The sequence below is a fragment of the Sus scrofa genome, chromosome 17, assembly GCF_000003025.6.
Source record: "Sus scrofa isolate TJ Tabasco breed Duroc chromosome 17, Sscrofa11.1, whole genome shotgun sequence".
Lineage (NCBI taxonomy): Eukaryota > Metazoa > Chordata > Mammalia > Artiodactyla > Suidae > Sus > Sus scrofa.
Genome location: NC_010459.5, coordinates 62,945,738 through 63,086,396, shown reverse-complemented (window position 1 = coordinate 63,086,396; position 140,659 = coordinate 62,945,738). Strand labels below are relative to the sequence as shown.

The window sequence follows — 140,659 nt, the reverse complement described above, 5'->3', positions numbered from 1 at the left end:
TAAAGGATTCTGCCTTCCAAGTATCAGGGTCACCTTCAGTTGGCTCAGCTAGCCCAAAGCCCACATTTTTAGACGGGTCTGCAGAGTCCAGATGGCTGAGAAAGAACTCTCAGCACGCAGGCAGCTGGCTGGAGTGTTGGGCATGCAGTTTTTCAGAGTCGGTGGTTTGGCCTCTGGAGAGCTGGGCAGCTGCTGGTCATCAATGAAGAGTGAGTGTAAAACTGATATCTTTTACCTGGCAGGCAGTCTTTATGCCAGAGACCTCCCTCTTGAGGGTTTTCTTCAAAGTTCCTTAAATATTTATTCCTCCATCTGAGCCTCTCCTTCCTTTCAAGAACCACTGAGGGAACATGTTACCTGCAGCCAGGTGACACAGACTAAGGGCTGGTGAAGCGGGGTAGGGGTGGGGTGGGGAACTAGCATAAAGCCCGTTGCCTGAGACAGAGTTTGTTCCCCTGATGGACTCAAGGATTTCTGAGAGATGGGAGCAGGCAAGCCCATGGAAAACTTAGAGGGAGAAATACTACCCTCCACATGCTCTTTTATTTTTCCGAGAGAGAGAGAAGGACTAGATCTGGCTCACAGGTGCTCAAGAGCATTGCCAGTGGAACAAGGTGGGGTCAGGAGGCAGCAGTTTGGGACGAGACTGGCTGGAAGTGGTAATGGCCTCTAGAGGATGAGGAGCTATGACATGCCCAGCTGCTGTTTGGTGTTGGCACTACCAGGCTCAGAGAGGTGGTTATATGTGGTGCTGATGGCAGCCTGAGGATGTGCCCAGTGAGGAAATTCGAGGTATGGGTTCTTTCTGGCTCTTGGGTCCCAAAACATCTCCCAGGAGAGGAGATGTGTTTCTTCTTTTTCTTCTTCGTCATCGTCGTTGTCTTCATTGTCTTTGTCTTCTTCCTTCGTTTTCATCTTTTTGCCATTTCTTGGGCCACTCCCACGACATATGTAGGTTCCCAGACTAGGGGTCGAATCAGAGCTGTAGCTGCCGGCCTACACCACAGCCACAGCAATGCAGGATCCAAGCCACATCTGCCACCTACACCACAGCTCACAGCAACACTGGATCCTTAACCCACTGAGCAAGGCCAGGGATCGAACCCACAACCTCATGGTTCCTAGTCGGATTTAGCCACTGAGCCACGATGGGAACTCCCTTTTCTTCTTCTTCTACCTGAGCCATGGCCTCCTGTAAGTGACCCCCAAGGACGATCCATAGAGAGAACTACGTTGTGTGTATTAATGCAGGCAGGTGAATGTCCAGCCTGTGAGCTGACGTGAAATGGGATCCACTGCTGGATGTGGGGTAGTTTTGCGGCATAGGGAAGAGGATGGAGAGTCCCAGGAGGCTTTGAGAAAGGCATCTGGCCTTCCGTAAATCACAGGGTGGTATTTAGAGTGAGAGTAGTGGGGACTTCTGCCATCAGCTGAACAAAATAAGCACGGTGCACCCACAGCCCTAGTCAGGAAGCAGGAGTTAAGGGCTCTGAGATGCTATTCAAGAGAATGGCCGCCAGAGGGCGACAGAGCTCGAGAGCTGCTTGGTATGGGGGAATCCCAGGCCAGAGGTGGGGTTGGAGTTGGGATGGTGGATGCCCCTGGGATATGCACGGAGAGGAGGGCATGTCCTGCCTATAAACCCTTCACATCTGTGGGTTTCTTTCCAACAGCTCTAGTAGACAAACGTCCAAATGATTGGCAAGACTGCTAAGGGTTCTGACTGACTTCAGATTCTGCAGAAGTTAACACCTGATCCCAAAATGTGTGGGATTGAATACTGGGCTTGCAGGACTCCCAGATCAGGCATGCACGGTGTTTGACCTCTGGACAGCTGGAAGGTGTTCATGAATGGAGCCCTCAAAAGCAGCGCTGCTTTGGTCAGCAGGTTGGGTCCCCAGAGACAGGTCTCTTGAGGGCTCTCTGAAATGTTTCTTCTTTTTTGTCCATCTGAGCCTCTCCCCTCCTCTCATTCCCCCTGAGGGGAACATCTTGTCTCTGTCCAAGTCCCAGAAATGATGAGTGGACACAGATTCATTGACATCTGGTCACCAGATTTGGATGGGTTCACCTCAAGGATTTAGAGCAGTGGGGGAGGATTGGGAGGAGTGAGTGCCATGGCTGACTTTGAGGAAAAATCACCCCCCTGTATGGTGCTGGCTTGTTCTTCAAGTCAGAAGAGGGATTAAATGGACTATCGAACGCACTAGCCCAGGGCAACCCATCCAGGGGGTCTGTTCATGGGGCAGGAGGCAGGGCTGTGGGTTGTCCTTCAGAGAATAGCCACCAAGAAGGCCAAAGCATGGTCCAAGCCTAGGAGCTGCTTGGTAGTGGTGCCTCCAGGCTCAGAGATGGGGTTTGAGATGGGAATGGGTGGATCCCCCAGGAGGGGTCCATCGAAAAGACTTACTGAAAGGGCCAGAACACTCTCCAGTCCAATTTGGCTCACCTGGTAAAGGGAATGTGTTCTGCCTTCCAAATATCAGGGTCACCTTCAGTCGACTCAGTTACCCCAAAGCCCACTTTATTGTACACAGCCTCAGGGTTCATATGGCCCTGTGGTTCTCCGGAAGTAGAGCTGTGAACACACAGGCAGCTGGAGTATTGGGCATGCAGTTTTCCAGAGTCCAGGGTTTTGACCTGTGGTGAGCTGGGCTGCTGGTCATCAATGAAGGATGAGTGTAAAAGCTGACAGCTTGAGGTGGGCAGACGGTCTTTATGAAGGGACCCTCTCTCTCTTGGGTGTGTTCTGCAAAATTCCTTAGATTTTCCTCCATCTGAACCTCTCCCTCCTTTTGAGCACCACTGAGGGAACGCATTACCTGAAACCAGGTGACACAAAATAAGGGCTGGCCAAGCCTGGTGTGATGGGGAACAGTGTAAAACCAGTTGCCTGACTTGAAGTGTGTTCTGCTGATGGACTCAAAGTGCTGACAGACAGGGAACATGGTGGCAGGTCAAAGATTTAGAGAGAAAAATACCACCTTCCATCAAGATATAAATTGTTGGGGGGGGGGCACCAAATCAAGCTCTCGGGTGCTCAAGAGCAGTGCCAACAGAACTGGGTGTGCTCAGGAAGGAGAAGTTTGACATGTGTGTGGCTGAGAGTGGTTCTGGCCACTAGAGGACAAGGAGCTATGACATGCCCAGCTTCTGTTCCGCGTTGACACTGGCAGGCTCAGGGATGGGTTTGGAGGTGGCGCTGGTGGCAGACCAAGGATGTGCCCAGTGAGGAAACTCAAGTTACAGGTTGCTTCTGACCCTCAGGCCCCCAAAACTTCCTCTGTGAGTGGGTGCATTGTTCTTCCTACACGACTAAATGGTCTTTTCCTTGGGGATCATGGAGCCCGACCTACAGATGATTTGACAGCCTATCTGGACCGGGAGACACTGGTGGTCAGAAAGGCTTTGGGTTCTCCAGCAGAATAACCCTGAATCCACAGGTTTGAGCCTTGGGCATGTCCGTTTAGGAGAATGGGGCTTTTGTCGGGATGGCATCTGGAAAGCAGTGCTTGGGGACCTGAGTGGAGTGTGTAGAAGCAGCATTTCTGGCTGGCCGGGTTGTGCTCCTTCCCAGGTCTAAGTCTCAGATTCCTCCCTAGAGCTCCTTTTTTCCTTTTCCCCCTGAGCCTCAGCATCCTGTAAGTTACCCATGAGGAATGAAACATGATGAGAACTAAGTCGCAGGTATTAAGGTAGGAGGATGACTATAAAGCTGGGGGGCTGACTTGAAGTGGGATTGGCCGGTGGACATAGGGTGGTGGTGTTGGATAGGGAGGAGGAGGGGAGACTTTCAGAGAGACTTCTAGGCATCTGTAAGGCACATGGGGGGGTTACTTAGAGTGAGAGTAGGAGGGAGTTAGGCCTTAAGGTGAACAAGGTGAGTGCGGTGCATCCATGGTTTGCTCAGAAGGAACAAACTCTGAGTTGTTATTAGAGATATTGGCCGCCAGAGGGCGATGGAGCACAAGCAGAGCCCAGCCGCTATTTGTCATAGGAGAATCTGAACCAGGAGGTTGGGGGTGGTGGATCCTCATGAGACATGCCTTCTGAGGAGGGCTGGGTTACAGGTTGCCTCTGACTCTCGGGTCTAAATTAACTCACCTGAATGAAAGACCTTCCCTTTCCATCTGTGGGTCGCATTCAGACAGCTTGGGCAGCCTAAAGTCCAGATGATTGGACAGGCTGTCTAGCGTTCTGACTGCCTTTGGATTCTACAGAAGCTGTATCTGAGACAAAAGGCATGGAATTGAATATTGGGCTTGCAGGGTACCCTGAGGAGGCTTGAACAGTGTTTGTCCTCTGGGAAGCTGGGCAGGTGGTCATGAATAGAGGGTGCAAAAGCAGCAGTTCCTTGCTTGGGCCCCAGATTGCATTTGCCCCAGAGACTGGTCTCTTGAGGGTTCTCAGAAAAGATTCTTTTTTTCCTCCTGAGCCTCTCCCATCTTCTCTTTACCCTGAGTGGAAAATCTTACATCTGGCCAAGTCCCAGATAAGATTATGAAGCTGATTCATTGAAATCTGGTCACATGATTTGAAGGGTGTTCGACTCAAGGAATTTGAGGAGAGGAAAGGATTAGGAGGAGGGAGTGCCATGGCTTATTTTTAGAGAATAATACCCCCCCTGGAATGTGCTTGGTTGTTCTAAGCATGACAAGGGAGATTAAATCTACTATTGGTTGCACAAGCCAAATGCAGTCCAACCAGGGGTTCTGTTCAGAAGGAAGGAGGCAGGGCTGTGAGGTGTCATTAGAGAGAAAGGCCACCAGAGGGCGCTGAAGGGAGGTCCAAGTCCAAGAGCTGCTTGGTAGTGGCACCTCCAGGTTCAGAAATGTACAGGCCACAGCTGACTCTCCAGTCTGAATTTGATCACCCAGTAAAAGGGAAAGTGTTATGTCTTAAAAATATCAGGGTACTGAGTTCCCATCATGGCTCAGCGGTTAACGAATCTGACTAGCATCCATGAGGATGCAGGTTCAGTCCCTGGCCTTGCTCAGTGGGTTAGGGATCTGGTAATGCCATGAGCTTCGGGGTAGGTCAAATATGTGGTTCAGATCCTGCATTGCTGTGGATGTGGCATAGGCCAGCACCTACAGCTCTGATTTGACCCCTAGCCTGGGAACCTCCATATGCTGCAGGTTTGGCCCTAAAAAGCAAAAAAAAAAAAAAAAAAAAAAAAAAGGGTAACTTTCAGTCGACTCAGCTGGCCTAAAGCCCACATTATTGGATGGGCCATCAGGGTTCACACATGCTTTAGGTTCTCCAGATGTAGAATTCTGAGCAAGCAGGCAGCTGCTTGGAGTACTGGGCGTGTAGTTTTCCAGAGTCCGGGGGTTGCCCTCTGGAGAGCTGGGCTGCTGATCAGTGAAAAGTGAGTATAAAAGCCTACATCTTTTGGAGGGAGGCTGTCTTCATGCAGGATCCCTCTTTCTTGAGGGTGTTCTGCCATGTTCCTTAGTTTTTCCACCATCTGAGCCTCTCCTGCCTTGCGAGCCCCACTGAGGGCACATCTTACCTGAAACAGGTGACAAAGAAGAATGACTGGTGAAGCAGGATGTTCTGGGAAGTAATGTGAAGCCAGTTGCCTGACTTGAAATGTGCTCCCCTGATGGGCTCAAGGGAGAGCTGACAGATTGGGAGCAGGGAGGCACATGGAAGACTTAGTGAAATACCACCCTCCATAAGGCCTTAGATGATTCTGAGAGAGTGAAGCAACAGGAGGACCAAGCCAGGCACCCAGGTGCTCAAGAGCAGTGCCAACAGAACCGGGTCTGGTCAGGAGGCAGAAGTTTGGGATTAGAATACCTGGGAGTGGGAATAGCCACTAGAGGTCAAGGAGCTCTGACACACCGAGATGCTGCTTAGTGTTGGCCCTTCCAGGGTTAGAGATGGGGTTGGAGGTGGTGCTGGTGGCACCCCAAGGACCTCCCAGTGAGGAAAGTTGAGTTACAGCTGCCTTGGACTTTCAGGACCCAAACACATCCCCTGGGGGTGGCTGCGTAGTTCTTCCATCATGACCAGGTGGTCATTTCCATAGGGGTCACGGAGCCCTAAGTGCCGATGATTTGACTGTCTATCTGGGGAGCAGGTGTGGTTGGGCCAATAGCCTTTGGTTTCTCCAGCAGTATAACCCTGAATCCACAGGTACTTGGTTTAAGCCTTGGGCATGTCTGATTTGGAGAATGGGGCTTTGGTTGGGGGTGGCACCTGGAAAGCAGTGCTTGAGGACATGAACGGAGAGGTGTAGAAGCGGCATTTTTGGCTGTGCAGGATGTGCTCTTTCCTGGGTCTAAGTCTCAAATTCCTCCATATGGTTCCTATTTTTTTTCTAACTGAGCCATGGCTTGCTAAAAGTCATCCACGAAAATGAACAATGGCAAGGAATAGGTTGCATGTATTCAGGCAGCCAGATGTATTTACAGGTGGTGAGCTGAACTGAAGTGGGATCAGCCGGATGACATGGGGTAGTGGTGATGGGCAGGGAGGAGGAGGGAGAGTCACAGGAGAGTCTGAGAGAGACCTCTGGCCCCTGTAAAGCACACGGTTATACTTAGAAGGAGGGTAGGAGGGAGATGCGCCCTCAGGTGAACAAGGCGAGCGTGGTGCTAGTGTGGCTTTGGTCAGGATACAGGATGAAGGGCTCTGAATTTTTATTCAACAATTCATCACCAGAGGGTGACAGAACACTGACAGGGCCCAGCAGCTGCTTGGCATTGACGAATCCCAGCCCAGAGGTGAGGTCGGAATTGGGTGAAGTGGATCCCCACGGGACATGCCTTGCCAGGAGGGCTAGGTTACAGGTCTAAATTAACTCACCTGAGAGGAAGGACTTGTCCTGCTCTTATCATCTGTGGGTCACTTTCAGACAGCTGGTGGAGCCTAAATTCCAGATGATTGGAAAGATCTCTGATGGCCCTCGGCTTCTGCAGAGGCTGACATCTCAGCCGAAAGGCAGGAGACTGAGGACTATGCTTTCAGTGCTCCCAATCAGGCTTCTGCAGGGTTTGCCCTCAGGACAGCTGGGTGGGTGCTCATGAATTGAATGCACTAAAGCCATGCTTCCTTGATCAGCCCACAGGCTGCATTCATCCCAGAGACGGGTCTCTCAAGGATTCTCTGAAAAGTTTCTTCTTTTCCTTCGTTCAGAGCCTCTCCCCTCCTCTAATTCCCCCCGGAGGGGAAAATCAAACCTCTGGCCAAAACCCAGAAATGAAGAGTGGGGAACAGGATTCATTGAAATCCTGTCACCAGATTTGGATGAGTTTGACTCAAGGACTTAGACGAGTGGGGAAGGATTAGGAGGAGTGAGTGCCATAGCTGACTTCGACAGAATATTAATGCGCCTAGAATGAGCTTGATTGTTCTTAGAGTGAGAGGAGGGATTAAATCCACTATTTGGAGCACAAGCCAAGGGCATTCTTTCCTGTTCAGGAAGCTGGAGGCAGGGCTCTGAGTTGTCATTAGAAATGACACATTTCAAGCCCAGCAGAGGCTTGGTAGTATCACCTCCAGGTTAAAAGATGGGTTTCGGGGTTCCTGTTGTGGCGCAGTGGTTATTGAATCCAACTAGGAACCATGAGGTTGCGGGTTCAATCCCTGGCCTTGCTTAGTGGGTTAAGGATCCAGCGTTGTCATAGCTGTGGTGTAGGCCAGACTCGGCTCAGATCCCGCATTGCTGTGGCTGTGGCTCTGGTGTAGGCCGGTGGCTACAGCTCCAATTAGACCCCTGGCCTGGGAACCTCCATATGCCATGGGAAGTGGCCCTAGAAAAGGCAAAAAGACCAAAAAAAGAAAAAAAAAAGGGGGGGGGTGTTTCAAGATGGGGATGGGAGGATCCCCCAGGAGATGTCCTTCGAAAAGAGGTTGCGTACAGGTCTCAGATGACTCTCCCGTCTGAACTGGCACACCCGGTAAAAGGGAACGTGTTCTGCCCTCCAAATGTCATGGTCAGGTTCAGTCGACTCAGCCAACCCAAAGCCCACATCGTTGTATGTGCCACTGGGGTCCACAGGGCCTTGGGGTTCTCCAGAAGTAGGAGTGCTAGCACGCAGGTGGCTGGCTGGGGTTTGGGGTCTGCCGTTTCCCAGAGTCCAGGGCTTGGCCTCTGGAGAGCTGGGCTGCTGGTCGTCAATGAAGAGTGTGCGTGAGAGCTGACCCTTGTGGCGGGCGGGCTGTCCTTATGCAGGAGCCCTCTCTCTTGGGGGTGCGCTGCATTGTTCCTTAGATCTTCCTCCATCTGTGCCTCTCCTGCCTTTCGAGCACCCCTGAGGGCACATCTTACCTAAATCCTGGTGACGCAGAGTAAAGGCTGGTGAGGCGGGGCAGGGTGGATGAATCAGGATGCCTGACTCGAAGTGTGTTCCCCTGATGGACTCAAAGGAGGGCTGACACACAGGGAGCAGGGAGGCATGTGGAGGACTTGGGGAAACACTGTCCTCCACAGACCTCAGAGTCTGAGAGAGACGGGAGGACTGCACCAGGCTCCCAGGTGCTTAAGGGCAGTGCCCGCGGAACCAGGTGGTGTCAGGAGACAGAGGTGTGGGACGAGACTGGCCAGGAGTCGTGATGGCCACTAGAGGACGAGGAGCCTGACACACCCAGCAGCTTGGCATGGGCATGTCCCAGCACAGAGGTGCGGTTCAAGCCGGTGGTTTGGGTCCCTCTGGGGTCTGCCTTGTGAGGGGGGCTAGGTTACAGGTCACCTCTCACTCTCGGGTCTAAATTAATTCACCTGATAGGAAGGACCTTATCATCTCTGGGTCACTTTCAGACAGCTCAGGGAGCCTGAGGTCCAGATGACTGGACATGCTGTCAAGAATTCTGACTGGGAGTTCCCGTCATGGAGCAATGGAAATGAATCTGACTAGGAACCATGAGGTTTTGGGTTCAATCCCTGGCCTCCCTCAGTGGTTTAAGGATCCAGCTTTGCCATGAGCTGTAGTGTAGGTTGCAGACATGGCTTGGATCCCGCACTATTGTTGCTCTGGTGTAGGCCAGTGGCTACAGCTCCAATTGGACCCCTAAGCCGGGGAACTTCCATAAAAGAATTCTGATTGCCTTCAGATTCTGCAGAGGCAGACATCGGAGCCCAAAAAGCATTGGACTGAATACTGGCCCTGCAGAGTTCCCAGATCTGGTCTGCACTGCTTCTGGCATCTGGGCAGCTTGGCGGTTGTCATGAATGGGGAGTGCAAAGGCAGCGGTTCCTTGGTAGCACTTTGCATCCATCCCAGTGCCTTGTCTCGTGAAGGTTCTCTGAAAATGTTCTTCTTTTCCTTCCATCTGAGCCTCTCCCCTCCTCTCTTTCACCCCTGATGAAAATTCTTACCTCAAGCCAAGACACAGAAATGAAGAGCAGGATGCTGTTTCATTTAAGTCTGGTCACCTGTTTGGCTTGGTTTTGCGTCTTTTATGTGTCTGGTGTGGGATACAGGGAGGAGTGTGTGTCATTGTTTTACTTGGAGAGAGAAACACCCAACTCTCAAAGGGCTTTGCTCATTCACTTCATCATGTAAGGAGGTGTAGATCCCACCTGCCCCTCCCTGGACACACCTCCAGGCTCTGATACCAGGTTGAAGATGGAACTGCCTGGATCTGCCCAGAGTTGTGAAGACAAGAGACTGACTGACTCCCCAAACCCCCCACCAACTGCCTCACCTCAGGCACAGGACACATCCATGCCTTCAAATCTGATGGGCCTTTCTAGTCTCCTTGGGTGGCCCAAGTGCCAGAGGGTTTGACACATTCCCTGGGGTCAGACTGTCCTTTGTTTTTATGGGCAGGGCTCTGGACCTAGAAACACCTGTCTTGAACCTTGGGCTTGTGGAGGTTGTCATTTGGAAAAGGGGTCTGTTGGGTTAAAGGATTCGGCATTGCTCTGAGCTGTGGTGTAGGCCAGCAGCCATCACTCCATTTAGGGTTAGGGAACTTCCATATGCTGCAGGTGTGGCCCTAAAAAACAAACCAAACAAGGCGCTCAGGAACCAAGAGGCGGGGAGGTGGGGAGTCTCACGCTTGGGGCAGTGGCGGCCGAGGTGAGTGCTCTGGGCGCCTGTGAGAAGAGAAGGCCCCGGCTGCTGGGCAGTCCTTGCGCTAAAGGGGAGGGGGGAGGACATCCAGCTGGCAGGGGTCCGAGGCCAGCACATCCTGCTGAGCCGCCGTGGGAACGGCTGTTGGTGGGAGGAAATGCAGCCTTTGTTTTCTCAGAGGCAGGACTCTGGACTCGTACAGGTTCCGGGCCGCCGGCCTCCACGCGGTCCGTCGTCCAGTGTGAAAGGGGCGGATGCTCATGAACAGAGCTCAGAGCTGCGGCACTAATTCTGGGGGCGGCTGGAGAAGCCCTGGGTCTCTTCCTCAAGACGTCTCCCCAAACCTCACTTTCCATCTGAGCCTTTTTTTTTTTTTTTTTTTTTTTCCTGGCCTCTACCTCTGTATCGCAAGGAGCCGACTTGAAGGCAGGTCTTTCGAATGAAAGCGGATTGATTTAAAGACTCAAGAAGCAGTGGGTGGGGAGGCAGAGGGTTTTGAATGTCCGGGGATCGGGTAGGCTGCATGTGGGAGACTGAGAAGGACAGTGTCTGGGGTACTTCACTGTGCTGGGTGGCTGAGGAGCAGTGAAATCAAGCGGCCAGGGCCCAAGGAGAGGGTAGCTGCAGGGGCTGCTGAGGGAACCGGGAGGAAGGGCTGAGAGATGGGGTCAGAGCAGATGGTCACCAGGCCGCACAGAGCCCCGGCGGAGACTCTCTGCCGCTGCCTGGCAGCACATTCAGGCTCAGAGCCCAAGTGGAAGAAGGAATGTGGGTGCACTCAGCACAGGCTCATTGATTTGGGGGTGGTTGGGGTGCCTCTAATTCTCTGTCCCAAATGGCCTCACCTCAGGGAGGGGTCATGGCTGTGCCTTCAGCATCTGATGGGCGTTTCCAGCCTGCCTGGGTGGCCCAGGGGCCAGAGAGTTTGACAGGTTCTCTGGGGATGGATTGCTTTTGGTTTCTCAGAGGCAGGACCCTGGACAGGAAATTCTCTAGAATCTTGGCCTCGCAATTGCCAAGCCCCGCCCCCCACCCAGGTCACTGTCCTGCGGCAAAGGGGCTGATGGTCAGGAATGGAGCGCCTAACAGTGGTGCTGGCTCCTCTGGGCGACTGTGCAAATCGCTAGGCTTTGTGCTTCAAGACCCTCCCCCAAATTCCCTCTCTCTTTCCTTTGGGGCCTCGTTTTCCTGTCCCCAAGCCCTGTTTCAGGGAGCAGACTTAAAGGTGGTTCTCGGGAATTAAAGTAGGGTAATTAAAAGGATTTTAATGCATTAAGGTGGGGTGGGGGTGTGTGTGCTGGGAGTCTTTGAGAGAATTGCCCCTCTCTCTGGGCACTTCACTTGGCTTAGAAGGTGAGGAGGAATTCAATCAGGCTGGCAGCTGCCCAAGGCCAGGAGAGCCCTGGGGGGCCGCTGAGGGAAACAGGAGGAAAGGCTGAGAGTCAGTGTTAGAGGAGACGGCCTCCGGAAGGGGCCAGAGCACAGACAAAGCCCATCCGAAGCCCCCTGGCTGCACCTCCAGGCTACGAGGTGGTGCCAAGAGGGGTTAGTGGGAGCCCTAGGATGTGTTAAGATGGCTCACAGGGCACCACTGACTCTCTGGCACCAATCGACTGACCTCAGGGAGCAGAAAGACATGTGCTTTCTGCATCTGATGGGTAGTTCCACCCGGCTCTGGCTGCCCAGAGGCCAGAGAGGTGGACACGTTCTCTGGGGTTGGTTTGTTTTTGTTTCTCAGGGGGCAGGGACACTGGACCCACAATATCTGTCTTGAATCTTGGCCTCGCAATTACCAATCCTGCAGCTTCTGTAAAGTCATCATGTGTCCAACGGGGCTTGTGGTCATGAATGGAGCTTGTGAAAGTGGTGCTATTTTGAGGGGGCAGACAGGAACCCCTTGCTTTATCTTTCAGGAGTTCTCCCCGGATTCTTTCTTCCCCTTCCATCTGAACCTCTATGTCCTGTCTGCAATGGCTGTTTCAAGGAGCAGAACTAAGGGAAGGGCCTGAGAAGGGAAGGCAGCTGGGACTGATTTAAAGAAGGTACCCAATGGTGGGGATGCAGGGGTTTTTATGTATTGGGGTGGGGTAAGTTGGGGTGAGCACTCGGGGAGACTGTGAGAGAAATACTCCAGCGTCTAGGGCATTCATTCGGCTCAGCAGCTGAGGAGAAATGAAATCGAGCAGCTCAGGCCCAAGGCCCGGGTAGCTTCTAGGGCAGCTGAGAAACAGGAGGAAGGGCTGAGAGACGGTGTTAGATGAAGGTCGCCAGGCTGAACCCCAGCCCAGGCAGAGCCCCTGGCAGACGCCTGGCTGAGACTCCGGGCTCAGAGGTGCAGTTGAGGGAGGACTGTGGGACCCTCAGCACATGCTCAGAGGCTTGGGCTGGAAACAGGGAGCCTCTACGGCTCTGGCCAAACGGACTCACCTCAGGGCAGGGACACAGCTGTGCCCTCAGCATCTGGCGGGCATGTCAGCCAGATCGGTGCCCCAGGGCCAGAGTGTGACAGGCTCCCTGGGTCAGCTGGCCCTGTTTCTCCAGAGGCAGACCCTTGGGTCCAGAAACAACAGGGCTAAAGATGGGGCTTTGACCTTTGAAGCACTGGTCTTGGGCACAGACCGGCGTGAGTGTCCTCTGCCCCTTCCTCTCAGCGAACTGAACACCCAAGAGGAGAGGGCGTGATGTCAGCCCGCTTTCAGAAACCTGAACATTCGAGATTCAAGCCAGGAATTTGCTTGTCCCCTCAGAGAGCCTGTCAAATTTTCTGGTCATTTATCAGAGAAACATGCTGAATTTGAACCAAAGATGTGTGAGCAATTATGCCAGTATCCTGAGGTGAAAGAAATTGGCCAGATGGTAAGAGGCGCCCTGTAACCCCATCTCAGCCCCGAGCACTTCCGTGGGGTCTCGTCATACAATCGGCAACCACGTATTTCAGCCTGAAGGAGAGGAGGGTCTCCGGGGTTCTCCAGAGCCCTTTGACCAGAATGCGCTGCTCTAACAGCAACTCGGAGCCCTGACAGCCTCCAACGGCAGAAGTCCGCTCTGCAGGGCCCGGGGGCACTGCCAGTGTGATTTCCTTCCTCCTCTCCCTTTCAGCGCCCAGAAACACGCTACGGGCTGGGGTGTGACAATCTCAGAGCCGGAACTCACCCCACACCCTGAAATCAACAACCCCACTTGGTAAGTCCTGTGAGCAGCCCCTGATCAGTCAGCACCCTTCAACCCTGGGACCCAGCATGAAACCAAGGACCTTGCAGCCTTTGTAAAAGTTACCTGGTTTTAGGTAGCTTTCCTGCAGCAGGTGTCTGGCCAAGGAGGGAGAGGATCAGGTGGGAGGGAAGGAAAAGCTTGAGGAGATCTCTGGAGAGAAAGAGCACAGGTATGAGCACAGTCTGCGCCCGAAACCACTGTGCTGACACAGTGCCTTCACAACCAGAAGGCCACCTTTCCAGAAGTACAATTCCACAGGGACCAGCCTGATTCCAGCAAATTGTAGGGCCAAAATCCAAGCCCGGTATTTCTGGGTCCAGAGTTGTAACTCCAAACCACCAACAGGACTCAGACCCGAGTTAGCCTGTCAAACTCTCTAGCCATTGGGCCACCAGACCAAGGACCCATCTCCAATCTTGCCTGGGGGCCTGAAGGTGAAGTCCAGGCGATGCAGCAGGGGGCACTCTGGTGCCATCTGGTGGCCATCTGCTCTAACAATCTCAGGCCTCCCTCTGCCTCCTACAGCAGAAGCCTGGTCTACACTCCCGGTAGAGGCCTGGGCCCCTTGCCAGCCTGATTTCCTAAGTCCTCTCCCTCACAGCGCACTGAAAGGCATGATGGGGGGAATATCTCAGAGTCAGCCAGGGCCCTCACCCCAACTGAGACCACCCCACTCCCTGAAATCAGACACCTTGGTAAGTTAGTGGAACCAGGTGGCTTCCATCAGCACCCCACAGCCCTGCACCTGGCTTGAGATCCAGGACCTCCCAGGCATCATTCACGTTCCCTGGGTTGAGGTAGGTTTCTTGACAGAGTCCCCCACAGAGGAGGAAGCAGCTCAGGTGGAACAGGAGGAAGGAGGAGGTGGAGCTCTCTAGAGAGAAAGGCACAGGGAGAAGCTGAGACCTGCCCCCACAGCACTGCGCTGCATTCCTGACAAAAGCCCAGCTTTCCAGAAGCCAAATATCACCCCAGGCTGATTTACAACTCTGCACGCCCAAGATTTAAGGCAGGGGTTTCTGGGTCCAGCAATGTGCTTCAAACCAGCAAAGGGCACTCAGGCCCGAGGCCACCTGTCAAACTCTCCAGCCATTGGGCCACCTGATCAGGCACAGATTGAACCGGAAATGTGGTGGCCGAACTTTAATCCTCCTCTGAGCTGAGGCACAGCGTAGGAGGCACCAAGTACCCAAATACAAATGTCTGGGTACCCACTTGGGCCTCCACCAAGCCTTTTGCACCCTGAATCTGAGCCTGGTGATGCGGCCATGGTGGTGAGAGTAGGTGGGGGTCGGGGAAGCCCTGCTGTTGCTCCAGCTCAGGCTGGTGGACAGAGGCCCTCACAGCAAGTCTCAGCCCTTCCTCTGCCTCCCACAGAGGAATCTTGCTCTGCACTGGCCTGGGGCACCTGTTGTGTGATTTTCTTACCCATCTCCCTATCAGCATACTGAAATGCACAATGGGGGGTGAGGGGAGTGACTGTCTCAGTCGGCCAGGCCACTCACCCTACCCAACTTTATCCTACCCCCCAAAATCAGCCACCCTCCTTTTAAGTCAGGACAGCAGGCTTTGAATCAGCAGCCTTCCTCCCTGGGACTCTGCTTGGAATCCTAAACAAATCAGCTGTGATTCACCTTACATGGCTTTAGACGGCTTCCTTCGAGTGGGTGTCCCACAGAGGCTGAAGCGGCTCAACTGCAGAGGGAAGATGGAGGTTGTGGAGCTCTCTGGAGAGAAAGACCCAGCCATGACCACAGTCCACCCCCCCCCCCCAAGAGACAACAGCACAGGCACACTGCATTCGTGACATGAAGCCCAGCTTTCCGGAAGCCAAACTCCCTGCCAGGCTGATTCTAGAAAACTGCACATCCCACATTCAAGCCAGGTGTTTCTGGGGACTGGAGGTCTGCCTGCAAACTAGCAAAGGACACTCTGACCACAGACAGCCTGTCAATCTCCGTCATTTTGGGGCCACGTGACCAAACATGAATTGAATTAGACACGTGATGGAAGAATTCTGTCCCCTCACTGAGTTGCGGCAAATTGGGCCGCAGGGTCCAAGGCATTATGAACACAAACCAGGCTCCAGGCACCACCTCGAGGTTCCATGGGTCCCTCTCCAATCCACTTGGAAGCCTGGACAGGCAAACAGGGGGCTGCAGGGGCCTCCGCTGTGCGCTGGCGCCCTCTGGCGGACACGTGCTCCAACAGCAACTCAGCCCTGCCTCTGCCTCCCACAGCAGAAGCCTGGTCTGCGCTGGCCTGGGCCACTTGCCAGCCTGATGCCCTTGCTCCTCCTGCTCCCAGGCGCACTGAGATACACTATGGGGGCAGGGGGTATGAAATTCTTACAATCGCCCTGGATACTCTCCCCACACCTCCTGAAATCAGTGACCCCACTTTGTCAGTCCCTTTAGCAGGCTCTGAATCAATCAGCATCCTTCAGCCCTGGGACCCAGATAGAAACCGAGGACCACCCAGGCTTTATTCATGTTACCAAGTTGCAGTAGCCTCCTTCAAACAGGTGTCTGGCAGAGGAGGAAGAGTCTCAGGTGGGAGGGGGAAAAAAGCATGAGGAGATCTCTAGAGAGGAAGAGCCTGGGCCTCAGCACAGCCTAGCCCCAAAAAACCACCGGTTGACATAGTACGTTCACAACCAGAATTCCAGATTTCTAGAAGATCAACTCCAAGTGGACCAACTGATTCCAGCAAACTCTAGGGCTAAAATTCAAGCCAGGTATTTCTGGGTCCAGAGTCATACTGCTAAACAATCAAAGGGGACTCAGACCCCAGACAGCCTATCAAAATCTCTAGCCATTGGGCCAGTGGACCATGAAGGAATTAAACCTTAGATGAGAGGGCAGAACTATGTCCCCTCTTCTGAGATGAGGCAAATTGTCCATAGACTTGGAGGTGCCCTGTAGCTAAGCCCCCCAGCTCTGGGCACCTCTTTTGGCTTCCACCAGCCCATCTCCAACCATATATTTGAGGACAAAAGTGCAGCCATGTAGCCGCAGAGGGGGTTCTGCTGGTGCTCTGGCACCATCTGACATGGGCACTCACAGCAAGTCTCGGCCCTTCCTCTACACCCAACAGAGGAACGCTGCTCTGCACTCACGTGGGGCACTTGTCAGCGTGACTGTCATAGCACCCTCCCTCTCAGCACACTCCAATGCATGATGGGCAGTGGCATGAAAGTCGCATAGTCGGCCAGGCCACTCACCCCACCCAACTTTATCCCACTACAAAAATCAGCAACCCTCCTACTTAAGTCAGGACAGCAGGCTTTGAATCAGCAGCCTACCTACCCAGGACTCAGCTTGGAATCCTACACAACATGGCCGTGATTCACCTTCCATGCATTTAGGCAGCTTCCTTCAAATGTGCGCCTGTGGAGGCAGAAGTGGCTCCAGTGCAGAGGGAAGATGGAGGTTGTGGAGCTCTCGGGAGAGAAAGAGCCCAGCCCTGAGCACAGTCTGCCCTGGAAATTCCATCTCATGGACATACTACATTCATGCCTTTAAGCCCAGCTTTCCAGAATTCAAAATCCCTGCCAGGCTGATTTGAAAACTGCGCATCCGGGATTCAAGCCAGGTGTTTCTGGGTCCAGAGTTCTGCCTCTAAATAAGCAAAGGACACTCAGACCACAGACAGCCAGTCAAACGCATACATATTTTGGCCACGTGACCAGACAGGAATTAGACATGTGATAGCAGAACTCCATCCCCTTGCTGAATTGAGGCAAGTTGAGCAACAGTGTCAGAGGCACCATGAAAACAAGCACCAGGCTCCAAGTACATGCTTGAAGTTCCATTGGTCAGACACTAATCTTCTGGAAATGCGACCAGGGAGCCACAGGGGCTCTGCTGCGCACTGGCGCCCTCTGGTGGACATACCCTCTAACAGCACCTCTCAGCCCTTCCTCTGCCTCCCACAGCAGAAGCCTGGTCTGCGCTGGCCTGGGCCACTTGCCAGCCTGATGTCCTTGCTCCTCTCCCTCTCGGGCGCACTGAGATACACTATGGGCAGGGGCATGACTCTCTTACAGTCGGCCAGGACCCTCACCCCACATGACACCTCCCCATACTCTGAAAACAAAGACCCCGCTTTGTAAATCATGTGAGCAGGCTCCAAATCAATCAGCACCCTCCAGCCTTTTGACCCAGCTTGAAAGCAAGCACCACCCAGCTTTTGTTCATGGTACCTGTTTGTAAATGTCTTCCTTGCAATAGGTGTCTGGCAGAGGAAGAAGAGGCTCAGGTGGGAGGGAAGAAAAAGCTTGAAGAAATCCATGGAGAGATAGAACACAGTAATGAGCTCAGCATGTCCCCCCAAAACCCCTGGTTTAACACAATGTGTTCACTACCCGAAGGCCAGCTTTCTAGAACTCAACTCCATGTGGAACAGACCGATTCTAGCAAACTGCATGGCCAGAAAATAATCCATGTATTTCTGGGTCCAGAGTTGAGCCTCCAAACAAAGGGGACAGTTTGTCAACTCTCTAGCCACTGGGCCAATTGGCCTTTCAGGAATTGAACCATAGATGTGATGGCTGAATTATTTCCCCTCCCTCAGAGAAGGAAAATTTGGCCAGAGAGTCCGAAGTACCACATACCAAAACAGAAGGCTCTGGGAACCTCTTTGGGATGCTAAAAACCCATCTCCAACCTTGCCTCTCAGCCTTAAGATGAAGTTTGGGAGCTGCAGGGAGGGGCGCCAACGGTGCTCTGCCGCCATCTGGTGGCCATCTGCTCTAACAGCAACTCCCAGCCCTTCCTGTCTCCCACAGCAGAATCCTGGTCTGCAGTGGCCTGGGGACCTTAGCAGCCTGATTTGCCAAATCCTCTCCCTTGCAGCACTCTAAAATACAGGATGGGCAGGGAAAGGACCATCTCAAAGTTTTCCACAGCACTCACCCCACTGGAGACCACCCCACTCCCTGAAATCAAACACTTGGTAAGTCAACAGAGCCAGCAGGCCTCCATCAGCACCCCTCGGCCTTGGCACCCAGCCTGAAAGCCAGGATCTCCCAGATGTTATTCACTTCCCCCGGATTTAGGTAGGTTCCCCCCACCCCAGAGGAGGACGTGGCTCAGGCGGAGTGGGAAGGAGGATGTGGCAATCTCTAGAGAGAAAGGGCAGAGGGAGAGGCTGAGACCCACCCCCCACACCACCACCTCATAGATGGCTGCATTCATGACCCAAAGCCCACATTTCCAGAAGCCAACTCCCCACCAGCCTGATTCTAAAACTCTCCACAACCAAGATTTAAGCCAGAGATTTCTGGGTCCAGTGTTGTCTTTCGAATAAGCAAAGGGTACTCAGGCCCCAGGCAGCCTGTCAAACTCTCTAGTCATTGGGCCACCCAATCATGCAGAGATTAAACCCAGGATGGAGTGGCCGAACCTTAGTCCTCTGAGTTGAGGCACATTGGGCCACAGGGTCAGAGGCACGATGTATCCCAATGGAAATATTTTGGAACCTACAATCATTTCCCATGTTGTATCTGAGCCTGGTGAGTCAGCCATGGAGTTGCTGTCAGCAGGAGGGGTGTCTTTGGGACGGAGCTCTGCCCTCACTCCTGAGCCATCTGGCAGACATGGGCCCTAATGACCAGTCCCAGCCCTTCCTCTGCCTCCAACAGAGGAACCTGCTCTGCACTAGTCTGAGGCTCTATCCAGCATGATTTTCTTACCTGTCTCTCTCTCCGTGTGTTCAAATGCAGATGGGCAAGGGGTTGACTGACTCACGGACGGCCAGGCCACTCACCCCACCTGACTTTACCACATGCCCTGACCTCAGCAACCCTCCTACCTAAGTCAGGACAACAGGCTTTGAATCAGCAGCCTCCCTCCCCGGGTCTCAATCCAGCCATGATTCACCTTACATGGATTTAGACAGCTTCCTTTGAATGGGTGTCCTGCAGAGGCTGAAGCACCCCAGGAGCAGAGGAAAGACAGATTTTGGAGATCAGTGGAGAGAGAGAGCCCAGCCATGATCACAGCCCACCCACCAAATGACCACCACAAAACACACTGCATTCATGACCAGAAGCCCAGCTTTCCAGAAGCCAAACTCCCTGCCAGGCTGATTCTAGAAAACTGCATGTACCACATTCAAGCCAGGTGTTTCTGTGTCCAGAGGTCTGCAAACTAGCAAAGGACACTCAGACCACAGACAGCTTCTCTCTCCCCCTCATCTTAGGGCCACATGACCAGACAGGAACTGAATCAGACAAGTGGCAAACTCCATTCTGTCACTGAGTTGAGGCAAATTGGGCCACAGGGTGAGAGGCACCATGAACTCAAACACCCGGCTCCTGCACCTCCTTGAGATTCCATGGGGCCATGTCCAACCCCCTTCTGAGCCTGGAGATGCGACCAGGGAGCTGCAGGGGCCCTGCTGTGCGCTGGCGCCCTCTGGCGGACATGTGCTCTAACAGCACCTCTCAGCCCCGCCTCTGCCTCCCACAGCAGAAGCCTGGTCTGTGCTGGCCTGGGCCCCTTGCCAGCCTGATGCCCTTGCTCCTCCCCCTCTCGGGCACACTGAGATACACTGCGGGTGGGGGCATGACTCTCTCACAGTCGGCCAGGACCCTCCCCCCCAACACGGCATGACCCCACACCCTGAAACCAAGGACCCGCATTCTAAGTCATGTGAGCAGGCTCCAAATCAATCAGCTCCCTTCAGCCCTGGGACCCAGCTAGAAACCAGGAACCACCCCAGCCTTTATTCACCTTGCCCAGTTTTAGGTACCTTCCTTGCAGCAGGTGTCCGACGTAGGAGAAAGGAGGCTCAGGTGGGAGGGGAGAAGAAGCATGAGGAGACCTCCAGAGAGAAACAGCAGGGGTATGAGCATGGCCTGCCCCCCAAAACCACCAGGCTTACGCACTGCAGTCACGGCCAGAAGACTAGCCTTCCAGAAGCTCAACTCCAGGTGGACCAGCATCATTCGAGCAAGTTGTACAGCCAAATTCAAGCCAGGTGTTTCTGGGTCCAGAGCTGGGCCTCCAAACAATCAAAGGAGACTCAGACCCAAGAAAGCCTGTCAAACTCTCTAGCCATTAGTTAACCAGACCATGCAGGAATTGAACTTGAGATGCGATGGCAGAACCATGTCCCTTTTTCTGGGATGAGGCAAATTGTCCAGAGACTGGAGGTGCCCTGTAACCCAGCCCCAGGTCTGGGCACCTCTTTTGGCTACCCCCAACCCATCTTCCACCTTGAATGTGAGTCTGAAAGTGCAGCCATGGAGCAGAAGAGGGGGTTCTGCTCGTCCTCTGGCACCCTCTGGTGGACATGGGCTCTAAAAGCAACTCCCAGGCCGCCTTCTGCATCCCTCAGCCGAACCCTGCTCTGATCTGGTCCAGGCTCCTGCCAGCATGATTTCCTTATTCTTCTCCTCTCAGCCCACTGACATACCCTACAGGCAGAGGTATCACTATCTCAGAGTCGCCGGAGCACCTACACCCACCCCTGACATAAACCCATCCCTGAAATCAGCCATACACCTCTCTTTTTAGGTCAAATGAGCAGTCTTTGAATGTCAGCACCCTTCAGCCCTGGACCCAGCTTGAAATCAAGGATCACCCAGGTTTTCATCATGTTACCTGGACTGGGGTGGGTTCCTTATCACTGGGGTGGGCAGAGCAGCAACAGGACCAGGCAGGAGGGCAGGGGGAGGTTTTGGAGGATCTCTGGAGAGAAAAGGCACAGGGACCAGCCCAGCCCATCCCAGAATATCCACCAGGTGGAGTCTCTGGTACCTCACAGCCAGAAGCCCAGCTTTCCAGAAGTCAAGCTGCACTCCAGCCTGATTATAGAAATGGTACACCCAGGACTCCAAGTAGGTATTTCTGGATCCAGAGATCTGCCTACAGTCAGAGGGCAGACCTCCAACAGGCTGTCAAACTCTCTAGCCATTGGGACAACTGACCATGCAGGAATTGAACCAGAGATGTGATGGCAGAAATATTTCCCCCTCTCAGAATAGGCAAATTTGGAAAGAGGCACCACATACCAAAATGGGAGGCTCTGGGCACCTCCTTGGTGTCCCAAGGACCCATCTCCAACCTTGCCTCTGAACACTGAAGGTGAAGTCTGGGTGATGCAGAGGGGTGGCTCTGCTGGTGCTATGGCGCCATCTAGTGGCCACATTCTCTAACAGCAACTCTCAGTCTTTCCTCTGCCTCCCTCAGCAGAACCCTGGTCTGCACTGGCCTGGGCCACTTGCCAGCCTGATTTCCTCACTTGTCTCCCTCCCAGTGCACAGAAATGCATGATGGATGGGGTAGGACTATCTCAAAGTCATCCAGGGCACTCATCCCACCCAGACCATCCCACTCCCTGAATCAGACACCCTGCTTGGTAATCAATGGAGCCTGCTGGCCATCAATCAGCACCCCTCAGCCCCGGCCCCCAGCTTGAGATCCAGGACCTCCCAGGCTTTATTCATTTTCCCTGGATTTAGGCAGGTTCCTTGGCACAGCCTCCACCCCAGAGGAGGAAGAGGCTCAGGCAGAGCAGGAAGGAGGAGGTGGAGAGCTCTAGAGAGAAAGGGCAGAGGGAGAAGCTGAGACCCGCCCACCACACCACCACCTCAGATAGCTGCATTCACCACCAAAAGCCCAGTTTTCCAGCAGCCAAATATCATACCAGCCTGATCCTAAAACACCACACACCCAAGATTTAAGCCAGGGGTTTCTGGGTCCGGTGTTGTACATCAAACAAGCAAAGGGCACTGAGGCCCTAGGGAGCCTGTCAAACTCTCGACCCATTGGGCCACCTGATCATGCAGTGACTGAACCTGAGATGTGACGGCACAACCATAATCCTTCTCTGAGTTGAGGCACATTGGCCCACAGGGTTGGAAGTACCACATACCCAAAGGCAAATATCTGTGAACCTCCTGGGCCTCCACCAATCATTTTCCACCCTGTATCTGAGCCTGTTGATGCAGCCATGGAGCTGCAGAGGGGCGGGGGTTGGGGGAGCAGAACTTCTGCTGTCGCTCTGGCACCATCTGGTGGGCAGGAGCCCTAACAGCACGTCTCAGCCCTTCCTCTTCCTCCCAGAGGAGAACCCTGCTCTGCCCTTGCCTGGAGCACTTGCAAATGAGATTTTCTTTCCCGTCTCCCACTCAGCACACTCAAATGCACTGCGGACAGTGCTGCAACTGTCTCACAGATGGCCAGGCCACTCACAACACCTGACTTTATCTACCACCTGAAATCAACAACCCTGCAATTTAAGTCAGGACAGCAGGCTTTGAATCAGCAGCCTTCCTCCCCAGGACTCAGCTTGGAATCCTAAACAACCCAGCCATGATTCACCTTGCATGCATTTAGGCAGCTTCCTTCTAATGCCTGTCTTGCAGAGGCCGAAGTGGCTCAGGTACAGTTGGAAGATGGAGGTTGTGGAAATCTCTGGGGAGAAAGATCCCGTCCATAAGCACAGCCCATTCCCCAAAAGTTCATCTCATGGACACACTACATTCATGACTGAAGCCCAGCTTTCCGGAAGCCAAGCTCCCCTCCAGGCTGATTCTAGAAAACTGCACATCTAACATTCAAGCCAGGTGTTTCTGAGTCCAGAGTTCTGTCTGAAAACAAGCAAAGGACACTCCGACCCCAGGCACCTGTCTAACTCTCTCTTCTTGTGGCCACCTGACCAGACAGGAATTGAATTAGACACCTGATGGCAAATTGGGTCACAGGGTCAGAGGCACCATGAACACAAACACCAGGCTCCACGCACCATGTCGAAGATCCAAGGGTGAAACCCCAATCCCCTTCTGAGCGTGGAGATCCAAACAGGTAGGTACAGGGAGCGCTGCTGTGCGCTGGCGCCCTCTGGCGGACATGTGCTCTAACAGCAGCTCTCAGCTCTTCCTCTGCCTCCCACAGCAGAAGCGTGCACTGGCCTGGGGCACCAGCCAGCCTCAGGTCCTTGCTCCGCTCCCTTTCGGAGCAATGCAATACACTACCAGCCAGGTATGAGTAGCTCACTTTCAAGCAAGACGTTCACCCTGCACGACACCACCACACACCCCGAAATCAATGGGCCCACTTTATAAGTCATGTGAGCAGGCTCTGAATGAGTCAGCACCCTTCAGCCCTGGGAACCAGCATGAAACTAAGGCCTTTTTCACACTACCTGTTTGCAGGTAGCTTCCTTGGAACAAGTGTCTGTCGGAGGAAGAAGAGTCTCGGGTGGGAGTGAAGAAAGAGCGTGAGGAGATCTCTAGAGAGAAAGAGCACTGGTACGAGCACAGCCTGTCCCCAGAAACAACTGGGATGACACAGTGCATTCACAACCACAAAGCCAGACTTCTAGAAGCTCAGCTCCACATGGACCAGCCTGATTCTAGCAAACTGTATGGCCAAAATTACAGCCAGGTATTTCTGGGTCCAGAGTTGTGCTTCCCAACAATCAAAAGAGACTCAGACTCAAGACAGCCTGTCAAATTCCCTAGCCATTGGGCGCTGGACCATGCAGGAATCGAACCTGAGATGCGATGGCAGAACTGTCCCCTTTTCTGAGAGGAGACAAATTGCCCAGCGTCTTGGAGGTGCCCTGTAACCCAGAATGAGCTCTGGGCCCCTCTTTTGGCCTCCCCAACCCATCCCCAACTTTGTGTTTGAGTCTGAAGGTGCAGCCAGGGAGGCTGCAGATGGGGCTCTGCCGGTGCCCCAGCACATTCTGTTGAGACTTGGGCTCTAACAGCAGCTCCCAGCCCTTCCTCTGCCTCCCTCAGTGGAGCCCAGCTCTGCTCTGACCTGCTGCCAGTGTAATTTCCTTCTCTCCCTCTCCGCCTTCTGAAATACCCTGTAGGCGGGGTTATGACGATCTCAAAGTCACCAGGGCAATTCCCCCCACACCGACCCAAACCCACTCCCTGAAATCAGACAAAAACAAGCCCCATTTGAGGTCAAATGTGCAGGCTTTGCATCAGGCAGCACCCTTCAGCCCTGGACCCAGCTTGAAATCAAGGCTCACCCAGCATTTCTACACATTACTCGGACTTGGTTGGGTTCTTTGTCCCCAGGTTCGGCAGAGGGGGAAGAGGCTCAGGTGGGAGGGGGGGAGGAGGTTGTGGAGGAGACCTCTGGAGAGAAAAGTCACTGGGAGGAGCACAGACCATCCCAAAGTAGCCACTGGTTGTAAACCCTGGTACCTTTCTCAACCAGAAGCCCAGGGTTCCAGAAGTCAAAGTGCACTCCAGCCCCATTCTGGAAAACAGTCTTAAGCCAGGTATTTCTGGATCCAGAGATCTGCCTCCAGACAGTCAAAGGGCACTCAGACCCCAGACAGGCTGTCACCTCTCTAGCCATGAGGATACCTGACCATGCAGGAATTGAACTTTAGATGTGATGGCAGAATTATTTCTCCTCTCTCAGAGGAGGCAAATTTGGTTAGAGGGTCAGGGGCACCATGTACCAAAATGGAAGGCTCTGGGCACCTCCTTTGGTGCTAAGGACCCATTTCTAGATTTTCTTGGAGCCTGAAGGTGAAGTCCGAGCCGGGGGAGCAGCTCCGCTGCTCTCTGGTGCCAGCTGTTCTAATGCCCTCTGGTGGCCAGCTGCTCTAACAGCAATTCTCAACCCTCCTGCCTCCCACACCAGGACCCTGGTCTGCACTGGCCTGGGCCAGTTGCCAGCCTGATTTCCTAATTCCTCTCCCTCACAGCGCACTGAAATACATGAAGAGCAGGTGTAGGCCTATCTCAAATCGGCCAGGGCACTCCCCCAAGACCACCCCACTCCCTGAAATCAAACACCCTGCTTGGTCAGTCAACAAAGCCCACTGGCCATCAATCAGCAGCCCTCAGCCCTGGCACCTGGCTTGAGATCCAGGACCTCCCAGTTATTCGCTTCCCCTGGATGTAGGTAGGAATCCTACATCCAGAGGAGGAGGTGGCTCAGGTGGAGCGGGAAGGAGGAGGTGGAGATCTCAAGAGAGAAAGGGCACAGAAATGGCTGAGACCTGCCCCCACACCACCACCCCAGTGATACACCACACTGACCGCTAACAGCCTCACTTCGCAGAAGCCAATGTCACCCCAGCCGGATTCTAAAATAAGCCAGGAATTTCTGGATCCAGTGATATCCTCCAAACAAGCAAAGGGTGCTCATGCCCCAGGCAGCCTGTCAAACTTTCCACCCACTGGACCACACGATTGTGCAGAGACGGAACCTGAGATGGGACGGCAGAACCTTCATCTTTCTCTGAGCTGAGGCACATTGGGCCACTGTGTTGGAGGCACCGTGTAGCCAAAGGCAAATGTCTGGGAACCTACTTGGGCCTCCACCAATCATGTTCTACCCTGATCTGAGCTTGGTTCTGTGGTTAGGGAGCTGCAGCGGTGGGGGCACTGGTGGGGAGGTTTGCTGTCACTCAGGCGCCACCTGTTGGACGCAGCATCTAACTGCCAGTCTCAGCCCTTCCTCTGCCTCCCAGAGGAACCCTGGTCTGCCCTTGCCTGGGCCACGTGCCTGCGTGGTTTTCTTATCTGTCTCCCTCTCATCACACTCAAATGCACGATGGTGGGGGTTGTGACTTATTCACAATCAGCCAGGCCACTCACCACACCCGACTTTATCCACTCCCTGAAATCAGCAACCCTCCTATTTAAGTCAGGACAGAAGGCTTTGAATCAGCAGCCTTCCTCCCCAAGACTCTGCTTGGAACAGGAGGTGCTTTTAGAGTTTGGGACAGAAAATAGGGGCCCAGACAAGGGCGGGGGTGGGTGCAAGCTTTCACTCCCCCTCAGAGTCGGTGTTTCGTGGCCCCAGGACTGGTTCTGGGGGTCCTCCACTCTGGTTGTCACGTGTTGGGGGCTTCGTTCTGCAGAGGGACTCAGAGGCTGTTATGGGTATTCCTTGAAGAGGATCCAAGACTCGGTCCTGGGGCTGCCCTGCTGCCTCTTGACTGTTCTCCTGTCTCTGCCTCCCCTCCCTTCCCTGATGAGCAGCAGTTTGAACCTGCCCTTTGGGAGCTCAGGGGAGGTCACGGAGGCCGAAGCTGGTTCCCTAAAAACCCGAAGCGGGGGACCCAGGAAGGCTTGTTCCCAGGACGCCCCAGGGCCTGCTCGGCCTCAGCGCCGACAGTAAATGGAAGTATGCGGAGTCTTCAGAGGTTTCAGCGGGAGGGAGAGTGGCCAGACTGAGAGAAGCGGGGGATGAGGGAGCAGAGCCGGGGCCTGATGGTCGGAATATCAGTCCCGGTGAGGAAGGTGCCTTGGCAGAGTCGCCAGCTGCGGCAGAAGGGGACCCCTCCAGGGCCCAGTGTGGGCTCCTGTCTGACACTGGGAAATGAATTGTCTGAGGAGACACACGGCTGGCAGAGGGAGAGGCTTCTTGGGAAGGACGCCCAGGCGGAGGGCAGCAGGGGAGGGAGCCCAGGAGAACGGCTCGGCCATGTGGCTTGAAGCCTCAGGTGTTACGGGACCGGGGGCCTTCCTGGTGGCACACGTGCTTCTCAGCTGAGACGGAGCCTACGGATCAGGGAGGCTGATCATCTGCCCCCCTCCCGCTCCCTCCCAACCCTCCCGGTTTGTCTCCAGGGCAGCACCGTGTTTCTCCTCAGGGCCACCTGCTGTGACACAACTCCTGCAAGGGCTGGGGTCCTGCCTGGCCCGGGGGGGGGGGCGGTTTCAGCGGTTCAGTCAACGGTGCCCTAACATGAGCACCAGGAAAGGCCCTGCAGAGGGGGCCCGGCTTTCTCGGTCCACCAGGGCCCTCGCCCCACCTGACACCACCCCCCAGCCTGCCATCCCTCAGCCGCCCTGCTTTTTAGTTCACAGGAGTGGCTGTTAAATCCATCTGGACCCTTAAGCCCTGGGGCCCAGCTTTAAATCAGTAACCTCGCACCCTTTCCTCATGTCACCGGGTTTTAGGCATTTTCCCCCCTAACAGGAGTTGGGCAGAGGAGGAGGCTTTCAGATGGAAGGGAAAAGGAAGCTGGGGATCAATTTCAAGAGAAAGGGCACAAGGACGAGCGTAGCTCCCCCACCCAAATAGCACCCCTTTCACACCCTCCATTCACGACCACCAGCCCAGCTTTCCTGAGGCCAAACCCCTTGCAAGCCTGATTCTAGAAAACAGCACACCCAGGATTCAAGCCAGGTATTTCTGGGCCCAGAGTTCTGCCTCTGGACAACCAAAAGGCAATCAGACCCCAGACAGCCTGTCCAAATGTCTGGCCAAAGGGCCACCAGACCAGGCTGGAAGTCACCCACATACATAAGGCAGAACCATGTCCCCTCTGTGACATGCGGCAATTTGGCCAGAGGGCACCGGGTACCAAACCCTTTTCTCAGGGCACATCCTTGGGATTTTGCCCACCCCATACCATCCCCAGTTCTGAGCCTAGAGGGGCCTCCAGAAAGCAGTGGGCTCCTCTGGTGCTGCAATGCCCCCTAGCAGCCATAGGCTCTATAAACTCAGCCCTTCCTCCCGTCTCCCTCCCCCACCCCAGGGGCTGGACTGACAGACCCCAGGTACCTGCCAGGCTGACTTTGTTTCTCCTCTCCTACAGTGAAATGCCATACCGAGGGGGTATTTTTCTCTCAGTGTTTCCCAGGACGCATACCCCTCCCCACCCACCCCACTATTTTGAGTCAAACTGTATCACAAGGCTGGCTTTAAATCAATCAGCCCCTCTTAATTCAGGTTCCCCCAGGAGGGGTCAAGGACAGAAGGAAGCAGCTAAGATGGAAGAAGGAGGGTCTTTGGAGAGAACTCTCAAGAGAAAAGGCACAAAGATGAGCACAGATCACCCCCAAAAGACCCCCACATTGACACACTGCATTCACGACCAGAAGCCAAACGCCATGCCAGCCTGATTTGAGAAAACTGCAGGTCCAAGATTCAAGCCAGGTAATTCTGGGTCCAGAGCTGTGCCTCCAAACAATCAAAGGGAACTCAGACCCGAGACAGCCTGTCACACTCTCTAGCCATTGGGCAACCTGACCAGACAAGAATTGAACCACAGTGTGAAGGCAGTATGTCCCCTGAGATGAGGAAAACCGGGGCAGGTGGTCAGAGGTGCCCTGTACCCAAGCCCAAAGCTCTGGGCACCCCCTTGGGGCTCCACTGACCCATCTCCTACATCTGAGCCTGGAGGTGCAGCCAGGGAGCTGCAGTGGGGGCGGGGGCGCTGCTGGGGCTCTTGACACCCTCTAGTGGCCGTGTGCTCTAACAGCAACTCTCAGTCCTTCCTCCGTCTCCCTCAGCAGCCCTGGGGCGCCAGCACCTGCCAGCTTGATTTTGTTCCTCCTCTCCCTCTAAGCACAATGAAGAGCCCCCTACAGATGGGGTATTTCTCAAAGCCTCCCAGGACACTCACCCCAACTTACCCTAACCCTAACGACCGTAAAACACTCAGCTGCCCTGCTGCCCCATTGAGTCAGGAGAGCCAGCTTTAGGTCACCCTGTCTTAAGTCACAAGACACGCCTTTAAGTCAGACCCCCATGACACCGGACAGGAAGAAGAGGCTCAGGTGCAAAGGCAAGCAGGATGTTGGGGAGAAATCTCAAGAGAAAGGGCACAGAGATGAGCACAGCCTGCCCACCAAAATACCGCTGCACTCCCACCCTTCATTCATGACCTCAGCCTCGCTGTATCCCTAACTGGACTTAAGTGTCCCTAACTAAGGCCCTGTGCTGTCCCACCTAAAGCACTGCAGTGTCCCTAAAGCCCTGAGCTGTCCCTAACAAAGTCTGGGCAAGGTCCCTTACTAAGGCACTGCGCTGTCCCTACCTAAAGCACTGCAGTGTCCCTAACTAAGGCTGGGCAAGGTCCCTCACTCAGGCCCTGTGCTTTTGCTGACTGTGGTGCTGCACTGTCCCTGAGGTGGGCCTGCCCTGTTCCTAACTACATTTAAGCTGTCCCTAACTACGGCTCTGCGCTGTCACTAATAAGGCGCAATACTGTCCCGAACTAATGCCCTAAGCTCTCCCTAAGTAAGGCTTTGAGGGCTCCTTAACTAGACCTAAGCTGTCCCTATCCAAAGCCCAGCTCTATCCCTAACAAATGCCCTGAACTATTCTTAACTCGGTCCCTACCCCCTCCCTAACTAAGGTCCTGCATCTCCCCAACTAAGGCCCTGTGCTGTCCCTAATTAGATCTGGACAGGTGGCCTCTCCTTGGGATGTCACACATCCACACCCGCGGCCATGGAATTTGAGGGAAGGAGGCACAGAGGCCCAGCTAGTTCCTAAGCAGGAGGATGTGGGCTCAGCTGTGTCCCCATAAAACTCACATGCTGGATCCCTAACCCCCAGGAATCCAGGCTATGACTGTCTTTGGAGATGGGGTTTTTCTAATGCAATTGGACAGAGGTCCTACAAGAAGAGACCAGGACACAGGCGCAGGGGCGACCACGTGAGCACATGGGGAGAAGACGGAGGTCCACACGCAGAGAGAAGCCCCGGGAGGAACCAACCTGCAGACACCTTGATCTCAGACAGCATCCAGGCGAGGAGACAGGTCTGTTGTGTAAGCGCCTGGACTCGGGCATTTGATGTGGCAGCACCGAGCAGACTCAGACGCAGGGCAAATCAGGCCTCAGGCTGGGCACGCTCCATCCCCTGCACGTGAGCTACGGAGCCTCCGCAGCTGAGGAGGGTCCCCGGGGAGGGCGCGCGAGAGGAGAGTTCAGGCAGCCCCGCGCGCCTGATCTACATGCACACGCGTTGGTTTTGTCCCGTACACGCGGCCACACCCGTCTGAACCTCAGATCTGGCTTCACCACCACTGGGGACATGAGCTTCACCTGCTGGGGGACACCTCCTCCGTGACTTCTAGAACCACAAGCACCAGAGAGCTCACGCCCACGTGCAGTCCCACTTCACAGGACCCAGAGACGTGCGCTAGTGCCCTGGTGACCCTGCTGCAGCAGAGCTGCCCGGCGCCCACCACAGCCCGTAATCCGTTACCCGCTCATGGTGCCCTGCCCCCGCCCCCAGCCTGCCCACCCCTGCAGCTGGGGCACAGCATCTCCTGATACCGAGGGGAAGAGGTGGAGGTGGTGGGGCCTGGGCCAGCCTCTGTCCTAGGACGCAGGGCGTGGTACACCCACCCCCTCCTGGTTGGAGTCCTCCACCCAGAAGCAGGGAGGAGAAACAAGGGGGACAGAGCCTGGGCCCCGACACCCCCTGCCCTGGACCCTCCCATGAAGGGGACAGAGACATCTTGAGCTTCAGCCCATTGCAGGGGGAGCACTTTGTTCCAGTAACAGACATTCGCCCTGAAAGCTGAAGTGCCTGTAAAACCCTCCCCTTCAGGAACAGAAAGGAAGGCTTCATCTCATCACACTTCCCTCAAACCACAGCCTGTGCCGAGACCACCTCTCAGGTCAGGGTGCTTCAGGGCAGCCCCTTTAAAAGGTGCCTGGAGTCCAACTCCCCAAGGTCTGCCTTCAGCTTAAAGGGGACGTTTCCTTGACAACCAGCTTCACACGCTCCCAAACACGTCTCCTTCCAACCCCCCATTCTAGTCTTGCTGAGCCTAAAGGGACAGTGCCGTCATCACCTGCCGGAAAGTGATGCCTTGAAGCCCGTAGTCATCAGTCGCCTGATGCCACCGAGGATGGACTCCCAGAGGGGCCGGCTCTGCAAGGTAGCCTCTCCCGGACTCGGCGCTGGGCTCCTCTCCACCGACAGGGTGAAGTGGCGGAAGCACTCAGCTTCCGACGCAGCCAGGCCTTGCTCCTTTCCAGGTGCTTCCAGGGTCCTCATTCTCCCCAGACCCGCACGCCCGTGGCTGCGTCTGTGCCCGTCAACACAGCACCTTGGTCTTCTCTTAAAATGAGGGTTATTTTACGCACAGAATACATTAAATGGTGGCCCCAAAAGCAGTGTCCCCAAAACATGTGAACAGGGCCATACCTGGGAAAAGTGTCTTTCCAAGTGTAGTTGGGAGGAGGTCATCTTGGGTTGGGGGGGCCCGAAATTCAATTTCAGAGTCCTGATAAGAGACAAAAGAGGGACATAGACACAGAAGAAGAAACGACGTGAAGACAAGGCAGAGATGGAGGGAGGCAGCCATGAGCCTGGGGACCCCTGGACACCCCAGAAGCTGGAAAGGGCAGGAGGGACCCTCCTCTGGAGCCTCTGAGGGACTTCAGCCCTGAGACACTTGATCTCAGATGTCTGGGTCCCCAGGACGGGGGGAGGATGGATTTCTGTTGCTTTAAACCACCCAGCTTGTGGTCACTGGTTAGAGAAGCCACAGAACAGCCACACAGACCTCACACTGTAGAATCCAGGAAGTGTGGGTCTCTCTAAAGGCAGATAGAGGCTGGATTAGAGAGACCTCAGAGTCAGCACTGGACCTGCAGAAATTCTAAAGCAGCAGCTGGACCCCACAATGTTGAGGGGTCAAGTTTGAAGCCCATCCCTAAAGACTGCACACGGCCTCCCCAAGTTCTTACACTTGTTCACGTGGGCTAAGGTTTTCAAGCCTCATTGGTGACTTTCAATTTTGCCACTCACCTTTTTTTTTTTTTTTTTTTCTTTTTAGGGCCGCACTTGCGGTATATGAGGTTCTCAGGCTAGGGGTCTAGTCAGAGCTACAGCTGCCGGCCAGCCTGCACGACAGCCACAGCAACATCAGATCCAGGCTGCGTCTTGGACCCACACCACAGCTCACAGCAATACCGGGTCCTTAACCCACTGAGCAAGGCCAAGGATGGAACCCGCAACCTCATGGCTCCTTGTCAGATTCGTTTCTGCTGTGCCATGATGGGAACAACTCCCCCTTTTTTTCTTTTTTCCTTTTTTTGCCATTCCCCCTTCTAGTTAAGAACCTGCCAGTTACACAGACGAAAACAGAATGAGGACAGGCACTACCCCAGTGAACAGTCCTGAGGTTGGTCAGAGGTGGGGAATTTTCTCACATGCAGCCAGCAGCCCCCACAAGAGCACCCTCATTGGAAAGCAGGTGAACCCCGTGGAGGCGTCTCTGAGTAAATGTTACCTGACCCCAGGCCAACTGCACCTGAGCCTTACCCACCTCCCAGGTAAACCACCTGAATATATGCAAAGACTTTAAAGGCTGGACAAGAGGCCTTGGCGCCATGCCCGTGACAGCATGCTCGCCAAGCCGGTGCCTTCAGGCCACATGGGATGGTCCTGGCCTAGGGGCTTTTCTGGAAGCTTTTTCTCTGCCCCCTGAGTAACCCCTCCTGTCCTGGCCCCCACTGCCTTTTTTCCTGCTTCCTCACCTCTGCCTGGGGAGAACTTCCAGTGGCAGGTGCGGGTAACTCGTCCTCTTCTTCAGCAGATCGTGGCCCGGCAAGTCCTACAGAAGGTCCAGCACTCAGACCAGGCCACCCACAAGGCTGTGGCCCCTCCCTCCCGCCAACCCAGCCCCACAGCTACCGACGAGGTCAGGTCAGGTGCTGCAGGTGCTCTCACTGCCTGGAGGGGCTATTTATAGAGACCTCAATCCAGCACACCTGGGAAGGGCTGGCTGGCCAGGTCAGGCTGGCCAGGTCAGCCAATCCTCAAATATCAGGGGCTCCTGGTTGCAGAAAATGGGCCTTGCTGCATGGCCAGGTACAAGGAACAGGTGTGAGCCCTGAGGGTCAGGATAGACTTAGGGCTGCATCTCTGGCTTGTTTTCTGATTGTTTTAACTGGCCCATGAGTAGGAGACAATTTCAAGAAGACCCTCCCCTCATGAAAGAAATCCAGGAGTCAGGGAGAGGAGGGGAGGGGAGTAGAGACAGGAGCTGGTACCCTGGGTACAGTGGAAGCCTCTGGAAAACCCAGTGGAGGGAGGCTGCACAGAGTGAAGCCTGGGGGCACAGACCTGCCCAGGAGCTGCTGTTAGTTCAGATCCTGCTCTGAACGGCTCAGGAGCAGACCTTACCAACAGGTGGCCTGGGGTGGTCTGCAGTGAGGGCTCTGTGCACGGTTCCTGCTTGCCCAACACGGTCTTGGTGCCCGCCCAGGTAGGCCCTGTGCCTGGGAGGTGCCTACCCTTGTGAGCCCCAGGGGCTGCTGGGCAACTGCCCAGGTGAGCTCCATATCCTGGGAGGGGCCTGCCTTGTGAGCCCCGTGCATTGGGAGGGGCATCCTCTCTCTGCGGCCAGCACAGAGTTGCTGAGCATGAGGCCTCTGTAGTCAGCACTGGGACAGATGAGAACCAGGAGGTACTGCAGGTCCTTGGACCCCCACCCAGGCTCATCCAGAGTGACAAGGTCAGGAGGTGGGTGCCAGCCACTGTGCTGCGTGAGGGAGGCCCCATGGGTACCTCTTGCTTCTTCTTCCTGACACCATGGAGGCTTCCTCAGGACAGAGCAAAGAGCCTGCCCCAAGCTGTGAGAGCTCCTGGTGACCCCACAGGGTCATGGGAAGGAGGGACCAGGCAGGAGGGGAATGGGGAGCAGGGCACAGCCATGGGGCTGGGGACCAACGGGGCCTTGCCTTTTTGGGTCTGAACTGGGAATGGACAAGCAGGTGGTGAGTGTGACCCAGGAAAGCTGCCCTGGTGACATGAGGCTGAACCCACTTCAGGGGGACAAGCCTCCGGGGTGACCCCAAAACAGGACATGGGATAGACCTAGGAACACTGCGTAACTTGCCAACAGAGCCAATACCCACACCTTCAATAGTATCTTCAGCTAAAGACAAAAGAGGGTGTTGTGTGGGGGTGTGGAACTTCGGGTGATAAAAAGCAATTCACATGGATATGGAAAAGCAATGTTTGGTAAATAAATGCTTTTGGGGCCTAGCAAAAACAATGAGACAGAGTAGATGCTGATTCTTAAAAATTTCTGCTAAAAACACTTAGCTTTTTTTTTTTTTTTTTTTTTTTTGCATTTATCTCTCGTGATAGTTTTATGGGTCTTGATTGTTTCCAGCTCAAAATAATCCATATGTCAAAGAGACATTTTGGACTCTGGCAAGTTTTGCTCCCCTACAAGGGCATTCAAAACGTCTACCAGAGACAAGATACTTATCGGACGTAACCCTAAACCATCTCAAGAGAGCCTAGCTACTTACTCCTGCCCTAAACCAGCTCCTGACTCCTTAAGGAATTACAGCAGAACCGACCACAATACTTGCAGGGCAAATTTAACAAAATCATGGCTTTATGTCTTTGTAGCCCCGCCCTTCTCTTCCTCAGAACTTTTCAGTTTTACCTGAATCTTCATCTCTAGAACTTTTTCTGTGTGTCTCTGCAACTTTTTCTGTGTGTGTCTTTTTAGTGCCGCACCCGTGGCATATGGAAGTTCCAGGCTAGAGGCTGAATCAAAGCTGTAGCTGCCGGCCTGCACCACAGCCACAGCCACGTGGGATCCTTAACCCACTGAGCACGGCCAAGGATTGAACCTGCATCCTCAAAGATATTAGTCGGGTTTTTATCACTGAGCCACAGTGGGAACTCCAGAAGAAAGTGCTCGTGTTTCTTCCCAGTTTTGAACCAGGGACCTTTCGCATGTTAGGCGACTGTACACACTACGGAAACACATAGAACTGCAACTCTTAGGACCCCAGATAAACTCTTTCATTACTTGTAGCTTTCTGCATGGTCTGTCGGTCAGCATTACGTACAGGCTTCTTGGCCTTAATTCCGGATGTCCTTTCACCCCCGAATGCAGGGAGAGCACCTTCCCCGTGAGAGAGTTGTTTCCTGCTCTCAGGGAGAGACAGACGAGGGCTAAAGCAGCCCGCTTGGATCAGCATCTTCTCAAGTCGCTTTAACTCAGAATAATCACTGTGCTGCAGCCCTGGAGCACCCACCCTGCACCCCCACGATACACAGGGGCGGGAACACACGCACACATTTCCTGTGCTCTTCAGCTGAGCACATACAGTCCCATAGGTAACTTTTTCATAGTATCCCCCCAGCAAGAAGAGCCAGGGATCACTGAAGAGATGGCTGCTACTAGAACTGAGAGTAGATATTTGAGCCAGGATAATCTTGAAGTATCAGAAAATCAGGAAGTACCAAGAAACAAAACAAAAAGCCCACAAGGAAAGATGGAATGACGTCAAAGGAAAGCGGGGCTGATGGGAAGAGCTCTCAGCCAAAGTGGGAGGAGCAGCCCCTGTGGTGCTTAAAACGACTCTCCAGGGTCCACGCTGGTAACATAAATGACTGCACAAGTGGTTTCTGTTTTTCGTTTTTCCTTTTATGGCTGCCCCATGGCATGTGGAGTTCCTGGGCCAGGGATCAGATCCGAGGTGCAGCTGCAACCTAGGCTGCAGCTGTGGCAATGCCGAATCCTTCACCCACTGTGCCGGGTCGCGGATCAAACCTATGTACCAGCTCTCCCAAGATGCCACCGACCCTGTTGTATCAAAGTGGGAACTCCTGCACAGGTGTTTTTACAAATGAGGTCACACAGACATCTCCCATGCAGGAGAATTCCAAATACCTGATGTAGATGCTCGGGCATCCATCAAGGAGGTGCATGAACCCGTCTCCTGGAGTGTGGGTTCCTGTCAAGGCTACTGAGACAAGGAGAGTCAGAGAAACTGCCACAGCCCCGAGAGCCTAGACAGACATGACGACTATATGCCATGCGGTGCCCTGGATGGGAGATGGGACAGAACAAGGTAGAATAAAAGAAACCTAAATAAAATACGTACTTTAGTTAATAATAAGGTGTCAGTGTTTGTTCATTCAATGTGACAATTCTGAATAAACCTAGAAACCGAGGAGAAATTACAAGTCAAAATAAGAAAAAGCTATTGCATCGAGCTATAAATCTAGAATAAATGTGAGGCTTTGCCATCGCTGCCCCAAACTGCACTCTACTGTGATTCCAGAAAGACAGCTGACTGAAGTCAAAGCAGCACAGCTGGTGTGTAAGACGCTCTGCCACCAGAAAGGGCATCCCCGCCTGACAACACAGGTGCCGATTTAGACCTCAGCCTCCAGAACTGTGCAGAATACATTTTTATGGTGTATAAGCCACCCAAAACACCCAATTGCTGTTTTGTTACAGCAGCCCAGATGGATTTAAACAACCAGCAATGATGTTTACAAAAAATTGAAATTTGAAATGGAAAAAAAAAAAAAAAAAAAAAAAGCTCATTTACAATAGCACCTCAATACTTTTAAGTCTGGATGGACCATGACCCTCTGACCCTGGCCCTGGCCTGACCCCAAGCCCAAACCCTCACCGCCTCCTGCCCCGTAAGATATGCTGCCATTAACCCTTATCTTTTATTTAACATTTTCACAACATGGGAAAATTGTGCCAAAAAACTAACCACAGACATTCTCCAGACGCCTATGCTCTTGTGTGTCAGAGCAAGCCACTTTTCTCTTGGGCTATTCCAACTTCCTGGATTTAATGAGAAACCATGCCTCCCCTCGCTGTGCCAGACTGATACAAAATTCAGCAATAATATAAATCGTGAAAGAAAACACATGATTTTAAGCTTGTTTTAAAAGATTCTTGAAAACAACGTAGCCAAGAAGTTCAATTCCACACAGGAAACAGAAGCAGTGCCAAGAAGGCTGGACTGTCTTGCTGCCTTTATTGGGATCTTTTACACATCAGCTCATCACAGGCTTTGTTCCAAATGTCTCACAATGATCCCCTGAAAGTTCCAGACTGGCAAAAGGATTTTAAATATACAGTTGATTTCTACTTTACATACTAATACTTAGGAATTTGTTATTTGTTTGGTACATGTCTATGGCTTCACTACTTTCAAGACAAGTCACATATGAAAATACAGACTAATCAAAACATCGAAGTCAGCATTGTCTCGGGTGTGGTTTACAAAACGGAGCTTGCAGGCAACACAGACTGTGTACAATGGACCCGGTGAGAACGGAAGATCGTCTCATCCTAACTCTGGGGAGAGGGGCTTAAGCAGGGAAACTCATTTACCACGGCCTTCACGTTGATAAGACAGGTCAACACCAAACTAGGTCACATATATTATATCTATATATTTTTTTTAACCGAATTCTGGTTTAAAAATAACACACCAACAATATGTAAATAAAAAATATTAGGAAAAGTTTAACACAAATACAGGAAAACAGGCCTTACGCATTGTAAAGAGTTTTTACAATCTAGCAAAAGGCAAAATGTGGTTGGAAAAAAATGGAACCCACATACAATCATAGGAAAAAAACTTTGTCAAGCCACCTAATGTAACAGTTTCAGACGTCATTTATTTAATATAAATGATAATGTGTCCAAAAATGTCCATGTGTTGCAGAGGCCTCTACAAATCAATTAGAATAATATCAGCAAAATCTTCAAATGAAGTGTTACCCAGTAAACCTAACTCATGCTTTTTTCTCTGAATGAGGCTTGACTTTCCGTTAAAAGCCAGGTAAACACAACTATGCAGGAACCATCTTTACAACAGCTTAAATTTACCAGTCTAGGGCAACATACCTGTTTTCCCAGCTATGCATGCACACAATATTCTTCGATAAAATGACTCAGTTACTTTAAAAACAGCATTAAAGATGGAAAACAAAACCAAACCAAACCACAGAACTCAGGCTGGTGAAACCACACAGACACGGAATCCCCCAACATCCAAGAGGCTAAGGGATAAACTTCATCCTAACATCTAGACAGTGACTCCTCATCAGCACTCTGATTTGGGGTTTATTGCTAACATTTTACACTAGTCTTTGGGAAAAATTGAGAAGTCTGAAAAGAACCAATGTTTTGGAAGAAGCAATGTCCTCTGGAAACACCCTGCCCCCTGGCTGACAGACAGCTTTCCTTCTAGACCCGTGGCTTGAGGGTGGAAAGCTCTTGACACACAGGCTGGAGAAGGCGATTTAACATGTCACTGTGACGCACGCTGTTCTCCTGCAATGCAGCTACTAAAACACACACATTTGTTCGTAATAAAAACTACAAAACTAACAAATCTTTTTCTCCAGAATTATAAAAGATAAAATCTATGAATCAGTACTCTAATGAGACTACAGAAAAATAGGCGAAGAACAACACACCCACAGGCTGGCTGTGAGAGCCCCACCCGTCTGCCGTCCATGGGATCTGAGCCCCGGCCTCAGACGCTGCGGCTGCGGCTGCGGCCGTGGCCGTGGTCGTGTGGAAGCTGGTCGGCGATCGTCTCTGTTGCTGGGTGAGTCCTGCAGCTTATCACCTACACACAACACTTGCTTCGGTCTTCAGGACAGTCTTTGAGGAATACTCAGTATTGGTTCTTTTTAAGGTCACAAAAGGTGTCAGGAAAAACTTCCTTGGGATTCTTTTGAAATTCTAGAAAGACATCTGGCAATTTGATACTTTCAAATCTCGTCCTCATCAGTATATTTCCTCTTTAACATGACAACCGACAACTCACTGTAAGATTTAATCAATTTACTTAAAATAAGGGAGGGCTTTCCAATAATATCTCCCCGCTCTACAACTAAAAGATTTAGTGAGACTCAGTGCCAGTAACTAAGCTGAGTCCATAAAACGCAAATGCAGGTGTGTCCCGCTTGGCAGAGATTTTACACACTTACAAACTTGTGCTTTGTCTCATCTTTTATACGCAATGCAGGTTAATCTCAACTTCAGTTTTCCTCTTCAATGCAAACACATGGACCTCATGTAAGAAACGTCACCGAGCCACCTCCACGCAGACCCCAGTGTCTCCGGAGCACGAACCTCCACCCCTTGTCCAGGAGGCGTTCTGTCCTGCTCCCATCTGTCGGAGTGTTGAGAGGTCAGAGCACTGATGAGAACTCTAGAGGACAGTCAGGGACAGGGCAGACAGGACATGCAGAGCAGAGCGGGCGCCTTCCTGCCACACACCCGCCCGAGCGCCCTGGGCACAGGCCCCCTGCCTGGACCAGGCTCACTTTTCTCTGTAATAAAGCAGGTAATACTTCAGGGGGTCTGGCAGGGGGAGGCGCAGGACCTTCTCCCTCAGGAAGTTCACCGGGGGGCCTGGCTTTGTTTCCAGCGGGGTTTTCGCCTCTTCCTCCCGCCGCTCCTCCTCTAAGTCTTCACAGCTGTTGTCATCTGAGGGGCTGGAAATGCGACTGGCAAAGACCTCTTTGTCCAAAAAGACAATCGTTTCCATGCGACGGCGGCGAACTCTCCTCCGTTTAAACCTGGGAGTGTTCTTCAGTCCGTTTCCCTGTTTGTTCACCGTTTCCTGGTGGATGATCCTTTTAATGGTGCCCCGGATGGCAATGCGAGCCAAGTCCTGGAGGCTGCGAACCGCCAGGGGTGCTGCGGCGCAAAGAACAAACACATCAGGAGAACAGGAGGGCGCTCTGGGCCGATGGCAACTCCTCTGCAATCAGGCAGCATTTTTCAAGAGATTTTCAAATACGCTAACCCTCAAGTTAGGTAAGAACAGGAGGCCGTACTGCCCGGCTCGTAAAGCAGTGGCAGAATAAGAACCAGAGTTACAGAGTTCCGGTTCTCTGACAAACAGTCTCATTTCTCTATTTACCGTGTTCACGGAAGCATTCTGTTTGACCCAGTAAAAATGGAGTGACTCTGTGGTTCCAGCATCCTTTTATCTAGTTTAGTATTTTCACAGGATTTTAGAAATTCAGTATTTGTTCCTTTTTTATTAAAATAGAGAAAACGCAGATCCAAAACATTCTTAAGAACAAAAATCCCAAAGCACATCAAGGAAAAATAAAACCTGGCATTAAATTAAAGTTCAGTCTAACACCGGCAACACACAGGTAGCAAGATAAGGGCTTCCAGGCGGGGGTGGGTATTAGGGTCGTGTGTTTAAATACCTTAAGCTGAAAATCAGCACCACTTTTCACCCCAGAACCCATACCACAGGAGAGGCCCCTATGCTACTTGTAACACTCCTCACCCCAATCAGAGGCCTGTGCCCGCTGTCCCAAGGCAGCTGCAGGCCCTCTGTCAGCGGCAGCCCTTCTTTCCAGGATGCGGGAGGCCAGCACTGAGCCATCCTCAACTTGCCCACCGAAGCTTCCAATGCCCTGGCTCTCCTCCCTCACCCCCACCCCCAGACCGCTGACCAGCTCCTTCTCAGCGCATGAGACCTCCCAACAGCCAGCTCTGGTTTCTCCGGCTTGGCCCACCTCGTGGCTCACCTGTTCCTGGCCCACCCACATGCTGAGGGCCACCTCACCCCAGGCCCATGTCTCTCCTGCTGCCTCTTCCTCTACCACCAGCCTTGTGAGTTTCCTGGAGAGGGACATGCTCCAGGAAACTCTGCACATGCTCAGTATCCCTCAGTGTGACACCCACCCTATGGCTTCAAATAACAGCGACCAGCCGAGGCTCCCAGGGCAGACCCACCTCAACCACAGAGGCCAGACACCACAGACTCTTGCACCCTCCCTCAGAAAGGCCCCATGTGCCTCCCCTGAATCCCAGGCGCTGCAGAGCCTAGAGTCTTAATTTCAACCTTTCTCTGGACACCTGACTCCGGCCATCCTGTCACTGGTCCACCCACTCTGACCACTGACCCCACTGCCCTGCTCAGCACGCAGCCTCTCCATCAAATGACTTAACTAGCCTCGGAAACTCTGGCCCAGGAAGATAAAGCTACAAGTAACTGGACTGGTCACTGGGGACTCCTAACTGGAGTCATATGACTGTTTACTGTGCCACACTTGCTGGGAGGCCCTGGCCTCAACCCTACCTCTCGGGGTCGCTCCTCGGGGTCATGATTCTCACCAGAGCAAGGTCAAAGCCTCACACCAGGACAGTTGTCTTCAGCCAGACCCCGGCCTGTGCCTTCAGCCTCCAGAACTCTGCTGGGGCTCTGGAAGGCGGTGGCCCCCATCCTGGCCAGTGTTTGCTTACTTGTTCTGGTGGGATTTTCAGGGAGGAAGCATTTCACACACTCACCCTCGCTGGCCACCAGGCTAATCCAGAACACAGAGGCACCACAGCTTTTACTTAACCCATGTGATGGGGCGCTACCTCCTCCGTGAAGACTCTAACCTGCCCGCCCGTCCAGTCTGACCACACCGGGCGTCCACATGGATGTAACTATGCCTCTGCTAGACTTCCGTCCCTTCTCTTCCCTTTCTGGGAAGTCCCTCTCACCCCTGAAGACCAAGCACAAGCATCCTAAATTAACCCAAAATAGACTAAAAACATAATTTTTAAAATGCGTAAAAATCACTTGTAAAACTTTAAGGTGTCAGTAGATGGAAAAATACTTTTTTGGGGGGGGGGTCCCTTTTTTTGCCTTTTCTAGGGCCGCGCCCGTGGCACATGTAAGTTCCCAGGCTCAGGGTCTAATCAGAGCTGTAGCCGCCAGCCTAAGCCAGAAACACAGCAACGCTGGATCCGAGCCGCATCTGTGACCTATACCACAGCTCACGGCAACGTCAGATCCCTAACACACTGAGCAAGGCCAGGGATCGAACCCGCAACCTCAGGGTTCCTAGTCGGATTCGTTAACCACTGCGCCAAGGTGGGAACTCCCGAAAAATACTCTTTAATATTAAAAGATTCCTTATGAATTTTATTTCCCTTCAAATTCTAATGAGAGTAAAAAGATCTAGAAGGTAAGTTAGGATCTCTGTACTTACGTAACCGGACAAGTCTGGATTTTCCTGATTCTGAATGGCAGGGCTGGATCAGTGGAGCGAAAGAAACAGCCAGAATCTTTTTGGTTTCCCAAGCAGAAGGACCAGTGCGAGTTATCTTCGTCAACTATCCCAAAGACAAAACCGAGAATATTCCAAAGATTTGACTACTGGTAGTTTACATTTAAATATAATCATTCCTATATACAACCTAAAGAAGACACAGACATTAATAATGAAAAAACCTGAAAATATGGGCCCCTAACGTGCTATGACATGAATTACACATAACTTAGTGATATTTTTGCAAGTATGTTTAGCCTGAATACACTCACGCTTCTAGTACAGAAAGTACATGACAGAAAAAGGGGTTAAAGGGAAACGAGAGAGGAGCAGTCCGACCAGGGACACGGGGTCCCGACGAGACGACTTTCTTGGATCCTCCATCCGTCCATGTCGTGGGAGAAACACAGGGAGGTGGAGGTGATTCATTAAAGACACACCAACCGGAGTTTCTGTCGTGGCTCAGGCCGGTGGCTACAGCTCCAACTCAACCCCTAGCCTGGGATCCTCCATATGCCACGGGGGCGGCCCTAAAAAGCAAAAAAAAAAAAAAAAAAAAAAAAAAGACACACCAACTACCTGCAACGCTTCAACTGAGACTGAATCCAGGCTGTTGTTCTGGAGGGCAGGACCTACAGGAACCCCCTGCAACAGCCAGGAACTTGGCAGCCACCCCCCACTACCACCCCCCGAGCAGCACTGCCTTCCCAGTCTGTGCCACCTCCCCAAAGCCAACAATGCCACCCTCACTCCTGGGAGGCTCACTGACATGTCTGCACGAGCTCCTGGGTGATGCCCCCTGTGGCACTAGCTAGTGCACTACAGCGAGGGTCAGCCAGCAGTCCTGGGAGTCTCAGGACCGGGGGCTCCAGCGAGACAACACAGTCGTCCAGGGTGTTCCATGATGGCCTCAGGCTCCAAGGGCCCAAACAGGCCCCGGTACTATTTCTGGTCAGCTTTGACACGCCGAGATTATCGCTCTCTTACCTAAAGATACCCAAGCCAGCAAATCCTCTAAAAACTAAGAATCTGTGCCCTGGATCTCAGAAGTAAAGAACTAAGGAGCCACGTACCAGACAATCACCAACAATTCAGTGCATTCTTGTACACCAAAAATCTTTTTTCAAAAACCTTTTTTAAAAGAATTTCTATTTATAAAAAACATGAAATATTTGACTATAAAATGTAAACTATATAGTAAACCTTATAGAAAACTATACATCCCTATTTCATGTTCTAGATAAACAGATGAATACTGAAAAGATATCTTCAATCTGGAATTAATCTAACACAGTTCCAATAAACATTTCAATGTAGTTCTGCAACACACCAAAAATGTCTAAATTCATTTGTACAAGTAAACATGGACTTAAGACAGTAACTTCAGGAAAAAGAGCAAACATGGGGACATCAAGCCCTGTCACACACTAAAAGCTACCAAATCAGCAGTAAGAAGACCAGCAGCTGCCAGCAGGGGGCTCAGCCCAGCTCCTCTGCTGCACTGCTGAGAGCACTGCCTCTGAACCAGCAGAGGGCAAAGATTCAAACAAAGCCTCTGGTCAAGCACTTCCGAGGAGACCACAGATACAGACAAAACTAAGACAAGAATGCACAAGAGTTCCTGCTGTAGTGCAACAGGATCAGGAGCGTCTCAGGAGCGCTGGGACACAGGTTTGATCCCCGGCTCAGCACAGCAAGTTAAGGATCCAACGTTCCCATAGCTGCAGCTTGGACCTGATCTCTGGCCCGAGATCTCCATAAGCCGTGGGGTGGCCAAAAAAGAAAAGAGAAGAAGAACATGCAGAAAAAGATACACAGCCTCTACACAGCAGCAGAAGACTGAAAGACCCCACATGCCCACAAAAAAAAAAAAAAAAAAAAAAAAAAAAAAAAATCACATTCTTATGCACCAACAAAAAGTTTTAAAATAAACAAAATAGGAGCAAAAAAGAATTTCACGTTCTAATGAGCATCAAATGACACAAAACTTAAAACCATCACCTCTCCTTTCTCGTGTCTGGGTTGGGGGTGGAGTGCAAAGTGCGTACACCTCAAGAAGCAAAAGGTTGGAGAGAAGTGTCTACTTCCACACTCTTAAATGGAGATAAACTGGGAACAAACCCGAAACTGATTACCTACAGGCGAAGGGAGCAGCGTGGAGGGGGCAGGAATGGGAGAAAATGCTGAGCGTTCCTTCTCTAGACTTTGGAATCGTCTCACTATTTTAACCAAGTTACGATCCCCAAAATGGCAACCCCTCAAAACTGAAAGAAAAGTAAACAGATGAGCCGACTGTCAGGCTTATAGGGAGGCATTGTTTCCAGGGACTTCAGAGGTAACAGGATGCAGGTCTCCCGCGGAAGACGGGGGACGACGAGCACAGACGCACCACCCCTCCTCCCCCCAGATCCTGACCAGGTTCCAGAAATCAGACTGCTGATAACGAGCAAGCTGATAACGAGCAAGCTGAGGGGTTGGGGACCAGGCCTTCAGTGTGGGAGAAGGGTGATACTGACTTAACACGGGAAGGTAAGAAAAACCCTCTGGTCTTTTTTTTGGGGGGGGGCACTCTGAGGCATAGGAAGTTCCCGGCCCAGGGATCAGATCCACTGTTGCAGCCGCAGCAATGCCAGATGTTTAACCCACTGTGCCAGGCCAGGGATTGAATCTGCACCCCAGCACTACAGAGATGCTGCCGATTCTGTTGCACCACAGTGGGAACTCCTAAAACCCTCTGATCTTGATGCTGAATTGGAAGCAGGAGGGGGAGAGAGAGAGGGAGGGGGAGGGGGCGGGGAGAGGGGAAGGGAGCTCCTCAGTCCTACAGACCACTGAAAAGATTAACACGGTATCGAGTGACTTCCGCAAAACCCCCAACTGCAGTCTCTAAATACCAATTCCCATGGAACTGAAAATGAACAGAGAAGATCCTCAGAAACGGTTAATTCCAAGTCCGTGGTAAAAACACACAACTTAAGTCTGGAACATCTTTTCTTGCCAGAAAGCAACAAAACTGCCAAAGACTCTGGAGGTTGTATCAGGGCCCAGGAGCAACTCGGGAAGGCCCCCCTGGCCAAGGTGGGACAACGCGAGATTCAATAAGGATCACACATGAGTAAAATATTAATTATGTTTAAAGCACGAATTCATTCTCAAACCAAAAAAAATCAAACAAAACCTTGTTGGGCATCACCCTTTGGCAGATGCTAGAAAGCCAATAATTAGAAAAACTGATAAAACAAAGGTTAAGAATCAGAATTTATCCTGCCTCTCCTAAAAAGTGTATCTCAGGGTAGCCAGGTAACTGAGGCTGTTTCTCTCCAAGTATTCCAGCTACGAAGAGGAGAAATGATGGCATTAGAATGTATTATTCTGTGGCCCTTAACGAGATAATGGGTCAGGACACAGTCACGCTGTTGGCATCAGAAGGCAGCAGCAGGCACGATGTCTTACACAGGAAGTACCCTCTAACCCTTGGCAAGTACTCTTTCGCCATTTCTCCCTCCAAAAAATAAATCAGGTCTTCAGATCCAACCACCAATTATGGAGAATACAAAGGGCAGAAAGAACATGCAAAACACCACCACAGAGAAGTAACCTTCAAATCAAAGCTGCAGGAAACTCTCCAAGAGGAACGACTGATTTCCTCAACAAACAAACTGCAAGAAAAAGTGAAAAAGAAAGAAGGAAAGCTTCGAGATTAGTAACGCTGAAGAGAGAATCAGCCAAGTGCAGTGCATAATAACCCTACTGGAGCCTAATTCAACTAAACTATTCAATCTGATTTGGAGGCAATCAGGAAAATCTCAACACCAGCCGAACAGCTGAAAATGTTGCGAATTTACTATTGGAAGAGTTCCCGTCATGGCTCAGTGGTTAACGAACCCGACTAGTATCCATGAGGACGCAGGTTTGATCCCTGGCCTTGCTCAGTGGGTTAAGGATCCAGTGTTACTATGAGCTGCGGTGTAGGTTACAGACATGGCTTGGATCCCGAGTTGCTGTGGCTGTGGCGTAGGCCGGCAGCTACAGCTCCGATTCAACCCCTAGCCTGGGAACCTCCATATGCCACTGGTGTGGCCCTAAATAGACAAAAAAAAAAAAAAAAAAAAAATTACTATTGCTTTTCTTAGGTTGATAACAGTTTTGTAATGAAGTTAAAAAAAAAAAAAAAAAAAACCAACAGAGTCCTGGGGTTCTCTTGCAGCACAGAGAGTTCTGGATCTAACACTGTCACTGCAGTAGCTGGGGTCACTGCTGTGGCACGGGTTTGATCCCTACCCTGGAAACTTCCATGTGCCATGGGCACAGCCAGAAAAACAGAGAAAGAGACAGAGCCCTTACCTTTTACAGGCACAAACTGAAGTATTTACAGACAAAATCTTCTTCCATTAAGGACATTCACTACAGCCTTTATCCAACAGTAAAATAACAGTGAAAACTATTCACAGTCTAATGTCTGACTACAGGAGCCAGACAGTAAACTGTGGTCAATAAATTGTCAGGTGACCACACCAGCACGAAAAATGATAATGCGGAACGTTAAATAACTTAAAGTGAACATTCATGAACTCTGATAAGTAAACTACCTTCAGTTCTAAACCAAGGCACCACAACCTTGCTGAAAGGATGCAAACCAGAGGGCAGTGCTACCAGAATCCCTCTGAGAGTCACCAGGGACTGCGAGCAGTCTGCTCAACGTTCACACCACCTGGCTTTTCCAAAATAAAGGATTACGTTTCAAATCAAATGAATTAAATGCTAACGATTTAAAGATTATAGAAAATTTCACCAAAATATATGATCTCCTAATGTGTCTGTTTTTCCTTTCTTTTAAATTTTTAAACAGGAGTTCCCATCATGGCTCAGTGGTTAACGAATCCAACTAGGAACCATGAGGTTGCAGGTTCGGTCCCTGGCCTCGATCAGTGGGTTAAGGATCCAGCACTGCTGTGAGCTGTGGTGTAGGTTGCAGATGCAGCTCAGATCCCGCATTGCTGTGGCTGTGGTGTAGGCTGGCCGCTACAGCTCCGATTCAACCCCTAGCCTGAGAACCTCCATATGCCACAGGTGCGGCCCTAAAAAGACAAAAGACAATAAATAAATAAATATTTAAACAATCATTTCTGTTTTTTCTTTTTTAAAAAAAATTTTTTTGGTTGTACCCTTGGCATGCGCAAGCTCCCAGGCCAGGGGATCGAACCGGTGCCACAGCTGGGGCAACATCGGATCCTAAACCCACTGCACCACAGGGGAACTTCCAGTCATTTCTGTCTGGCCTAGTTCTTCATGACTGAGATGTTCTTCCCACCAATTCATGTCTGATTAACTGGCTCATTTACTACAATCTGATCTTCCCAATGAAACAACATCTAAAACGTACAGAAACAGGCACGGCCAGACCGACTCGGACAAGATTCCCACCACGCCAGAGATTCTGCGAAGAGTTGCCATCGTGGATTTAACAATGAGACTAACAATCAGAGTAGAATTACTCCATTAATTTCCATACGTGTAGAGTGACACTAAGGCCAGAACAAGCATAAGAGATTGCTGTGGAGGGCGGTGCAGGAGCAGGATGAGGTGGAGAGGAAGGGCCCGGGCTCTCAGGACTCCGCCCCAGCGCCACTGTCCCTACAACCTACACCTGCCTTTTTCCTCCCTGGAGACACGGAGGGAAGGTTACGAGGGCCTCGAGGAGTCTGACCTTCTCCTCCAGTGGCATGACCAGAATGCCTCCGACTTTGAGGAGGCGCTTCATGTACGCCTCGTGCTCCTTCTGCACGCCGGCCCCACAGTACACGCGGTCATACTGGGAGCAGTCCGGGGAGATCTCCAGGCAGTTGCCAGTAACAAAGGAGGGTTCACAGAAGTCAAACCTGAAAACAAAAAATGTTTTGCACAACTAAATGCATCACATTATGACGCGTCTACCGAGTAAGTCAATGGTAGACACAGCTTGTGTTTTCTCTCTACGATCCCACAGCAATGTAGTAAAATTAGAGCCAGCAGCTAGATGCCAGGCTTCAGAATTATGCTGTTAATAAGTAGAACCCTAGAATTTCTAGATAAAATATTATGTAAATCAATATCATAAGCATGATACAAGCTTCAATCACCCAAGCTCCAGTCATCACTATCTTTGCTCTGTTCTTATTAACTTATTACTTTCTATATTTATTATTTCATATCTTTATTATCTTATCTTCTATCTTTTATTCTATTTCCCACTCAAGGTCTACTAATCAAGTGAAATGAGGGAAACATATATTTTTTTTCTAAAAATTTTAATCCTTAAAATAAGAACTTTAATACCTTATTTTATTTTTTTTGTCTTTTGTCCTTTTAGTGCCACACTAGCAGCATATGGAAGTTCCCAGCCTAGGGGTCGAATCGGAGCTGTTGTTGCTGGCCTACGCCAGAGCCACAGCAAAAGATCCAAGCCGCATCTGCAACCTTCACCCCAGGTCACGGCAACATCAGAGCCCTAACCCACTGAGCAAGGCCAGGGATCGAACTGCAACCTCGTGGTTCCTAGTTGGATTCGTTTCCGCTGTGACACAATGGGAACTCCAATGCCTTATTTTAAAATGGCAAGAGCTAGTTACATACGGTACCATTTAAAGACAAATTCCAACAACTCGATTTTAGAAGCAAGTAGGTGATAAAATGTCTCCATTGTAAACATAAAAATTGATCAAAATAAACTATTTCCTTCCCTTATTATACTGGTGAGAAATTACCTTTACTTAGGTATCAGAGTTAAACTTAAGGCCCTTAAAAACACAAAATACTTTCATTAGAACAGACCACTGACTCTCCTGCCACAGTTTAATCACATTTGCTGGAAAAGGAGGAACACTAATAAACTGACTTCTTTCCATTTAATCCAAAGTTTAAGTTATGACTGACACCCAGACCCAGAGACAGGTCTGACCTTACTTGTCAAAGCTGTCGCTTGTCTTGATGAAGAAGTCGAGTTTCTGCTTTGCGTACTCAATCACATCCGAATGAAGTTCCACCCCGTGGTTCACACCAAAAGGACCTAAGGTTTCAGGATAACGTTTAGAATTAGGGCAAGAACTCCTCTTTATTTCTACTTCACTGACGGCCGTACATTTTATTTGGCATGTGTAAATACAGAAATTCATGCTATGGGGCCCAAATCACCCAACCTAATCTTTTTTTTTTTTTTTTTTTTGTCTTTTTGCCATTTCTTGGGCCGCTCCCGCGGCACATGGAGGTTCCCAGGCTAGGGGTCCAATCGGAGCTGTAGCTGCCAGCCTACGCCAGAGCCACAGTAACACGGGATCTGAGCCGCATCTGCGACCTACACCACAGCTCACATGCAACACCGGATCCTTAACCCACTGAGCAAAGGCAGGGATCAAACCTGAAACCTCATGGTTCCCAGTTGGATTCGTTAACCGCTGTGCCACGACGGGAACTCCCCAACCTAATCTTTAAAAGTGCAGGCCAGCCTCTGCTCGCATCAACACTCCCTATGACATTACCGACTCCACGGCTTCCTAAAGCCTGAACCGCTGTGTTCTCAAACTTTTAAAGAAAAAAATGTAAAAAAGCCCAAGGTTCAAGATGTTACTAATGAATTAAAGAAGAAACATGTATTTGCACATGAGAGTGGACACAGGCCTGTTTTCCATCAAAGTTCTCCCCCGACACTGAGATGTGGTGTTGAATCCTCTCAAAATAGATATTAAACACCACCAAAATCAACTAAATTCCAAAGTCACAACAAAACTTTATCACAGGAAATTTATCAATGATTCTGCCGCATAGCACAGGGCCCTCTGATCACTTGTGATGGAAAATCGTGGAGGACAATGTGGAAAAACTGTACATGGACGTATGGCTGGGTCACTTTGCTGTGCAGCAGAAATTGACAGAACGCTGAAAATCGACTAATTTTTTTAAAAAGGAAAGTGATCAGTAATTGGAAATAAAGCTGTGAGAAAAGTTAGGAGCCAGTAATGACAGAACGGTTTCCTCTACTTCCAAATGCCTCTGGGTTAAACCTCAGTGAGAACCACAGACACAAATAGCCCGGGTGAGTCTGCGTTGTGAGAACTCATTTGCATGAAGCTGTGCCAGAGGGTCAGGGCGGCAATGTGTCCCTTCCGGAGGGGTGCGGTCCTGCTATGGGGGGCGCCTTGAGAGTCTCTGGAGCACAGTCTACCCTGCACCTTTTTCTGGATGGTGCACGTGGGACGTCACCAAGCTCCACACTCGCACTTGAGGATTTACTACGGGTAAGTCGTCAGTTTTAAAAATCTTCACGTGAAAATGAACAGGGCATGTAGGGCTTTATGTAGAAGAGTTATTTATTTAGCTACCCACTGAAGTCACAGCCCAGAGCTCTCCCTACCGTCCCACAGAAACACCAGTAAATACGCAACCATCTGTGCAAACACATCTTTGCATTTGGCCACTAGGGTTCACCTGCCTCTTTCTGCTGCAGTAGCCCCACCCCGGCCAAGGCTTTCCGGTCCTCCACTGGGCAATGCACCTGCTCCCCTCCCTTAACACCTGCCACACAGAGAGCTGCTCAACATTCCCTCCTCCAAACACCGCCTACCTGAGCAGCTGCACGGCCACTGTTCACATCATCAGACCCAAATTACCCTGTTCTCTATCCCCACCACTGTCCTGGTCACTTGCCAGAGAACAAGAACATGGCCCTCTATTTTCCCACTTGTCACATTGTTCATGAGCTTCTCCCCTCTGGTTAGACATTTATTAAGGACATAGCTCCCATTCCCAGGAAGCCCCACATCAAGCAGAGTGACAACACACATGCCCTGACCATCTCCCATGACAAGGTGACTAAAGGAAGGGAGGACAGGGTGGGGGTGGGGTCAGGATGGTGGCACCAAGGACTCAACACTGAAGCTGGTCCCCAAGCAGGGCAGCTCCCAGACCACGGGACACTTTGAGGTTAGCTCACGAGTGTGGATCAGAGCCACAAGGGGCGGGGGGTCCTCAGCGAAGGGGAGCCCACAGAGTGAGCACAGGCCTGTGGCAGAAAAGGGAAGGGCAGATGGGGTCAGAAAGAGTAAGGACCTCTGTGTCAGATGAAAGACCCCAGGCCTCACATTTGCAGGCACTGGGAGGCCCACAAGGTTTTCACCTGGAGTGATCGGCACAAAGCAGTGTCAAGGCTGAGTGAACCAGGGAGGCAGGCCCAGGACACACAGCGTCTGGACGGGGGGAACAGCCCAGTGCGAGCAGCCTTCTCCCTGCAGATCCCAGACCTCGCTCCATGTGCGCGAACGCTCCAAACATGTCAAAGCAGCATGCAGTGTCCACTACAGCGGACAACACAGCTTTCCTCCCCAGAATCCTCCTCTCCCAGAATCTAGCAGAATTCCCAGGAAAGTGGGGCTCAGGAACGAGAAGCAACACCAAATCGTGAGCTGCTTCTTTATAATTTCTAGGGAACACCCAGTGTAGCAGGTCAACTGAGGTTTACTTTAAGTCACCTTTTCCTAAACTATCTGTCCTTTTTCAATAGCATTTCTTGGCTATTCAATTTGATAATCCAACCCCCTCCCCCAAATACCACCTCATCCATAATCCCTCCACTTTTTCAGCTCCAGGACAGGGAAGTACAATTCACTAATTCCAGAATGATGAATAACCTGGGCTCTCTTTGCAAGGCAGTCTCAATCCAAGACAAGTTAAGTTTAAAAAGCATTTAGCTTAAGGAAAACAAACAAACAAAAACCCCGAAAAACAAAACACTACACATTTAATAACCTAAGGGTAGCAATTTATAGCCTAAAGTCAAATTTAGTCAAAACTTCACTAAATCTCAAAGTATAGGAACTTACAAAGAAACCGAAAGTTACATTCCAAAACCACAAAAAGCAACTGTTACTGCTAGGATTTTCTAAAGCTGCTGTTAACACTGCAAAGGAAACAATGTTGCAATGTACCATAAAAGCCAATGGTTCACACATGGCTTTTAAGCCATTATTACTTGAAATCTCCAATACTGGAAACTTACTGACCTGATAACAATAGTAACATTCTTAAGCCAAATTTAGCAAACCCTGTCAGTTCAAGCAGGCACACAAACCCCTAGCATCCAGGGCCCAGCTCCTGCTCTCTTTGACCCAAACTGCCCCCACTTCCTCTGCAGGAAGCACGGTTTGGCTCCTATTGCTCCTCTGCAAAACTATTCCACTTTAAGAGTGAAAACAGACACTCTCCCCACTGCTGCACTTTACACAAAGTAGGAACACAGCTAAGTCTGCAGTTATCCGATGATGTTGCCTCGGTTACTAAAATGGCTGGTTCCCATTTTAATAACTGCACAGTCTCACAGCTTATTTGTCTGGGAAAATAGGCTAAATGGTTACAAGTAAGATAACTTGTGAAATCCTTCCCATCCCTGGAATTTATTTAAAAATAAACAACTTACAGGTAGTAACTCTATTTGTATTAAAACAGCCAAACAAAAACTACTTATTAGAACTTTAGCTTCCAGGGGACTTCAATTATTCCCAGTTTAGAGACAGAACCACAAGGCAGGCTGAGTGATTCTATCAATCAAGACATCACCACAAGGTCCAGATTTATACAACCTCTGCGTCCTCCACTGTCCAAAAGGAGGGTGTGCTGGTCAGATGGTGGAGGTGCAGGTGGGAGGGGATGGGAACAGAAGGGGTCCCTCTGGAAAACTCAGGGCCCTCCCACTCTCCACCCAGGGACTCAGGAGACCCCACAGCTGCTGGGAAAGCCCAGGGCGGTCACGGTTCAGTCCCCGCAAAGGGAACGCTGCCAGCGCTGTGAGATGGAGCCGACGCACCTAGGATAAGCCCCACCATGGAGCTGAGGTAGCCAGTGCCACTGCCCAGGTTTAAGAACGACAGGCCGGGCTGTAGGTCCAGGGCTTCCATCACTTCCGAGTAGATGCATGGAGCAGAGAGGTGGATGTTGCCATGCTTCCAGGCCAAGTCTTTATAGGCGTTTTCCTTAAATTCCTCAAGGTAATAATCTGCCCGATCGACGGCTCGGAAAGCCTGCTCGACCCGCTCTGTCCGGATGTACTGCGCCTCCTTCAGGTTGTCTATCAGCTCATCGTTGTCCTCGCCAGCACTCACCGCGCCCCCCATCTTCCTGGTCACTCGGGCAAAGCTGCCACTCTAAAATGTAAAAAAAGCTATTTACATCAAAGGTTAGAACAGGACCACAAAAGTTCTAAACGAACACCAATTTCAGATTCTGAATTCTGAAAATAATAAGATGGAATATGCGTTGTCAACATCCACCCACCTACCCTATCCCACGACACTCCCAAGATTCAAAATGGAAAAAAAAAGTTAAATTTGAAATTTAATCATATCTATCCAAAAATAAGCCTGAAATTTATAATGTCAACTGCTTATAAACGAACCTGAGATACCTAAAACACAGTTGATGCCTTTAAAACATCATTAAAGTATGATTTCAAAACTTTACTAAAAGCTGTCATTCTAGAAAGTCAAGTATTTAGGATTAAACTCATCTTGAATATAGATGTATCTTAACAAGGAAATACCACAAATGGCAAAATCACTGAATGAAAAGAGAACAGACGTGTCTCTAAAAAGTCATTCTAATACCAACTTCTTTGAGTTCAAATGCTGTAGATCTTTCTTTTGTAAATAAATCTTTAAAAGCAAAAAAAAAAAATTTTAATTCAGACAAATACTAAAGAGTTATTTGTTGTTTACTTGAAATTCAAATTTAACCACTGTCTTATAGTTTATTTGGCAATAAAACAACCCACATCCCACATATACGTAACACCGAGTCACGCGATCCATTCAATCTCTGGAGCGGACAGCCTGACGTACAAATTTCCAGCAAAACAACATCCACAAAACTCTCTCACGGAACGTATTGTGACAAACACCTTCTTGTAATAATCACAAAATCTGTGTCAAGGCTACACTACACCCCTGGGTGCAGGAGGAGCTGCTGTTACAACCGCCGCCCCACCCCCGCTCCAACGCCCTTGGGAATCCCTGCTACACAACCTTCCCAGCCCCTTACAAGGAAAGGCACATTTCTCACCAACTCCCTTCAAGAAGAAAAAGAGCACATGTTCCCCTCAGAGCCAATGACTAAAATACAAAATACTCCCTCTAATTCACAGGGGAACGTGCTGCATCTAAACAGGTCTCCTTCCTAAAATTAAAAGCATCTTCTCCAATTTTATACTCACCCCATGTAAATTTTATTTCATACAAAACAGTAATGTTTTACAAAATATTCGATATAAATTACTGGGAGAAAAGAAAACACCAGACCTCACAGACGGACACGTTTTCTGAATCAGGAAAGGCCATAACGACATTCTACTTTGATTATTACAAAGTTTATACGTGCTCCTGTGGGTTTCTAACAGCAGAAGGAGAATCATGAAGAAATACTGGGGTGTGCAGTTCCCCCCCACACACAGCTGGCCATGGAAGTGAGAGGTTTCCCCAGGAATGAAAGTAACCAATCCCAGGGGGTGACTCTTCAGCTTCCCACAACAAGTACACAATGTGGGATCAGTGGGACGTAACTGCTCTTCCATTTTGTGGCTGTACAGTTCATCCTCATCGTCAAGGCGTTAGAGCTGAAACTGTAACACTTCAAATCACTAGGGTGGTCCAATGATGCGATTCTCACCGCATTTTAAGTTGTCTCGGAGCCCCTGCTAGGTTTCCATCATGGGACTGGGTACCTGCTAATGAGGTGGAGTTTAATCTTGGCTAAGCCACTTAGCTCTGAGGCTAAAGTCTATAGCCCTAGTCTAGGACAGTCACCTTAAAATGTGGGTCACAGGTTACAAGTGGAGTCATGTTTGATTGCTTAAGGGTCTATTTAGGAAGAGGTCTGGCAACCAGGCACCCTCTGGCGTGGGTCTGAGAGCCACCTCTTCACCCAGATGCCTTGGAGTGCCTGTTCCATCATCTACCCAAACCACCACTCTACCCTCAGAAGGCAAACACAAACCGTAGGTTGGGTAGGTTTCATTGTCACCTAAGTATTTACCCCTCACTTTCAACTTTGCCCCACTGGAAGGTTTATTCCACAAGCAAAGGCCAGATTTTAGTAAAAATGCCTCCAAGGGTTTCACAGCGTCACCCACCAGTCATGATCCCACACTGGTGTGTGAGGAGAAGACCGACATTCAAGCCCAGAATTATCTAGCCAAAGGCCTGTGTTCTTTACCCAATACCAAATATGGCTTTAAAAAATTCTCGGAGTTCCAGTCGTGGCGCAGTGGTTAACGAATCCGACTAGGAACCATGAGGTTGCAGGTTCGGTCCCTGGCCTTGCTCAGTGGGTTAACGATCCGGCATTGCTGTGAGCTGCGGTGTAGGTTGCAGACACAACTCGGATCCCGTGTTGCTGTGGCTCTGGCTCTGGCCAGTGGCTACAGCTCCGATTTGACCACTAGCGTGGGAACCTCCATATGCCGCAGGAGCAGCCCAAGAAATAGAAAAAAAAAAAAAAAATTCTCAAGGAAGCAAAAATTTTTAACGTAGAACAGTTGGCAATCTCTACCCAAAAGGACAGACTAAATGACTTTGTAGTTATGCACACAGCCAACACCAAAAATAACAACAGGTTCAAAGATGCCCTTGCCAAACCAAATCTGGATCTAAAGTCCACTCAGGTCCAATTTTTCAAAGAAATGGTAAAGCATTTTTTTGGATGCTGTGCTTGATGATACTCTGCATCTCTTAACGCAATTCCCCACCCACAGCAACTGGCCACAGTCCAATGAGACAAGCTGACTCTCTTACAGCTCCTTCCAGAATCAAATGCAAGAGTTCAGCGAGGAGACGGCTGAGACAATGGGCTTGGGAAGGTCTCCTAATCAATAACTGAGAAGACTGAGGCTGTGGCCAGGTTAACACCATGTAAAATAAAGGCATGGCAATAAGGGACAAGATTCAAGTCCACACTGGGTTTGTCAAGACTACTTGTTAAGGGCAATACACACAAAGTAATTCACGTGGAAGATGAGCTGGGGAAAAGGAACCAAAATCACAGCCCCTGACAGAGGAATCATGGAAGAAACTGAGACTTTTTTTATCTTGAAAATAAGAACTCTGACAAGGAATGCAGAGGGATTTCTTTTTTTCCAAACACTTGAAAGGCTGCCATATATACCCTATTCCTGGGCCTGAGAAAAGCCAGAGCAGTGGAACATGTGTTAGACGGAGATAATTTCTACTAAACAAACAGAAGAGCTTTCTAAAACTGGAACTGCAAATACCGAAACGTTCTCAGAACGCGGAGAGAACGGGGCCCCGGCTCTGTCTCAGGAGCTGAATGAACCCCACTACCTCCAAGGACCCTGCTCATCCTAGGGAAGAGCTCTCCCCCAAGGCAGAGCCCCAAGTTCTGAGTGGTTTATAGGAACCTGCCTGTCTACCGGGCACTCAGAATGGAGTTGTTACTTCAGCCACTCCTGGGCCAAAAAGAACAAACCACGTTTACAGGCACAGGAGCAAAGGAGGGGACAGAAAGACGACTTTCTCGAGGTGCAAACGGCAACTTGAGAGGCACATGCTCTCGCAAACACACACACACACACAGGCTCCAAAGCCCAGGCAAGCTCTCCTTTCCCAATCGAAGACCACTTTCAGATGCCTGAAATTAAGTCCCCAAGGCTTGGAAGGGCCAATTCTTCCTTAATAGACCCTGCAACCTTCTCGAAAGGTAGAAATTGATTCAAACCTCTTGACAACTCTTCACGTCCCTTACTAATTGCAAATGTTTCCTACTTAGTACGTCAGGGACAAGCCGCGCTTTGGAGAATTAAGGAAACCCAAGGACTGTAAGCCACGGGCACCGGGAGAGACCTCGGGACACGCCGGGGAGCAGGCGGCCAACACCCGCACCCCCCACCCCGCGCGCGCGCCGGGGAGGGAAGAAGGAGGAGCGGCGGCGCCCGGACGCGGAGAGGTGCAGTCGTGCTGGGGTGGGGCACAAGGGGCAGCGGGCGAGGGCAGGGAGATGCGGAAGGGAGGGAGCGCGCCAGGGGAGGGTCCAGTCGCCCAGGACCAGGAGCGGGGGGAGGGAGGGGGCTTAAGGGGGGAGGGGAGCGGCCTCGGGGACGCGCCGACCCCCCGCCTCTGGACTGGCGGGCTAAGGTCGGCGGCGGCTCTACCTCCCGGCTCCGCCGGACGGTGGGACCCGGTCGCTGGGCCACACCTGCAGCTCCTCGGTCGCCCCTAGCCCGTCCGCCGCCTGGCTACGCAGCCCCGACCTCCGCCGCCGTAAACATCCACCGCCCCACTGCGCGTGCGCGCACAGCGGCCCGACTACGCGTGCGCCCCGGCCCAGCGCTTAAAGGGGCAACCGCGCAGCTGGGGCCCCAGCCCGACGCCCGGGCCAGCCAGGCGCTCCGCGGGGAGGCGGAGGTCCACCGGTAGCTGCGGGTGAGCTGTCGCTTCCGCGTCCCACCGCGAGCCAGGCCTCAACTGTGAGCACGACAATCAGGGCTCGCTCCTGTGGAAGTGAAATTCCAGGAGGGGGCCGACAGGAGAGGAAGAAAAGAAAACACAGGCAATCGACAAAACTGGCGCGGCGGTGGCAACGGCGGCTTGGGTGACACGGGGGGAATATTCGAGGAAGATCTGCAGGACAGGAAGAACCCGGTTGTGCCAAGAGAGGGTCCGGAGGCTTCGGGCCAGGGAGAACAGAAGTGGGCAGGAGCCGCCTGCCACACCCACATCCGCAAGGGGTCCACTCCGGCCCAGGACCGCCTCCCCCGCAAACCCTGCTCACCCTCACTAGGCTTCAGCCGGCTGCCGCCTCCCCTGCCACGCCTGGCAGCCCTTCCACCTTTCTTCTGGGCCTCAGCAGAGAAACATGCAGTTGGAGTAGACCCTCTCTAAGGCCTCTTGGCAAAGTGAACCATGAACCAATACATTTCTGGTTGTCTGGGTCTCTGAAGATATCTCAAGACGCAGAGATCTAGCACAGTGGATTCTCAAGAAATGAGAGTTGGAGTTCCCGGCGTGGCCCAGTGGTTAACGGACCAGACTAGTATCCATGAGGAGGCAGGTTCGATCCCTGGCCTTGCTCAGTGGGTTAAGGATCCGGCATTGCCCTGGGATGTGGTGTAGGTCGCACATCCTGCTCGGATCCGTGTTGCTGTGGATGTGATGTAGGCCTGTGGCTACAGCCCTGATTGGACCCCCTAGCCTGGGAACCTCCATATGTAGCGGGTGTGGCCCTAAAAAGACAAAAGAAAAAAAAAAAAGAAGAAAGAAAGAAGTGAAAGTGACTGTCATAAGGATTTGGGTGGGGTGGGGGTGGGGCCAGACTGGTAAAATTTCTTGGGTCCTACAATGCAAAGAGAACTTGTGTTGAGTAATCCAAGTAGGAATAATGCGAAAAGGAACGACATGTATACAAAGTGACCCCCAGCTCCACAGGAGGAAGGAGGAGAAAGCTGCCTCTAGGACAGAATGCTGGGTGGGCACTGTGCTGGTGACAACACGGGGCAGCTCCCAATTCTCAGACCTGAGGAGCCACAGCGGGGGGCGGGGACTGCCTGCATGTACATGCAGCTGTGCATCCCACACAGAACGTGCTGGGTAAAGATGTGTCCACTCAGTTCATCTCCAACTGAGTCAGGGCTGCCCTGGTGAAGCAGACCAACCTGAGCTTCAGTGGTGGGACAGCACGGGGGAGGTGGAGCCCCTGAAGGCTGCAGGTGGACCTGGTCTCAGAACAGGGAAGGTGTGCCTCATAGCATCTGGCTTGGGGGTGTTCTTGTCCCTGCACAGGCTGCCCGATAGCCCTTCCTGAGACATCAGTGAGGATCACTCTGCATCTCAAAGGTGGCTGCCCCTGCGATCTAGCCCCTGTTGCCTCCCTGAGCCGCTCTGGGCCGAAGCTCTTCTGCCTAATGCAACACATCACGTTGTCAACCTACCCTGTCAACTTTGTGAAACCTGCCCTGATCTTCCTTTTGCTTCAGCCCCAACCTCACATAGGTTTTCCAAATGAGCCTCTAGTAGCAGAACCTTTTTTTCAGTTTTACATGGTGCCCCATGTTTCAGCAGCTGCAAGCACAGCTGCTGTGCAGGAGAGGGCATGGGGCCCTCCTGCCCCCGCCTTCCTCCCCAGACTTGAAGTCCACTTGGGGGCATGGTTTTCACCACTTTCCACGGTTTCAGGGAAGGCTTAAGCATGATGGTCCACAGCCCTGAATCAATGGCCCTGTGGTTGCCATCAACCCATGACCTTCGCACTGGCTCTCAGAATCCTTCCTACCTGCATGCCTGCAGTCGTCTGTGACAGTTCCATCTGCAGAGGCCCTGGAGCCGTCCTTGACCCTCTCCCTCCTGGGAGCGGATGCCCCCTCCATATGCCCCACCCTTCCTGGCCCTTGCTTCCCTCATCTCTGCCAGGTCAGGCTGTAGCCTCACCTCTCACTGCCCTTCCCTGGGCTCTGCCGAGCAGCCCTCCTAACACATGATGTCTACAAAAGACGGCGTACTGTCAGTAGTCACGCTCATGGAGTGTCATGTGAGCATTTTACACAGGTTATTTCCATCAAGTGGGTATTAGGTTCTCCAAGACGGAGAGCAGCTGATGATGCTAGGAGCTGGCCTGGGGCTCAGAGCAGGCCCCTGTGATTCTCCTGTTGGACGCAGGCATCTGACGGAGGAGCTCCACTCTGACGAGGACACATTGTAATTGTGTCCAAGCACAAACCAGGTCCCTGTGCCACCAACGTGCCCTCTCCCAGCCAAGGACAGTGAGCCCTGCTCCTCCATCCATACAGCTGATCCTCTGTCTGCCCTGAACCCCGCAGGTATGGCTCAGGGAGGCCCCCCAGCTCCCTGATAGCATCCGGTCCACTGAGAGTTTCCCCACCTGTAAGAGAGGTCAATGCCCGGCCAAAGGCCACCAGACTCTTTCTTGCCCCAGAGAGTAGAGCTCCCACCAAGGGGAGCTATGCGATACCTCTAGCAGGTACTGGGAAAGCTCCCTGAGGGGTGCGAGCTGGCTGGGTGATTTGGGGTTAACATATCTGAAGAAAGAGCCCTTAGCCACTAGGAATCTTCCTGCAGAGGCCTCAGGCAGGCGAGTCCCCAGGGACTCGCGTGGCTCGAGCCACATGCAGGGTTGTGTCCTCATCTTCCAAGAGGAGTACTAAGACTTCCCTGGTTCGGGTAGCCCTTTTCTCTAAGCTTTTGTGTGTGTGGTTCTGTGTAGATAACATAAAATTTACCATTTTAACCATGTTTAAGTGTACAGGTCAGAAGCATCAAGTACACTCTCGTTGTTGTGCAGCCATCACCGTCCAGAATTTTTTCATTATTGTTGAACAGAAACTCTGACCAAGATGGAGTGACAGAAGTTGGACCTGCCCTCATTCCTGAAACAACGAAGAAATAGACAAAATACGTGAGGCGACAGTTTTCAGGTCACTGGACATCATACAACAAAGTTCAGTGACTCCTGAGAGATGACAAACCCACGGGCTGAGCCCTGCAATTGCCCCGCAGTTGTCTCACTGCTGTGAGAATTTCTAGGCTGCAGTGCAGAGAAAGGGAAGCCAAGCAGGGCCTGGAGGATGCCCCGAGCTGAGGAGATAAAGCTGAGAGTTCAGGGAAGCCAAGGCAACTAGGGGAGAAAGAATTCGGAGGTCTATGTGAAGACGCCTCGAGTGTCCAGCCGAGAACCAATGGCACCTGCGCGTGAGGAAGCAGCTCCAATCAAGGGAAAGAACCACCCAAAAGGACTGGAGCCAACAGGGTCCCCGGCCACAAAGCGGGAAGAGCGCAGGGTCGCAGAGCCGGACTGGAAAACCTCTCCGGTCATGGGACATCGGGTGGAGTACTCAGGAGTGTCTTGCCTCGGTCATGAGGGATAATTAGCTCCAGACCTGTCACTGCGCGGACGCAGGGGCAGGGGCAGGAGGCTGTCTGTGGGGCTCACTGCCAGTCACATAGGCCCAGAAATTGCCTCCGGCGTTCCTGCCTGAGAGCATCATTATCATTATCGGGACTGACCGAGCAAAGAGTAAATTAAATCCAAAGTGAGCAGAAGAAAAGAAATAATAAAAATTAGGGCAGAAATCAATGAAACGGAAAACAAAAAATCAATAAGGGAAATTAGTGAAAGCGACAGGTGGCTGTCTGAAAAGACTGATAAAAATTGATACACCTCTAGCCAGGCTACCCAAGGAAAAAAGGAGATAGAAGTTATCAATTATCAGAAGTGAAATAAGGGCCATCACTGTAGATCCCACAGGTATTAAAAGGATAATAAAAGAGGACTTCCTGCCATGGCTCAGCGGAAACGAATCTGACTAGCCGCCGTGAGGACGCAGGTTGGATCCCTGTCCTCGCTCAGTGGGTTAAGGATCCAGCGTTGCCGTGAGCTGTGGCGTAGGTCAACAGCTACAGCTCTGATTCAGCCCCCAGCCTGGGAACCTCCATATGCTGCAGGTGGGGCCCTACAAAAAATTAATAATAATAATAGAATATTGTAAACAAGTCCATGCTCACGAATATGATAATCTAAATGAGATGAGCCAGTTCCTTTTAAGACCTAAATTACCAAACTCATGCAAGGGTAAATAGATCAGCTGAATAGTTCTATATCTATTAAAGAAATTAATAATTAATATCCTTTCTAAACAAATCACCAGGCACAGATGACCTTACTGGTAAATTCTACCAAACACTTAAGGAAGAAATGATACCAATTGTCTGACCTCTTCCAGGAAACATAAGCTAGGGAACACTTCCTAACTCATTCTAGGAGACCAGAATTGCTCTAATGCCAAAAACAGACAAAGACAACACAAGAAAGGGAATTACACACCAACCTCTCCCGTGAGCATAGGCGCGGAGCTCCTCAGCAGAGTGTTAGCACATCGAATACAGTAACATTCAGGATGAGTCCCACACCACAACCAAGTGCAGTTCACTCCAGGGGTGCAAAGCCAGTCTGCCATTCAGAAATCAGTTGGTGTAATTCATCACATCAACAGGCTAATGACGAAAAATCTTACAATCATATGAAGAGAGGCAGAAAAAGCATCTGACAAAATCCAACACTCGTTAATTATAAAGACTCTCCTCAAACTAGGAAGAGAGGGGAGATTTCTCAACTCGATAAAGAACATCTACCAAAAAACCACAGCCAACCTCACACTTAATGGTGAGAAACTATATACTTTCCAATAAGATTAGGAATAAGGCCATAATGTTCTCTCTCACCAGTCCTGTTGACGCTGTACTAGAAGCTCTAGCTAATCCAATAAAACATGAAAACGAGAAAAAAGGTACAGATTTGGAAGAACTAAAACTGGAGTTCCCATCACGGCTCAGTGGTTAACGAATCTGACTAGGAACCGTGAGGTTGCGGGTTCAATCCCTGGCCTTACTCAGTGGGTTAGCGATCCGGCGTTGCCGTGAGCTGTGGTGTAGGTTGCAGACGTGGCTCGGATCCTGGTTGCTGTGGCTCTGGCGTAGCCCTGTGGCTACAGCTCCAATTGGACCCCTAGCCTGGGAACCTCCATATGCCACAGGAGCGGCCCAAGAAATGGCAAAAAGACAAAAAAAAAAAAAAAAAAAAGACAATAACAACAACAAAAACCCTCTCTTTTTGTTTGCAGATGACAGGATTATCTACATAGAATATACCCCCAAAACCTATTAAAAATAAGCAAACAAAAACCTCCTGAATAAGTGATTGTAGCAGTTTCCGAATACAACGTTAATCTACAAAAAAATCTATCCCTTTCCTATTTGCTGGCACCGAACAATGGGAATTCAAAATTTAAAAATACATTTACATTAACACCAAAAAAAGAAAAAGAAAAGAAACACTTAGGTATAAATCTAACCCAGAAAAGCACAAGATGGAAATGAGAAAAACTATGAAACTCTCTTGAAGGAAATAGAAGAAAATCTAAACAAGTGAATAACTACTCCATGTTCACAGGAAGACAAGTCAATTCTTCCCACCATGATCTGTAGACTCAACGCAGTCCAGTAAAAATCGCAAACAAGTGATTTTGTTAATATCAACAAACTGGTTTAAGTTTATATGGAAAGGAAAAAAAAAGAATATCCAACAAAATACTGAAGAAGAACAAAGTTGGAAGTCTGACACTACTCAACTTCAAGATATATTTTAAAGTTACAGTGATCAAGGAATTCCTATTCTGGCTCAGCAGTAGCAAACCCGACTAATATCCATGAGGGTGTGGGTTTGGTTCCTGGCCCCGATCAGGGGGTCAAGGATCCGGCATTGCTGTGAGCTGTGGTGTAGGTCGCAGACATGGCTCAGATCCCCTGTTCTCCAGAACAGAACATCAAAGACATGATTCATGAAAAAAAAATTGTACAGTGAATTTCATTAAAATTCAAAACTTATGCTCTGTGAAAGACATTATTAAAAGAATGAAAAGATAAGCCACAGACTGAGAGAAAATATTCACAAAACACATAATTAATAAAGGACTTGTATCCAAAATACACAAAGAGTTCTTAAAACTCAACATCAATAAAAATCAAAGATCCAATTTAAAAATGGGCTAATGGGAGTTCCCATCATGGCTCAGTGGTTAACGAATCCGACCAGGAACCATGAGGTTTCGGGTTCGATCCCTGGCCTCGCTCAATAGGTTAAGGATCTGGCGTTGCCATGGCTGTGGTGTAGGTCGCAGACGTGGCTCGGATCACGAGTTGCCGTGGCTGTGGTGTAGGCCGGCAGCTACAGCTCCGATTAGACCCCTAGCCTGGGAACCTCCATATGTCTCGGATGCGGCCCTAAAAAGACAATAAATAAATAGATAAATAGGCTAATGACGTGAATAGATGCCTGGGCAACAGAGACATACGGATGGCAAACGAGCATACACAGAAAGATGGTCAACGTCCTGTGTCATCAGGGAAATGCAAATTAAAATGATGAGATACACTGCACACCTGTTACGATGGCTAAAACCCCCAACCCTGACAGCACCAAATGCCCGTGTGAATATGGAGCAGCAGGAACTTCATTCACGGCTGGTGGGAATGCAAAATAGTACAGCCACGTAGGAAGACGGTCTGACAGTCTCTCACAGAACAAAACCGTCTCATAATTAGATACAGCAGTCTCCTCAGTATTTACCCACAGTAGTCGAAAACTTATGTCCACATAAAACCTGCACGCAAATGTTTACAGCGGCTTTACTTGTAATTGCCAAAAACTGGGGGCAACCAAGATGTCCCTTCAATCTGCGAGCAGACGCACAACCGTGGTACATTCCAACTGTGGAATATTGTCCAGCACCAAAGAGAAAGGAGCTGTGAAGAGACAGGGAGGAAGCGCCCACGCCTATTGCTAAATCAAAGAAACCAGTCTGGGAAGCCCACAGGCGGGGATGCTGTACATACTGTATGACAGGACCTTTTGGAAAGGGCGAAACTGTAGAACCAGTGAAAAGATGAGTGGTTGCCAGGAACGGGTGTGAGGGAAGAGAAAGGGATGAACAAACAGAGTACACAGGGTTTTACAGCAGTGAAATTATTCTGTGTGCTACCGTAATGGTGGATATACATCCTATGCCGTCAAATTCACAGAACATACAACACCAAGAGTGAAGCCTAACGTAATCTGCAGATGCTAACTAATGGTGTGTCGATACTGGTGCAGCAATTACAACAACGCACCACATGAATGCAAGACGTTAGTCACGGGGAACCGCGTGCTGGGGAGGGAGGGCACGTGAGAAGTCTTTCTGAGATCCCTCAATTCCCTGTAAACCTACAACTACCCTCAAACATAAACTATATTAATGTTTTAAAGGAGGCAAAACATTTTTTTCCAGACATATGAAAGCTATAAGTAGCAAACCCAAACAGCATGATATAGCAAGTTTTTCAGGCGGAAAGCAAATAGCAGATGGAAATACAGAGCTGCACAAGAGAGCGAAGAGTACTGACAGCCGTAACCGTGGGAGTAAATACACGAGATCATCTTCTGGTTTGCCTCGTCCTGGGGAAACGTCTTACTCCACTTACCGCTGTGTTAGCTGACTCTTCTTAGCATGGGCAAGCAGCGCGTTTGCACTTGTAGTGAGTACCTATGTCCCCTCGTGGTCACCCCCCGCCCCTCCCTGGCTTTCTGACATCCCCTCCAGTGACAGGGGGAGGGTTCATGTCCACTCTGGGCATCTTGGGCCTCTGGGAGCGGTCATTGCTCACAGATGCATCCAACACCACGGAGGAGGGGGTGGTCAAGTGAATGGTGTTACGCCCGGACCCTCTCTCCTGTCTCCTGTCTGCTCTGTGAGATGAGCCCAGAGGGGCCCTCAAGCCAGGGCAGAGGCCATGGCAGTGACAATATGCAAAAGTTACCACAAGGTGTCGCCACCGCACAGCTGCTGTGTTAAGAGCATCAAAAGTAGGTCATCTGGAGAGAAAAAAAAATCTCCCTCATCTTAAGCCATTTGTAGCCATTTGGAATTAACCTCGGTTTCACACATTAGTCAAGGCTTCTCTGCCGTGTGTACTATACAGGTGACTGCAGTTTTATGTCGATCTGAAAATATTGGTGAATTCACATTTTCATATGCGTGAAATGATTGGGAAGGGATTCCAAAAATATTTTCTCATTTTAAAACAAACCGCCTTGGGGAGTTCCCATCGTGGTGCAGCAGAAACGAATCTGACTAGGAACCATGAGGTTGTGGGTTCGATCCCTGGCCTTGCTCAGTGGGTTAAGGATCCGGCGTTGCCGTGAGCTGTGGTGTAGGTTGCAGATGCAGCTCGGATCCCTCATTGCTGTGGCTCTGGCGTAGGCTGGCTGCTATGGCTCCGATTCGACCCCTAGCCTGGGAACCTCCATATGCTGCGGGGAGTGGCCCTAGAAAAGGCAAAAAGACAAAAAAAAAAAAAAAAAAAAAATCCAGTGTTGCTGTGAGCTGTGGTGTAGGCTGGCAGCTCTAATTCGATCCCTAGCCTGGGAACTTTCATATGCTGAGGATGCAGCCTTAAAAGCAAAACAAAAGCAAAAAAACAAACAAAAGACAAACCACCTTAGTGAAATGTTAGCAGTGCTTGGCACAGGGAAGCAGTCTGCAGTGATTTTTATGGGTCTAATTAGGCTGCAGTGCCCAGATGTTTGGTCAAATACCAGTCTAGGTGTTGCTGCGAGGGTATTTTTTGGATGTGGCTAACATTTAAAGCAGTAAACTCTGAGTAAAGCCAGTTACCCTCCATAACACGGGAGCCAAGACTGACCCCAGGAAGGAGGAATCAGCCTCCAGGTGGTCTCTCTCTCTTTCTTTCTCCATATACCTCCATGGTACAGGGAGGGCCTGGGCCAGGGGTCAGATCCGAGCCGCAGTTGTGGCAACGCTGGATCCTTAACCCACTGCGCTGGGCTGGGGAGCAAACCTGGGCCCAAGCGCTCCAGGGAAGCCATCCGATCCCACTGCACCACTGCAGGAACTCCTCCACGCGGCCTTTGGATTCCAGCTGGCAACGTCAACGCTTCCGGAGTCTCCAGCCTGCTGGCCTGTCGCAGAGTTTAGCCTTAACCTCCACATTGTGTGAGCCAGCACCTGAAAACAAATCCTTCTTGACATACAGGTAGGGATATAGATGATACAGATTGAGGTATAGATTTAGATGAGCCACAGATATCTGACTCCTTTCTGCTTTTGACTGAATGTGTACATCGGAAGAGACTGCCCTCAGGAATCTAAAAAGGGGTCTTGGACCAGCCTGGCGCCTTACAGAAATTCCAAGGCCGCTCTAGTGGCAGTGAACCCTCACCAAGCAGCTGGAGAGAGGCCTCTGGGGCCTGGGCCCATTCTCAGGCTCTCAGGACCCTCCTGCTCACAAGGCCACTTTGACAGCTGACCTGGCCTGTCTGGTGGCTGCCACCATCCCCAGCTCCAGGGAAGGTAGGCTGGAGCCTCTCCAGGAAGATCAGAAAGAAAAGATCTTGGCATGTGGCTGGTCCACCCTCCTCTGATCAGAGGACATGGAGTGTGTGAACCTGGAAACCAAACCAAGAAGCAGATCTTCTGGGCCTTGTGGCTGCGGATGCCCTGTGTCCAGGTGGGGCCACCTGTGGTTATGTCGCCCTCTTTGTCCTAGGCATAGAAGCCAGCTTCCACCTGGATCTCCCACCTTGCCACTGGGGTGTCCAGGTGCCCCAGCCCAAGGTAGAGACACGCTGGCCTGCAGCACCTCCTCCTCATCTGGACAAAAGGCCCAGAGTCCGTAATTAGCTCAGGTGAAGTAGACAAATGCATTCTCTTGGTATTGACTGCTTCACATTTTAAATCAGTGCTGTTTATAAATCAGAGGCGTGGTTGCTCTTCTCCCAGGAGCTCAGCACCCTGGAAGGAGGGATCAGTGTTCACCATGGGGTCCCCGTCAAGGAGGGTCAGGCTTGGGTGTCCCCTGATCAACGCTCCAAGCAGGTCTGGGAACTTTCTAACTCCTGGGGCTCCTGCCAGGTGTGGCTCCCACCTGGGAACTGTCCCTTGCCAAGGTGTCCAGGGACACAACCAGACCTCCCTAACCCACAGCCTGTCCCCTGGGTCCTCCTCCTGCCCAGGACAGCAGCACCTCTCCCCACTGGCCAACAGCAGGCACCTGCTCAGCCCACGGGCGGGAGGGGCCAGAGGAGCCCTGGAGAACCTGCCTCCACCTAAAGCAGCTTGGGACTTCCCTCCAGTCCTGCCTCCCCTGGGAAAAGGTCAGTGGGAGCTCCCAGGAGCAGCAGTGTCTGCCTAGCTACCTCGCCCGTGACTGGGAAATGAGCAGGACCTGCCTCTCCACCAGCCTCGTGGCAGACCCTTCCTGTTACCTCCTGCCCCTCCTGCTGGCCTGGGGGCCAAGCAGCCCCTTTTCTGGCTCCTCAGTGCCTACTGGCTCTGACCACACTGTGGGGCCCAGCTGAGCTGGCACTCCCCCTTCCTCTTCTTGAGAAGGGCAGACCCCAGAGACCAGGGGCCTGGGGGAAGTCCTGGCTGCAGAGCCAGCCCTCTGTGTTACCCCAAGCAGCGTCCTGGGCCTCAGTCTCCTCATCTATAGGATGGGGCCAACTCTAGTGCCTGGACCACAGGGTTGGGAGATTAGAGGAGCCCGTGTGGGTCCAGAGGGCTCAGGGTCACCCAGGAACTGAGTCAGGGCTCAGACAGGCAGGGCTTTGTGTGGGTGACTCAGCCGTGACTGAGCCCTTCCGATTTGGGGGCCTGCTAGGGTCTTGGCCAGGGGCCCCCGGGCATAGTGTGGGACTTTCAAGCACTTCTGCTTGGTCTTCACCGTGTAGTGGGGGGATCTAGGGGTTCCTCACCATCTTTAGTCAGATTTCTCCTCTGCTGTTCTGACAACTTCCACAGAGAAAGCCGTGACAATTCAAGACAAGGAGAACATTTGCAATAGGTTGTGAAAGAAACAGGCAGAAGTGTGTCTAATTTGGCAGAAGGTGCCCTTAGAGCAGAGAAGAGTGGGTTCACTGAGGAGGTGAAAGTGGGAGCTGTCCTTTTCCTCCCCGGCTCCTGCTCTTGGGCCAGTCTACAGCCATACCTGAACGCACCCCCATCTCATCTGTTCTTGGGCCAATGCGGGGGGCGGGGGGGGCAGGGCTGATCCATGGGCGCCCCTCGCCTCTCCCACCAGGCCCCTCATCCTGAGCGTAGGTGCTCCAGGACAGCCCTGCAGGGCTGACAACCTCCTCCAACTCTGTGGGGTTCCGGATATGCCCCCAAGACCTACATTGGCTCAAGAAGCTTCCAGGGAGGGAGCAGAACGAGCCCAATGCAGACACCTCAGCTGGTGGGGGGGGAATCCCTGGAGCCCAGGCGTCACTGTGTCCACACTGTCCCCTAAGGTGGGCAGGTGCCATCACACACGCATCCCTGTGTAGGTCCATGTGACTCAAATGGCCGACCATTCCTCACATGGCTGGTGGGAGGCTGGGGTGCCAGAAGGACCACAGGGGCTCTCCTGGGGGTCAGCTGCCCAGCGTCAGTGAGGTGCCCACCACCCTGGGTCCACTGGGCCCTGCATGTTTTAAACTGGTGGGCACTTGGCTGAGTCGGGAGCTAGGGTGCTATTGGAGAAGCCACCTCCTTATTTCAAGGAGGAGTAAACAGAAAGGCAGGCAGCGCCCGTCATACCTGGAAGAGCTGCAAGGTCTGAAATCAGCCAGCAGGGAGAAAACGTTCCCACCCACAGCGGTAACATCCCTGTGGGGCCAGCGTCTTAGGGGCGCAGCGGCTTCTGGGAGAAAGTCTCTTGTGCAATCGTGGGGCGCCATCCATGCAGCCCACACATATGGTCAGGTGCTCGGCCACCTGGGGTGCTCCCCGTGGGTCCAGGCTAGGCGGGCAGGTATACACACCTGCCATCCTTGGCACCCTCTCAAAACCTAGCCAAAGTGACAGCTTTTAAGGTGTAAACTGGCAGGAAAGGAAGATGGAAGAAGGGATGGCAAATGTGGTTTAGAAGCCGGAAAACACAGAGATATGCAATGAATGCCTGAGCAGACCCCAAACCTGAATTGTAGCCAGAGTGTGGGAAGCTCAGGACCGAGGCGTCCGCCCCTCAGAACCCCGGGGAACTGGCAGCTTCAGGTTGCGCTGGAGGAGGAAGAGGGGCCTGTAGCAAGGACGGCTGGCGGAAAGGGTCGCTGAGAGCTGGGGAAGGTTCCCCTCCCTCCGGATAATGCCTCGAGCTGAACTCTCTGGAGAGGGTAAAGGGAGGCTCCATGGGCTGGGAGAGAAAGCCAACGACAAGTCCTAAGAGAGCGCGTGCCTGGACCCCAAGACACCCCCCCGACCCTGGACCCCAGGAGGGTGGTGGCTGAGGCCGACCCCCCAAGCAGGAGGTGCAGCTCCTGGTCGGGGGCGAACAGCCAGTGTCGTCATCGGGCTGTGGGACTGTGCAGCCTCCTAACATCCCAGGTCGCTGCACCCTGCGTCTTCTAAAGCCAGAGGTGCTGCAGTGGTCCCCCCTGCCCGCAGCTGTGCCCGCAGAAACACCAGCTGGCACATGCAGAGCCACCTTCGAGCCGGGTCTGCTGAGCCCACAGGACAAACCCTCAGAAGCGCAGGATGTCATGGTGGGTGGAAGCCAAGGGCTTATGACCGAAAGTTCCTGAGGCCAGGCTCCCTAGCGCCCCCAGGGTCCTGGAGTCAGGGAACAGAGGCAGGAAAAGCTCAAGGCCTCCTAGGACCAAAGCAGCCTCCTCAGCGCCCCGGTCCTTCAACTTCGGGGTGCCCGACGCCAGCACTGCTTGCCCTCGGTGGTCCCTCTCCAGGAAGCCCCCTCTCCTCCATCCCACCAATCCCATCCTAAACACGGCCTCTCTGAGACCCGCCACCACGGAGGGCCACCCACACTTGAGGGGAGCACCCTTTGGCGCCCACAGCCAGCCTGGGGTCTGAGCAACTCCGAGGGCACAGCTGGGTCCAGGACTGAACTGGCCCACATGTCCCCCTGCGGTGAGCAGAGATTTCTGCTGAGACGCGGCCTGCGGAGGGCCCCCTGCCCCCCAATCCCCCGCCCCAAGCCCCTGGATTCCGCACTGTCTGCACACTCACCTGCCCTTGAGACTGACCTCTGGGGGCCTCCTCCGGCCTGAGCCATCTCCGTGGCTCTTCAGACCCACCAGATGCTCGGCCGCGCTGCAGGCAGAGCTCACCACCTCGAAACAAGCTGAAACCAGCTCTGTGAGCCCACGAGCACCCAACTGCCGCGTTCGTGGGACGGGTGCTTGTCGACGTTGCTCTCAGGGAGTCACTGTAGGTCTTAACCCAAGTCCTGAGGCCGGGCGCCTGGCACCGGGAGAGGTTCTTGCTGAATGGAAGCGGATGGACTGCGCCCCCCAAGGGCAACGTCTCAGAGTCTGGAGCTACCGGAGGCCCAGGGACCTTCAGCAGGGAGCAGGACAAAGCCCTGGGAGAGGGTGGAGCAGGAGGTCTGGCGGGGACGTTTGTGGCAGTTCACCAGCTCTTCCACGGCCCTGGCCTCTGCTCATCACCTGCCACCAGCTCTCATGGCCCCGGAGTGCTGTCACCTCAGCTTGCAGAGGGGACCCAGCATCTGTGCTGACATGAATGGGTAGAACCCAGCCCCCCAGGCCCCGTCCCCACGGGGCTTCTGCGGAGGGACCCGGCAGCCCTTCCTTGAGGCTCAACGGGCTAACTCAACCCACTCCATGTGCTGCACAGCCAGTAGCTGGAGCCCTCCAGACCCTCCACTGTCCAACTTGGGCAGGGATCGGAAATGCAGCCCAAAATCTCTAAGAATTTTCCTTTGTTCACAGGTCAGATGGGAGCTTCAGGTGGGCCTCGAGGGCTAGATACCTAGGGAGGTCGAACTGTGTTGACAGTCTGGGTTGAATGTGACCAGAAGCCCCAGACCTAGGTCTCACCTGGGAGAGCTAGAGTCCCACCTGACACAAAAGTGTGAAACGGCAAGGAGTTACCGCAAGGGTAGACACCTTCAGGTATGGCTGAATCCAGGAGCCCTGAAAAGACCACCAGGGAGCTCTCTCTTCCTCCCCCTTCCACCGCCTTTCTCCCTCACTTCTCAGCTCTGCTCTGTCCAAAATATCCAAACACTCTCCTACTGCAGATGGCTTCCTCCCATGACCAGGAGATGGCCCGGGACAGGCCCGAGTCCAACAACCCCAGCAAGAAGACCTCTCCCGACCCCAGGAGGAGGTTCTGATTTACGCATGTGCAGGCTGTGACTCAGACCCAGGTTTCCAGGTGGGAGCCACGTGTGGCATCAGGGAGATGCCTGAGGCGGAGAGCCCACTGACCGCCCGCTCCCAGAAAGTGACCCTCAGAGCTCCCGGGACAGAGACGGCCTCCTCACCACAGACACGGCTCCCACTCACAGTCAGAGTGGACTTTTATTACGAAATCACCCTGCAAACACACCAAGAAGTGCTGTGCTGTGGGTTCAACGCGTTTCCTGAGGAAGGAGGGTCACAGTATCGGGGCTGTCAGAGGAACGGGGCCTGCGAGCGCCCAGGGCTCCCTCACAGTAACAGGACTCAGCCGTCAAGAACCGGCACACGGACGCGACACAAGAAACACGCCAGAGCACCACACACATCTGCACTGCACTGAAATGAACAATAGATACAGAATATTCCATTTGCGGTTGTGCCTGAAACAAAAGGAGCCAAAGGGGATGACAAAAACCAAAAAGCCTTTCTTCCCATTGGACCGAGGGGAAGGACCCCAAATTATCAAAATTCCTCAGGTACAAAATACTTTTTTAAAAACTCCATTATTAAAAGAATAAATAACAAAATATATAAAAAATAACTTGGTTGCATTAAAATCATAACTAGAAGTTATAGCAAGTTTTTTGCGGCCTATCTCTCAGTCACATATTTAATTTTGCTTTGATTTCATTTATTTCCCTCTCATATGTCCTGGTGGGGGGGTCTAGGTAAAATAGTATAAAATTAATAAATAAAAATGTTAAATAAATAGCAAACGTTAACATAAGAGGTTGTGAATATAAATACTTACATTTTGACAAAATTAAATAATTTACAGAATAATTAAACTAACTACTTTCTCCTTTCTTCCAGGAAGTGCAGTTTTTCTACTTTTAAATACTACCTTGGAATTGCAGTCACAATTGATTTGGACTCTATTTACATCGTGTTTTTAACACGTTAAATCGAAACTGACCTTCCTTCGAATCGTAAATGGATCTAAACCGGAGAGAACCCCTGGTGGTCTTCAGCTGGGACTCTACCCCTGACCTCGCCGACCCTGTCCCCACCTCGGGAAAGCCCAGCCACGGCCCAGGTAACGCGGCAGTGGCAGCTCCCGGGCCCAGGGGGGCGCACAGAGAGCCAGGGCCCTGGCAGGGCCCCAGACCTGGGTCTAAAGGCCGCAGCCCCCAGAGGGAGCGTGACCCCGAGCACAGTGTCTGGGGCCTCGGGCAGCAGCTCCCAGACGAGGCGCCCTGGCGTAGGGCGAGCGCGGACTGGCAGGAGCCCAGGCTGGCTTCCTCGAGCTGACAGGGGGCTGCAGGCCTGTTCCTGACCTACCCTCTGGAACGCTGCTTTTTTCCACCCTTAACATAAAACTGAATTAAAGGACAACAGAGAACACACTTGCCGCTGCGGCCTCACTGACCGGCTCGCTCCAGGCTGACACGTCACACGCACCACCCACCCTGGGCCCAGGGCTGCCTCTCAGCCTCGACAGACAAAGGAATACTGTGGTTGCAAACTCCTAAACTTCCCTGAGAACCTTGTCCATGAGCTTCCACTGGAGACTTCGAGCTTTCAGAAACAAAAATAAATCACTTTGCAATACTTCACGCCCCTGCATGTGCGTGGAGGTGTCGAGGCCTCCGGCCCGGCCAGCACCTCACATGGAGGGCGACACAGCTTCCCACGCACCCCTCTGGGTGGACCTGCGCGAGGCCGCCCCGGGCCGCCAACCGGAGTCAGTACGAGTTGGGAATCTCCACTGGGAGGGCAGGGCAAGGGAGGTAAACGAAGGAGCCAAGGCCAGGGGCCCTGGGCGCCCGGGGTCAGCACGCTGGCTCCTGGCACGAGGAGGCCTAGACCTGGATGCCCCTCACGGCCTGCTTGATGCTCTCGAGGAGGTCCTTGTTCTCGGGGTTCTGGTAGCGCTCCTGGTTGGAGTACATGTCGGTGAGCGTGCTCACGTAGGCGTCGAAGTTCTGTTCGCAGATTGGCTCCTGTGGAACAGAACCAGCTTAGCAAGACAGCGGGCCCGGGGTTTTCAGAGGCAACGGGAACTCCCCCGGAAACGGGAGACCCAGGTGCCCACACCTCGGAGACAAGCCCATGGACCAGCGGGGCAGCAGCCGCCAAGGACAGCTACAGCTGTGGCCAGCCGTCCGCCTGGGCAGAACCTCAGCAGGACCCCAGGGGCAGAAGGGTGCCCTCCTCGCCCTCCCTGGAGCCCCAGGGGGCAGCTGCCAGCTCAGCGCCGGGGCCCACAGGGAGCTCCCTGCTCACCATGTGCGGAAGGCGGATGTTGGCAAGACTTTGGATGAGGGCCTGGCTCAGGCCTGACAGCTCCAGAAACAGGGCTTCGTTCTGCTCCTCGATAAGCTTGTTCTCCTCCTCGATGTTCTTCAGGCTCTTCTCCATGGACGAGATCTGCACCAGACAGAGACCGAGCTGCCTCCTGGCGCCTCCTCCTGGGAGCACGCTGGGCTTGCCCGCTGGGCCACTGCTCACAGCCCTCTGCAGAAGGCTGAGGAAGCAGGGGCCCTGCCCCAGGGGCCTGACACATGTGAGGGCTGGCAGTGCCCTGGCCACTGGGTGGAGGAGGCGACACAGTGACTGAGGCAGGGGCTCTGTGTCCACGGGGTGGAGGAAAGAGCAGGCTGAGGCCCCTTGGCCTCAAATCTCAGCCTGCCACCAACTTCCTCCCCCTCCGTGATGGGGATGCCCGCCTGCCCTTGGGTTAAAGCTGCGGAGGCAAGCGGAACAGGCCACTGGGTATCTCTCTGCGATGCCTGGCGAGGCAGGCCCAGCCGACATCCCTCCCACACCACGAGAGCACCTGGGACCTCCAGCACAAGCACTTCTTCTCCGGACCCAGCAGGGCACCAGGAGGGTGGTGGGGCCCTTCTCCAGGGGGCTCTAAGCCTTCCACATGGAACCGGGGGGGCAGCGATGGCTGAGGCCATGGGCAGTCCTGCCTGCTCTGTGGGGAAGGGGTGTGGGAAGCCGCCCGGGGCCTGGCCTGGAGGAAACATGCCTGGGAGGGCAGCCCTCAGCCTCACTGCATCTGGAAGGAGCCTCAGGGCAGAGGCCTTCTTCAGGTTAGGACCACGAGCCACCTCACAGGAGCTGTGGCTCCGAGACTGGCCAGGGAGCATCACCCATCACCCAGCGACAAGCCTTTGGCTTTAAAAGGTCTGAATCAGGGTGCAGCCCCGCTTCTCTTTGCCTAAGGACAGGGTTCAAAAGCCCTTCGAGGGGGAAGGGGACTCGGAAGTCCTTCCAAAAGGAAGCTAGTGGACAGTCTGTCTGAATGGGTGGACACTGGCAAGTAAAGGGACGTCAGAGGTGCTGACACTGGGAGAGCCTCGGACTTTGGGAAGAAAAGCAGGCGGGTGGCTTAGCCACCCAGTGGGAGTGTCTCGTGCCCCAAGAACACCTTGTGCCCTCTCTGCCGCCACCCCCTGTGAACCTGGGAAGAGCTTCAGGGCAGGAGGAAAACGCTTCCTGATCCTCACAGGCTGATGCTATTTTTAGGCAGGCTTCTGAGTAGCAGGAGGTCAGCCTAAGCCCAGCTGCGGGGGCGGGGGGTGCAGCACAGCAGGACAGGACTTCCCATTCGTCCCCTTTGCCCTCCAAACCTGCAGGACCAAGAGGACGCGGCTAGGTGTGGCTACCCATTCTGTGCCCCAAGCCCTGCATGGCCCAGACTCAGCAGCTGAGGGAAGGGAAGGGTCTCCTCTTCAAAATAAGAGACCCTTACTGGGTTTATTTTCTGATCGCAAATGTTCATTTGGGGAAAATCAGGGCAATACGATGCATGCACTTGAGGTAATTTGTATTCCTATCGTTCAGCAACAGCAGTTCTTTCTGGGTCAGACACGTGGGCCAACTGCTTTCCTCGTAGAAATGCAGTCACCTCACAGCAACTGAACAGGGCAGACTCTGTCACTATCTCCTCGCTACCTGTGAGGACATCGGGGCGCAGACTGGTGAAGAGGGTCGCCAGGTCACTTAGCCCGCGTGTGGCAGTGCTGGGGCAGAACCCAACCCCAGCCAGGCTCTTAGAACCCACACCATGCACCTGCTCCGGCTGACAGGAGGTCACTCCAAGGGACCACCAGCCACCAGCACCTCAGGACTCTGGACACTGCTGGGCAGAGCACGTGCTGAGTGGCTCGGCCCAAAAGGGACCTTGACACGGGGCTCGGTCCTCCCCGCCCCCCTGGAAGAGGAGGCCAAGGCAGGAAGGCCTCTGTGCGTTGGGAGGGCAGGCGGCAGGGGGCCAGCAGGCGGCACCACCCACCTGGGACTGCAGCTGCGCCATGGCAGCCTCCATCTCGGAGTTGGACTCGTTCAGGTCACGAATCTCCTGGTTCAGCTGCTTGATCTCCTCGTCGTTCTCCAGCACTGCCCCGGGGAGAAACCTCGGCCTCAGCCCGGACCAGCGAGTGGGGGTGAAGCAGAGGCTGCTTTCTAGGTGGAGCTAGGGACCCCTTTCCAAGCAGAAGCCCCGCTCACCCCACATTGCAGGCTGGGAAACCTGGTCTTGGGGCCTAGCAGCCACGTGTCAGCTCTTGCCTCCTGCCCTGGATCTTAGGTGGGAAAACAGACACCTCTCTGGCGAGTGTTAGTCGCTGAGATAAAAACGGAAGTTTGTCCAGTTGACGCTGACCGTCCTCAGCTTCCCTCTTCCCTGGGCCCACGTGAGCTCACAACCGGAGAACATGGCTTCTGGGGCTGCCCGCAGGGCCCCCCGGTTCCCAGGCTGGCCCCGCGATGGCCACGTGAGGGCACAGGACAGCAGGGGCTTCGAGCCAGTTCAGGACAACCCCACTTGGCTCAAGGGCTCCGTCTCCACCGTGACTCGCTCCAGAGGGGCTCTGCCTCCCCACCCCCTCCCCCCGTCCATCTCAGTCACCGGGGCCGCGAGGTTCACACGCAGGGGCTGCAGGACGGGCAGCCTTACCATCACTCGTCTTGAATTTCGTGCCGAGAACCTCATCCCCTGAGAGCTTCCCCTTCTTCCCAGCAAAGGTCGCTCTGGGACAGCCAGACAAGCTGGAAGCAAAGTCACACACACATCGAAAACCAGCCCAAGGTCACGCACCTCGGGCCGGTCCGAGGCCACGTGTCACAGTGAGAGCAGATAGTCCAGTAGGATCCTGTCTGGGATGCCGTCACTCATGCCCTGGCACCCCTGTTCCCTGGCCCCAGCCCTCTGGCAGCCTAGGCCATTCCCAGCACAGCCTCTGCCCTGAAGGCTGGCCCACAGGCAGCTCGGGGCTCCCTCGCCCTCTCCCCACGGCACGCCATCCTCCACCAAACTGGGTATTTCACAGATTGGTTGGTTTGCAGTCTGTCTCCCCACCTGCCCAGCCCAGATCAACTCCAGGAGGGCTCCCGTCCTCCAGACACTGGTATCGGATGGACTCTCAGTAATGGCGTGTGGAATGTCAGAGCTAATTAACCTTACAGGCAGAGAGACAGGGGCCCAAAAGCAAACTAGAAGAATGAGGTTCCTGATGGGACCAGGTGGTAATTCCCTGCGCCTGGGCTGTCTCCGTGGCATCTTGGCTCAGGCAGGAGGAAGCCTGAGGGGGCAAGGGGTGGGGGTTGGGAGCCGGTCAGAGCCTGTCGGCGCTGCCCAGGCCACTGCCCAGGCAGGGAGAGGTCCCCGGTGTAGCAGGAAGAGGCCTGGGCCCCAAAGAAGAAGCCCCAGGGGCTGGGGATTGGCAGGTGCGCACGGAGGTGATCGGAGTGACTGGCAGCGCAGGGAACCCTACCCTCTATTCCGTGACCATTCATGTGGGAAAAGGATCGGAGAGAACGGATCGTGTAACTGGATCACTTTGTTGCACAGCAGAAGTTACCATAGCACCGTAAATCAACTCTACTTCACTGCAACTTGAAAAATGGGGCGGGGGAGCCCCAGCGGGAGAGGCAGGCTCTGTAACGATGCTTCCAGCCACCTGCTAAGCCTATTACACGAGACCCAAGAGGGCTCTGCCCCCAACTGCCAGAGGGAACCCAGTGGATGTGGACGGGGCACTCAGGCCAGTAGGCACACGGGTGACACGTCACACAGGCCATCGTGTGATCCCAGTAGACTTTCCATGGCTCCCCCCAGGTGGCTACCAAGTTGGGTCTTACTTTTCCTTGAGAAGCTACAGTTCACACCTGAGTCCTGGCCTGTCCCTCCCTGGGAGCCTTATCCACACCCCCAGAGGCGATCCCTCCTGGATGGCAGAGAGGGCAGGGAGGCGGGATGGTCACCTCCGGTGGGTGAGGAAGCTCCCGTTGGCGTGGCCAGAGCCGTCGCAGCCTGGAGTGGGGCAGGTGGGCCCCTCATTCTTCAGGGACTTCCAGGAGAAGGAGCCATTGAGCGAACACTCCTTCTGCCTCCGGGCAGCCAGGGGGCAGCCCGATGCACTTCTGTGGGAGGCATACTTGCCGCTGATGTGACCAAGCCCCACGCAGCCTGGAACGGGGCACCTGGGCACAAAAGGTCAGAGGTGAGCACAAAAGGTCAGAGGTGAGCACAAGGTGCTGGGGTGGGAGGAGCCCAGCCAGACCCTGAGACATGCTAGGGGCTCCTGGATAAGCTCGCGGTGCTGGAGCAAGTTCTGGGGCCTCAAAGATCCTGGGCCTCATGACCAGAGGGATGGCATCCCCCCCCACAGCCTTGGCCTCTGTCCCCTGCATGGCTGAGGGGGTGGGGGGTCAGCCACTTTCTCTCCCCGCCCCTCAGCAGTGATGAACCCTGGGGCCTGAGGCTGCCTCTTGGTGGCCTCTGCTTCCAAAGCTAGACCTTGCTGCTGGTGTCATGTCTGTGCGCTCGCACTGAGCACAGGGCCTGGGGGTCACAGGCAGCTTGGAGACAGCCAGGGGCCCCATCACCCCACAGCATCCCAGAATGAGGCTGGTCCCTGATGCTTGCGGATTCCCAGCTCGGCCCCGTCTGGAACATGTGTTCCTGGAGGAAGAAGGGCAGCCCCAGAGCTCACTCGGGGAAGATTCGGCTCTGCCCTAGTCTGCTTGGGACAGCGTTTCCCTTCATTCCCTTGCTCAAGGCAAGGGGCCAACCCTTGATGCCCCAGGAAGAGGTGAGGAAACTTGAGGAAGGTCCGAGAGGCTGCCCTCACACTGCCCCTGGGACCTGTGCGGTCACAGAAAATGGGGCAAGGCAGAGGGCCCTGGGCATCCGTCTCTACCACCCTTGGGAGGGACCTGGAGCAGGAGTCCAGGATTTCAGGATCCTGGAGCTGACACCTGACCAAGAACAAAACCCCCCCTGCCAGTTCTGTCTCATCCTTCTAACAAACCAGGCCACTTTCTGGCCATTTGTCACCACCCTACTCTGTGCCATGGACCCAGCAAGCACAGAGGTCCCAGTTGACAGAAAGGTCCCTGGGGCACAGACAGGTCAGACACGGGAAGCCCCTGGGGGTGGCAGGGCTGGGGGTGGGACCACGCTACCTGGTGGCCTCCACACTCTGGCCTCGTCTCAGGCAGCCGCTGAGACACCTTCCCAGCCTGAGTCCCCAGCCAGGACCTGTCCTCATGTGGCCCCGCTCTCGGCTCTCAGCCCTTTCTCCTCCCAACCCCGCGGGCCCAGACGCGTGGGATGGCCACAGAGCCGGCCTCAGGTCACCTCAGCGCCCATCCAGAGTGCGGTCACTGCCGGGGCCCCTGCAAAGGGGCTGGGAGCTCCCATTCTACATCCACCCCTGAAACCTGGACACCTCCAAACTGTGGGGGCCCAGGGCACCCCTGGGCTGGGCACCCTGAGGCCAGACATCACAAGCTCAAAAGGCCACGTTAGCGGCGACTCTCCATGTCACGGCACCCGGTTGAATGTAAGTCCTTTTCTCCACTTTCCTGGCCTCCCTCCTCAGGAGGGGCTGCTGGGCCCCGGGGTCGTGTTCTTGGCGGGGGCACCTCGTATGTGGCCATGGTAACACCACTTTCCGCTCCCCCTGCGCCCAGGTCCCAGTCTTCAGTGCTCTCAGGTGACCTCACGCCAAGACATGGTGGGGAGCCAGGCTGGGCAGCCTCTATGTCCCAGGGAAGCCAAGGGACAGTCAGAGGCACATCTCTTTGGTCAGGTGCCGGTGTGGCCCGGGACAGTTGACAAGGGTCATTCGGCTCCCACCCCCACCCTGGACCCTCCATGGATTTTCAGCTATTTAGTTGTGTGGCCAAAGGGATTTACCCCAACGTGCTGACCCAACTGAATCTCAAACGGTGCAGGAACAAGATGTCATAAAAGGGAACTCTTCCTCAACCAGTCCCTCTAAAATCACAGCTGGTGCCTGCCAACGAAATCACATCACACAGCAGGCCCTGACGCGCCTATTAAAGTCTCTGCTGCGGTCTGCACTTGTTTAAAGATGCCAGTCAATCATAAATACAGTTAAAGTTTATGGCTGGGAGGAGGCCCCATAAAACAGAGGTGATAAGTGGGCGGTCCCCTCTTTGCCACGGAACCGTTAGGAACCATCGTCCTGTAAATGCTGAAGTGTTGCTAAAAGTTACATTCTCCACTTGGCTGCAGAAATCTTGTTTTTGTTTTTAAAGCAAAGTTGACAGCACATCAGGAAAAGGAACACCATTTTTCCCAGTTAACTCGAAAAATGCTGATCTTGATTTTGATCATCTGCAACTGCAGCACAATTCACTTTTAATCCCTACCAGCAGGAGCCTTGCTAACTCCACAACAGCATTGCATGTATACGATCATAGGCAAATTCCAGGATTCTCAGAAGGAACCATATTCCTTACCCACTCTCCCATTTAGGAGGCAGTATTCACAATACCAGCAGCCACGTATTTTGCATTTGTGATTTAGCAAAACTACTCATTACAGTTGTATTGTCTAAGTAAATAAGCAGCCATGGCCTTATTACGTCAAACAGCTGGTGGGTCGGCCCTTTGGAAGGGTGCAATGCAATTAGGCCCTCTTCCTCTGCGGCCAAGCAGATGTGTGGGTGCAGCTGGGGTGGGCTCCCAGGAGGAGCAAGCCAATCTCAGGCCAGGTGGACACCCTTTGCAGGGGTGAGCGTCCAGCGTTCCTGGCCCGCAGGTGTCAGTCAGGGCAGGCCTGCTTCCCAGGCCCTGCAGGCCCTCCCAACCAAGCCAGCCCAAGGGCCCCGGCCCACCAGGCAGCCAGAGCCATTCCCTTCCGCTCCACTTCCGTCCAGGGGACCACTGCCTGCTTTGCCCGGTGTCAGCTCTGACAGTCTAGCAAACTGGGTATGGGGTCACCCTTTGGCACCTGTGGCACAGCTTGCCCCCACCTGCAAGTGCAGAGTTCAGGGGACACGGTCCTTCTGGAAGGACAAGCTTGCAGCAACACAAGCCCCCACCAGGATCCCACAGGGGGCAGGGTTCACACACAACCCCCGACCACGCGTCAGCTCCCCCCTCCAGTGAAAAGGTCAGTAAAGGGTTTCAGGAACCCCGATCACTTAAGGCCTAGAGGGGCCTCTCTTGTCCCCGCAAGAGTGGCAAGGTCCCAGGCCAGGGTGACTTCCCAGGTTCCCTCACTCCACGTCAGCCCCCTTCCAAGGCAGACCTGTGCAGACACACCAGAGACTCCACTGTCTCTAACTGTCCTCTGCTCCTTGACTCCTGCACCTAACCTTCCCACCAGACCAGAAGCGGGCGGATGACAATGCCCGTGAGTGCGCTGAAGGGCTGCCCATGCCCCGAGGCTCACACCCAGGTGCCTCAGGGGCAGGGCAGCAGGGCGCGCTGTCTCTCCCTGCCCCGTCAAACACCCCAGACCTGAGAAGCCCAGAGAGGAGCCAGTACACGTGCGTGCCCTCCATGTAACACACACGGCACCCACCTTCACAGTGTCCGCGTGCCCGGTACGAGCACACATGTAAAGATAGGCACAGTCATTCATCAGCTATTAATGCAAACAGAATCCAGAAGGGGCTTGTAAAACCATAAACTACAAAACAACCCCGAGTGTGCACAGCAGCCGAGCGGCCAGCGGGACTCACTTCATCAGCTCAGGGTCTTCCTTGTCATCCTTCGTGGGCGTTGCCTTGGCTCCACTTTTCTTGGCACGAGGGCAGCCTGACAAGCTGGTTTTGAAAGAGGAAAAAAGTGCCACAGTCGTCCCAGAACAGCAGCTGCTCCCACCTACCACCCCCACCCCTCCAGCTCTGTGACAGCAGCCCCGGGCACACAAGGAGCCTTCCGCCAGGGGGCACTCTGCCTGGCAGCAGGGCCGCAAACAGGAAGCAGCACCGTGAGCCCCTTGCTCAGGCCAGTGGGCATCCTGACCAGGCTCTGGGAACAGTGACCCAAGAGACGGGCTCTTGATGCAGCAACGTGAAGGTCTTACCTGGAGCCTTGAACTTCGTCTGAGGAAGAGCCCCCCACCCCCGCCGGCCTGGCACCCAGGGCGTGGCAGGCTCACCTCCGGTGCGACGCATAGTTCCCGGTTATGTGGCCGGAGCCGTCACAGCCAGGCGTGGGGCACCTGTGGAGGACAGCAGAGCTGGGACCAGAGCCAGTGCAGTGCAGTCACTTGGCCATAGCAGGTATCTCTGACTCAGCCCCCAATGGGCCCAGCCCCCTCCCAGCACTGAGGTCTACAAAGGGCCGCGAGGTCCCAGCCAGCCTGCGGCACACCTCCAGATCTTGGAACTTGACCACTCACTGTCCCCAGGGGGACCCAGGAGGGCCAAGAAGAGAGCACGTCTCCACTGCATGATGATGGGCCCAGACTCAGCCCCTGCAGAGGACCAGGCTGGAATAGAAGGTTCCAGGGCACACGTGGGCCTTTAAACAAGTGCTCGGGATGCAGGCTAAACCTAAGGCTGGTGCACCCTCCCTGGCATGGCTGGAGGAAGACAGCTGTCCTCATGGACAGAGGACCCGAGACCCACTGCCCACAGCATGTCCAGGTCAGGGAGCGATTCCTATCCAGTGAGGGCAGAGTTCCCACAGAGGGGACTTTGGTGGTGTGGCTGGCACAGGCCGAGGGTAGGGAGGAGGAGACACAAAACACGAAAGCCCAAATTGACACCCAAAGCGTCTGATGAACAAATCACATAGAAGGAGAAGTTCTGTTTTAATACACCAGCATGGGTTTTCTCAACTTCTTTTTCCCCGAATGTCCACTTAGGAAAAGCGACTCGGTTCCCGCCGCTGTCAGAGTGAGTTCGGCATCAATCCTGCAGGAGCCCACCTGCTGCTCCTCCTGGCTCTCTGCATTGTCCCTCTTAAGCCAGAGCGTGTTAGCTCTGCGGATACGCCAGAGTCTCAGTGCTGGCACCTGGAGAGTCTGTTACTCACAGGGTGCTTGTCTGCCATTTCTTTTTTTCTTTCTTTCTTTTTTTTTTTTTTTTTTTTTTTTTTTTTTTTTTTGCCTTTTCTAGGGCCGATCGCATGGCACATGGAAGTTCCCAGGCTAGGGTCTAATCGGATCTGTAGCTGCCGGCCTATGCCAGAGCCACAGCAATGCTGAATCCAAGCCACGTCTGCAACCTACACCACAGCTCATGGCATCACGGGATCCTTAACCCGTGAGCAAGGCCAAAGATTGAACCTGCAACCTCATGGTTTCTAGTCGGATTCGTTAACCACTAAGCCACGACAGGAACTCCCTTGTCTGCCCTTTCTGGCCTCATCCAGGGAATGTGGGGCCAAGGCCATTCCTCACTACAAAAGTGGCCCCAGGGACACAGGGCCTAGGCCCGAGGGGGCGGGACAGAGGCCTCTCCTTCACACCCTTCCTGAGCCTCTTCCTCTACCAGCACATGTGGTGCTGGTGTTTGGGGCTGGACAGAGAGAGCCAAGGCAGCGAGACCCCCCTCCACCTCCAGGCCGCCGGGCAGACGCCTTCAGGTCGACACCGCCCGCCCCCATCGGGCTGGCATGGCCACACGGAGGGACTAGGTGCCCCGGAGCCTCCTTCCCAGCCCCTCAGATTTTTGCCCTCCTCATCCTGCCCCAAGGAGCCTCCCTGGCCTCAGAGCTGGCCAGCTGATCAATCTGCTTCCTGTCGGCTTTGGAGGTAACTCAAGTCCCACCGAGGTTATGACGGGTCCTGCCCAGTCACACGTGGTCATATTTCAACCCACACACATCTGAGGCAAAGAGGCTTTTGTGTTTTAATAGAAACCACCCACTGCCTCCACTTAGGAAAGCACCCAACCAACACCAACTCCCGGGCGCTCCGGCTCTGCCACTGCACCTCGCACTGCCTGAGGCCCCAGGGCGCCAGTTGCCCAGGAAGGCCCGCTGGGCCACACCACAGGTACCAGCTCTTCAGGCATGTTGAGGGTCCGGGGAAGGCTCCATGCTGAGGCCAGAGCCCTTCCCCGCCCTCTGGAAGGCCTGGCGCAGCGGGCACAGCAGGTGCAGCTCTTCTTCCCCGCAGGGCGGCCCATGGCTGCTGACGGTGAGCCTGTGTCCCTCCCTCCTTCCGCTCCTTCCCGGCTTCAGGGCACAGGCTCCCACTGCAGCCACGGCACAGTTCTGAGCTGTGGTGACATCCCTGCCGGCGCAGCCTCCAATGGCGGCCTGTGAGCAAGTCTCAGGGTCCGGGGAAGCCACTTGGCGGGAACGCACATGTGGGCCATGCCTGCACCAGGCTTCTTGCCACGGTGTGATGTGATGGCTTCACCCCAGGAGTCACATCAGAGACAGGCTGGTGTTCACGTGGCTGAAGAAGCAGGCCCTCCCTGCGTGCCAGCAGCAGTGGCCACTCCCGTGGCCCCGAGGACTCCCAGGGCCGGCTTCAGGAACCTGCCCACCATCTACTCTGAGTGAGTTGCCTGGGCAAGAGGAAGGATCCACAGAGCCCGGAGCACAGCAGACCTCACCCCCTGCTCGCCCCTGCCCCGTGGGGGTGGGGGATGCCCCCAACCCGTGCAGACCCCCATTGCTCTCTCACGGGTCTGTGACTGCAGAGTCCCCGCACACAGAATGGCCCGGGGCAGCCACGTCCCCTGCTCCTGATCACACCGGCCACGTGGAAGAAGAGCCAATCCCTTGGGGACTTGATTAAAACACAGAAAACATATCATCTGAGACTCACTGCACCCAGGGTTGACGGGGAGGGCACCAAAAAACAAGCTGTTTGCCAGGCAAGGTGGAGGTATCTGCTCCCCTGTGGACAAGTCCCCTTCGCCTGACACTGTCACGAGTCCAGTCAGGGGGCCAAACGCCCGCCAGACAGGGGAGTGAGAGTGGCAGGGTGTGGTCAGGCCACGACCACACAGGGGCCCAAGGCAGGCGAGGAGTGGGTTCCACGGAGACCCCTGTGGGGGAGGAGAGATGTGGACCAAGTCGGGAGCGGTTTATTTGCACGCAAGGAAGGCTTCCTGGTGCTAACTTCTGGAGGGGTTTGGGTCACAGTCCCTCCCAGGCTCCCAGGCTTACACGGCGCCGACCCTCCCTGTGGCCGCATCTCTGGGCCCAGACCAAGACCTCACGTTCCTTCCAGCAGCCCTGACCAGCTGCTCTGCAGGAAGGAGGGGCTACTGAGTACACGTGGTCACCACCGGACCTCCACCACCACTCGGGCCCACGAACTGGAAAACCCTGAAGCCGATCAGTTAGAGAAGCAACGTAGAAATAGGAGAAAGGGCCATGAGACAGACGCTGGAGAAGAGAGGAAGGGACGAGGGAAGAGGCCAGGGTCGGTGTCCCAAGCCAGCCGCACTGAGGGTCTAGAGGTTCTGGAGCCGGACATGGTGCGTGAGTGACGCACGCCTGAGTCTGCCAGGGGAGCGGAGCCTCAGAACGTGCTGGTGCCAAAGCCGTGAAGTCCCAGAAAGATGCTTTTGCTCGGGAACTCTGCCCAGCCTTGTCCGAGGAATGGAAGGCCCGTTGGGAAAATGGGCGAAAACGCTCTTCTCCTGCTGCTAGAACCAGACAGGCCTCCCCAGAGCCACAAAGATGAGGCTGGCAGGACGGAGCTGCCCCCGCGTCCGCCCTGTTTCTAAGGCAGCTCAGGTCTCACAAGCAGCACAGGCCCCTCACCCTAGAGGGCAGATCCCAGGTTCCTGTCTGGCCCAGAACAGGACGAGCTAGGAAAGCCCAGCCTGGATCCAGGGCCCCCAATGCAGAGGCCCAGGGAGAGGGGAACACCCGGAGAGGGGTGACCTCAGGAGACAAGAGTGGGACCTCCTGCAACCTCAGTCCAGCCTGGGAGCCCAGGACCAGGGTCATGTGGCTGAGGGCACCGCAGCTTTAATGTCACAGCTCAAGGGAAGTCGTGAAACCAAAGACAATCACAGTCCCCAGCTGCAGCCCAAGAGGACACTGAGAGCCGCGAAACCTCCGGGCCCTTGCTCCTCACTTGAGCAGGATGGCAAGCAGGGTGGCGGGCGCCACGGGGCTGCCTGCCCGCGTGTTAGCAGCAGAAGAGGCAGAAGCGGGGGCAGGGGAGCATGGAGGAGGCAGGTGTGGGAGGGCACCAGGGGCCGAGAGAGAAGCAGCTGGAAGGGGTGCAGGAGGAGGAAGGGCAGAGTCTGCTCTGCATCCTCAGCATCCAGTTCATTTAGCAAGAGCTGCACAGCCTGTAGCCCCCGAGCCACAGCGAGGCTCGCAAGCTAAGGCCAGTTCTGGGTTTCTCCCAGATCTCAAGGGCAGAGGGGAGCAGACCCAGATGCCCCGGCACAGGTCCTCAGGAGAGGGAGAGAGTGGGCTGGGCCACCGGGAGCCAGAGGCAGGTCCTACCCCACCTTGGCGCTCCCTGCACTCAGCCCTCAGAGAGGCTGGCAGGGCCCCTGGCCCCAGAGCACAGGCGGAGAGCAGCGGTCAGAGCGGGGCTACAGGCAGCAGCAGCAACAGCCCAGACAAGCAGAATCAACCCCGCCAGGGCCCAGCCTCTCTGCCTGTGGCCCCATGCCTCAGGTGTGGCCAGCCGGGCGCTAGAGCCCTGGAGAAGGCTGATTTTGGCTGGAGCCTCATAGGAGAGAGCAGAGCAAGGAAGCCACCCCAGAGCTGGGAGGCCAGGAGGGCAGACATACTTGAGGTCAGCAGAATGGGCAGCCATGAGGTTTCTGAGGCTCTTGTCAGCAAGAGGGCAACCAGAGAGGCTGAAAGAGAAGAGATGGGACATCGGGGTAAGCCAAAGAGGGGGAGCAGAGGAGCAGAGGAGGAGACCCGCCACGCAGCACCCAGGCCAGGCCAGAGCCCAGCGGGGACAAACCTGCGGTGGGAGGCATAGTTCCCGGTGATGTGGCCGCTGCCGTCACAGCCGGGGGTGGGACAGCTGGACAAGGAGAAAGAGCGTCAGGACAGAGAGCTAGGCACACCTACCCCGCCTGCCCCAGGCTGCACCTGACCTACTCCCGGCCCACCCGCTCGGCCCTCAGCGCGCAGGCCGCCTCCGACGGCAGGTTCCCCACCCGACTTGACTCAAAGAGGCAAAGGCACCAGATTAAAGCTCGGCATCCAGCCAGGGCGTCCCTGAGGCCCCTGTACTGTGCGTGCTCGTGGACACGCCACAGGGGGTCCCTCCCTGAGGACAAGGCCCCAGACCAGAGCTGCCCTGAGAAGAGCCAGCCACGCAGTGGAAAGCAGCTAGTGGGTTCGGGGCGGGAAGAGGAGCCAAGGGAACGAACTCGGAGCCCAAGTGAGGGCTGGGTCCCCTGAGGAGCAGCCCCCTCGGTGCCACTCAGTGGGGTTGGCCAGAAGGCTCTGGGATGGCTCCTGACTGTCCAGCTCACAGCTACTCTCCGGCAACATCGGGTGAGACTAGCTCGGGCTGCCAGAGCTGAGGGCACCAAGTCCCCAGGCAGAGTGCCCTCAGCCCGGGCGGGGGGCCGGGGCACAGTGGGGCTCCAGAGAGCCCTCATCCCTCTGCCCTCAGCCCTCATCTGCTCTGCAGGCCGGCACGGGGGCCAGCCCTGCTGTTTATCGCCCTGGAGGGGTGTGCGAGCCCAGTGCGGTGCAGAGGCGGTGGGAGACCCTCCACACGTTGCCCAGCTCAGGAGGGCACTGGCAGGGGACGGCCAGCCCTGCCCACCAGGGCAGTCAGGCCAGGAGGCCGGTCATCGTGGACCCCCGCCAGGAGCGGTCCTCTCCAGACCCTGGGTTCCCCGAGGGGTCCTGTCAGCTGGGGAAAGGGGGGCGGCTTACGTGAGCAGCTCCTTCTTTATGTCCTTGGAGAGAAACTTCAGCTTAAAGTTGGCCAGGGTGACCTCCCCGGGGTACTTCCGCTCCTCAAAACTCTCCTCCGACACTTCCTGGTCATCTGCTTCAGAAGAAGCAAAAGAATGGGCTGCTGGCTCTGACTGCAAAAAACCAGCAGGGAGACGTTTTAACCAGCTGGCGCGGGGCCGGGCGCCCGACCCGGGGGCTGAGGGAGAGGGACCCTTCCAAACGTGTCCACAGAGGCATGTTCTGGAGTCTCCTGTCTGCTGGATGAAGGAGGAAGCCTTACTCCCCCAGACGCAGGGAACAGCACCCAGAGGGTGGTGTGCTCCCTCACCTCAGCCTCGGCTCCCGAGGTGCTGCCCGGTGTGGCTGCTTCTGACACCCTCCGCGGCCTCGGGCACGTGGGCCCCCAGCAGAGCGCAGGGAGAGCAGCTCCCTCGGGGCCCAGGACGCCCTCAGCAGACAGGGGCGCTAAGGAAGAGTCCGTGGAAAGGCTATGATGACGAGACGGCGCGAGGCACAAAGGATGATCACAGTGACCGTGGGGACCTTGGGACCGTCTGGCCCCGTGGCCCCTCCCCCGCATGATGACCTGGCCACAGCTGGCATTTAACACACACTTTGACTTCCAACCCAGGCTCTGGCAGTGTTTAATTGCCACTCAAGAGCAGGGTGCTATGGACAAGGGGGCGAACAAGGACAGTCCCTCTGTCCAGGGGCAGGGAAGGTGTCCACGGGAGCCGGGAAGGTCAGTGCCCTGCAGGACAGTCTAACAGACAGCTAGCCCCCATGATGGTTCTCAGGGTTTTTTTTTTTTGGCTGCATCCATGGCATGAGTTCCTGGGCCAGGGATCCAACCCGCACCACAGCATCAACCTGAGCACAGCAGTGACAACGCCAGATCCCTCGCCACAAGGCCGCCAGGGAACTCCATGGTTCACAATTTAAATCCTAGGGCTGGCACTTGCTATGTGTCCCAGGCAAGTTGTCCAACCCTCTGGGGCCCAGGCACCATGCTTTGTTTTTCTGGCATATGGAAGCTCCTGGGCCAGGGATCGAATCCACGCCTCATCTACAACCTATGCCACAGTAGCGTGGGGCTGGGTATCAAACCTGCAAAGTCACAGAGACAAGCTGGGTCATTAACCCACTGCCCCACAGCAGGAACTCCCATGCTTTTAAACTTGAAAGAACAGCAGCCCCTCCAAGGACGTCTGGGGATGGAGGAGGTAAGGCCCACAGCATGCCGGCGGGACAGCGCATCCTTGCTATGCTCTTGCTGCTGTGGCTACAGCTCCTGTTACTGAGCAAGGCATAGAAAAGAGACTCCTGCATTAGACGGAGGTGGCGCCCCAACTCGAGCTGAGTCTTTAGGATAAACCAGGGTTTTCCAGAAGCATGGGGCAGAGGCTGCTTCAGGGCAGGGTGTGCGTCCCAGGGACCCACAGATACAAGGAACCGGGGGCATTTGGGGGACAGTGAGGGGGGCTGCTGTCACAGTTCTGCGGAGGTGAAGTTAAGGAGGGGGCAGCAGCCTTACCCTTGACCCAGGAGGGGCCAAGGAGCCCTGGAGATCTTTTTTCTTTTTTTCCTTGTTTTTTTAGGGCCGCCCCTGCAGCAGATGGAAGCTCCCAGGCTAGGAGCTACAGCCACCGGCCTACACTACAGCCACAGCAATGTGGGGTCCAAGCCATGTCTGCAAACTACACCCCAGCTCGCAGCAACGCTGGCTCCCCGACCCACTTAGCGAGGCCAGGGATCGAACTTGTATCCTCATGGATACTAGTCAGATTCCTTTTCACTGTGCCACAACGGGAACTCCCCAGGCAGATCTAGGAGAGTCTGGCCTCGCCCACACACACACCCCTGCCCTTCAAGCAACCCCTGGCCTGGTCCCCCTCCTGGGGGTGGGGGTTGGCAGGGAGCAGAGGGCAGTGAGGGCAACTGCAGGCCTGTCTACACGGCCGAGGCCGCCTGGAGCTCTGGGCTTTGCTGTCAGGAGGCTTGCCTCCCTGGGAAAAGCCCTCAGTCAGCACCCCCTTTCGGGTGGGTAGAATGACTGGGAAGGGACAGTCCGGTCTGCGGCCTCAGGCTCAGCTCCAACACGGCCTGGTTCATTGCTCTTACAGGCAGGAGGCCTTGGGACTCAGGCCACCAGCCACCACAGGGCCTCCTGAGCCCAGGAGTTTTCTCCCACCTCTGCCCAGAGAGCCAGGCACCTGGAGTGCCCTGGGGACAGTGAGAAGAGGCTGCTGGAATTCAGAGCACCCTAATCTGCCAGCAGGTTGGTGGGAGGCCCTTGAAAGCAAGGAATTTGGAGCCATTCCCCAGTCACCCCCGAGGATCTGATGAAAGCCCTTCTCCTACCCCTGCCCACACTGGGGCCGACATCCAGTCTGCAGGCGGTAAAGGACACGGCCTGGCCCAAAGGCGCAAACCCTTCCAGGAAGGCAGCTGCGACCCAGCTGCCGGAGGGTGCAGGACCTTGTGTGGAAAAGGCTCCGCCTGGCTCAGGCGGAGCCTGACCGAGAGGCTCAGCCCGGAGGGGCAAAAGCATACCAGCCCCCACCCTTGCCCTCCACAAGGTCCTGACCACAGCACCCACCTCCTCGGGCTCCTCCTCTCGCTGGCGGCTGGGCTTGGTGTAGTCCAGAGGCCGGTCCCACTCATCCTGGCGGGAGGCCTGGCTGGACTGGGGCGAGGTCATGGAGCTGCTGGGGGCGCTGGTGCTGCTCTGGCGCTGGGAGGCGTCCGGTGACTTCACACCGGGGCTACTGCTGCTGCTGCCACCGCCACCACCACTGCCACCACCAGGGAAAGCATTCTCCCGCTTTCGGTGCTTGTGCATGCTCAGGTCCAGGGTCCCATTCTCATCCACCTCAATGTCCATGGCCTGCAGGGCATAGGGGAACCCTGAGCTGGCCTCCTCCCTGCCATGTGTGCCATCCGGCACCCAACGCCTCATACCAGGAACCCAGAACGGTGCTTCCGTCCAGAGGAAGAGGAGCCAGACAAGGACAGAAGGGCCTCTGGGAAGAAAGCGTCCTGAGATCACACGGACCAGACTTGCTCCCTCCAGTCTCCTGGCACCACAGGACCAGACCCTTGAAAAGGCCACATGCGTGGGCACAAGAACGTGTGCAGGCCCCTCAGACAGGTGGGCGCTCGGACAGGTGGGAGCACAGGTGTGCACGGCCACGTGGTGCCCCTTAGGCACGGCGCAGAGCTCCGTGGGGACCCGTCCGCCGCCCCTAGGCAGCGGGGGACGGCCAGGAAGAGGAAAGGGAAGCACGACAATCTCCTAGCAGGCACAGGGTGCGTGCAGCGCGCCTCAGGCAAACGGCAGGTGGTCCCAACTGAAAATCCCACCCTCTCCTCTGCCTCGAGGGGCTCCTCGCAGGAGCTGCACCCACCTTGCTGGGCAGATCCTGTGGCTTCGTGCTGAGGTTCTCAGGCATCTCCCAGCAGCGTGTGGAGAGGTTCAGGATGGCGGTGGCGGCCATGTGGGCAGCCTCCGCGTCGTGGGCATAGTCGAAGCCTGCAGAAGAGGACGAAGTGCAGGGGCTGTGCCTGGGGGAAGAGGCCTTTGGGAAAGGTTTGGCTGCAAAAAGGGAACAACACCAGGCTGATACACAACTTGAACAGGAGGCGATCACGCAGACTCTTGGGGGGGGGGCGCTTTGGGGGCTGAGAGCGTGCAAAGCACAGCCACGTGAAGGTGGGCCTAGGACTGGGTCGCCGACCCACTGGTGTGAGCCCACACGCCCCACTCCTACCCCACTCTTACCCCACTCTTGTCGGGACATCTGAAGGCCATTTCTGACTTAAAATTTGGGCAGAAAGGGCAACACCCTCCAAAAGACGTGCTAGCGTCCCTGACATTTCAAACGGAGCGGAGCGAGCCGCCCATCAGTGGCGCTCATCAAGAGCCCAAAGCCTGCCGACAGGACGTATGTCTGGCATGTGACTCAGGTAGGAAATCCTGTCACAACATCTCGAAGGGCTCACTTTGGTGGCCCCCACCCCTGCCAAAGGGCTTTGGCAAGTAACACTATTGTTCAAATAAACAAGACAAGGCATCGAAGCTTATCTTTTCCAATGATTGTGCTGTGACCGTAAGATCACTCTCAGGTCTGACTTCTGAGCACTCAGGGTATCAGCAGTAAATTTCCAGGTACACGAAAGCTCCTTGTGAGCACTGCAGCCTAACTGGGTGCCTTGGTGAAGGCATGAAGCCCTGAGCCCTGAGACACTCACACTCCAGCTGGCAGTTACCCTGCTCGCGTTTTTATTATTATCTCATAGGAAAGGCACCACTGCCAATGTGGGGCGCTGACAACATCACCAGGAGATGCCAGTTCTGATCTCAATACACTGGGGGTGCTTTTCCATGTCGTACACATTTCTAGGGCTAATGGGCTTACAACTCACAAATTCGTGCGAGTGACACATACACCAAAAAAGAAAGGAAGGCTAGTTCTTGAAGGTTTGTTGAAATGAATTTTGCTAGTGCAGAGCACCCAGAAAACGTGTTGCTAATACCACAAGTGGCGCGTCGTCCCCAGCAAGGCGGTCCCTATACAGGAATCGGGGCTCAGCACAGCGGTGCCCGACCCCCCGCAGACCTCCACCGCTTGAGCTGGCATAAACTGCCTGGGAAGGGATGGCCAGGAGAGGGCACTCTCACAGGGCTCTTAAGCCTTTGGACAGGCCCCCATAGCGGACCTGGGCTTTATTTCACATGTAGTAAGGAGATGTGTCACGCTGGACGGAGAACCCGGAGGAAGCCGCGGTGAGAGAGCCACCTGGGTGGACTGGGGCACTAGGGCTGGGCCTGTCCCGTCAGCACCCCAGGGCAGAGAGTCCCTGCATGCTCCTGGTGAGGGGCCCCCAGCCCCTACACCACCCAGGCGTTTCCCCAACTCACATTTAAAGGCTTTCGGTGAGGTTTCGCTGGTCTGAATCTTTGGGGCAAGCATACGCTTGCCAAAAACCTGAGCATCAAAACTTGCGTAGTCAAAAGTGACCTTGGAGAACTTCTCCAGCTCCTTGGCCAGGTTGGCCCTGGGTGTGGCAGGGGCCACACTAGGCCGGTAGCTTCCGTACGGAGGGACCTCAAGCTGCTTCACGAAGCACATGGGCCTGGGGTGCAGGACAGAGAGGGGACAGTGAAGACAGGACCCAAGGACCCTGCACCACTCACCCAGTGCCCCACCCCATCCCAGCTGTCTCTCAGAGCCCAGAGTGGACGAGACCCCGGGAGTCCTTCCCCTGCATCCACAGCAAAAGGGGTCAGGGGTCTGAGCTATAGGAAGCGGAGCCGCCACAGGGAGGAGGGACTGGGAGCCTTGAAGAAATTGTGGGTTGCCCCCTTGCAGTTGGCGTAGCCAGGAGAGGGGCTCGAGAGAAGGTGTGGAGACCTTGGCAGGGAACCCTGCAGGAGTGTGCCTGGGGCAGCCGCCAAGGCAGAATTCTCATAGTGGAACAGCTTACCAGACCCAGGGCGGAGGGGGCTGGGGTGCCCAGCAGGGACACGGATGTGTTTCTGAGAGTCAGCACCCCCGCAGGCCAACCCTGCTCCTCACAGGGAGGGGTCAGGCCCCACCGTCCTCAGCTTCGAGTCGGTCAAGCTGCCCCAGAGGCTGCTACAGGGCTGAGGACAGGCGTGAAGGGACCACCTCAAGCCCTTGGTTCACTATTACTGAAGCTCTTGGAAGAGCTCAGATTCTCAAAAGCACAAGAGACAGCATGCAGACCCGGGCCCGGATAGGGCAGGAGCCGGGGCAGGAAGACAGCCCTGCAGAGGAAAGCCACGGCCTCTGTGCCCTCGGTGGAGGCGCTCGTGTGCCATGCAGCTGGGAAGGCGGAGGCCTGGGAGAGTCAAGCCATGGCCTTGGTCTGGAAAGGGCAGGTTGGTGGAGATAAGAAGAGGCGGATGTCAGGGCCCCCAGTGCCGGGCACATTAAGAACTTGAGTGTGGCCCGGAGATAGGAGCCTGGTGCCAGGAAGACCCTGCAACCACAATACGGCCAGCTCTGAAGGGCTCTGGGAAAGAGACCACCAGGGCCAGAGCGTGCCCTCCTTGCCATCTAAAGAACTCGCTGGAGAGCGCCAGGCACCCCAGGGCAGGAAACAAACCCTCAGCTTAATTCCATACCACGTTTTGGTGGCTTCCTCAGCCAGGGCTTCAGCTAGCAACAGACCTAGTGCCCGTGATGCCAGCAAAGCTTTTCCCAGACTCTCCCCAGAGGCGTGGCCCCATGGAACACATGGAGCCCGGACAGAAGGCCCGGACTCCTGGCCACAATTATTCTGGGCTCCTCACTGAGGGCCCAGGAGGCAAAATGTCACTGCCTCATTCAAGCCGTGGGAGGAACTTCTGAAGCCAGAACGCTGTAGTACCACCCTCACAGGCAAACCAATTGAGATCAGATGCCTCGTGTTTGGAACCTGTTTGGCCCCCTGCCCAGCCTCACCAAGCCTTACTTGCCTGGTGGTCTGACATTTTATCAGTGACTTGGATCAGGCAAGAAAACTGACAGGAAGCTGGAAAGAACAGTAAGAGGGAGGAAAGAAGCAGCTTCCAACCACAGTGAGCGTGGCCTGGTGGAAGGAAGCTAGCTGGAGGAGGCTGAATGCCCCCCAAGGCCGGGGCTGCAAGCAACCCCCCGACGCCGTGCAAGAGTTTCAGAGAGCTGACTCGGCAGTTAACGGGACCCCTTGTCCCTCCCAAAGGAGCAGAGATACCATCCAAGGTGGATCTCAGGGCGGCTCTGCAGAATCAGAGATCCCACCCCGGTGCCACAGGCACCTGGAACCAGAGGTTGAGGTTCCATTACCTCACCACCAGCCAATCAAAAGGAGAGCTGATCATGCAACCCCACCCCCAAAGCCCTCTCTAAAGACCCAACCAGAAGCGGCAGGGGCGGCGGTGGGGGGGACCCCCACCCAGCGTTCTCCTGGCTGGCTCGCATCTGGAAATAACCCTGGGCCCCAAACTCCAACCCTGGCTTTGGTTTGTCTGGCCTCACTGCGCGTGGGGCCCAGGAACTCGGGTTTGATAGGCCTTCGCACTCACCTGAGGATCCGGTCTGAATTGGAGCTGTTCTTGGAAGGCTCTCCCGTCGGTGGCTGTTGCTTCTCGTGAGATTTGGCTAGTTTTTCAGCAGCGGCAATGGGACACCCAGACAGACTAGAGAAAGGATAGGAGGACAGCTGAGCCCTCTCCTGCAGGCCGGCCTGTCTGAGCCCCAGGCAAGGGCTCCTGTCATTCCCGCAGGAGAAAAGCCCGCTCTGTCCTCGAGCCCTCACGGTACCCGCTGCTCAGTTGGCTTCTGGTTTTGGAAATTCTAGGCCAATGACACACGGAGACAAAAATGCATCCTAAAGCTCTCCCAAACTCTGGGCAAATACCCTGCTCTGGGTGGGCCTGGGAGATGGGCCTGCCTCTCCCCTACCCTCCCGTCACCACCAGCTGCTCACATTCTGTCAGCCGACTTGGGGAGGCCCAGAGCCCCACACGCCAGAAACTGGGTGCTGACCCTGGAGGACATGGACCACCGGGGTCACACCAGGGGAACACCAGTCAGAGACCTCGTGGTGCGTCACAGAAGTGTTGGGGATTCAAAAAAAAAAAAATAGGAGTTCCCATTGTGGCATAGCAGAAACAAATCTGACTAGGAACCATGAGGTTTCGGGTTCAATCTCTGGCCTCGCTCAGCGGGTTAAGGATCCCAAGTTGCAGTGGCTGTGGTGTAGGCCGGCAGCCACAGCTCCCATTCGACCCCTGGACTGGGAACCTCCACAAGCCGCAGCGGCGGCCCTAAAAAGATTTAAAAAAAATAAAAAAGTATTGGGGATTCAGCCTCTTCTCCGGGACGCAGCCTCAGAACTCTGGCAGGCCTTCTGGCTGAGTGTACACATCCCCACCCACCACTGCAGCCATGGTGCTCAGGGCGAGAGCAGGGTGCAGGGACCTCTTGCCAGGAGACGGCAGACAACTCCACCTTGGGTCCCTTCCACCAGAGTCTCCCTGGCGCCACTGAGCAGCCCGATCCCAAGGGGGCGGGGCACATGGTCTCCACTTGGCTCTCCTCTCTGTGCTGCCAGCAGCCATGTGGTCTCTCGGGACCCCCCACTCGCAGTGGCACAGGCCGCAACACCATCCAGGGGCTGCTCTGCTCCCGCCAAGGTCTGCCCTGACCTTGCACTGGCCCCAAAGGGCAGCACACAGGGGGACACGGCAAGCCCGAGCCTGCCCCAGATTGGCACGCACACAGCAGGCCCACCCCCACCACAGCCCGCCAGGGCCCAGCTCAGCCCGTACCTTCTGTGCGTGTTACGGTTGCTGTTCACGTGGCCTTGGCCTGTACAGCCAGGCGTGGGGCACTTGAGCACATTCTCGTGCATGGCCAAGACTGCGAGAGAAGGGGAAGGGAGGCGGTGAGCACAGCCTGGAGGGGGGTGATGCAAGAGCCCCTGGCTCAGCCTGCTGTCAAGGCATGCCCCCCCTACCCCTGTGGCCCTGACTCTAGGGTCTTGAAACCTCCTGCTGTCCCGAGACTCACTCCTGGAAACTCAGTGTTCACGAGGGCTGACGGCTTTCTCCCGCTGAGCCCTCAGAACACAGACGGCAACGCACACCCCCAGCTCCAGGGTCCTGCGCCACCGCCCCCAGCCCCCACCCCATGCCTGGGGCTTCCCGGGACCCTGAACCAGGCTGCCATCCCAAGATGAAAAACTGGGCACACCCCATGTCCCCACGCTCGAGGGCTCAATTTGGGCTTCTGGACAGTCCCAGTACAGAGGGACAGGCCCTGGCCACTCCTCCATGTGGACACCATCCAAGCGCCAGAGCCAGCCTGAGCTACTCACTCTCTGGGGGGATCCTGTCCTTGTGGGGGCAGCCAGACAGGCTGCGGTGGTGCGGGTACAGCCCGGTAACATGGCCAGTGCCGTCACAGCCTGGCGTCGGACACTTGATCTCGCGTTTCTCCGCTCTTGAGGGATCTGAACGCACAAGACCTATGGGTTAGAGGGTGGCCAGGAAGCTTGGTTGGGGGCATCGAGAGGGAGGAGCAGAGAAGCTTGCCAGCTTTCACTCTGGCTCCAGGGAGGAGAGTGACCAGCTGCACCAGAGCCAGAAAGGGCCCAGGGGCTGGACAGCCGGGGCACCCTGGAGAAACCGGCCAAACTGGCTGCCTGGGTGGAAAAGCCCGTAGATCACAGACACCCAGACAGCAGGATGTACAGGCTTCGGGAAGGGCTACCCATGGTGGCCACTGTCCTCTCTCCTGTCCTGCAAGGCCCACTGGCTTCAGGGTGGGAGCCAGGCCTCTGCACAGAGAGAGGCCTTCCAGGATGCGTCCTTTGTGCTGAGAAATGAAGGGGACACAGGCACCTAGTAACTTACCCAGAGCAGCGAATAAACATCTGGGAGGAAACTAAACCCAGACCTCCGTTACCGACTTCATCTATCCTTGGCAGGCCCAGAGTGGTCACTAAGAGTGCGGAGACAGAGGGGTCAACTCTCAGGACACACAGGGTCCCCAGAGCATAGCTGACGGCCCAGAGAAATTCTCCACATCTCCCCTTTGGAGAGCACGGAAGTCACAGACCATGCTCAGAACACCTACCCAAGGGGGGCAGGGCCCCAGGGCTCCACCTCTGATGCCAACAGGAGGAAGCTGCCCTTGGACCACCAGGCAGGGGCTCCTAGAGGCTCATGAGCCCCTCCCCAGCACCGAATCCTGAGCTCACTGCTCGGCTTCCATCCAGGACCCGCACCGCGCCTGTGCCCCAGTGCCAGCCCCTCAGAGCCAGTCCCTCTGTCCTCCGAGGTATAGGTGGGCTCATCGCTGCCCAGTGCTCCCAGCCTGGCTGCCTACCTCACCGTGGGGCTCTACCCCCTGGGTCCAAGCCCCCAGCTCTCTCCTAGAAGGCAAGATACCCTGAATCTGGGGCCCCAGGTCTGTCCTCGGGTCTGAGACCCCAAACCCCTGGGCTGGTCCTGTCCATCTGTGTCCCATGGCCCCATTATGGCACGTTCCAAGAGTGCCCACCAACATCCTCCCTGCTCTGTAGGCCACAAGCCCACCACCCCCAGACTGACACTCACATGGGCCCCAACACCTGTTCCCGAATCTGTGTCACCTTCACCTGGACTCCTAGTGTCCATGTCCCCTCAAGGCCTGTGCTGGCCTGCCTCTGAGCCCCCAGGGGCCGTCCCCCACGTTTGGCCATCCTGAAAGGGTGTCTGGTTGACAGCTGTCCTCCCTGCCCCTCGGCTTTCTCCCCGAGCCTGTCTCGTGTGAGTGACTGGGTGTCCCCGCCTGCCCCGCCTGCAGATCCCTCAGTCCCTCCTCCGCCAGAGCAGCCCTCAGGCTGTGACTGAGCCACTGGGCCTCTGCCCCTCGAGCCCTTTCCCCGCCTGGTCACCTCAGCTGTGTCTCCAGACCACCTGTGTGAGCGGCGCGAAGCCCTCCTGGGGATCAAGGACCACAGTCTGCCTGCCACGTGGGTGTTTGTCCCATCTGGTCCCATCTCCACCACCCCCACCCCCAACGCCCAGATGCGGGTCGGTGCGGCCCTGGAGGGTGGGGGTCGGTGCCGGGCCCTACCTTTGCTGCAGTAGCTCTTCCGTGCAGCATCCAGGGGCCTCGCCGCCTTGCCCGGCTCGCCCGGGCCCGGTGGGCCTTGCTCGGTGGGGGCGCCGCCCGGCTCGCAGACGGCCCGCACCTGCTCGGCCTTCAGGGCGATGGCCTGCTCCAGGAGGCCCAGGTTCCCACGGGTCAACACGTCGTACATCTCAGAGTCGTCCGTGACCGCGGACTTCTGCGAGCGAGAGTCCTCGTCCTTGCCGTCGTCAGAGTGCGCCTCCAGCATGACGGAGAAGGCGGGCTTGGGGCTGGGCGGTGCCGGGCGCCGGGGCTCAGGGGCCTTGGTGGGGGCGGCATGGGGGGCCTCCTGGCAGATGACATCAGGAGGGGCCTCGGCCTCGTCCTCCTCCTCGTCCTCCTCGTCCTCCTCCTCGTCCTCGTCCTCCTCCTCCTCGTGACCCAGGCCCACGTCCGGCTTGCTGGGCTCCTGGCCGGCCACGCCCTCCAGGGACTGGGGACACAGCTCCTGGGAGCGCTCGCTGGTGACTTCAATCACTTCCTCGGCGTCCTCCGGCTGGATAACGGCGTCCTTGTCGCCCTCATCGCTGGTGGCCCCTTCCTCAGCCTCCTCCTGAACCAGCCGCATGATGGCCGGGCCCGGCTTGGCCACCTGGCCTGAGTCGTCCCCGACCAGGGTCTCGTCAGCGATTTGGCCCAAGTTGAGGAGAGACGTGGCGATGATTTCCTGGTAGCTGCTGTAGCCCTTGGAGGAGCCCGTGGGGCTGCTGACGGGGTTGGGTCCGAAATGAGCCTTGACAGGGCTCCTTCCTGCGCAGAAAGAGAACCCATGTGGGAGGCACACGGGGAAGGAGGCCGAGTCTCCAGGACCCTGCATCCCCCACGCCACCCGGCCACAGCCAGGGGACACCTACCCCCAGAAATGGGTTGGGTGTGGCCGTTCGTGCTGCCCCTCTGCCCAGACCTGGAGGCCACAGCAAACCTACATCAGGGTGGGCAGAGGAACCACGACTGTAGTTCTGAGCTAAGAACCCATCCGACAGCTTCGATTAACAGTTCTCCCTGTTTCCTTAAAGCAGGCAAACCCGCCTGTCGTAAAATTAAAATGCATCCAATTTCTTTAAATTGTTTCATAATCGAGAAGCAGTAAATTTGTTTTTAAAGGTTAAGTCTTTTAACCCCCATGACTAGAATGCCACACACAAGGTCTCCTTGGGATCATGGGCCGAGACCCCAGGGCACAGGAGCCAGGCCTCGTCTGTCCACTCCAGGAGGCGGCCGAGCCAGGGCTGACGGCTGAGCACCAACCTCCATCCTTTGTAAGAAAGCCAGGGAGCCAGGGTCCCCAGGGCCATGCACCACCTCGGGCACAGCCAGGTCCGGCTTGGGGTCGGGGGGAGCGTGTCAGGACCCTCCCTGGATTGGCTCCACAATAAAACAAACATCCAGCTCTAACCCTGCACGGTCAGAGAACAGCAGAAGCTTGGAGGTGTTGGGGGGTCTGGGTCTTGGGCCTCAGCCCCACCCCCAGGACCCTACAGTCGGCCAGGGTCTCAGGAGACTCTGAAGCTTCCCACCTTCACTCTAGCGTTTGCCAAGGGCTGGGGGCCCTACAGGAGAAGGGGGACTCAGGGGGCCCCCCTCAGCTCCCCCTCCCCAACAGGCTTCCCTGGACATCACCCCCCGGCCTCCCCTGAAGCCAAGCAGGCCCCTCACCCCCGCCCCCAGGTGCCTCTCCTGAGGCCAAGTGGGGTGGGGTCTATCTGAGACCCCCACACAGACACACACCCACTGACGCAGGGTCCACACACAGACGTGCCCGCAGGCCCCTCCCCAGGGAGCCCCGCAAACGTGGAACAAGAGCCGCTTGTTCTCAGCAAGGACGCTCGCACGCGGGCCCCTCCCCGCTCAGGCTGCGATTCTCCAGGGCCACACTAGGCGCCTTTATTCGCGGAGAAAGAGCCACAAAGCACCTTCAGCTGGCTCTGGGCGATGAATCTCCTCCTGTCCTGACATCTCGGCCTCGTCCTCCTCCGCAGTTCCTTCCGATTCATCCGAAACAGAGGCGTCCTTCACCTCGGCGTCCTCACTGCCGTCGCTGTCCACGCCGTAGCCCGCATCCAGAGCCAGCTTCAGCGGGTGTGCCTTCCGCTTGGACACCAGGTGCTCGGCCTCTGCGTCCTCCAGCTTCCTCTTCTTGGCCAGGGGGCAGCTTTGCAAACTGGGGGGAAGGAGGCGGGGCTGGGGCCACCCTGTCAGCACCTCCCAGAGCCCCCCACCCTTCACTCTCTGCAGCCTCTCTCCCTGCCCTGAAAACTTCTCTTTGCATCTCATCACCACGTGCCGCCACAAGCCCCAAACTTGGGACTGGCAGGTTGATATGTTCAAAAATTTCCACCTGTTGTCTGCGTTCAGGAGCCCCTGACTGCGCTTTAAATTTTGCTTCCCGCTTCTCTGGGAAGACCTAGGTCCAGGGCCCGTCCAGGCCCCGCCCCCCGGATGGAGTTCCGCTCTTCAGACCCTGCCCACCTGCCCCCAAGCGTGGTGTCAGGAGCACCCAGGCCCTTTCTTCTCCACACTCGGCAGGCCCTTCACACCCCCACACCCCACCCACCCTCAGAACCTGGCTACAGTCAGGGGCCCTGAGACGGAGCCCCCCTCCCCCCGGGTGACAGCAGGGAGCACAGGGGATGTGCTGAGTCTGCTCCGAGCTCTCCCACACGGACGCCTCCAGCCTCACAGCAGCCCCGACCGGGAGACGCCACGCTGGGCCTCCCAGGAAGGGGCTCCAACAGGAGAACACCACAGCTGAGCAGTCAAGAGCAGAGCCGGGGGGGTTCAGAACCACAGAAGGTCTCAGAGCAGGAGAGGGGCTCCGACACCGCAGCAGCCCAGCCGCCTTCCCCGGAACCTCCCCAGGGCCCTCGGCCCCCTTACCTCCGGTGCCTGGAGTACTTGCCCCGGATGTGTCCCGAGCCCGTGCATCCTGGGGTGGGGCAGCTGGGGAGACAAGCGGAAGCTGTCACCTGGGGGTGGGCCCCAGCCAGCGCGGGGAGGGGTCCGCACCTCAGGGCCCCCCCAGACCCTCATCCTGGGAAGCAGAAAATTGTCTCCAAGCATTTGCTCAGAATGGCTGCTTGCAGTTTGCTAAACATTAATGAAATAACTCATCCCATTTAAATAAATGAATGGTTCATTACAATTTTATGTGTGTTTAATTAAAGATCTGTATGTACGAGATCAAGGTTGGACACCTTCCTTTTTCCGTGGATGAGTCTTTCCTGCTGCAGGCAAACGCCACCAGGCTTCCAGGGCTTGGAAGCGGGACCAGCAGCGAGGCAGGCCCAAGGGCAGAGAACAAAGGCTGGGTCTCTCCACTGCCTCCACGATGCTGTGGGGTTGCAGCCACTGAGGGCAGCAGTCTCTGCAGCCCCTGCCAGGCGCACCCTTCACTGGCACCCTGAGCCGGTACCCCCCAGCCAGGAACAAGTCTGCAAACATGCAGCCACGGGCCCCCCGCTGGAGGTAGGCAATCGCAGTGTGGCAGCAAGGACCCCAGCCCAGAACCAGCAACCTGGTTTGATCCCAGCTTCCCGTGGAGGCAGGTGAGGCCAGGAGGGCCGATGACCCAGGAGCTGCCATGAGACCTCAGTGGGGCAACGCCTGGCCTCTCGGGGTGCAGCTCCCACCCCAGGGACAGAGGAGACCCCCAGGAGTCCTTCTCCCTCCAACACCATCTGCCTCCCCACGGAACCAAACAGCAGGATGCTCTGGAAACTGTCAGTCACGGGCGCGGACCACCCAAAACATTTCCCCAGAACTCAGCTCCCCAGGACAGCGAGGGGGCCACGTGGATCGAGGGCAGGGCCCTGTGGGCTTTGGGGCACACCCACGGACCAAGGATGACAAGGAGCTGGCATCACCCCCTGTCAGGGACCCAGCAAGACAGGGAACCCATGGGGGCCTGAGCGCCTCCTAGAGCCTGGGAAGGAAGGGCCACGCGGACCCGCTGACACCTGTGGGCACCTGGGACCCAGAAAGGGTCCCGTGTCCAGACACGCTGATGGCTTCTGACCTGTTTAGTCATGGACCCGACTGCAGACAACTGGGGGACCCCACTGACCAGCAGGCCACACTCACGCTGGCCGGTCGGCGTGAGGCAGAACCGGCGGCAAAGCCCCGCCCCCAGCTCGGCTCAGCTTTGGGGGCAGAGTCTCTGAGAGGGACGCCGTGGGCAGCCCTCCGTGGTGGGGCTGACTTTCCCGGGGTTGAGGGAGGAGGGGGGTGGTGAGGCGGCACGAGAAGTTTACTTTGCCTTTCCTTTCCAAACAGAGGCCCCGGCGCTGCCCACCGCCCCTCATTCTGAAATCTCTGCCCCACACTTGCTGTCGCTTTCTCAAGAACTGGCTTTGAGACTCTTCACAAAAGCTCCTTGTTATTGGGGATTTGAAGCTGAGGTCCCAATTAGTCGATTAATCACTGAGTTAATCAGGCAATTAGATGCCAGCTGCTGTGGAGGCCTGCGGGGCACTGGCGCTGCCCCCAAACACGTCACCTGCTCCAAGCCACACCTCCGCCACCAGCTCGGAGAGTCCTGGCCTCCAGCCCCAAGGGCCAGCTCCTCAGAGGGCAGCAGGCCAGGCTGGGCACCCACGTGGGCAGAGCTGGTGAGGGCCACGCTGGAGGAAGAAGCTGGAAAGCCCCTGCTCCCCACGCGGCAGCCAAGAGGACATCCATCGAAAGTGGCCTGAGACCCAACCAAGGCCTCAGGGCTGCAGAGCCCACAGGTCCACCTACTGGCACCCCCTGTGCTCAGGGCCGGAGGGAAGGCGGAGACACCAGCACTGGTTCCAAGCCTCTTCCCCAATGTGAGGGGGAGGCAGACCCAGCCAAGCCCTCCCCCAATTCCCCAGTGTGGTTCTGAGTGTGGCAGAGACAGGAAGCAGGCGCGCGAGTTCCCAGAGGGCCTACCCGCAGTCAGCACCGAGCAGGGGAACCGTCCACTGCCGGGAGGGACCTGAACATAAACAGCCTCAAGCTGGGGGTCGGGGGGGCTGCTGGAAAGGATGGGTCTCCCTCCTGCCCCCAGTAGGCAGGTAGAGGAACCCCACTCCCATCCACCCCTTGGCAGGAGGTGGACAAAGGAGGAGCCCTCAGGTGGCCTGGGAACCAGGACTGGGACGTGTCAGGCATCTCTCCCAGCCCCAAAGATATTCCGAAAGGGGTCCATGGGCTTCCTAGTGCAGAGAAGGCCGGGACCCACTTCCCTGCCCCGCCCCCTCCCGCGGCTGTGTGATGGCCCAGGGGAGACGAGGCGGGGCTCTGCTGGCCCAAAGGGAAAGGCCCTCAGGGGTTCATGCCAAATTCAGAGAAAGCCTTGAAGGGGCTCAGGGAGGCAGGAGACAGCTGACCATGCTGCTTGCTCCAGTAACAGCTGCTCTGCAAGGGCAGTGGCTCCCTGGGGTCTCCGCTGAGCTGGGAAGGGTAGCTTACAGATTCCGGGACAAATGGGTGCAACCCCCCATCCCTGGAGTGAGTCCCCTCATCCCACAGGTTCAGCTCCACCCTGACCCAGCCACCCTTCAAGTGACCGCGAGCAGGTGCCTTTGATGCCACAGCTTTCCTCTGCGGGTCACTCTCCCTGTGCTGGGACCCACAGCAAAAGTGCCACCGGGATGGGGTCTCATCTGCTTGTCAGACCGCAGCCCACACTATGCTGGGAGGAAGGGTGTGGCTCACAGCTCCTGCCCCTTCCTGTGGCGCGAAGGCCCCACACGGCCACCACGCACAAACCCAGCGCATCACAGGTCACATCCCCCCTTGTGGCTCGGGGACACAGGAGGCAGAGGCAACTTCCACGTGGGGTGTGTGGCTCCTGAGCACAGCAGGTTCCACTTTCCTCTGAGCATCGGTTCTCAACAACTTGAAGAATTGCTGAAGGCCCTGTTGCTGGCACTCATCCATGCGTCTGTCCCCATTTCTCCAGCAAAACGTGTACAGGTGCCACTACTACCAAGTAAAGAGGGGGAGACCTGAGATCGGTGAAGCGGCCGGAACCCAGACGCTCATGTAACCGCCTTCCTACACTGGTCGGGTCCTCCCTGAGAATACTTCCAAACAAACCCACTTCCGAAGTCTCGAGAGAAACCCAGCCCTTTGGGTTCACCTTTCCCACTTCCTCCGTTACTTTATCTGTTGCCGAAATTACTTGCTTGTACCAAAATTCAAATCCTGTGCCCAGCCTCCCCCTGCTGTGTCCCTAAGCTGTCCCCAGCTGAATGCCACACGGCCCAGGGAAAGCGGCACCTCCTCCCAGAGCCCCCCCTCCGCTCTGTGCGCCACAGCCCCTCTACGCATCATGGTGTCACCAGCAGCTCCCCCAGCAGCCCCCCCCCGGGAGCCGATCACGGCTCAGTGGGGGCCCCCCGGGCCTGGCCTGGCTGCTGTCCCACCATCGCCTTCCCTCCCTGTGACCAGAAGGTGTGTGACTCAGCAAATCTGGCCACATGATCTTTAACCCTCGGAGCCTTAGTTTCCCCACTTCACAAGTGGGGAAACGACACTTCCATGGGCCACTGTGCTTGGGCTCGGCATCCCTCCCATACCCCGCTTCCCACCTCCAACGTTGGAGAGCGGCCAGGGCGCCTGGGACCTCCCCTCTTCCTGGCAGCAAAGCCATCGCCGCTCAGAGGTCTAGTGGCGCATGAGATGGTCCCTCCCGGATCTGGGCTCTGTCCAGTGAGAATCTTCACCCCCGGAATTGAAAGTGGCTGGTGCCCAGAGGGATGCAGTTGTGTGGGAAGAGAGGGGGTGGGGGCAGAGGGGGTGCAGGGGGCAAGGGGAGTGCACGGGGGCAGAGTCAGAGGGAGTGCAGGGGGGCACAGGGGGCATGGAGGGCAAAGGGGGCATGTGGGGGGCATGGGGGCAGAGGGGATGCTTGGGGAGCAGAGGGGGCATGGGGGGCAGAGGGGGCATCGGGGAGTGAAGCCTCAACTGACAGTCCTATTTGTCTCCATGTGAGTCTGGAAGCCCAGAGAAATGCCCCTCAGGATGTGGCTGGAATGCAGAGCCTGTAGCCCTGGCAGCACCACAGAGCCGCCATGGGGTGGGCTCAGAGCCCCTTGGCCCTCCAAGACTCAGGCAGGTCATTGGTTCCATCTCAAAGGGAATCTGTGAGAATCGAATGCCCCACACACACACCCATGCCCACCTGGCACACTGGGGGCTGCCCTTCCTCCAGGACCTGAGCGGGTGCACAAGTGCATGGTGGCACTGGGACAGCCTGACACACAGGCATGGCGGTGCTTTCTCTCCCGCAGGCTTTGGCCAAGCCCGGGACAGAAGCCAGTGGAACTCTGGCAAGGACGCCAGCTCCAACCCAGCACAGCCTGTGAGTCTGTCCCCCTCAGACCTGTCCCCGCAAAGCCCGCTGGGAATCGCAGGGTCCAGCCCACGGCCTCGGTCTGCGTCTGGGGTCAGCGAAAGACTCGGAACATGGGGCAGCCTGTCGCCTCATCTCCGGCCGAGCGGGACCTCAGATCACCTGACACAGATGCATTTCTGGGAGCCACTAAGACAGCTCCTTGCTCCTGGCTGAGGACAGTGGTGACACGTCCTGGTGGTGACGAGGTGTGAGCACAGCCGTGCCCAGCTGGCTGCGTGACGGGGCTGGGACAGAGGAGGGAGAGGACAGGCGGCGAGGACAGCTGGACGCTGGCCAGGAGGAAAAGGGCCTGTTTGGGAAAGCGGGCCTGGGTGCCTGGCATGGGCTGTTTAGGACCCACGGGGTCACAGGTGCACCGTGCTGGGCGCTGGCGGGAAGCTTTCTTACCTGAGGTCGGCACCTGCGGGCTCCGGGGGTGCTGAGTGAAAGAGAAACAGGGAAAGGCATGTGGGCGTCAGGACTGCAAAGGCACCTGGGCCTGCAGCACAAGTGGAGGGAAACCCGGAGGCAAGCCCGTAGGGCCTGACCCCCAGTCTCCCCGCCTCCTAGAACGTGCCCAGGGTCTAACGGGGCCACTGCCCCCAGGCCGAGACTGGTGCCAGAGGTGCTGGCTTGCAGAGTGGGACAGAGGCCCCCCAAGACAGGAGGTCCCTGAGCCCTCAGGGAGCGGCAGCATCTGGTCCTCTAACTGCAGGTAGAAGTCGGCTTCCGGTGGGAAAGAGGACCCAGCAGGTGAAGCTGGATGAAGAAGAGAACAAGCAGCTGGTCCTCAGTGATGGGGGAGTCAGTGGTGCCAGGGAGGGAGGGGGCCAAGGGGTGGGGACTCAGTCCTTGCCGAGCAAGCAGAGCCTTGGCCCTCTCCACACCCACTGCCAGTTCAAGCCGACACCACCCCAGCACCCCAGCACCAAGGCTGGAATCCTGGGCAGCAGAGAGGCTGCTGATGCAAGGCTATGGCAGCCTCTCCTCTCCAAACGCAACGGTCTAACTGGGCTTGGCTTTCCCCACCCTGGGGAGCTGTCTGCCTCTTCTCCTCCACCCCAGCAGGTGTGTCTGGCTAGTGGCCCCCAGGGACCCCTGAGGCACCCTGAGGCTCCCAATATCTTAGACCCTGGTGCCCAGCAGGGAGGAGGAGCACCTGGGCCGAGGCAGCACTGTGGGCGTCTGTCTCCCTGGGAAGACCGCTGAGGGGAATGGCATCTGCAGCTTTAGGACCTGGGGGTCTTGGGCGACCCTGCAGGGGATCGGGGGACAGCACTCACCTCGAAGGGCCTTGGATCTCGTTCGCGCTCTCTTTTCGTCATTTTCTAAGCTCATCTGCAAGTAAAAACAACAGCGCTGTTAATGGGAAACCTGTAGAACCACGCCTGGTGGCTGGGGCTGTGGTACCTGCTGACGTTTTCTGGCTGAGCTCTGCTGGTGCGTGTGAACCTGTGACACAGGAGGACGAGGAGTGGGCCCACAGGGCAGGAAAGGCATGCGACCACGGAGCAGCAGGAGAGGCGGGTGCTTCGGGGCAGAGACCCTGGCCCCAGGGTGTCCACCACCTCCTGCTCTGGGCTCCCCTGCTGCCCTCAGGCTCACATCTAAGGAGGAAGCGGCACCCCCCAAACCTTCACTCATGTCAGGGTTCATGGTCTCCTGTGACTCCACCACCCTCTGCTTACGGTGGGGGCAGGCTCCCCACGGCAGACTCTGACCCCACCGTGCCCCCCAGCCCAGCTTCCCCTGGGAGCTGATGACCCTGACACCAACTTTAGTTTCCCCTGTGCTGTCCCAGGGAAAGCCCACGGGAACACCGCCTGCGCCCAAGGACCCGAGCATCCCCAACACGAGACAGCCCCCAAAGCGTGGATGTACCAGGGTGCACAGGGGCCTCCGGCCACCACTGCCCAGTGAAAGGGGTCAGGTCAACCACAGCATTGAAAATTTTCTAATGGCCACATTTTAAAATGCAAAATGGGAGTTCCCGTCGTGGACTCACTGCCCATCTGAGTTTGACCAGCCACGTGCCAGATGCCCGTGGCCATTGTGCTGGACTGCCAGCCACAGCGTGGCTGCCTCTAGAGGCAGGAAGCAGATGGGGTAAGAGCCAGGCAAGGGCAGCCTGCAGGACAAGGGGTCACCTGGACCAGACCCTCAGGCCACCTCCCAGAGGTGTCACTTCTCCCAGGAAAGGGTGGCCGGGGGCACCCCACACAGTCCAGGCCACCATGTCTGCTGCCCACCCTGCCTGAGCCCACAGAGCTCCCACTCCTCATTCTCTGCCTGGACCCCTTCCTCCAGCGATTCTGCCCTCATTGTCCTCGAAGGCAGTGGAGGTAGAGCCCCGGGAGGGTGGAGCCTCGGGCCGGCGTCAGTGATAGGGCCCTTCAGGCAGAATCCTCAACCTGCCAATCTCGGCAGGAGGCAGGAGGGGCCTCTTCCCGAGGGGCGTGGCCTGTGGTCAGGAAGGGCGGAGCAATTCCACCGGCCTGGCCAGAGCCGTCAGGGCAAAGCCGGACAGCGGGGCAGGGCGTAGCACTGGAGGGAAAAGCCAGCACAGGACACGTATCTAAGGTCCCACCCGGGAAGAAAAAGCAGGGAATTAGGAAGATGGAACCTGCGGAGTGAGCTCCCCACCCGCCCCAGGCAGCACGAACATACAAAGATTTACGTGATTTGGTGAGGAAGGAAAATCAAAACCCGGGGTAATTTTATGCGGCCTGTTGGCTCTAGGCTGTGGGGCCACAGAGCTAAGAGCTGTGCTCTTACAGCTTTCCGACTGCACGGAAAACAATTACTATAATTTCTATTTTTAAAGCGGAGGTTCCCCACGGACCAATGGCTCACATTCAAAGGGAAGAGAGGAGCAGGTGTCAAAGGGACTTCGTTACGTTACATTTACGAGCCTTCGAATGTGGCCTGCGCGGGGCCTAAGCACAGCAGCTTCCGATGCAGTGGCACAACGGCGCTGGAGCGTCTGATTGCCCGGCTGCTCTCAGCTGAAATGCAATCTACAGCTCTTTTTTTTGTCAGTTTTCCCAAGGAAATTGGCAAGCATTCTGCTAGGTTAAAGCGTGCCTAGGCAATTTGGATTTCCTGCAGATAAATTATTCAAAGAGCAGAGAATAGAGGGTTGCAGGATGCGTAATGGTCGCTGCTTGCAAACTGCGAGCTCCCATTGACGCAGCCAACAGCTGTGCCATTCATTCTCCCCCAGCACCTTTCCCTTTGCAATTTGTCTGCATCAGATAGTCAATAAGTGAGAAGTTCTCCTCAGTGCATGGAGCTTTGATGTTAAAAGGGAAAGAAATTGCATCATGGGAGGAAAAACTCGGGCTCATCACCCTTCGACATGAGGATAACTTCTATTACCCTCATAAACCAGGCAAACTCTGATTTCTGAACAGTTTGAAACACACAGTGCCCGCTCAGAGGCACCTGGCAAAGCCACGTAGAGCCAGCTCCGCTGGATGGACACTGCTTTCCATCTCCAGAGGTTGTGCCGGGGGTCCTCGCGCCTCAGTGCTGACGCTCCTGTGCCTCCAGCAGCCGTGCTTGGCCCACTGGCCTCCCCTCTCGGCCCCACCGCAGGACGGCAGGTCACTCCCGGACGCGAAGACCAGGAAGCACGTCCCAATTTTCTACTGATTTCTTTTTGAAAATTCCTAGCTTGTTCCGAGCACAAACCCAGAGGGTCTGCTTCTGGAAGGCCTGGCAGAGCGGAGTGGTCTCTGGCCTTGAGGGTGAAAGGCCCCCAACCCAGCCAAGCTGGCCTCAGTCGCACCCCAGGGGCCACGGGCTCTCTCCAGGGCAGGTCTGCACAGTTGCTGTGACCACAGGGCCGCGTCCTACAACTTCGCTGGGCTCTGTAACCTGCTTCTCGCCCTAATTAATATTTCAGGAGTTCCGTCTTCAGTAGGAAAACTATGGGAGGAGAGTGTTTGCAGCTGCAAATACTCCCGTCTTGCTACTCACCTCCTCCGAACCTGCCTTATTAGTGTCGCATGATGGCCTCACTCGAGAGGGTGGCACTGATTGATTCTGTTTTATACTTTTCAGCAAAAATCAAGCCTCTTCGTGTAAGCAACTCTTTCTTTTTTTTTTTTTTTTTTTTTTTTTTTTTTTTTGCTTTTTAGGGCCGCACCCATGGCATATGGAGGTTCCCGGGCTAGGGGTCTAATTGGAGCCGTAGCCGCTGGCCTGCACCACAGCCACAGCGACGCGGGATCCGAGCCGCATCTGCAACCTACACCACAGCTCACGGCAACACCAGATCCTTAACCCACTGAGCAAGGCCAGGGATCGAATCCACAACCTCAGGGTTCCTGGTCAGATTCGTTAACCGCTGTGCCACAGCGGGAACTCCGTATACGCTCTTCCTAGCGGTAAACAGTTCTCATACTGAGATGTTACAAAGACCCTTCCAGACCCATCTGTGTGGCACCTTTGCCAAAACTGAGTTCCGAGCTGAACATTTACAAACTGAAAGCAAATGTCATAACAGCAACCCTGGAACCCGTCGACTCTTGGGCTGCAGTTGTGAGAAGCAGAGCCCAGATGCTCAGCCAGTGACGGAGCGGAGAGGAACGCTGCACCAGCGGCCAGTCAGGGGCCCAGCAGGCTTTGTGCCAACCTTCACCTTTACCCCCAGAGTCCAGGTCAGCCCATGATTTCCCCCAATTCGGGGACTGGTGGTGGTTTCTGGAGGGTGCCCCCGATTCTCTGTCTTGCTCACTCAGTCTCCGGCTGTCTCTCTGTCTGTCCCTGTCTCTCTGACCCTCTCTTCCCCTCTGTCTCCCGCTCTGACTCGCTCTGTCCCTCTGTCTCTTTCACTCCTTTCTTCTTGGTCCTTCCGCAGCCTCTCCAGCCCCTCTCCAGCCTCTGTCACACGCCTGCCCTCCCGCCTGCATAGCTAAGGGCTGGACAAAGAACAGGCTCCATGCTGAAGCCTAGCCCCACGCTGCCCTGGTTATGGTCCTGCCTCTCCTCCCCTGCAGGTGTCCCGGCCTGAGCAGCACCAGCTACAGGACCCAAGCAGCAGGTCCCTTACTCCAGGGAAGGAGGGTGTCAGGGTGTCAGGGGAGAGCTCAAGAGGAAGGGGCTGCTCAGACGTGGGCGTGGGGAGCTCCGTGGACCAGGGAAGACCTGAGCACAGGTAGGGACCATGGCCTCAGGGTAGGGGGTGCCCCAGACCTGTGGGGAAGGTGCACCGTTGGGTGGCCGGCCCCTCTGCACGGTCAGGCTGCGCCCACCCTACTTCCCGCCCCCCATTCTCCACCCAGTGCCTCTCATCTCCAGCTGAAATGAGCTCATTCACTCATGTTTTTGAGGTCCGTGTCTCTCCTACAGAGGCCACACTTGCTGCTCAGGGCGTACTATGCAAGGTCAGGAGAACAGACAGATGGACAGACAAGCGAGGCCAGTCAGAACCGTCTCTGGGCTCCTGGAGCTGTGGACAGTCAGAGCAAAGCCTGGAGCCCCAGGCTGCTGGAGGGTCCAGGCCCAGGACGGTGAAGGACACACAGGCCTGGGCTGGAGGAGACCGGTTAGGGTTCCAGCTTATTAGAATGTGTGCCAACATCCAGCAAGGCTGGGGGGTTCGAGTGGACTTAGGACAGCTTTTCAAATGTGCAGGATTAAATGGGCGACGGTGCACCTTTCCCTCCTGGAGACACAGGTGGGGGCGAGGTGGGGGTGTCTGCTGACTCCCAGGCCCGCGGCCTGCCTAGAAGGGAGTGATGACGTGGAGTGAGGAGGGGCAGGGAGCTGGCTGTCACCCCCCCCCCGGGAGCTCCAACAATACCTGCCCATCTGCCCCTTTCTCCAGGGAGGCGGGAGCGGGGGGCGGGGGGGGAACAGCCTGGGCTGGTTTTACTCTCTCACTGCTGCGCAGCCTCGTGGCAGAGGGCATGGGGCAAATCCACCTTTGCACCTCTGGGGGGACGCTCCCTTAATGGTTTAAGAGCAGCATTCAAGTGCATTCCTCGTTCCCTCTCCTACCCAGGCCCTCCAGGGCAATCCCTCCAGGCCTCCAGCCCCATGTGCTGCCACAGCTCCGCACAGCCTGCCTCGCCGGCCTCTCTGAGCAGCCGGGGTGGCCTGAGCAGCCTCGGGAAGCCTCTGCACACATCCTGGTTTCCACTCAGACGGTTGAGCTAAACCGCTTGCCCTCACCCCGCACCTCCTGACAGCCAGCTCAGCACCCTGGCTCCTGGCGTGACAGCTGTGTCCCCCTCGGGACATCCCGCTGCGTGTCTGAAATTCTGACACTGCACCCATTGTTCAGCTGCTGAAGAGACCGGCCCCTTGGGTGTGAAAAGGACACCCCATGGAGCATTATTAATGCACGGCTTGGGAGGGTTCTCCTGACAGCACTAAGCACGGGCTCGTGGCTCCCTCCAACCCCAGATTAATAATCATGGCTACACAATAGACACTCTGATCAAGCAGCAGGTCTGGGCCCATCTTCCAACGTAAACGAAAGCCCCACCTGCCCGGGGTAGACACCAGCCTTGTCAAAGGAGCCCACGCACACCACCCTCCCTCACTGGGGTCACCCGCCTGGGGTGGCAGGAAGAGGGCGCCCAGGCTCTGGATATCCACTGGACAGCCACAATTCGGGGCCCAAATGTTTCACTCTTTAAGGCCAAGAAGAGATTTAAGGTCCTACGCCTACTCTTTTCGCCTAAAGTATTAAAAAAAAAAAAAGAGAGAGAGAGAGAAAGAAAGAAAAGAAAGCCGAATGCGCAGTCACACAGGCAGCTAAGCTTTTCCAGCAGCCCCATCAGACGGGCTCTGAGCTGTCCACACGCCTGGTGCTGAACGCAGGCCGTTGTGCACACCTCCCCCACACAGGCCTCCTCTGTACACACTGCCCTCCAGACACCGAGCCCAACACCCCACCTCCTGTCCAGGGCCAGTCCCGCCCCTGTGTGTACTCTGTCCCCACCCCATGCCCACTCCCCGGCCTCCTCAGTCAGAAGGCAGTGCCCTCTTGTGGGAAAACCTTCTGTTCTCTGGCCCCGTCTCGTATCCTGGCTGCTTGGCTCAGAACCGTCACTCAGGCCCTGCTGCCCAAACTAGAGGGACAGCCAGTGCCAGGGAGGAGCTGGGAGTCCTGACCATGGGGCCCAAGCAACCTTCCTACTCATCCCATAACCAGCACAGAGCGTTGTGCATGCAGGTCACCCAGAGCCCCTGACCTCAAGCAAGTAACTTCTCCATCACGTGACCTCGGAATGCTCAGGACTGGAAGGGTGAGGTGAGTGAAGCATCCAGCCAGGTGCAAATTTAAGGGAGAAACAAAACGAGGTGACCAAGATGAATAATAATTTAGTGCAATACTTTAAAACATCTAAATCAATGCAAAAATTCCATGATGAACAATATATTAAGAATTTACATAAAGACCATGGCAGTATCACCAGCGTTTCCCTTTGCCTCAGGCTCAGACATGCTCAGCAGAGAACCGATGGTCACAAGGGAATAAAAGTGTGAGTGGAGGTGCCTGGGAAAGCACCAGAACGGACCCGCAGTCCGGGCACCCGATCCCAAAGAAAAATGTTGGGCTTCGAGAGTAAAACACAAGCAGCCTCAGATGAGGCTGCCGCCTAAAGCTTCGCGGCCCTTCCCATCTCCACCCAGGGCCGTGCGTCTGGGTGGCCAGGCCCTGGGTCACGGACCGGACCCTGATGGAGAGCATCCACCTGCCAAAGAGAAGAGAGACCGGAACATGCCAGCTGGGAAAGAGTGCCCCCCAGCCTGCAGTCCCCCCCACTTCCACCTCAGAGGGTCACCTGAGAGGGAGCACCAGGGCCCGTCACGGGGAGCTCTGGAATTAGAGATGCGTGTGATAGCGGGGGTTACCTCCACCAGCAAGCCCCAGGCAGGGCACCCTCGGCCCCACTTGGGAAGATGGAATAAACAAGGCCAGCCGACCTCGGGAGTCCCCGAGGCAAAGGCAGCTGAGGGAGCATCGGAACGAACAGAGAGCAGGCACTGCGGCGCCTCAGGGGTGCCAGGTGTGATGAGGCCTCAGAGCAGGGACCTGGCAGAAGGGAGACCCGCTGCCACATTTCAGCTTTGCTCCCTCACAGTGACTTCTCCTCCTTGAGTTTCAAAGTGACCAGATCTTTAATGGGCCTGGCCTCCACTTACTCTTTGCCCAATCCAGGTCGAGAATGACGAGACCCAAAGTCTAGGCATGAGATGGACCCCTGCCTGCACCCAGGGCCCCAGGGCGGGGGCTGCCCTCCCAGCGCCTCACCTTGCCGTGTCCGCCCAGCAAGAGCCTCGAGGTCCTGCAGCTGGTGGCCTTGTCTCCGTGTGTCCACCTCTGGCTCAGCAGCTCACCCCCGAACTCATTTTCTGAGGGTCAGAAGAAGAAAACCTGATGAACCCCAGCTGCGCCAGCTCAAGGGGAGAACTCGGGAAGCTCGGGCCTCTTTCACATGGCGCTTACACCGTCCCCCTTCTCCGGAATCCGCTGGAAAGGTTATGGCCTCCCCGCCACGTCAGGAACAAGAGGCGGGAGCTCTTTGAGAAGAAGCCTCTGGGACGGTCCCCAGAGGCTTCGGGTGCCCTGGCCCCAGCAACCAGCTCTGGCTGCGCTTGATGGAACACGCCTGGGAGCGGGTACGGATTTCCACTGGGGAGGCCACCCCCACCAGGGGCTGGCGTGGGTCAGGTGAGGTCCGACACTTCGCCTCCCCTTTGCCCAGGCTCCTGGCATCTTCCCTCTCCCGCTGTTTCCGCCTCTCTCCAGAGCAGCACCTCCAGTGGGTACCTCCTTCCTCGCAAACATGCACACGGCAGAGAGGAAGCTCAAGGCATCAGCTGGACCCGACAAAGAAATGCATCGGGTCCTATCCCCTCGCTCGGCACTCCCTGTTTCCATGACAACCAGCGCTACACGGCAGCGCCTCAAAGGAAGGTCACGAAGTAACCAGCAATCAAAACAGGAAATGAATATGCCTGCGCTCTGCTCTCTGCTTCTTGGAAATGAGTTTGGGTTCTGCTGAAGGCGGGTCGGGCACACAGTGGTCACACCCATCGTCTTGCTTCTCCGCATGCTTCGGACGTGCTCCCCAGACGCCATTTTTCTGTAATTCCACCACTCCTGCCTCAGGCAGCCCTGCGGCTCCAGCCACAGGGTCCTCTTGTCTGGAAATGGCTCCATCCCATTAAAGGGCCTCCTGTGACCTCTAGCAGCACAAACACAGAGGGAAGCAGATGGGTTGTCAAGGAGACAGCCTAATGCGAGGTCTTCAAAGGGACGGTAACACCAGAATCTGGCACCTACTGTGTGCGCCTACTGTGTGCTCGGTCTCACTGAGCTAAGGGTCACCTGTGAGGACCAGACCCAACTGGAGGCATGTGAGCCGTGCAGCTCTTCTGAGAACCGGAGATCTCAGGCCCAGGTACCCAGCAGTCACCAGCAGGTGCTCGGGGGAGCCAGGCCCACCCATCTGTATCCAAGTCTGCAAACCAAGGACAGGAGGCCCCAGACCCCAAGGAGGAAGCCGCAAACAGCATCCACGGGAGGAGGGTGGGGAGGTGGGAGGGAATCCGGGAGATGAACAGGAACCGCCCTGGCCACAGGACGCAGTCACACTTGACGACGGGGATGAGACAGTGGCAGCGGGAGCTGGGGGACGCCCGCCCGGCCGCCAATGGGGTCCCCTTCCCACACACTCTTCCCCTGGGAGACAGCGCCGCCAAGACCTGCACACTGGGCTGATGTTTGAGGTTGCAGTGGACCATCCGGCCTCGGGGACGAGCGTGAGTAGGTGGGGGTAGCTGGGGCGCGACTCACTGGCAGCTGGAGGGAAGGATGGAGCCTGACAGCTGGGCTGTGAGGACCATTCCGGGCAACCCTGCAGGTGTCCTGGGAGCGCCCCCACCCAGTCGTCCTGCTCTCTGTCCCAGAGGAGCCCAGCAGTCGCGCGGCTGTGCCAAGGGAGCTCTGGCTTCCATCTGACAGCGACAACTGCCCACAGGAACCTCTGCTCTCACCTGAAGCGAAGCCCTTCTGCGGGAGCTCCCCTCGCCCGCACCCCCTGTGCTCAGCTCTGATCTCCACAGCCCCACCCCTGCTCAGGCTGCACTGGGCCTTAAGGATCTCCGCTCCAGCACCGCCACACACAGCAATGCCTGGCAGTGTCCTCAGCGCCTCCCCTGGGACGCAGAGGGCATTTGCATGAGGCCCACACCCCAAGATCGGAACCGTGGTACATGGCTCCGGCTCTACCTTCCTGCAGTTCCTTCCTTCTCCTGGGAATTTTTTGGCAGCAAACCATAGTCAGTGCAAGAAGCTGCTAAGGTGTGGCCGTCCTTCTCCTTTGCCGGGAGGCAACCCAGGCCCTCTCAGCGCCCCTGGAACCTGCACAAGTCCTCCACAGACAAGACTCCAGAGGCAGCACGTGAAGCCCACACATGCCCACTGCAGCCGAGGCCCCAGGCCAAGGAAGGCCCTGCGCAAAACAGGGTGTCCCGCCGAGATGCCCCATCCAGCAGTCCTGCTGCCGCAGACACTCGGCCAGTGGAGCAGCTCTGCCCCTGCCCCGCAGAGGTGGGGGGAAGCCATTCCGAGCCTCAGAGCCTCTGACTTCGCTATGCAAGGATGGCCCTGACCTTCATCCCGGGAGGCTGCAACGAGGAGGACGTTGTCCTCAAGACCAGCCCTTTCTTGGGGCTCTCGGGTCTTCCTGAGCTCAGCAGAACCCCTGCTCACAAACACACAGAGCAAACAAGCTGCTTGGGAGCAGGGGGTGAGGATGGTGGCTCTGGGCAAGACCTCTGCTAGGGACCTGGCACTAAGCACCCTGCCTGCTCCATGTCACCCCAGTATCTGACCACACAGAGGCCCCAACTCACTGGGTTTTGCTCGTTCGTTTTGCTTTAGGGCGGCATATGCAGCACGTGGAGGTTCCCAGCCTGGGGCTATAATCAGAGCTGTAGCTACCGGCCCATGCAACAGCCACAGCAACGCCGGATCCTTAACCCACTGACCCAGGCCAGGGATAGAACGTGCATCCCGAGAACTTCCATGTGCTGCGGGTGCAGCCCTAATAAAGCAAAAAAAAGAATTGGTCCCCGTCCCTCAACTGGACCCTGCTGGGGCTTTCCAACTCACCAAGCTGGAGGCATCGCATTTTAAAAATACAATCTGGGAGTTCCCGTGGTGGCGCAGCAGAAACGAATCTGACTAGGAGCCATGAGGTTGAGGGTTCAGTCCCTGGCGTTGCTCAGTGGGTTAAGGATCCAGCATTGCCGTGAGCTGTGGTATAGGTTGCAGACGCGGCTCAGGTCTGGCGTTGCTGTGGCTGTGGTGTAGGCCGGCAGCTGCAGCTCCAATTCGATTCCTAGCCTGGGAACCTCCATATGCCGTGCGTGCGGCCCTAAAAAGACCAAAAAAAAAAAAAAAAAAAAAACTGAAAATAAAAATACAATCTGTCTGGACTCCAAACCTCCATCTCCTTCGTGACCATATTTCTATTTCTTTGTCTTTGTCCTTTTAGGGCCATACCTGCACCATGTGGCAGTTCCCAGACTAGGGGTTAAACCTGAGCTGTAGCTGCCAGCCTACGCCACAGCCACAGCAACTTAGCATCCGAGCCACCTCTGTGGCCTACACCACAGCTCACCGCAACGCCAGACCCTTAATCCACTAAGCAAGGCCAGGGATTGAACTTGCATCCTCATTGAAACTAGTTGGGTCCATTACCACTGAGCCACAACAGGAACTCCATGGCCATATATCTTGAGACCCCCAACTTGCTGACTCCAGTCCTGGCTCTCATGGCCTCCACTCCTGCAGCAGCCCTGGGGGGGGTCACAAGTCACTTCACCGTCACACACCCATCCTGCACCCCAACACAGCCTCCTTTCTCTCGTGCCAGTGACCCCGCTTCTGCTGTAGCCCAGCCCTGCCTCCGCCTCCAGCTCAGCTCCTCCTCTCCCTAACCCTCAGCCCCCAGATCCCTGGGCAGGAACACTGGGGACTGTCCTGGACCCAGCTCCCACCACTGCTGTTTTCTGAATCTCTCCAGACTCTGACCACTTCTTTTTTTTTTTTTTGTCTTTTTGCAATTTCTTGGGCCGCTCCAGCAGCATATGGAGGTTCCCAGACTAGGGGTCTAATCAGATCTGTAGCTGCTGGCCTACGCCAGGGCCACAGCAACTCGGGATCCGAGCCGTGTCTGCAACCTACACCACAGCTCACAGCAACACCAGATCCTTAACCCACTGAGCAAGGCCAGGGATCGAACCCGCAACCTCATGGTTCCTAGTCGGACTTGTTAACCACTGAGCCACGATGGGAACTCCTCTGACCACTTCTGACCTCTCGTTTTTTGTTTGAAAAAATTGATAAACTGATTCTAAAATTCTTATGGCAGATCAAGGAACACAGAATAGCAAAAACAATAAAGTCGGATCTGCCTCATTCTGTATAAAAAATTAACACACTGGATCACAGATCTCAATGTAAGGGTTAAAATGCTTAGAAGACATAGGATTAAATCTTCCCGATTTTGAGTTATAGGCAATGGTTTCTTAGATATGACACCAAAGGCACCAGTGACAAAATATATATCTATTTAAAAAAAGGATGAACTTTGTCAAAGTTTAACACTTTCGGACGTCAAATAACACCACCAACAAAGTGAAGAGACAACCCACAGACGGGGAGAAAGTATCTTCAGATCACATACCCGACAAGGGACTTTAATTCAGAGGACACAGGGACGCCGACACGTCCGCAATAAAGCAATCAACCCCTGCGTTTCAATGACCACAGGATCCGAACGGACATTCTGCCAAAGACAACCACCAACGGTCAGAAGGCTCATGAAAGATGCTCAACATCCTGTCACCAGGAGACATAAGTCACAACCCCAATATGATCCCGCCGCACACCCGCCGACGAGGCGGTAGGTGTTTTTTAATCAGACAATGGCGTGTGTGGGAGAGAACATGGAGGGACTGGCACCTTCGCATGTTGCCAACAGGAGTGGAAAATGGCACCGCTGCTTTGGCAAACAGTCTGGCCATTCATCAGAACATCCCACTCAGACCAGCCATGGGGCCCAGCAAGATTACCCCCGGGCACAGACCCGACGGAGGTCAAAGCGTGTGTCCCCACGGAGCCTCGTCCACAACGCCTCGTCACAGGTTTATTCGTGCCAGCCAGAAAGTGGGAACGACCCGAGGGCCCGTCCTTGCCGAGCAGACGAGGCAAAGGGTGACTGACTCGCCACTGGAACGCGAAGGACCGAAGCCGGCTCGCGCTGCGCAGGAAGTCAGACCCTGGGGTTATCTGCTTTGTTCCGGAGCTGCTCCTCTGTAGCATGGGAGCCCCTGGCCAGGGGCACCCGGCTGGTCAGGAGGCCGCCGGGGACCTGGGTTCCCCACAGCACCTGGGTCCTCACAGGCGGAGGGAAACGCCACGTCCAGCCTGTCACCAGCGTGGGGCGGGGGCGCTGCTAAGCCGGGGCCTCGGCCTTCACCAGGCCTAGGAGAGAGAGCGCTTTGAATCACACCCTCCACCTCAAAGCTATAAATGGAGGAGCCACGGGCAGCCTGGCCCTGGGATCACGTACCACCAGCCCCCACATCTGCAGGTTCTGCATCCATAGGTTCAACCCACCATGCATGGAAAATACTCCCCCGAAAACTCCAGAAAATTACAAAAGGCAAAACTTGAGTTTGCCAGCAACTATGACAGAGCATTTACATTGTCCTCAGAATTCTAAGGCCTCTGGAGACGATCTGAAGTCTGTGGAGGAGAGCTTTGACAGGAGGGCTTGAGCATCTGGATTTGGGTGCCCTGGACGGGATGGTCCCGGAGCAGTCCCCCGCCAAGACCCAAGGACTCTGTATAAACACGTCTTCCAGTTAAAAGGAAAACACTGGGAGTTCCTGCTGTGGCTCAGCAGTGATGAACCCGACTAGTATCCATGAGGATGCAGGTTCGATCCCTGGCCTCACTCAGTGAGTTAAGGATCCGGCACTGGTGTGAGCTGTGGTGTAGGTCGCAGATGTGGCTCAGATCCCGCGTTGCTGTGGGTGTGGAGTAGGCTGGCAGCTGTAGCTCCAATTCGACCCCTAGCCTGGGAACCTCCATATGCCACAGGTGCGGCCCTAGAAAATACATACATACAACACACGTACATATAAATTTTTTTAAAAAGGAACAAATCTCTCTTACTTTCATCTCACTCCTCTCCTTGCTGCCATTTCCAATTTAACGCAAAGCTCAGAAAGGAAGAGAAGAGTTAAAATAAAATTGGAGCAACAATTTAAGGCCCACAGGAAACACACCACAGATCTCAGCAGATCCTGGGAGCACTCACAGCCCAGGATTCTACCCTCGGAACCCAGAGAACCTCTGACCCCAAAGCCTGCAGGGGCAGAGCATGCTCCCAGACAAGGAGGGCACAGGCCGCGCCTCGGGCTCCAGGGCTGGGCCCCCCGTGCCCAAAGGATCACAGCAAGGCCCAGGCTTAGAACCACGGGCCAGAGCCAGGGGCAGAGGGTGGTGCGTCAGAATGAGCGCAGTGCCCATGCAGTGTGGACAGCGGGGAGCAGGAGCCCGGCACAGCCAGTGCCGGCTGGACCGTGCAGGCGGGGCCCCAGGCAGGAGGGGAGGGGGAGCTTGGGATGGGAGTTATTTGAGGCTTCGTGCCCTCATGTCTGCCTTCCCCAGTTTGGAAATAAAGCATAAAACCAAAATGAAAAACCCAACAGAAGACGGGGAGACAGAGTCAAAGACACTCACTAGAAAAGTAAAAGAAAGAAAAAGAGATCTGAGATGAGGAAAAGCTGAGTGGGGCCTAAAGGCCAACGCTGGAGCTCCGGAGAGAACACAAAAATGAGAGGAGAGATATGAACGAAACCAGAAAAAAGAAATGAATTAATTAATTTAAAAATAAAATAGGAGTTCCCGTCGTGGCGCAGTGGTTAACGAATCCGACTAGGAACCATGAGGTTGCGGGTTCGGTCCCTGCCCTTGCTCAGTGGGTTAACGATCCGGCGTTGCCGTGAGCTGTGGTGTAGGTTGCAGACGCGGCTCGGATCCCGCGTTGCTGTGGCTCTGGCGTAGGCCGGTGGCTACAGCTCCGATTCAACCCCTAGCCTGGGAACCTCCATATGCCTCGGGAGCGGCCCAAGAAATAGCAACAACAACAACAACAACAAAAAAAGACAAAAGACCAAAAAATAAATAAATAAATAAATAAATAAATAAATAAAATAAAAACAATTTCCCAGAACGACAGGAAATTATTTTTAGACCGAAAGGCCCATTAAGTACCCAATACAGGGAACGAGAGAAACACCTGCCCAGGCAGGCCGAGCCCCGAGAGTCTAACGCCTGGGGGGGAGCGTGGGCCCAAAACCTCCCCCGGGGAGGGCCACCCGGGAAGGCATGTGGAGAATGGCATCCCCACAACACAGCAAGACCTTCAGAGTCAAGGCTGAAGAGCAACCTGCGGCTCTCTGCGCCCAGACAAACTGCCCGTCCAGGAAAACGTAGAATGAACCCCCCACCCCCAGTCTCAAAAGTATGCTCCCCGCTGGGCACTATCCGGGAAGATCACCTGCAAGGAAAACAAACCTCGTGTGAGAAACAACCTTGGGACCTGGGCCGGCCCGGCCGGAAAACAAACAAAGATGCTGCTCGGGGCTGCGCAGGTGCTGTGGCCGCGAGGGGGCAGGAATCCCGTTCTGAGGCCCTGGGTCCTGCTGGGTCCACCTGCCTCACGTCCCATGAACCCACAGTCCCAGGAAGACTGGGCCAGACGCCAGGACGGCCTGGCCCGGCCTGGCGCGGAGTGTGGGGGCGTCCGGCCGAGAGTGGGTGTCAGCACCTGCGGGAGGGGAGGAAGCGCCCGGCCCGCGGTTGGTGCCCGGCCAGTAAGTGGGTTAAGGAAACCGGGTTTCTCCCTGTTGGAGGAACACGTTACACGTGTGGAAAGGGAGAAATCTAAAATGCATCTTGGGGGGACGGAAGTGTCAGTGTGAACGTGTGCTTCCAACATACATGGAGGGTGGAGAAATGGGGAGTTCCCGTTGTGGCTCAGCGGTTACGAACCAAACTGGGATCCATGAGGACATGGGTTCAATCCCTGGCCTTGCTCAGTGGGTTAAGGACCCGGCGTTGCCGTGAGCTGTGGTGTAGGTCGAGGATGCAGCTGGGATCTGGCGTGGCTGTGGCTGTGGCTGTGGCGTAGGCCAGCAGCTGTAGCTCCAGTTCAACGCCTAGCCCAGAAACCTCAATGTGCCAAGGGTGTGACCCTAAGAACAGGTGAAAAAACAAAAGAAGAAGAAGAAGAGCACAGCAGCCAGTGTCCGGGGGCTCCTCTGGCAGCAGGGACAATCTGAGCCTCAGTTAGGATTACGGCATCCGACAAAATGCAGCGTGAGTCTACTCAGAGAGCGACAAAATGAGGATATTGGTAGTTTGATGAGGAATGAGATACTTCCCGAGTTTTGAAACGCCTTCCCCCCAAAATACGTATTAATTCAAAGGGGAAGGTGTCATTGCAGCAAGAGACGCTGGGACGGCAACGCCCAACCCGGCTCACACTGGGGGTCCCCAAACAGCCCATCTCCAGCCCGAAGGACCAGGCACATCCAGCACCGTCCTGGGGGAGGACACGCCTGACCAAGACCAAGGCAGCGCAGGGGGCGTCCGGAGCCCACCTGAGACAGCGGCCTCTACCCGGTTCCTGAGACCGTCTTTTGTGCTGCAATCCCCTCTGGACGATGGACTCAGACCCGGTAAACGCGCTCTCAAGTAGTTCCAGAAAAGCCATTTGTCCCGTATTTGAAAATTTTCTGGGAGTTTGAGGTTCTTTCTTTCTTTCTTTTGGTTTTTTTTTTTTTTTTTTTTTTTGGTTGTTGTTGTTTTTGTTTTTTTAGGGCCGCACCTGCAACATAAGGAGGTTCCCAGGCCAGGGGTCCAATCAGAGCTACAGCTGCCGGCCTGCACCACAGCCACAGCCACGCAGGATCCTTAACCCACTGAGCTAGGCCAGGGATAGAACCCGCATCCTCATGGATACTAGTTGGTTTCGTTACCACTGAGCCACGACAGGAACTCCTTTTTTTTTTTTAGGTTATTTTAAAAAATATTTTAGGAGTTTTCTTATGGCGTAGCGGGTTAAGAATCCAGTGTTGTCACCGCCGTGACATGGGTTCAATCCCTGACCCGGGAAGTTCCACATGCAGCAGGTGTGGTAAAATACGTGTGTGTGTAGATATAAATTATATGAAATGTATATAAATTATATAAAATGTGTATATATGTACAATTTTTTAAAAACAGCATGGTGTGGGGGGGGGCAATTTCAACAACAGGCGGAGGCCTCTGGGAGGAGGTGGAATCGGAGGCCTGGGGGGTGGGGCGGGGCGGGCGCGGGCCTCAGGCCACCTTCCCAAGTCCCAGGACTGTTCCTGGAAGGTAAGGAGGTTACAATGTCCGGGTCAAGGCTGGCTCCCCCAGGACAGCCGGGTGCGGCGGGGACAGCCAGGTGGGTGAGCTCCCAGGAGCCTGACAGCCCCAGGCCAGAGCTGCAGGACAGGCAGCACCTTAGACGCCGTCGCCTAGACCTGCATGGCCTCCCGCACCCCCACCACCCCTACCCTGGCGCCTCTTCGGGGCTGACCCCTGTTTCTGACCAGGTCCGAGGGTCTCAGCCAGCGCTGGCGTCCCACCCACCGGCCCAGGCTTTGGCAGGAAACGCAAACAGGGCCGATGGGAAATGGGGGCAAGTTGTGCTCCCTCCTCTTCTTTTCTAAGCTGGATGCAGGGAGACGTCAAATGAAGACTTGCTGAGTGGAGCAAAGACAGACCTGCTTTTGCTGAGTTTAGGTGAAAATGAGAGAAGGGGTGGGGGCGGGGGGGGGGGCCGTTCCATGCTTCGCACATTTCTCATTATTTTGCTTCTACATCAGCCGGGCTGGTGCTTTCTCTATTCAATAAAAGCCAAACGCAAGCCACGTCCCCTAATCGCTCCAACAGCAGCTCACTGCTGAGGAAATAATACAGCTGCGACTTCCAGCCTCGCACACTTTCTTTTCCATTTATATGCAAATAGTGACCTTTCACCCGGGCCGTCTCAAAGAAGTGTTTCCTTAAAAATGCAAATAGCATGTTGCAGGCTGCTACTGTGGCTGAGTCTGCCTTATATTATTATTATTATTTCTTTTAACCTTACCAACGCTGTAAAAACAGCTAAACTGCAGGGCCGTAATGATGACTTTCCAAACCAAATCACAGGACCGTCTCCCCAGGCAGCCTGTCAGGGAGCCTGCAGGGGGTGAGGGCCCTCAAGAGAACGAGGGGGTTAGCGCACCCCAGGCGGGCCCAGGCAGGGTACTGAGGAGCCAGGCCCCCAGCGCCCAGGCAGGTGCCAGATCTCGGGCAGACAGGATCTCATGGAGCGCATTCCCAGCCAGGTGCGTTTCAACGCTAGGGGTCAAGGCTCGTGACCCCAACTTCCGCCTCCATCCTGGCACATCCTCACCCCCCAGGGGGAGCCAGAGGAGCCCTCTGCTCTCCTTCAAGCCCCCAGGACAGCAGGAAAGACCAGGAGCAGGAGACCAGGAAAGGGACACGGCCTTGGGGCAGGGCCTCCCTCCCGCTGCCCTGACCCACCCAACTGACCCAGCGGACCACAGGACACAGGCCGCGGGAGGCGGCACCTCACCGCCTGTGCCCACCTGCAGTGCTGGGTCCCGGAATTTCCCATGCCGGGGGTCCCAGAAACTCCTCCATCGGAACAGTGCAGCCCAGGGAGAGGACAGATGTTCCCTTCCTCCTCGAAGCCACACTTTTCTGAGGCTCCAGAGGTTAACTCGACTAGAACAGGCTCTCTCTTGACTAAACAGAATAAGACTAATCTGCCAGAAGCTCCTTTAGGTCTGCCCCTGCCCTTGCTCTCGTCCTGTTCACAAGGACAGGGACCAGACGGCAGCTCTGGGCCTCCAAGCCAACTCTCCGCCCCCCACCCCCACCCAGTCCCGCAGTGGGGAATGGAAGTGGTCCTGCTGGGGGGCGAGGACTGAGCCCCACGCGGCAGATGGAGTCCCAGCCCCAGGGCTGAGCGCGCCCCCCATGGCAACTGATTTGCAGGGGCGAGGGTGGGGGGTGCACCGGCAGAGACACCCGCCCGACAGCCTCCCTTGCTGCCAGGGCGCAGCCCACTCTGCAGCCTTTGAAGTTAGACATACTGGGGGCTGTGCGTGCTAATCTTGCCTCTGGACGGGCCCGCACGGCCCAAGAGCCAGCACAGGGCAGACCTGGACAGAACACAGAGCACACAGACCAAAGGCAGCTGACCCCCGAGTGGCTCTGGGCAATAAGGCGGCCGCCACAGGAGCGTGTGGGACGCCCCTCCGGGTTCTGGCTGCCACAGCCCTCCCACCCCCCACACTGACACGCGTGCTCCAGAAGCTGTCAGATGCTCTCCAGAGCCGCATCACAGCAGGGTGAGGCTGGCTCACCTCAGAACCCATCTGGGGTCCCCTGACGCCAGGGGGCAGGCTGCGGGCCGAGCACCAGAGCCCAGACCTGGGGCACGAAGGGAACCCCACACTCGACACAGGTTCTGAACTTAGACGACAGGGCCAGAAGCTTGCGAAGAGGCTAAAAGTTTTGGTCGATGCAACTCAAACACCAACTCAAACCAGCCTTTCCTCTGCCTTTGGGCTGATGCATGGACTTCAGGGTCTCCACAGGTTTCCCCGTGGCTCCAGGGCCATTTCTGGAAGCATCAGCACCGCAGAATGGGGAAAGCAGGCAGCTCACAGCTCTCGCACGTGCTTTGGGGCAGGGGCCTCACAGCTAACCTGCTGTGGCGCCAAATGAGACCCCCAGAAGGAGCTAGGATTGGGGGCGTGGGCTTCATTCAATAAAAGGCGATACACAGAAGGGAGGCACCAGAACACAATCTGACCACAGAAACCGCCCCTCAGGCGAGAGTCTCTCTCCCTGGTCCCCAGGGTCTAAACTCACCGGAGGCAGATCGTGGAGGGAAAACTCGGAACTGAAAACTTCCCATCCCGAATCAGAACCTTCCCTGGCTGTCCAGCCAGTGCTGACCACTCAATGCCCGTGTCTACAAGGGCACCCGGACAGCCCCAGGATCTGGAACAGAACCGAACCCTGGGGCACTGCCCACGAGGCAGCCCTGACCTGAGGGTCTGCAGACCCGCCTCCGAGGCAAGTGGGGACACCCATCTGACTGATGCAACAAGGTAACAAGGATGTTTCAGTGAGGAGACATGTAAGGGTGGGACCATGATGCCTGGGGGGTCCCCTGAGGGACCCGGCGCAGCCTCCGCCCGGGCACGGCCTTGCGTGAGAAACAGGAGGTAAAGGAGATGGCAAGGGTGCCAGGGGCCCTGGGGAGGCCGGGCTGGCCTTAGAGTCAGGCTGGAAACAGACCAAGGAAGGGTCCTGGAGGAAGGAGACACCCAGAGGCAGCGAGCGTGGCCTGAGGATGACCTCTGGGCTGTCCAGGGCGGGGCTGCGGGGGCGTGATCCCAGCCTCTCCTGGAAGCATTCCGAAGCCAGGCTGCACCCTCCTGCCCAGCCTCAATGCCTTGTCTGTGAAATGGGCCGCAACAGCGTCCACCTGCAGGGCACATCAGCAGGAATTTAACTGGTCGGCACAGCCCCAGGCTCTGGCTGAAACCACGCTGTCAAGTGTGTCCGTTTACCCTCAATTCTGGTTGCATTTTAGAATTTTGTGGGATGGTGGCCCAGCATCAACACAGCTCTCGATGTGGCCAGCCTCCCCATCTCGAGACCCTGTTTCTGCTTGAACAAAACTTTGGTGGGATGTGTGAGAAGCTGCCCCATTCCATGGGCAAACAGGTGGGTGAGGAGCCCATTTACTGCTGAGTTAGCAGCCTGGTGACCAAGCCATCTGGGTGCCCAGGGCAGCTCCTGTCCCCAAGCACCTTGTTTGTGTCCAGGGGAAGCTGAGTCTGAAACATCTCTCGGCAGCTCCCTCCCTGCTGCCGCCAGGACCACTGGCTGAGCCGCTTTGTTTTCAGAATCCAAACCCCATAGGTGAGAGCTCGGTGTGAACTCTCAGGAAACAGGGACCTGGGGAGGCACGAAGCTCTGCCTGTGGAAGGAAGAGCAGCCTCCTCTCTCGTGGGCTGGGGCAGGTCGGCCCGGGGTCCGGACTCTGGGCCCAGAGAGGTGGGGAGGCTGCGGCCAGACTGTGGCCGCGGGGAGGGCAGCCTGTCCAGCCTGGAGCCCCAGGGACCCCTCGCTCATGCAGCCGCTTTAACGTGGAGCTTTGAGGCAACGAGATCGGGAAGAGAAGGGGGCCCAGATGGCTTCCTCGGAGCCCGACGCCGGACGGGATCAAGGTGTGAAGCCAGGCGTGAGGCGGAGGTGGGAGCCGGGCTCCTCTGCCGGCAGCTCAGGCCATATGGCGCGTCCCCACTCCCTCCCGGCGTCCAGACGGACACACAAGCCCGCACCGACCCCCCCCTCCCCACCCCACGCAGCCCTTCGGGCTTGTTCCAGGCGCAGCCTCCACGTAGACCCGGCACCCAGACCACAGTCCTGAAGAAACCTCACAGAGCGACGTGTCTACACAACTCCAGGTGGCCCCTCCAGTTTCCTGAGTGGATGCAGAGCTGCCAGGCTCGGGCAGCGGAGGCCAGGACCCAGCCTACTGGCAGATGAAGCCACGGCCAGGCAGGCAGATCAAAGCGTCCTCAGATCACTTCCACAGCGTCTGATTAAAATAACACTGCCTTTCTTAGAGTGTAAATTCAAAAATGAAAAGGGCAGGAGGGTGAAGGCTCCCCTGGCAGGAGCTCCCTGCACGTGGCCGCCGTGGCCAGGGACAGGCTCCTAAGGCCCTGCCAGCTGTGCCTTCCACCGGCCCCCACGCCTCACTTCTCTCTCAAGCAAACTCAATGCAAGGCCAAGAAAAAAGCACTTTAAGTTGGGTGGGAAACGTCTCTCATTCTGTTCTGAGGGTCTTTAAAGCAACACTTGGGGACACGCGACTATCTGTGGCGGCCGGGCGGGCGGCTTCCATCCGGGATGCCGAGGGGCCCCTGCCCCAGACGGGCCCGGGGTCTGGAGGGAGCCGGAGGCCCGCCGGGCAGCACGGCCGCAGCTGCCCTCGTCCCTTCTGAGACGCAGCAATTTTCGGGCCCACTAATCCCTTGATGACGTCGGCTCCCAAAGACTGTTTTCCTGTCAACTCACACCGCAAAATTTCTGTGAAAATCACATCTGCAGACAAGCAACTTCTGGTTTATCCACGAGTGAGCTCCGTAGGGTGGCCCAGGAGCCGGGGAGCAAAGGGAGGGTCCCAGGTCCTCCAGCCCAGCTTCCCACAGGATTAAAGCCAACAAAAGGGGTGTGGGACAGGCGGCGGTGCTTCTTTCTCCAACATGCAAGCTGCCTGTCACCCAGTGCCCTGCGTGCCCGAGGGTCAGGTGACCAGGCAGCCCCGCCCACCTGACAGCCCCCCCCCACCGGCCCTGCCCCCCCACAGCCACTCGGGCTCAATGCTGACCAAGGTTGTTCTGCTTGCTCCCGGCCCCCTCCCCAGCCCAGGCAGGGGGCTGAGCCACACTCTCTTCACCGCCGCGGAAGTGCCTCTTGCACCCCGAGGAGCTCGGCCCCCACGAGCCCGCCCACCACCATCAGGGCAGCTGCCCAAGCCCCAGAGGCACTTCTCACACACTGTCGGTCTGCAGACCCTGGTCCTGCTGTCTCTGCCCAGGGCCGGCCCCGTAAAGCAGCGTTCCACACCGCGCAGCCATGGCCCAGGCACCACCCACGGGGAGGTGGGCCTCATGCACACCCCAGGCTCCCCCGACCCAGCTCCCAGACTTGGCGCAGACCCCTCTGCACCCACCCCAAACGCACCAGCCCCATCACACAGAGTCACCCACGTCCTCACGGGCACATTCGGTGACCCCAGGACAGAGGAGGACAGTGGGGCCCAGAGAAGAGGGGCCCTGACTCCAGGCAGCACCAGGGAGAGCGCCCACTCCAGCCAAGGCCAGCTGCCTGGGGTGGGTCTGCATGTCCAAGAGCACACCATGCCAGCACACTCTCTGCTAGCCTCTCCCCGGCGCCTCTGGGCCCTGGCAGGGCTTTCCAGTACAAGCGGCTGTGACCCCAGGGACAGAGCAACTTTGCAGCCCCAAAGGTTCTGCCTGCCATGTGGGGTCAGCTCGGGGCAGGTCCTTCTCCCTAGGGCATCAGGACCATGCAGGGCAATGGGGGACCACTGCCTTCACCAGGATCTTCCAAGAGGGAATGGAGCATTGGCTCCAAATACAGGGGCTGCCTCCAGACCTGTGGGAAATGCCTGAGGGTCACAGAGACCCTCAGGGTCACACTTGGGACGGAAGCAGCCCCCCCGTCCTGGGTGAGTTCCCAGGCCTGTTTCTGGGCCCAAAGTCCGAAGGGGTCAGAGCCCAGGGGGTGCCAGGATTGAAGGCCCCCGTGTCGGGCTCCCTGAGGCCCCTGCTCAGCCCCTGGCATCAGCGGACACCCCGTGAGATCCAAAGCCACCCAAGTGCCCAGGAGGTGGGAGCACCTTGCAGGGGCTTTGGTCTCCAGCTCCACGGGACAGAAGGGTTTATGGAGCTGCTTCCCTCTCTGTGCAAACAAATTACCCTGTGAGCCCTAAGCCGGCCTCCTCCACACGACGACCAGCTCCGGGTCCAGGCCTGTGGGTGCCAGCCTCCTGCACTCCCATCCTTTGTTTACCATTAATTGGGGGCCATATGGAAGGAGGTGAGACACAGCCAGGGACCAAAGGGAGGGGAGCCCTGGTAGAAGGAACCTGGACCTCACCCCAGTGCCCGCCCAGCCTCCGTGGGCCAAACAAGGGCCGGGCAGCCTGTGCCAGTGTCCAGGGAGGCAGAGTCCAAACACATCCTCTCACCAAGGCCGAGGCTCACCTCCTCCCGCTTTGCCCCAACACTCTCCTGCCTTTTGTTCACTCGCCACCAGCCACAGAAATATCCTCAGGCCTCTCCAATTTTCTTTTCTTTTTCACCACGGGGGCAAAATTCCTCACCTCCGTCTCCCCAAAGGATAATGACGATAATCGCTGTCATTATCGCCATTATGGTGGCACAGTCTGATGGCCCAAGACCGAGCCCACAGCCCACTAACAGACCCACCTCTCAGAGGTTTTGTTTCAGAAATTACAGCCCAACTTTACCAGCCAATGGCGTCCACGGATGCAAAGGTGATGCTGAGAGCAGAGACGCCCTCGGTGGCTCAGAAAGAGCAACTCCGGGGACGAGGACCCACTGCACTGACACCCAGGAGCTGCCGCCAGCTTGTTTATCTTCCTGATTCACAAAGAAGAAAGTGAATCCAAAGGACAAAGTCCACGGCCCAGAGCACACCACCCTGCAGCAACGGCCTCGCAGCGTCGGCTGCTCACGCGATTTCTCTGCCAGCCCCGATGTCTAGTTTTACATCTGAAAACCCAGTTACACTAACGCCATAAACAACGACACTCGTGACCCGATCACGCGGCGAGAAGGGAGCCGAGGCGAACAGCGGTGTTTAGTTCAGCGCGTCTATCCCACAGACACACGCACCCAGATGTTGTTCCTTAAGTTAGAAACACCCGTTAGAATGACACGCAAAGACAGACGCTCACATGGCATCTCTCCTCCGTCCCGGGTGGGGGTCGCACACAGGTCCCGGCCGCGTTCTGCTCCAGAGAGGTCTCCTGCCTAAGAAGCCAGCCTTCTCCCCGCACGCAGCTGCCGGGGCCCCGCTGCAGAAGATCCGTGCTCCTCTTCCAGAAACGCACATAAAGTTTCCGTCTTGACACAAGGTCCCCCGTGTCTTTTCTGTCGGCCGCACAGTGTGCCCGCTAGACTCGGAGGAGGCCAGGCACGGGCGCAGCCAGGGAGGGGCAGAGCCAGCGCAGGAGAGCGGCCACGGAGAGCCCCGGAGGAGAAGAAAGCCTCGGTCCTCGGAGCGGCTTTAAAGAGCCACCCCCAAACCTGCTTTTCCAGCAAAGAAAGCCTTCATCTTGGAAATTAACTCGCTCGCGCACCCGCTCCCTGCCCCCGGCCAAGGGGAGAAGCCAAGCGCCGGGCGTCTGCCTTTGTCAGCGAAAGAACGTAACGTGGACTTACCTTTCCCACAGCTATTGTCTGTCCTCTTTCAAAATGACATCACGGAAAGCAATCATGAAATTTACATGGGGGGTGCGGGTGGACGGGGGAGGAGAGGCAAGGCAGCTGCCTCCCTTCCAGCGGTCACATGTGGGGAAGCCTGTGTGCGGGGTTTCAATTAAATATCTTCTCCCTTTAGTGTGCGAACTCCTAAGCCAGCTAAAGGCGACGTCTCATTTACTTAATGACCGCTCTCATTAGCAGCGGTGGCACGGGCTGGCGGAGAGGCTTCTTTGTAAATACGCTACCCATGAACCCTTGGGGCTCCAATATATCTGTTTACTCTCTGAGGTGAAATAAATTTACAGTATAGCATCAGAAAGATGGATCTGCTAACGGGGAGCAAGAGGTGCCCTGGCCGGCCGAGCCCCTGGCCCCTGCTGCCAGCCTCAGCCAACAGAAGTGCCCGCGTTTGCCCACACTGATTCATAATTAATACGCAGCACGATTTGGGTTTTTTTAGTGCCAAACACACAAAAGGGCAGGAAGCGTCACCACCACCAAGCTCACCCCCCTCTGCTTTCTCCACCAGTGGTTCAGTCCAATAATTCCTAATAGCAGCGAGCGGAATGACAGATGCCCTGGGTTAGCACGGCTGCAGGAAAAGTACTTTACAATATTTATTGGTGGTTAGGAATATGACCTACCATCATAAAGAACGGACTGCAGAATTTATTACTCAGATGAGCCAGGGGGGTTACATATTGCCTCATCTGCATATTCAAGTATCAGTGACTTAAATGGATATGTGTATTTTTTTTAAGTGCCTAAAAGTTACCTCTGGCCACAGACCAAAAAATAGTCACACACACACGGAGTAGATCAGGAAAAGATCCTTTGCTTTTATCACACACTCCCTTTTTGTTTCGAGACTTAAAAGAATAAAACCTTCTCACAGAAGGCTTGAGCGCCCCCGCAGCCACAAGTACCCTAACCCTGAAACCACGAGCTCCACTGCAGCCAGAGGGAGGCACACCACCCCAGCTCTCGGGTTTTCTGAGTCTTTTTCAAACTGTCTGCCAGGAGTGAGCCAGTGGAAATGAGGAGGGGAACCCATAACGCACACAGCGGAGGTGCCCAGCCGCCCTGTGAGCAAGGCCACTGTCTGCTTTCTACAGTGTCCATTTGTGATGCTTTGATTCAGGGATAAACGGAGGCGTTTTCTCAGTAAGAATACCCAGGAGCCAGGGTATTCTTGCTTGTCATCCAAATTCCCTTTTCTTGCAGATAAAGCTGGCCGATGATTGTGCCCTACCACAATCAGGTTGTTGGAAACTGCGCTGTGAAACAGGACACAAGCTGAGGTGCAGACACCTGTGCAGCATGGACGGCCACCGGCCAGCGAGAGGGCCAGTGGGACTCCGGCCCAGAAGTTCGGTGCAGAGATTGCAGCAGGCGGTGCGTATCACTCCTTCTAAGTTATGCGGGAACACCACGCCCGAGTGAAAGAGCACGGAAGGGCTCAGGCCACCAAAAGCAAGCGTGAGCCAGAGGTGAGGCCTTGGCTTTCTCTCCGAAAGCGTTTTTGAAGGTCAGCTTAGGCTCTTCCACAAGCCATCGCCTTCGACTTGCAGAGCTGCCCTCATCTCGGGTAAACCCAGGGAGCTTCATCCCAAAATGCGTCACTCTCAACACATGAGGACCACTTGTACTCAAAGTGATCTTCCAGGTTGAGCAAAAGGAAATAAAGGCAGGCCCTCACTGGTCAAACGGAGGGTGAAATATTAATCAGCCAGATGAGAGCAGCTTGCTTTTACTCTCTCCTGAGCTCACGTCCATTAGACAGAAGGACTCGCTTGGCTAAGAGCCCTCCTGAAAAGCCACTTTCTGCCTCCTCTGGACATGCTGTGAGTGCCGGGATGTTTTGCATCCCGAACCTTTGGCATTCAGAAATTCTATTAAACTCTTATCGGCAGGCTGCAGGCTCAGACAGCCCTGCGCGCCATTGTTCCACGACGGAGATAGAATCGCAGGGAGGCCGGTGCTGAATCAGCCGTGCTCCCCAACAATGCCCTGTGTCTCATGAAAGTGTTCGGCTCAGACACGGAACAGGCCAGCTCGGGAAACAACGGGAAGAGAGGTAGCGACAAGGAGAGGTCGGTGCGAGCGACCGAAAGACCTGAGACGACGTGGCGGCTTTTCAGGTAACACACTGCACTGCCCAAACCCTCAGGCGCCTGCAGATCTCACCCCTCCTGTGAATAACCAGGCTTCCCCCAAGGCTGCCGCCCGGTGGTCAGGGCAGGGGGCCTCCAGACTCCACCTGAGGCTGCTCAGGGAGCATCCAGGGGAGCTCAGATCTTTCAACCAGTGCCTGTTCCCAGAACCTGAGGAGGAGCCCCACCGGGAGGGTCCAGCTGCAAGAGCCGTTTCAGAAGACGGGTTTGATGACTAAAGGTTCAAATCCTTCTCCCACTCAGTCAAGAGAACAAAGGAGGAGCTCGCGAAGGGGCCTAGCCGGCAAAGTTTACGTTTGGCCGGAGTGTGGGGTCCAGACGCGCCTGGATCCGATCAGCACGTTGGACAGCGCTCCTTCGCCCGCCGGCCCCTTTGTTCTCGGCGCACGGAAGTCCCCAATCCGGACAGGCCCCGGGCGACGATCGCGGAGCCCGCGGAAAGGCAATTCCAAACCAAGGCTTGCAGTCCTGCCTCTAGGTGATAGCAGCAAGGTGTCGCCAAAAATGTTCTTACACGGGGGAAACTGTCAGGATTTTTTTAAATTATAAAATATTTTCTTTCCATAACTAAGCATGAGGCCAATCATTCCTTCAAGCTTTGTTTCCTAAAAGGTCTGTGGTGAAGTTATCCCTGACTTTTAAGTTTGGGAGACCCCGAGGGAAACAACCTCTGTCTGATTGGAGGGTCCTCCAATGCCACACAGGAGAAAATGGGGAGATTTGCAAAAGCAAACTTGCAGCGCTTGCTAAGAAAGCGTTTTGTGGGAGCTGGGGAGGCCGGCTCAATGATGGCTTAGCTGGTAAGATCATTTCAAATAAAGTGTAATTACTTGTGCAAATCTGCACACAGACATTCCAAGTGTCAGTTCATTTGCCTCATAAAAACTCTTTCAAGTAATTTTGGTCTAAACTTTCTGCATCTGTAATTGGCACCACCTTCTCCGGTGACCAGCTGGGGGTGAGGGTTTTCTTGTTTCCTTCTGAAAGCTTCCCTGCAGATGGGCGCCCGCCTTAAAGCTGCAGACGACAATTAGGGCCGTTGTGTGTGGAGCCGCGATGGTCAGCATTAATATTGTATACGAACAGCTGAGGGCGAGGGGGGGCGCTGCCCCAGGCAGGCTCTGGCAGATGGAGCAAACAAAACCGAGAGCCACTCTCACCAGCACCCTGGGCGGACTCGCGCACACTCTCTGGCCATATTGTGGGGCTGTGTCATGCTGAGACATCAAACGCGCCAACCCTTTGACTCTCTGTGAGCACTTACACGCACAAACACACATGGGCTTGCGAGAGTATTCCACCGTGCCCAAGTTTCTCACCCACACCGAGGAACTGCGCATGTGATGGAAACACCAGCAAAGCCTTTTACTACAGTGAGCCCCAGGCGGGCAAGCCCCACTGGCTGCCCTCCCCCCTCCAGAGGCCGCCCACAGACAGGGCTGCCCCTCCATCAGCTGCCAGGGCAGAGTGGCAGGCCACTTTCCGAGGGCCCTGGCCTTGCTCGGGAGGGAGCGTGTGTCTGTCACCTCCTTGGCTGCCCAGAAAAGAGCACTGAGAGCTGATGGGGACACACAGCTAATTAGTTGCTTTGGCGTCTTGGCAGAAACCTGTGAACAGGCCAGGGGAGGGGTGCCGGGTTGGGGAGGGGGGAAGGTACGCACCCAGGAAGGTCCCGCAGAGCGTCATCCTGGCTGGGCGGGCACCTCCACTCCGAAGCTCGCCCCACGGTCACTTCATGCCGCAAAAAGTTGCTGCACAAACTTCTGTGCCCCAGGGCCCTGGAGAAGGCACTTCTCATCCAGCCAATCCGCGCCAGGCGCAGATAATCACAAATTGACGCCCTGCCAACGCAGCTCCCTTCCCCACACAAAGGGGCCCCAGGCCCTGACAATGAGCCCCGCCTGCAGGTGGGGGAAGCAAAGACACTGCCCCTTGGCTCTGACGGATGAAGTGAGGGAGGGGAGGGGCCCTTCCCGAAGCCACTTCCCCTCCCCTCCCCCTCCCACTTTCCTCCTTCCCGCTCCCCGCCCCTCTTCTTCCCCCCACTTTCCCTCTCTCCCTGCTTCACCCCAGACCCAGTGAGGCCAGAAACCTCGTCAAAGACCAGCCACGATGATGGGGTGGGATGAGGTGTGGAAAGCCTTGCCGCCCCCCCCAGCACACACCTTGCACTCCAAGGGGCCAGGCCCTTGTGGCCCCTGAGCCATGGAACCTCCACCACTCGGGTGTGAAGATTTGGGGGCAGGGGCTGGGGGTGGTGAAGAAAGGACCCCCTCCCTCTGGGAGGGAGGTTTAGGAGGGGACCTGCTGGGGTGGGAGGGAGGGGCCTTTCTGGGATGACCCCACCCCATGTCCGTGACCCTTTGCTGCCCACTGGGGCCTTTGGGGCAATTAGCCCTGCCATCGTCAGACCTAGCTGGACCCTCCCAGCTTCCCCTGCTGCTAGAGAAGTGTCCACTCACCCTTGGGGCAACTGAGGCGTCACCTCCTGCAAGGTGCCCACCCCATCCTCAGCGTGGGTACTCACCTGCCTGTGTGCAGGTGTCTGCCCCTGTCAGGTGAAGCCTGCATAGCCTGCAATAGCTAAAGCCCCAATCAAGAATCCTACATTTGCTGGTGCTGGGGGAGGCCTAGGAGACAGGGCTGGGAGGGGCTTTCTCAGGCCTTGAAAGGATCTGAGAACGACACCCTGGGAGATGGAAAGGGGCAGGTGAGACACAAGGGCCCCCCTCCAACATTCCTCTAGAGTAGAAGGCCTCAAATCCAGCCCCTGGGGTGGTGGGGTCAAGAAAAGGAACTGCCAGGTCCTGTGCTCACAGACCTACCCTTACATGAAGCCTGAGGAGGGCGAGGGTGCTGGGGGGAGAGGGAGGGCAGGGGCAGGTGGGGGGTGGGGAATCAAGAGGGATCAGGGGTAGATGGGGGGTCAGGGGGACCAGAGGCTGATCAGAGGTAGATCAGGGCTGGGTGGGGGAGGGGAGGGGAGTGTTGGGGGGAGAGGGAGGGCAGGGGCAGATGGGGGATGGGGGGGTCAGGTGAATCAGGGCAGATGGGGACAGGCGAGGGCCAGGGTGGGGGATCAGGGGCAGGCGGGGGGGTGGGAGGGATCAGGGGGGCTCTGGGCAGATGGGGGGCTGGGGTAAATGGGGAAAGGAGGCCGGGGAGCAGGTCCTCTCCATGCCTGTCTCTGGCCCTCGCCTGCAGTGACAGATATGCTTACAGAGAAATAGCCTCTACCGGGTTACCCAGCTTTCTGTGACTCTGTTCCCATCGGCACCATGCAGGCACCAGGACACTAACTGTGGGTCCCCAGACAAGGCCACACCGGTAGGCTGGTGCCGAGTCACTGCTGCCAGTGTCCTGTCACCTCCAACCTCCCCAACCTCAGAGACCCCCAGGAAGCCCAAAGGGCTTCCTCCTGGTACCACAGCTGCCAGGTTCCCACAGCGAGCACTCTGACTCCACCGGGCTCCCAAACTTGGGGAAATGTGTCCTTTGGATGGGGTTAATCAAGACTGAGTCCTAAAAGGAACAAGGAAGCCAGCTAGGATCACCCATGCTGTTTCCCTTAATAAAGCCAAATGCCTTCATAATCCGTCATGGGACAAAAATGCTCGGACAAGTTCGGAGTCAGGAGAGACAGAGTCAGTATGCTCTCTGAAGGCCTGGGGGCTGCAAGGGGCACTCAGCGTCCTCCACTCGCCCGTCCACTCAAAGCGAGCTCAGGGACAACAGGACCAGCACCAGAGTCCCAAGACGGGACGAGAGCATGGAGGGCTGAGTCCAAATCCACATTTCAATGAGCCCCCCTTGGAGTGTGAGCAGCATTGGTCTCTGGCCCAACGGCCCCCATGAGGCACCCCATCTGCAGGACTCTAGCTATCAAGGGCAGTGGTCACCCCAACCTCTCTCAGGCTCTGTGTGGCTATGGCACCTCCCTCCCCTTGACCAGAAGCCAGGGCAGCGCTGAGCACAACCACCCTGCTCCAAGCAAACACCACTGGCCGCAGCACGGCCAGATGAGACCCACACCAGCCCCAGAGACAAAGGACTGAAGCGACGCAGGAACAGGGTATGCTCCAGGGGCCGGTTGGCCATGGGCTCCCTGGGCCACAGGGAGCTCAGTCTGGGAGGGCACTGCAGCACCGTGGCTGTTTGAGCTGAGCCCCCTGTGGCTGCCAGCTGTGTTCTGAGCATATGGACCAGGACAGTGGCGGCCACTCCAGGGACCCAGTTTGCGGGACTCTTAGACCTCCAGCTGGAGGCTTGAGTCCAGCGTTCCTGGGGTCTGTGGGCCACTCTCAGCTGATTCAGTAGCAGCTGGGGTGGGGCGGGGGGGAGCACAGTGGAGCACCCAGGTCAGACAAGAGAGAGGGCTCACATCCCAGCCCTGCAGGCTGGTATCAGAGCTCCACTAGCCCAGAGTGATGGGCCCGGCGAGTGAGGGGCTCAGAGTGGGGTGGCTACGCCGGCTAAGAGGATATCCCACATGTGGGAGCCCAGGAAGCTGAGGGCAGGTCTGGTCACCCCTCGCCAGGCCCCAGCCATCTGGGAGGCAGGGAGGGAGGCAGAGGAGGGAGCGAGCAACTGGCCCACCAGACCCACCTAGCTGCACGGGGCCCAGAGCCTACCGAGGGCTTAGTCCTGCCAGGACAGAGGAGGCAAAAGAGAAGAGGGTGCAGCTGACCGGGTGGGAACAAGAGCCTGCAGCAGGGGGAGTGGGGCGGGGGGCCAGGGTCAGGGACGAGCATGGCAGGGACACGAAGGCAGCACAAGAAAGAGAAGAGGCAGAAATCAGACAGGCGGACAGAGAGGCAGGGGAAGCCAGGCCAGTGCCTTGAAGGAGCTGGCACTCAAACAGGCCCCAGGGCTCAGGGTGGCGGGCACGGCGGCTGCCCCAAGAAGAAGTCAGAGCTAGATGGCAGCCTCCCCGGATTTTGCCTTTTTCGAGACCTTGCACCCTGCAGGGGTCACACTTCATCCATGTGTGCGTGTGCGTGTGCGTGTGCACATATGAGAGGACAGAGGGCTCCAGGCTGTCTAAACGGCTTTGGAATTCTGCTCCCAGAACAGATGGCCTCGGAGATAAATCTGCCCAGGAACCTTGATGGGAGTGAGGCTGTGGAGGTCGCCATGGCAGGGCCTCTGCTTATCAGCAGCCATGGGAGCATGGCCTATAAATGTCAACACAGGCTCTGGAGAGGGTCGCCCCCCTGGCAGAGCCCCAGAGGAAACACCCTTGTCCGAACGTCCAGTCCCACAGCACCAAGAAGGGCTGCAGAGTTGGTGGGCACTGGTTGTCCCCAACCTGAGGTCCAGGGACAACAGCCTGACCACACAGGGGAAACCACTCCCTCCCAAGACTCAGTCCCAGGACTCTGCGGCCCAGGATGTGCTGACACTGTGGTGGTTCCAGCCACACCCAGCACTGGAGTCCAGCAGCAGAGCCCGGGGGCAGCACCATGCTGGATACAAGGGGAAGAGCTTCCTGGGTTTAAAGGAGTAAAGACAGGTCTGCCCCAGTCTCACAAAGAGTGCCCCAGGCTGAGGGCTCCAGACAGCTGGAGCCCCGGATGGAGCTCAGGGGACAGATCCTGGTGCCACCTCTCTGGTCACGCCACACGAATCCCACCGAGGGAGCCAGGCAGGACACCCCAACCAGTCACTTGACCCACAGGTCTAGCCCCTGAGAAGGGGCAAGGGAGGCATGGTGTCCTCACACAGGGAGCCCCCCTGTAGGGTTGACATCCTGGGTCCTCTCTTGTAGACATGGCTGAGGAGCGTGAGGGTCTGCAGTTCCCAGGGCAGAGTCAGGATTATAGCCCAGGACCATCCAGAGCCAAGCTCTGGATGCCAGCCTTCTTGTGCCATCTTCCCACTCCCACCACACACAAAAGCAGAGCCCTGAACCTAGCCCATCAACAGCCCTCACCTCTCCATGCCCCAACTCTGCCATCCATGTGTGCATGAACAGATGGGTGGATGGGTGGGTAGGAAAATAGGGGATAGGTGGGTGGGTGGGTAGACAGATGAGGGATAGGAGATGAATGGAATGGTGGGTGGATGGTTGGGTGGGTAGGTGGATGGATGGGTGGATGGATGGATGGATGGGTAGATGATGGGTGGATGGATGATGGATGGGTGGATGGATGGATGGATGGATGGCTGGATGGCTGGATGGGTGGATGGATGGATGGCTGGATGGGTGGATGGATGGATGGGTGGATGGATGGGTGGATGGGTGGATGGGTGGATGGATGGATGGATGGATGGATGGATGGGTGGATGGATGGATGGATGGGTAGATGATGGGTGGATGGATGATGGATGGGTGGATGGATGGATGGATGGATGGGTGGATGGCTGGATGGGTGGATGGCTGGATGGGTGGATGGCTGGATGGATGGATGGATGGGTGGATGGATGGATGGATGGGTAGATGATGGGTGGATGGATGATGGATGGGTGGATGGATGGATGGATGGATGGATGGGTGGATGGGTGGATGGATGGATGGATGGATGGATGGATGGATGGGTGGATGGATGGGTAGATGATGGGTGGATGGATGATGGATGGATGGATGGATGGATGGGTGGATGGATGGATGGATGGATGGGTGGGTGGGTGGGTGGATGGGTGGATGGATGGATGGATGGGTGGATGGATGGGTGGATGGATGGATGGATGGGTGGATGGATGGATGGATGGCTGGCTGGATGGGTGGATGGATGGGTGGATGGATGGATGGATGGGTGGGTGGATGGATGGATGGATGGGTGGATGGATGGATGGGTGGGTGGGTGGCTGGATGGCTGGATGGGTGGATGGATGGGTGGATGGATGGGTGGATGGATGGATGGCTGGATGGGTGGATGGATGGGTGGATGGATGGGTGGATGGATGGGTGGATGGATGGATGGATGGATGGGTGGATGGATGGGTGGATGGATGGGTGGATGGATGGATGGATGGGTGGATGGATGGGTGGATGGATGGATGGATGAATGGATGGGTGGATGGATGGATGGATGGATGGATGGGTGGATGGATGGGTGGGTGGGTGGATGGATGGGTGGATGGATATGTGTATCCAGTTGCTGGTGCAGATCAGTATATGTGGGAAGAACTACATCCAGGCTCAGACACAGAGGATGTGATTCACTAAGGGGCCACCAGTGTGACAATCCACAAGGCCCCTGGAGCCCAGAACCCTGTGTGCCCCTACCTACCTGACCTGCACACACCACACACACCTCCAGAGTTCTAGACACACCCAGGTAAGACAACCCAGTGCCCAACCAGAGGCCTGTGGTCAACACTGATCCCAACTCCACATACCAGGCATCTCTGTGTCTGGAAGGAAAGAGGGACAGGCCGGCAGACCATGGCCACCCCCAGCCCCAGGAGCACAGGCCAGGGGCAGAAGATGTAGAAGTTGCTGGGAAAGGGCCCAGAGCTCGTTGGGAGGGGGTGCCATGAGCCTGGAACATCCCCAGCCATCACCAAGGTGGTATCAGGCAGGTGGGACACCTCAGAACCACAAGTCCTCGAGGCTGTGAGA

At 55.5% G+C, this 140,659-nt stretch overlaps 2 protein-coding genes across 14 annotated transcripts; both read right to left on the bottom strand.

Annotated features, from left to right (window-relative positions):
• On the bottom strand, positions 13,342–57,124 carry PCMTD2 (protein-L-isoaspartate (D-aspartate) O-methyltransferase domain containing 2). Of its 5 annotated transcripts, XM_021078383.1 has the most exons (9): positions 57,023–57,124; positions 52,629–52,965; positions 48,740–48,842; positions 47,505–47,676; positions 41,738–41,861; positions 32,470–32,546; positions 31,133–31,211; positions 14,881–14,968; positions 13,622–14,115 (listed from the first exon to the last, which is right to left on the bottom strand). In XM_021078383.1, exons 2-9 carry the CDS (start codon positions 52,933–52,935, stop codon positions 14,016–14,018), a joined length of 1,050 nt encoding a protein of 349 aa, XP_020934042.1. In that variant the 5' UTR covers positions 52,936–52,965; positions 57,023–57,124; the 3' UTR covers positions 13,622–14,015. The 5 variants fall into 5 exon arrangements, with proteins under 5 accessions (XP_020934044.1, XP_020934042.1, XP_020934045.1 ...); XM_021078385.1 differs by lacking the exons at positions 13,622–14,115; positions 14,881–14,968 and adding an exon at positions 13,342–13,391; XM_021078386.1 differs by lacking the exons at positions 13,622–14,115; positions 14,881–14,968 and adding an exon at positions 23,871–31,045.
• Positions 65,745–131,345, bottom strand: MYT1 (myelin transcription factor 1). 9 transcript variants are annotated; one of them, XM_021077792.1, is made up of 23 exons: positions 130,880–131,345; positions 113,982–114,082; positions 106,993–107,047; positions 106,118–106,148; positions 101,224–101,286; positions 100,260–100,507; positions 98,290–99,096; positions 96,545–96,694; positions 95,997–96,087; positions 94,749–94,862; positions 92,598–92,812; positions 91,084–91,271; positions 90,276–90,563; positions 87,653–87,807; positions 86,721–86,783; positions 86,539–86,607; positions 81,972–82,034; positions 81,550–81,633; positions 77,813–78,031; positions 76,506–76,597; positions 75,843–75,946; positions 73,823–73,966; positions 65,745–73,539 (listed from the first exon to the last, which is right to left on the bottom strand). In XM_021077792.1, the coding sequence occupies exons 3-23, from the start codon at positions 107,045–107,047 to the stop codon at positions 73,399–73,401; spliced, it is 3,384 nt and encodes a 1,127-aa protein (XP_020933451.1). In that variant the 5' UTR covers positions 113,982–114,082; positions 130,880–131,345; the 3' UTR covers positions 65,745–73,398. The 9 variants fall into 9 exon arrangements, with proteins under 9 accessions (XP_020933451.1, XP_020933452.1, XP_020933453.1 ...); XM_021077793.1 differs by lacking the exon at positions 130,880–131,345 and adding an exon at positions 130,393–130,873; XM_021077794.1 differs by lacking the exon at positions 130,880–131,345 and adding an exon at positions 129,943–130,386.

Coding starts and splice junctions, on each gene's coding strand:
- PCMTD2 (XM_021078381.1), bottom strand. CDS start 52,935: ATGGGGGGCGCGGTGAGTGCTGGCGAGGACAACGATGAGCTGATAGAC. Junction 48,843..52,628: donor CATGGTGGGGCTTATCCTAG/GTGCGTCGGCTC, acceptor CTGAAACCTTAG/GTCCTTTTGGTGTGAACCAC. Junction 39,432..41,737: donor ATCCAGACTTGTCCGGTTAC/GTAAGTACAGAG, acceptor TTTGCGCCGCAG/CACCCCTGGCGGTTCGCAGC.
- MYT1 (XM_021077786.1), bottom strand. CDS start 114,893: ATGGAGCCATTTCCAGACAAGAGGACCCTGTGGCTGGAGCCGCAGGGC. Junction 96,088..96,544: donor GGACAGGATCCCCCCAGAGA/GTGAGTAGCTCA, acceptor CTTCTCTCGCAG/TCTTGGCCATGCACGAGAAT. Junction 73,967..75,842: donor TGGCGCAGCTGCAGTCCCAG/GTGGGTGGTGCC, acceptor TGTCTGGTGCAG/ATCTCGTCCATGGAGAAGAG.